General features: G+C 47.7%; 1 protein-coding gene across 3 annotated transcripts; it reads right to left on the bottom strand.

Annotated features, from left to right (window-relative positions):
- Nucleotides 1-2,219: 2,219 nt before the first annotated feature.
- On the bottom strand, nt 2,220-91,079 carry MTMR14 (myotubularin related protein 14). 3 transcript variants are annotated; one of them, XM_081852787.1, is made up of 19 exons: nt 90,704-91,078; nt 88,093-88,241; nt 73,414-73,522; nt 72,709-72,784; nt 70,353-70,413; nt 69,030-69,152; nt 67,200-67,273; nt 63,292-63,362; nt 59,077-59,151; nt 50,013-50,079; nt 48,520-48,605; nt 47,160-47,236; nt 46,425-46,461; nt 45,216-45,286; nt 44,027-44,076; nt 40,376-40,514; nt 33,368-33,544; nt 15,209-15,352; nt 2,220-2,774 (listed from the first exon to the last, which is right to left on the bottom strand). In XM_081852787.1, exons 1-19 carry the CDS (start codon nt 91,016-91,018, stop codon nt 2,597-2,599), a joined length of 2,079 nt encoding a protein of 692 aa, XP_081708913.1. In that variant the 5' UTR covers nt 91,019-91,078; the 3' UTR covers nt 2,220-2,596. The 3 variants fall into 3 exon arrangements, with proteins under 3 accessions (XP_081708913.1, XP_081708915.1, XP_081708914.1); XM_081852789.1 differs by having other exon boundaries at nt 90,925-90,947; XM_081852788.1 differs by lacking the exon at nt 15,209-15,352 and having other exon boundaries at nt 90,704-91,079.
- Nucleotides 91,080-114,766: the final 23,687 nt, after the last annotated feature.

Below are 114,766 nucleotides of genomic sequence, written 5' to 3' on the forward strand. Positions count from 1 at the left end.
CGACCAAGCCGGAGAGAGGTTGCGCAGCTCCAAGCTAATCGGAGTGAGTTGATGTTTTTTCTAGGCGGAGCGGAGGCGCCTTTTCGCGGAACCGGTCTGGCAAGGGGGTGCAAAACATCGCATTTCCCCATTCTGGCTTACTCAGGAGCCAAGTTTCACTGAGTTCAGAGGGGTTAATTTCCAGGGTGTACAAACTGATTGAAATCCGAAGCCTGATACGCCCAAGATCCAGAGTTTGTTTGAAGGGCTTGTGGGGTGGGGGGCGCTAGTGCTTTAAAGTGTTAAGACGTCCCCTAGCTTCGTTATTGCAGGTTTCAAAACCCAAGGCCCAAACATAGGAAAGGCGACTTTATATCCCCCTATTTTATTTATCCACCGTTTTCTGAAGCTTTCTTAGATTGCTGGGAGGAGGCAGGCAGTCCTACAAGCTGATTTCTCGTTCTTTTGAGCACTTCCACCCTCACCCATAGGACAGAAATGAGCTCAGCCAGTCATGCTTACAAGTAGATTACAGGGGAAAGCAGCATTGTTTTGGAAGTATTCTCTCTCTCCCCCCCCCCCTAAAAACACACAGTTTGCCATTTTGGCCCATCCATCCCTACCACAAGTTTTGGGAAAACTGTATCAGCAACAGTAAGAGGAGAAAGAGGACTGAAAGAGATGCAGGTGCAAGCGCATTGATGAGCCCTGGGCTGATGGTTTGATGCAGCATAAAGAAGATTCCTAAGAATAGTGGAAGGAAAACATTGGTATGCTTTAGTGGAGAAACAGCCAATATCCTGCACCAACCATGCCTACTGGAAGACACCCATGGATCATCCAGTCCAGGGGTGGGCAATTTGCAGAATGCGACCTCCAATGTGACCCACCCAGCAGCCTTTGGGATTTCCCCACAGTTACGTCCTAGTTCCTCAATGCTTTTGATGGAGAGGGATGGGTTCCTGGGACTATAATGGCAGCTCTTTGTATCCTGGATGGAGAGGTGCGCATGTATGCGCTTGTTGCAGTACAAATCGCCCATCCCTCGCGAGTTGTGCCTTCAGGGCTTTAGCTCCACCCATTTGATGGCACACAGCACTTGGAAGCAAAGGCAAAGGCTAGTGGCGAAGAGATCCCCAACGTCTAAAGTCGATGGCTGCCTTTGCCTGCACTTCTAAAGCAGAGTAAGAGGGAAGAGAGATTGCTTACTGACAATCTGATTTCGTTTAAAGAAAGGAGCATTGTTGGGAAGTTTGCCTGGGGACTGTCTGCTGAGACGCCTCGAAAGCCAGCTAGACTGGGCTAGGATGGAGCTCCTTCAGATGACAAATGAGCCTGTGTCCACCAAAAATATGAAAAGGTACAGAATTATGCAAACAGGAAGAATGCAAAAGCTTGATTCAGATTGATGGAGAACAAGAGGGCACAACAGTTCAAAAAGGACACTGTGGGCACCACAGTTCAAGAAGGACACTGACAAACTGGAACGGGTCCAGAGGAGGGCAACCAAAATGGTCAAAGGCCTGGAAACGATGCCTTATGAGGAACGGCTAAGGGAGCTGAGCATGTTTAGCCTGGAGAAGAGGAGGTTAAGGGGTGATATGATAGCCATGTTCAAATATATAAAAGGATGTCACATAGAGGAGGGAGAAAGGTTGTTTTCTGCTGCTCCAGAGAAGCGGACACAGAGCAATGGTTCCAAACTACAAGAAAGAAGATTCCACCTAAACATTAGGAAGAACTTCCTGACAGTAAGAGCTGTTCGACAGTGGAATTTGCTGCCAAGGAGTGTGGTGGAGTCTCCTTCTTTGGAGGTCTTTAAGCAGAGGCTTGACAACCATATGTCAGGAGTGCTCTGATGGTGTTTCCTGCTTGGCAGGGGGTTGGACTTGATGGCCCTTGTGGTCTCTTCCAATTCTATGATTCTATGATTCTAAGAACCTTAATTTTAAGCTCACAGCCCAACGAGGGCTGTGGGAGTTTTGCCCAAGATCCGATGGAGCAGAGTGGGGTGTATAGATTCAACCTCCCTTAAAGGCTCCTCCCACTTTGGGAATCAGGCCTCTATGTAAACGAAAGGGTGGGGGACCCAGCAGCCTTCCAGATGTGGTTGGACTCCTCCTGTCAGCTCTAGATTGCCTGGGGTGGTGAGAGGTACAAGCCTCGCCTGTCTAAAGGCTTTGTGCAGAGCTCACAGCCTAACACAAAGAGAAACCAAACACACAAAGAACCAGAAGACGGGGTGTTTGACACATTTTACTGTGGTGATTTGTCAGAGCTAGCCAAATCCTGTATGGGTTGGGGTGGGGGTGGGGGTGGAGAACCATTCCCCCAGCTCATCATTCTAGTGGAAACCAGCCCAGCCCAAGGCAGCTGAAAGCTGTGACCAGTCAGTCAGTCACTCAGTCAGTCAGTCAGTGATGGACCCAGAAGGGCTGGCAGTCAGGTAGCGTACAGAGGAGAGCGTAGCCTGATGCTCTGGCCCAAGCCAGAAGCTGGCCACTGGGCTCTCATGGCTTATGAGGTTCCTTCACCTTCCGGACTAGAAAGCAACCCAGACAGAGCAGCGTTGCTGTTGCTGGTAGTGGTGGGTGGTGGTGGTGGTGGGAGGGGGGTCTCAAAGAACGCTGCTTCCTCTTAGTCCAACGCCACGGGCAAACTGCTCCAGAAGGCCACCGATGGCTCCCGATGGGCTGGGCATCACAGGCTTCAGACCCACCGTGCTGTTGTATGCTGCCAGAAACGCCGAGCGCACGTCCTCCAGCCGGGTCTCCCTCTCCGTCAGCGTCACCACGCTGTAAGGACAAGGAAGGAAATGGCAATTTTTGGAACTGTTCAAAGGGCTCCCCTTAAAATCCCATTGGCTAGCATCTATCTCTCATGGATGCTTTAGTGGAGATTCCTGCACTGCAGGGCTGGCTATCCTGTGGGGTCCCTTCCATTTCTACGACTCTATGAAATCCGTATCCTCTGCAGAAATGTGTCAGTGTCCTATATTGCAGACGGGTGGGGAGAGTTGCTTGCCCAGTTCACAGCAGAAGCCAGATTTGAAACTTGTGAAAACCAGCTAGGATTTGGTCCCAAGGAGATATTCCTGCGAGGCAGAGAGGAACGCTAAACAACCTTTTCCATCACCCCCTGCAATGCCATTCTTTTTCTTTGGCAATACAGGAAGCTGCCGTAAAACAAGAGCCAGACCACTTGTCCGCCTAGCTCAATATCGTCTGCACTCAATAGCAGTGGCTCTCCAGGATTTCAGACGGGGAACCTCTTCCTAGCCATACCTAGAGACTGCAGGGATTGATCCCGGGACCTTCTGCATGCAAAACAGATGTCCTACTGCTGATCTATAGGTCTTCCTCCATAGGGGAAGTTCACAAGTTCTAAACTTCATACTTCACAGCTTGGCCTTTTGGCCACCAGCTCTCTCAAGATGCCAGTGAAATGCGCGACTTCATTTCACACAGCTCTGAGAGTGATTGACACTTCAAAGCCAGCTGGCTTCCCTTTCCTCTGGTGGCACGGAGGGGGAAAGGAAAACAGACGCCCACTGGCTCCGATGCAGAAAGCTTCTGCACCTTTTCGCCGCCTGCATCTTGCCATGCAAGCGAGGAGACCGTGACCGAAGCACGAGTCCCGGAACCCGGTCGGCTGCAGCAGAAAGCTGCTCAGGGCCTTCCAAATCAGAGGCAAACACTCCCCCGGTCCCTGACAGGGCTTCGGAACACAACAGAAGCAGCGTCTGCTCAAGGCAGCTGCTTCTGGGGCTGCCTGAACTCTGGCACTCCGCGCCGGTTTGGGGAAGGGGCAAAGCTCAGCAGGAGAGCCCCTGCTCTGCGTGCAGAAGAATTCAAGTTAAATCCCCAGCATCTCCAGGTTGGACTGGTGGAGAGCCCTGCCTGTAGCCCTGGAGAGGTGCTGCCAGTCCGTGTCAGCAATACTGAGCTGCGTCTGATTGTATAAGGCTCAGTTGCCTTTGCACTTAAGTATTTCTGGGCCGCCTTGGCTGGAGAGCGAGGAGAAGGCAAAAGGAGAGGAAACGAGGGGAAACTGGCTGCACGGTTATAGTTAGGGCCCAGAATTTTTGTGTTTGTTTGTGTGGGTGGGTGGGTGGGTGGGTGGGTAGGTGGTGGGGAGAATCACAGCCATGGGAGAGGCTCAGGAAGCCACGAAGGCCAAACTCTTTGGAATGTCAGAACCCACACCTCCATCTCCACCGCCCATAGGGCCAGATCATTATTCCGCCGAAAAGAATTCCTATCCTCCGCTCCTCCCCCCTCTCGGCTTGCTGCACCAGCCCCAATTAGAGCGCCTGCCCCACTTGCCGTCTCCTGCTGCTGTGCTGAGGAGGAACCTCAAAGCCAACATTCGAGCAAAGAAAAAGGCCATGATCTCCACCTTCTCTCCTTGAACTTTATCTTCTACGCTTCCCTCCCCATCCCTAAAGCCCACTGCAGGGAGGAGAGAGAGAGAGAGAGAGAGAGAGAGAGAGAGAGAGAGAGAAAGAAGGAACTGTGTGCTGCATTCTGCCAGCCGTTCCTCAAAGTGCTTTTGGGATAAAGCCTTCTGGCCAAGAGCTTCTGTATTAGTAACGCTCCTCCGGCTCCATTACCCCGACGCTTGTTGGCCTCCTCGTCCACTTCTCCTCCTCCAACTCCCCCCTCCTTCCACAGGGTCCAAGTTGAGAGTGTAATCTCCAGAGATGGAGAGAAAGGGAGCTGGGGGAGAGTAGAAACCAAGAGCTTCTGGCTGTGCCTGCTAGCAGGAAGCTATTCTCTCCACCCCCCACATCACTGCCACTCCCCACCCTCCCGTTCTGTGAAAAAGAGGTGCGAGAGAGATGCATCCTGTAGAGTAGGGCAAGGCGTCCCCCTGTGACCAGCCTCTTCTCCATCTGATCTATGGTACGGTGGGGAGGAAGCCAGGGTGGCGGCAGGGGGGGGGGAGAGAGAGAGAGAGAGAGAGAGAGAGAGAGAGAAGCAAACAAGACATTCCAGATGAGAGCTGCGCAAAGGGAGATTACTGTTCAAAGGCATCTGTTCAGAGCTGTCTTAAGAAAAACAATCTTTGTCGTCGTGCATACATGCATCTCTCTCAAACACACACACACACACAAACACACACTCTTTCTCTCTCTCACTATTTTCTCTCAAAGAGAATAAGACATCCCTTTAAAAAAGGTCATCCCAAGGGCACGGCACAAACCTGCCCATCAAGCATTCCCTTTCATCTCCCCAGTGTTTTCACCGGCTTAGGAACTGGCACCGTCAATTTGAATGGAAAGCAGGAGAAAGCCACCCACTGCCACCAGCTTCGAGTCCGGAAAGAGCAGCGAGGGGACATGGTGGAAAGGCTTGGATTAGAAAAATAATAATAATACAAAAAACACAAGAGCCCAGGGAGAGAGGCAGCCGGTCTATTCAGCCCGCCTGGCTCGCAGAGTGAACTGTTTGGGAGAGAGTGGCAGAAAGGGGAAAGGGCCTTTCAGACGGCCCCACGACTAGCCTATGGAACTCCATGTCACAGGACTAGTCAAAGACGGGAATGCACATTTGAAGATGAAACTGCACAAAAGCAGATAAATGTTGCTGTTTTGCCTGAATAGGGGGGGTGAGAGACTCAGAAACCGCAGCAAGGAAGCACAAGTTTGTTGAGTCTTCCTCCAAATGCTTTTTAAAAGGTCCAGGACTAAGCGGCATTGCGAAGTTCGCAAAGAAAACTTTCGCACCAGTCCCAAAGGGGCTGGTGGATCGCAGGATCTGAATCAGAGAGCTACAGCAAAAGCTTCGATCCTATCTGTATTTCCTCTGGGAGTTTAAGCCCTGTTGAACGGTGGAATTTGACACAGTGCAAAGGAGATTGTTCCACCAGTGCAAATGTATCTGCTTGTCTGCTGGAATGACCCCTCTGTCTTTCCTTCCCCCACATGCTATTCTGGGAGTCCTCCTGACCCTCCGTATCCGAGGGAGGAGAGGAGAGGAAATTGCACCATGGCACCAGCAGAGGAGTCTTGTGCTTGGCTTCTTCTGCTAATGGAACCAAGCAGCTGAATCTGGCCCCAAGGCTATCTTTCTGGCTAAGAAGCCCCACTGAATTCCGTGGGACTTATTCCCAGGTTAAGTGGGCCCAGGGCTGTGTACCCTAGATTCTGAAGAAGCACGTGTAGGAATGGGCTGCAGGGGTTTGTCCTTGGCTTCTCTTGAGACATCAGGCTTCCTCCTCTTCACATTCAGTGATGTTCCTGCCCCTCTCCTGCGGTTCCACCTGGCAGGCTCATGACAGAACCCGAAACCGGGATTAGACGCAGGTTTGGTCTGATCCAGCCTCGTCAGATTCACCGCCAAATGTGGACCCCCCCCCCAAGAATCTCAGAGTAATGATTATTCAAATGGGTCTGGACTACAATGCCCATCGTCCTTCGCCTGAAGCTGATGAGAGGTGGAGTCTGCAGGTTCTCCACCCCCTGCTTAGGGTATGGCTCCCACATGGGCTCATGGCCTTCAAGCTATGCACCCCACTTTACCATCTCCCCTTCTCCCCTCCTGATTCAAAACGGCAGAGTTTGCATGTTGCAGCAGGGCTCCCCCAGGCCAGGGAATGTGTGAGAGGCTGGACAAACTAGAACAACTGCAGAGAGAGAAGGAACTTGCACTCTTCTCCCCAGCACCTTATTATAACCCACCTAATTCCAAGCTCTAAAAACCTACACACACATGGCTCGGTGAGGAAGGAGAGATCCCTGCTTATTTGCCCCACTACAAATAAGCTAGCGGCTCTCTCCCCCAAGAAACTCCCAAGGCACAAACAGCGCTATCAGGAGATTACACAAGACTTTGGCATAAGCCCTGGCTTTGGCCGCATGCTGCTTCCTCGGCGAAATTACCCGTTTAGTGACACTGCAGCTCTCCAAACTGGATGGGGCGGGCAGGGAAGAAAAGTCGGTAGCAGAAGCAGCTCTTTGCTAGGTATTTGGAAACAAGCCCACCGGGCTTGCAGAGAGGGTCGGCTTTTAGAATCCCCCATTTCCTTGTAGGGGAGACTGGCTTGCAGGAGTTGTAAGCTAGCTTCACTTACTCTGGTTCTTCCTTCTGCTGCAGGAAGTCATTAAGCTCATTCGTAATATCTCCCAGATTTAAGCTAAGGGCTGCCATGAAAATGCATTTCCTGGAACTCAAAGCATCTATTGAAGATGGGTTTGCAGGAGGCTTAAAAGAAAACCGTACACATATCTAACTTTGTGCTCAGTGTTTCTTAGTTTCTGGCTTCCTTGATCTGCACCTGGTGCTGTGTAGGTGCGTGTACATAGATACCCCTTCTCACCAACAAGGGAGCCAGTGTGGCATAGTGGGTAGTGTGCCCGACTAGGACCTGGGAGACCAGGATTCAAATCCCCACTCTGCCATGATGCTCAGTGGGTGGCCTTGGAGGCCAGTCACTGCCTCTCAGCCTAATCTACCTCACAGGGTTGTTGTGGGGGATTAAATGAGGAGGGGGAGAAGCATGTGTGCCAGCTTGAGCTCCTTGGAGAGAAAGGTGGAATATAAATGCAACAAATAAAGGTAAAGGTAAAGAGACCCCTGACCATTAGGTCCAGTCGTGGCCGACTCTGGGGTTGCGGCGCTCATCTCGCTTTATTGGCCGAGGGAGCTGGTGTACAGCTTCCGGTTCATGTGGCCAGCATGACCAAGCCACTTCTGGTGAACCAGAGCAGTGCACGGAAATGCCGTTTACCTTCCCGCCGGAGCGGTACCTATTTATCTACTTGCAGTCTGACCTGCTTTCAAACTGCTAGGTTGGCAGGAGCAGGGACCGAGCAACGGGAGCTCACCCCATCGCGGGGATTCGAACCGCCGACCTTCTGATCGGCAAGCCCTAGGCTCAGTGGTTTAACCCACAGCGCCACCTGCGTCCCTTAATGCAACAAATAAATAACATCAGAAATGAAAACACACTCTGCATTTGACTGTGGCCACCATGAGCAGAACGCACTTGCAGAATTCTTCCCACCCACCCCAATTTTAGGAGAAGTCAAAGGGCTGCAATGTGTCTGAAGCTGTAGAGCAGTGGTGACTAACCTACGGGCTCCACGCAGTGTTGAACTCCATCTCCCATCAGCCCCAGCCTGCATGGCTAATGGGCAGGGATGATGGGAGCTGTAGTTCAGCCACATCTTGTGAGCCACAGGTTAGCCACGCCTGCTTATAGGAGAATCTCCCTCTCCCCCACTCCTTATAAAGGCAGGATTCTCAATGGACAAAACCACACCGACCTCATTACAGACTGGCCTACATAATTCCAATTACGGGTCAGCCGGAGAAAGAGGCCTGGATTAACCACGTAGGAAAGCTGTCTCCCCCGCCACCCCCATGCGACTTCCTCCAGAGATACAGCTCCGGCTCCTTTAAAAATTCCTTGCCACTCGGAACGCAGCAGCTGTGCTTCCTTCGTTGCAAGGCCCAGGCTGTGGCCATTTGCCCAGCTGTAGGAGAATTCAGATCCTGGCAGCCTGAAAAGCTACCAAAGACATTGAAGTGGGGGGAGGCTGGGAAGGGGGGAAAACGGAGGGACAGAAGCATGCTGCCTCTGTGCATACATGGCAGCGGTGGGAGAGGAAGAACCCCGGGATATGGCTCAGGGTGAGGATTCCATGTCCTCTGAAGGAATTCGCTCACACCAGAGGCATCTGTTATCTTCAAAACAACACACACACACACACACGCACACACACACACAACCACCCCTACACAATCTGGGAGCACATGCATGCTCCCATTCCTGGGTCTGCAGGAGACAAGAGTAACCCCATGCCTGCCAATTCTTCTCTGCAAATGTGCCCCACTATGGGCAGTTTCTCCACCAAGCTGGTTTGGGCATCTAGCTGGAGGGCAAGGCATGGCGTATGGGGCATTTTTCAGGGGAGAACTGGGCAGGCAGGTCAGGGTTAACCATCACTCGCTGATTTTGCACCCCTGCAAGTCTCACCCATATGTCTGCCTTTTGGGAAGCTCATGAGTCAAGATAGGTCATTACTTAAACAAAAACGCTCCAGTCAAGAGTTCTGTGCTGGGAAAAGTTTAATCTTGCCTGCCTAACGCGAGTTAAACGTATTTCAAAGTACTTAGCATATGTCAGGGAACTGCCATCAGAGCCAAGGGTGGTGTTAAGGCTCCCCAATGACGCTGGAGAGGGAACCAGCAAGGGGAGAGGGGAAGCTTCCGCTGGGGAATGAGATAGGCTTGACGCTAGGAAGAAAGGGGAGGCTGAGGGAGCTTCGGAGGGAGGGCTCCGAGACTGTTCTAGCGAGACCAGCGGGGAGAGCACAGAACCTCCCCTTGGGACGCCCACTCTCCGCAGAAAGCTTCCGCGCAGGGAGGCTAGGCGGAGACTTGGTGTCAAAGAACTTTTATGTTGGAAAAAGTTCAGGAAACGGCCACTGACGGATTCTGCCAGCGATTGAGACAGCCACGGAGTAGACGCTGTCCAGCCGGGGGGGGGGGAGTTTTAACCAAACAACTCAGCTTGCAGCAGTTTGCGGGTTACGCACAAGCAACCCCAACCCCACATTACAGCATAATTTAGTCTGCTGCACATGGAGCAGTGGGTACAAGTCTCTAACAACTGGAGGGCTACAGCTTATAGAACAGAAATAATTTTTCCCTGTGCTGCTACAAGATGGCATGGTAAATAAAATAAGCATTTGCAATATCTGCTGTTGTAAATGTCTAAAAACAGAGAAAAAAGCAAAGGGGCTTCTGCCACATGCGGTGAACATGCCCTCACACTAAATACCAGAAGAAAATGAAAGCTTTTAACGGATAAGATATTGGGCTCCTTTACTTGCTCGTTTACACTTAAGATCTAATACAAAAAGAACATCGTGAACTGACTAGCTGTATGACAGCACCTGCTGTGATAATCCATTCTAAATACTGGAAATTATCAGATATAAATGAATGGATAAATTGTAGGACGTCGCAGTATGGGCTGAACTGATATCTTTTAGAATATATATTTTTTTAAAGGCTAAGATTCAAATTTTTGTTTGTGAGCGCTAGGCCTGCACTTATAATGAAAAATTATGAGCATTTATTAATATGTGGTTGTTAAAGCAAAACACTGGAAGTATCCTGTATGGTTTCTGTTAAGTCTCAATGTATATATACCAGGCGCATCCAACTTCCAAGAGACTGCGATCTACTCCCACTATAAATTAACTGTCAGTGATCTACCCATTGGATTGACCAGAATTATTGAGCTTTTATTTTTCCTTGGGTGTTGGCTGGGTAGGATGGAAGCAATAAAAATGAACATACTTCCTAAGATGCTGTTTCTGTTTCAAAACATCCCTGTTATTAGAGGGTCCAAAATATTTAAGGATTGGCAGAAGACCCTCTCGAGATTCATCTGGCAGGGAAGAAGGCCAAGGATCAGATTTAAATTACTCACAGATCGGAAGGAGAGAGGAGGGCTTGCTGTTCCCAACTTGAAGCTGTATTATGAAGCGGCCTGTCTCTGTTGGGTTAAGGACTGGATAACCCTGGAGAATACAGATTTGTTGGATCTAGAGGGGGCGGACAACAGGTTCGGCTGGCACGCCTACCTCTGGTCAAACAAAGAGAAGATCCACAAAGGGTTCTCGAGCCATATTATCAGGGGCCCTTTGTATGAAGTCTGGGAAAAAAATAAAAAACTGCTAGAAAGGAAAACGCCCTGGTGGCTGTCCCCAACAGATATCTTAATAATTAAAAAAATAAATATGGAAGAGAAAAGATTGACATATGAAGATCTTCTGGTAAGATCCCAAGACAGTTGGAAACTAAGACCATACGAGGAGTTGAAGGGAAAGCTGACGAGCTGGCTACAGTACCATCAAGTTAACGCAATATGGACAGAAGATAAAAAAATAGGAATGAATGAAAAGAAGTCCAAATTCCAGATTGAAGTAATTGAAAGTAAATCTAAGCTATTATCCAAAATGTACAACATACTACTGGAATGGGACACAAAAGACGAAGAAATTAAGGAAGTTATGGTTAAATGGGCGATAGATCTGGGGTATAATATAGAGTACGAGAAATGGTCAAAATTGTGGAACGAGGGAATAAAATTCACGGCTAGTGCTGCCATTAGAGAAAACTTAGAGAAGATGATATATAGATGGTACCTAACACCAGAAAAACTTAGTAGGATGTATAAGACTGGTAATAAGGCCTGTTGGAAATGCAAAACAAAAGAAGGCAATTTTATACATATGTGGTGGGGATGTGAGGAAATGAAAAAATTCTGGAATCAGATTTATAGCGAGCTAAAGAAAATACTCAGATACACATTCCCCAAAAAGCCAGAAGCCTTTTTACTAGGTATTATCGGAGAGGAAATTAGGAAGGAAGATAAAACTCTATTTCAATATTCAACTGCAGCAGCCAGAATATTAGTCGCTCAAAATTGGAAAAATATAAACATACCAACGGTGAAGGAGTGGCAAACAAAATTGTATGATTTTATTGAATTGGCAAAAATGACCCAAAGAATCAAAAACCCAAAAAATGCAAAGTTAAAGGACGATTGGAATAAATTTATGGTCTATATTGAAGGTAATTTAGGAAACTTACCAACTATAGCAGGTCAGCTATAAAACTTTCGATGTATAAACCACTTATTAACACCAGCTGTTAAAACTTAACTATTAAAAGTAGAAATCCGAAATCAGCAGGGAAGGAAGTCAGATGTTTTATGTGTAATGTATTAGTCTTTTTCTGTTTTGCGATTTTTTTGTGCTTGGTTTTTTTTCTTTTTTTCTTTTTCCTACAATTTTTTCTGTTAAGATATTTAGTGACTAGTTGTACCTGTGCTTTTCTATACATATGTATTTGCTTTACTCTTTTTCTTTTTCTTTTTTCTCTTTTTTTTTTGGTATATTGTCTTTGTATGTGTGTCTCAAACGAATCTCAATAAAAAAATTAAAAAAAATAATAATATTTTTCCTTGGGTGATCCATCAGGATCACACGACCGACCAGGATCAACCAGGGACACTCAGCGATTAATAGGTAGATCACAATCGACCAGTTGGAAATGCCTGATATATACTATGGGTGTTATTCAATTAAGTTTCGACCCATTGGACGGGCTTCACCTCACAAGCCCTATTCGATTGTCCCATTGAAATTAATGACCACACTGACCAAGGTAAGCCCATTAATTTCAGTAGGTCTACTCTGAGTGAAACTTAGCAGACTAACACCTTGCACCTCCTCCTTGTGCAGATCCTGTCTGCTATTGCACTCCATTTCTGTATTCTTGGGGAGGGGGGGGGGGAATACATGCAATCTGGAACAAACTTAAAAAGTATGACTATTGTCATCCTCCTATGCAACTCATTTATTTGAAGCACTAAAACAAAAAACAAAAAACTGCCCTTCAATTATTCCCACAGCAGTTCACCGAAAGAACACACTTAAAATGTAAATATAAAAGCCAAAACGCGCGATTATACCAAGCAGTGCAACAAGAGTCAGCAGGATTAAAACAGAAAAACTCTGGGGAGCTAAAAGAGGTTTTGCCCGATGAGAAAAAGGGCAAGAAAGCAAGAAACAAACAGGAAACCTCCGTGGAGTGTTTCACCCCAGGGAACTTGCTTTACCTTGAACCGTGATGGCACCCTTAGGAGACTCTCCACTGAAGAACTTAATGTATGGGTAGGTACATATAGAGGCAGGCAGACCTTCAAGTAACCTGGGTTCTAAGCTGTGAAAGGCACTTTGAAATGTGCCTGGAAACAATGTGGAAGCCGCAGCAGCCGACACTGACAGGTACAATACAACCACAACATCCAGTCGCAGGGAGTAATCCAAATTGCAGTTTCAGAACAGTTTTCAAAGGCAGCCCCATGTATAGCACACATTACGGCCGTCTACCCTTGAGGTCTGCCAAAAGCAAGCAAGGCTAGGTTTTTTCCTGTCCAGATGGGGTGGGCCACAAGTGGTTCGCCAGGCTAAGTCGCTAAAGGCACTCTATACCACAGAAGCAACTTGTGCCGCAATCGAGGAAGATCGGGCAAGACAAACCCTAAGCTGCAAACCTGTTTCTTCAGGTGGAACGCTATTTTAGTCATTTCCTTGGACAGATGGACCGCTTGCCCGCAGCGCCTCCATATTGTCTGGACTGAGCCTGGCTCTTAACCAGTCTTTCCCCATGGGCAGCAGGTTGGGTAGTTTTTAATGTGTGACATTTTAATGTATTTTAAATCTCTGTTGGAAGCCGCCCAGAGTAGCTGGGGAAACCCAGCCAGATGGGCGGGGTACAAATAATAAATTTATTATTATTATTATTATTATTATTATTATTATTATTATTAACAGCACAATCCCTAGTCTGCCCTGATTGTGCAACACAAGGATACTCAAGAGAACTCAATACTCAAGAGTACTGCAACCCAGACAGGAAGCCTGGAGAGAGAGAGAGAGAGAGAGAGAGAGAGAGAGAGAGAGAGATGCAATTCTCGTAGATCATGGCAACACCATCTCCCTAGTCCTTGCTGGCGCTGAATTGAGTACTTGGGTGGATGTAGCTGAGAGGTCAATTCCATCCAGGTTTCAGTGCTAGAAGCCAGATCAGTTCTACTCAACAACAGCCATCTGCTGGAGGTATAATGTCTTTTATCTACAGACCTACACTGTGGGCCCTGGCCAACTTACTGACTTAGCTTTTCTGGAAGTAATGAATCCATACCAAACCAACAGGACTATTGCTCATTAAGCTTTCTTCTTCTCGTTTCTGTGCCTCCAGGATAGTTCACTGAGACACTGCTTCAGCCAAAGTCCCATTCCAAATATGTCCCAAACCTTCTACTCTATTGCCAGCTGTACAGCAGACCACCCTCGCTCCAACGCTAGGAGGAGAAGCGCCAATACCCCAGGGAACTATTGTGCCAAGGATGCTGCCGTTAGTGTGACATTTTAAACTGAGCAACTTCGTGGTGCGAGGTTCTGCCCGAGCCTGGTGAGAAGGGCTAGGGGCAAATGAGAGAGAGGCTATCGAGGGGCAATGCGAGCACAGTCCTCTTATAGCAAGACCACCAAGGATTCAGCTGGCACTGATCTAAATGTGAAACTAACATAAATGGTTATAGACCACTGGCCAAAGAAGCCACAAGACGCCAGCAAGGAAGAGGACAAGGTCTATCAATGAGTTCTGGTGTGATCAATGAGTTCAAGTCCTAACAAACTTTGAGGGACACAGCTAGACATGAGTATTTGTAGGGCAACAGGTGCCAAGAATATAGGGCCGGCTCCACAGAATTGCAAAAGCAGTGAATCTCCCCAATCCACATAGCAACCCAGTCAGATGGGTGGGGCACAAATTACAAGATTATCGTTATTAAAATGAAAACTTCTGAAATGAGGAAGAGAAAATGAAGAGGCTGTTGAGCACTCTGATCTGTCCTCGGTTCAGTGAATGCAACAGTAGCCCCTTGGCAGGAACTCCTAGGATTGGACCGTTGGAGCAGAAGAAAGAGGGATCAAATGACAGTGCCATGGTCTCCGCCTGGTAAATAAAAGTTGCAAGATAAAGGAACTCCATGGAAAACGAAAGGTTCGGCTGAGTGGGGAAAAACAACAATGCGCAAAAGTTGTCTTGAAAACCTCTGCATAAACGAACTGAATCAAAGAAGGCCAAGTTCCACAGTTCCATGCGCTGCACTGCTGAAGAGGACGAGAAAGGAAAAGGACCAGCCCGACGACAGAGCACACTGAAATCAAGATTCAGAACTGGCTGTGCTTCCCCGGAGGGGCCCAGCTCACATCTATGGAGCATTTGCCTATTAGCAAAAGGACCGATATCAAGACGAGACATGCATCTGCATGGAAGTACCTGTGATGACTGAAAAAAGGGGAAAGTTCGCAGTCATCCCTGTGTGTTGTGAAAGACATATCTGCATCCCATGTGCTCTGGGGGTGTTTGGGTGGGAAAAGTCAGCTTGCACTGTCAGCCACCAGCATGTTCTTGCTAGCGAGAAGGCCTATAAGGAACTGTCACACTGAGTTAGACCACTGGACCTAGCTAGCCTGGTACGATCAAATCAGTAATGGTCCTTGTGGGTCTTCTGGGAGAGAGGCCTTGCCCAGGCCAGTGACTATCGTTTCAGGATGCCGGAGGTCCGATCCGGAGGCATTGGGTTATTACGCACAGCGCAGCCCCTCCCAACGCGTCGTTCTCAGCACACTTACAGGGAACTGTTAGGGAGCTCATCCGGGAAGCTGAAAGGGAGGGAGGAGTCTGCTTGCTCCTGTATACTGCCATTCCCCGTTACCAGCTGCCAGCTGCCAAAGTCTGTAGAGATGGAGGATCCAGGCAGAGAATGGTCTGCAGATCTGGGGCAGAGAGAGGGAGAAAGAGAGAGAGAAAGAAAGAGAAAGAGGAGACGATGCAAGTCAGTGGCTTTGTTCAGCAGAACGTCCCTTTTGCTCAAGCCCTCGTTGGTCTCCTGCCCCTCTGAGTTTACACTGGCACCATCATCTCAAGAATGGCATTGAGGGTGTACGGCTTACGGCAGGCCTTTCTAAAGTGAGAAGGAAGAAGATGCCGAGCTTGTTAAGGAGGGCGAAAGCGCTGAATCGCTGTGCCGGGCAAACCAGCGGTTAATGTCATGCAGGAGCTGCAAAAGCCAAGAACCGTCTTGCCAATAGAGCCCAAAACCCCGACGCTGCTCCCAAAGGTGCGGTCATCATGCAGGCCAGCTGGGGCCCAATGGAAGTTTGCGGAGGGCATGGAGCGACGCAAGAGGGAAGGGTGGCAGAGCATCCTATTTGCATGCAGATGGTCCCTGGTTTGATCCCCCAACGGCATCTCTGGGGAGGGCTGGGAGAGACCCCCGCCTGAAACCTTGGAGAGCTGCTGCTGGTGGGTGCAGGAAGTACCAAGAAGGTTGGATGGGGGATCTGACTCAGAACGAGGCAACTTCCTAAGGTTCCTATGAGATTTGTGCTTCTGGGAGGAACTTCTACTTGTCCCCCGGCCCTTCCAGCCAGTGGAGTGCTCAGATCCTGACACGACATCCCCGGTTTTCTTTTCCTGGAAGGTGAGAGGCAGCGTGGGACCACAACGGCCGTGAGTTGGTAGAAAGCAAGAAAGCAGCAGTAGCACTTAATCGAAGAAAACAGCTCAGAGGACAGCAGAGCGGAAAGACAGAGAGGAGATCCCCAGCGGATTGCAGAGCAGAAACCATGCGGCAGTCCCGTTCTCGTCCTCCTTCCAAAGGCAAGCCTTTCAGCCCCTGGCCACGTCCTTCTTCCACAGTCCCAGAATGCTTAGCTGGAGGCTCAGGAGTGACACGCAGCGCTAAGCGTTAAGCAATACGACAAGCCGGCCGATTTGGAAGAAATGAATCCGATGGGAGCAGAGAAGCATCAGCTGCGAGGCGGCAAGCCCAGCTCACAAGGAAGCCCTTTATTTTTATTTTTATTAAGAGGCCCTTCAGGCAAACCGCTTTCAGTCGGAGCACCAGCAGCTGCTGGCATTTTGCAGAAGCGTTGGGTCCCCTCTTACCTGAAAAGGTCATTTCAAAGTACAGGGAATAATCCAGATTTCCAGTTTTTGGGAAAAGACCACAATGCTGTAGGGTAAAACAGACTTCCACTTTTGGCGCCGTTCCCTATCACCACCCCTCTCTCTGTCCCCAAAACTCACTACTACTTTGGCGAACAAAAGGGGATTTGCTTTCTGGTTTCTTGCAAGAACGGGCTCATCAGCTGACTGGGCCCTTGGTCACTGGGCCCTTGGCAAAAGAGGATGCTCTTCCACACCTTAAATTTATTTACACCCTGCCCTTTTCAGCCACAAAGTCTCCAAAGCGCCTTATAATCCAGCATCTTTTAAAGAAAGCAAATCTCAGTTTTTATGACCAACCATCATGCCGTCTCTCATGAGTTTAGGAAAGGTGAAGAGCAGCTGTGCTGGGTCATGCCAAAGCATCAACTATGCTAGTACAGTGGTACCTCTGGTTACGTGCTTAATTTGTTCCGGAGGTCCGTTCTTAACCTGAAACTCTTCTTAACCTAAAGCACCACTTTAGCTAATGGGGCCTCCTGCTGCTGCTGCCACACGATTTCTGTTCTCATCCTGAGGTAAAGCTCTTAACCCAAGGTACTATTTCTGGGTTAGCGGAGTCCGTAACCTGAAGTGTATGTAACCCGAGGTACCACTGTATCACTCTTCCCACAGTAGCCAATCAGAAGCAGGACATGAAGACAATCACTCCCTCCCCCTTCTGGTGCCCAGGGACATACAAAATACTCTGAATGTGGAAGTTCTAGACAGCCACCCTGACTAGACGGTGGCAGTCAATCAACTGCTGGCGGCTCCTGGTTCCAAACGCCTGCACACGCCAAGCAAAGAGACTCGCTGGCTCCTCTTTCCCTTCTCAAGACAACTTTGGCGGCAAAGCGGATTCCCATCGGAGAAACGCGTCAGAAATAAAGACAAAATGGACTTCTTCATTGCAATCCCTGGCTGTCTTTCTGCAGAGGGATCCACAGGTGCGCTCATAGCATTCTGAAGCAAACAGGGTTTTTTTGGGTGGGGGTGGAGAAAAGGACAAATATCCAGACGCCTACTGGCTCTTAGCTTTGAAGTCATTTATAGCAAGAGTTCCAAAAAGCAGGACAGGACTTGAAAAGGGAGGCAGCCGGCAAGTTTCGCTTACAAGGATGAGGAAGCAAGGAGAAGCATCGATGTGGGGGAATTAGTAGTACAGTGGTACCTCGGGTTAAGTACTTAATTCATTCCGGAGGTCCATTCTTAACCTGAAACTGTTCTTAACCTGAAGCACCACTTTAGCTAATGGGGCCTCCTGTGCCGCCGCGCCGCCGGAGCATGATTTCTGTTCTCATCCTGAAGCAAAGTTCTTAACCTGAAGCACTATTTCTGGGTTAGCGGAGTCTGTAACCTGAAGCGTATGTAACCCGAGGTACCATTGAATCTGTTAGGATCAAGCATTGGTGATTCCTTGAAGCAACTCCCACAGAGACTTCCTTCACCGCGGTCACAGCCATCGTTTCCCCACCTTTGACGATGGATGTCTGGAGGGCAACATGGCTGCGCCCATCTGTCGGCGTTTCTCAGCTGCTATTCCTGCATTGCAGGGGGTTGAACTAGACCAGGCATGTCCAGCAGGTCGATCGCTATCTCCTGGTCGATCACGGTATTATTTTAAGTGATCGCTGCTGTTGTGCTCTTTACCGATCCCCCCCAAATGGTAAACAACTCTGGGCACTCCCCCCCCCCAAAAGGTAGAGAGACCTTACACAGGGCTAGCTGGCAGGAAAGACTGTTCTAGCAGAGAGGAATTGCCCTGTAACAAGAGAATGTGAGGCGCAGAAGATTGTCTTAGTGCGGTGAAAGGAGGAGGCTCAAGGCAGAGCAGCAGTGGCAGCAAGACTTATTATAATGTCGGGTAGAGAGAATGTGACTCAGGAACTCTTGGCCTCGAGTCTAAAATAACCTCAACACATACTGCTCTGGGTGGATCATGTTTCCAGAGATTTGGGGAGTCTGGCCTTCTTGTATACTCTGGCAAAGCTCACGCAACTCGGCTCGCCAATGAAGCGGCCGGACCAGGGATTGGAAATCGGTAGGAAGCCAGCTGCCAAGAGCCGAGTGCAGGAAGGAGAGAAACGCCGGTTGCTTGGTCAGCAAAGCAGAAGGGGAAGAGGGAAGCCAGAAATAGAGAGAGATCTGGAATGGCCACAGAAGCACAAGGCCAGCCCCGAAGTTTGCAGACACAGCCAGAAAGGATTCAAAGCCAAGGGTTTACCCAATAACTCTGCAATTTCAACCACCTGTGGGGTCCAGATGATAGACTCTACTAGTTGATTTAGAGTCCATTTTCTGCTTTCGTTTTTTAAAAAAGCAAGTTTCCAGCCCCTCAGTGCATCAGAGAAGAATTGAGGAAAAAAGGGATTTGGGCAGGGTGCCCATCAGTTTCTGTGCCTACTCCGTGAAATACATGCCCCCCCCCCCCCCGCCTTGCTCTCTTGCTACCTCTTTCTTCAAAGCTGCACAAAAGCCCATCTCCTGCAAACTTCCACTGTGAAAATTAACCAATTTTTCCATGATTGACACGACTGATGCAAGCATAGTGCTGTAGTCACGTTGGGTCACTGAATATGTTACATTTTAAATGCAGAGAGAACCTCCATAAATCCGGCGATTTTAGGAAAGATATTTTGTTTGTGACAAACTGAGAGAGAGAGAGAAGGGAAGGAAGGAAGGAAGGAAGGAAGGAAGGAAGGAAGGAAGGAAGGAAGGAAGGGGCAGGAACTAGTGACATTATCTGGGAGCAGAGGATAAAACAGTCGTGGTAGCACCAGCACAGCCTAGAGTCAAGCTCTGTGAAGAATATTAAATCCCTCAGATGTCAGCATGCCAGAGTGCCTGAAACATTTTTTGTGTGAAAGGCCCTTCTTGCATGGATTGCATGAAGGAGGTCTCAGGTTGAAGGACTGCAAAAGTGTCGGGAGCTGCAGTCAGGAGCAGGTTTGCAATATATTTATTCAGAGAAACCAAAACAGCGCAGGAGGCCTAGTGAACCCAGCAACTGCTCCCAGGAGGTCTTGACCCCAGTGAGGCCTCCTCTTCTGCCTCTTGGCCCCCTCCTCTCCAGCCTCTGCTTCTGCCTCCGATTCTGGACTGCTCTCTGCCCCAGACTCCTCCTGATCACTAAGCCCTGTTGCCTCTTCAGCTTCCAACGCCTCCTCCTCTTCTCCCTCTGAGCACGCATCATCCTCATCATCCCACCACCAATCGCCTGGCTCTGAGCCTTCTTCCCCTGGGGGTTCTCCAGCTGGTGCCTCTGTATCCAGCTCCTCTGTATCCAGCCAGCCCATGACACAAGTTCAGGAGGAGCTACTTCTATCCAAGGCACCGGAAAGCCACTGCCCATCACGGTAGACCAGGACAACCTACGAGGTACCCTTTCCAGCTGCTGTGGAACTACAATACCCATCAGCCTCAGCCAGAGGGCCAATGGGAACTGTAGTCCGACATCAGCTAGAGGGCACCAGGTTGGGGAAGCCTGCAGCAGACGCCAACGGCGTTGCCAACACAAAAGTAGCTTTATCTATCCGAAGAGTAACTCATCCTCTTCTGCTGGGGAGAATGTTCCGGAAACTCTCCAGCTCTAATCCTTTCACCCTGGCAAGCGGAGCTCTCCAGCCTTCATCCCACACGACCTTATTAGAGTTTCAAGTCCAGTCTTCCGCCAAGAACAGACACTAGAGCGCTGATACAGAGGATTAATTTGGCTTATGATCTTTGGACAAAGCAGAAAGCCAAGAGAACAACAATAAAGGGAGGGGTGGGAGGCGAGATGGCAAGACGAGCCAGCACTTCAAACCATGGATTCATCTTCCCTTTCTACTCCAGACTCATGCTGGACAAAAAGGACCTCAGTGATGTGCTCGAGTACAGCTGATCTAAGGAAGAGAACAGCAGAGTGACTAACAAGCCAATTAACTGCAAAGGGGCCCACTGGCAGGGCAATAAGAACCTTTTAATACCAGGGACCCAATTGGTGGTGAAATCTTTTTCAAAAAAATTGTTTTAGCAAGTAGTGCCGTCTCTCTGAAATGTATGTGCTACTGTGGCTCTATAGCATGGGTAGGCAAACTAAAGCCCGGCCCAGTCGCCTTCTAAATCTGGCCGGTTGACAGTCTGGGAATCAGCGTGTTTTTACATGAGTAGAATGTGTCCTTTTATTTAAAATGCATCTCTGGGTTATTTGTGGGGCCTGCCTGGTGTTTTTACATGAGTAGAATGTGTGCTTTTATTCAAAACACATCTCTGGGTTATTTGTGGGGCATAAGAATTCATTCATTCCACCACCACCCCAAAAAAATATAGTCCGGCCCCCCACAAGGTCTGAGGGACAGTGGACCGGCCCCCTGCTGAAAAAGTTTGCTGACCTCTACAGTCAACCTCATGAGCTGTGTCGGAATTACGGTATTTCTGCTAGTGTTTCTGTTAACTAAAGCAGGAGTGGCCAATGCGGTGTTGCACCCCTGGATGTTCTGGCTGGACTCCATCTCCCATTATCCTCGGCTGCATTGGCTGGGGCTCATAGGAGCTGGAGTCCAATAGTAATTAGATCGGATCATGTTGGCTATTCCTGAGCTCAGGAAACAGAATGACTTGTTTGCTCCAACTGCCCTTGCAATCTTCTTGTGTCGCCAGGCGGCATCCCATACGAAAACCTTCCCAGACGCCCTTGCTTCCCTGATTCACCTACGCTCTCCTACTCATAGAATCATAGACTCATAGAATCATAGAGTTGGAAGAGACCACAAGGGCCATCGAGTCCAACCCCCTGCCAAGCAGGAAACACCATCAGAGCACTCCTATGGTTGTCAAGCCTCTGCTTAAAGACCTCCAAAGAAGGAGACTCCACCACACTCCTTGGCAACAAATTCCACTGTCGAACAGCTCTTACTGTCAGGAAGTTCTTCCTAATGTTTAGGTGGAATCTTTTTTCTTGTAGTTTGGAACCATTGCTCCGTGTCCGCTTCTCTGGAGCAGCAGAAAACAACCTTTCTCCCTCCTCTATGTGGCATCCTTTTATATATTTGAACATGGCTATCATATCACCCCTTAACCTCCTCTTCTCCAGGCTAAACATGCCCAGCTCCCTTAGCCGTTCCTCATAAGGCATCGTTTCCAGGCCTTTGACCATTTTGGTTGCCCTCCTCTGGACACGTTCCAGTTTGTCAGTGTCCTTCTTGAACTGTGGTGCCCAGAACTGGACACAGTACTCCAGGTGAGGTCTGACCAGAGCAGAATACAGTGGCACTATTACTTCCCTTGATCTAGATGCAATACTCCTATTGATGCAGCCCAGAATTACTCACACAGGTGAAAAATCGCTGCCTTTTCCTGGGGTGATGGAGTCAAGTAGAACTCAACTACTTTGATGCTGAATCAGAACAGGGTTGGCGACTGAATCAGATAAGTGCTGGAGATCCAAAGAGGTTGAGGGAACGTTCCTTCACATGTGGCAGACTTGTAAAAGGGTAAAAGAGTGTTGGGAAATAATCCATAATGAATTGAAGAAAATGTTTAAACGTACTTTCCCCCCCAAAAACCAGAGTCCTTTTTGTTGGGGATAATTCAGACTGAAATCCCCAGGTGTCAAAAAAGGTTCTTTATGTATGCTACTACCGTGGCCTGTGTTTCGTTAGCCCAAAAATGGAAAACGAGCGAGGTCCCAACCAAAGAAGCATGGCAACTTAAGCTGGCAGAATACGCTCAGCTTGCAGACTTAACATATAGAATAAGAGAACAAGAAGAACATACGTTTAGAGGAGATTGGAAAATGTTTATTGACTATATGGGGGGAAACTGTGTAGACATGAAAACACTGGCAGCGTTAAGATAAATTCAACAGTGTAAATAATTTTTGATGGATGCAATAATGGAATACTGAATGGTTTAGGTTTTGTAAAAGATGCAGGGATGTGAGATATGTAAAATGAACCATGGAAAGAGAAGAAGGGAAGTCACTGATATTTTAAGGATGTTAAAATGAGTACTTTAAATTGTAAAACAGAAAATCTAATAAAAATTATATATAAAAAGCAGAGTCGGCCATGCTTCGTGAGCAGCACAGGTAGAAAGCACAGGGAACCAAACTCCAGAAATCCATCAAGCCGAGAAATATTTACTGGGACCTCCCCAGTAAATGGGTTGGGCTGGGAATACCCTGCAACTGAAACCCTGGAGAGCTGTCCATGTGGACAATAACAAGGTAGATGGGCTTCTGTATAAGGCAGCTTCCTTGGAAGTCAGACCCTTGGAAGAAAAAGCAGGATCAAGGCGAGGCAAAACAGACAGGGAGAGTCATGCTGCTGCCCATTCCTCTAGCAGGAAGAACGTTCAGATCTGCTGGGTCTTCGAGCAGCCCAGATTCTTTCAAGCTCCAGCTCCGGAGAAAGGGCTTCGTTTAATTAGGTCACTCCTCTCCACTGCACCACCCTTCCCTCCCAGGAAGAGCTATATAGGTTTCTGACAGCTCTGGCTTCTCTTTCTTCACATCCGTCACTCAAGCCAGCTAGGAACGGGGGTGGGAGAGAACCTAAAATCCACAAATACCACCAACCTGTGGTGGCCTAAGAATGGAATCCTGGCTTTGGTGCAGGGTTCAGTTTGGGCTTAATTTTTGAATCAGCTCTGCATGTGAAACTGTGACTATGCCTTACCCCTCTCTACCCTATATTGGCTGCTCTAACTGGCAGCAGAGATCATGGCCACTGGGCCCATCACACCCTGGCAGATAGAAGGGGAAGAAATGGAGGCAGGGGGAGATTTTACTTTCTTGGGCACCATGATCACTGCAGCTGGTGACAGCAGCCACGAAATTAAAAGACGCCTGCTTCTTGGGAGAAAAGCAATGACAAACCCAGACAGCATCTTAAAAAGCAGAGACATCACCTTGCCAATAAAGGTCCGTATAGTAAAATCTATGGTTTTCCCACTTGTGATGTATGGAAGTGAGAGCTGGACCATAAAGAAGGCTGATTGCCGAAGAATTGATGCTTTTGAATTATGGTGCTGGAGGAGACTCTTAAGAGTCCCATGGACTGCAAGAAGAACAAACCTATCCATTCTTAAGGAAATCAGCCCTGAGTGCTCAGTGGAAGGACAGATCCTGAAGCTGAGGTTCCAATACTTTGGCCACCTCATGAGAAGAGAAGACTCCCTGGAAAAGACTCTGATGCTGAGAAAGATGGAGGGCACAAGGAGAAGGGGACGACAGGGGACAAGATGGTTGGATAGTGTTCTCGAAGCTACCAGCATGAGTTTGACTAAACTGCAGGAGGCAGTGGAAGACAGAAGTGCCTGGCATGCTCTGGTCCATGGGGTCACGAAGAGTCAGACACGACTAAACAACTAAACAACAACGACAATTGGCAGCAGCTCAGCAAGCTCTCAGGTAGAGGGTTCCTAAGAAACACAGTTCTATCTACACTCCACGGCAGCAGCTTTCCAGGATTTCACCCCACAAAGGATGTTCAAAAGCTCTAAACTTCATGCTTCACAGCTTGGGCCTTCTCTTCCAGAGTTGAGCCCTGGCTTGAGGCCAGCCCCATTGCTTAAAACAGCCTCCCCCAGCCTGGTACCCTCCAGGGGTTGTTGGCCTGCAATTCCCTCACTACTGAGCATGCTGATTGTGGGTGCTGGGATCTGTAAAAAAAGGTAAAGGTAAAGGACCCCTGGACGATTAAGTCCAGTCAAAGGCGACTATGGGGTTGTGGTGCTCATCTCGCTTTCAGGCCAAGGGAGCCAGCATTTGTCCACAGACAGGTTTCTGGGTCATGTGGCCAGCAGGACTAAACCGCTTCTGGTGCAATGGGACACTGTGACGGAAGCCAGAGCACACGGAAACACCGTTTACCTTCCTGCTGCAGCAGTACCTATTTATCTACTTGCACTGGCGTGCTTTCGAACTGCAAGGTTGGCAGGAGCTGGCATAGAGCAATGGGAGCTCACCCTATCATGGGGATTTGAACCGCTGACCTTCTGATCAGCAAGCCCAAGAGGCTCAGTGGTTTAGACCACAGTGCCACCTGCGTCCCTGCTGGGATTTGTAGTCCAACAATGGCCAGAGGGCACCAGGTTGGGGAAAATTTACCTACTAATTAGATCCTTGATACTGAAAGGTTCTCATTGCCCTGTTGGTGGACCTCTTTACAGTAATGAGCTTGTTAGTCACTCTCCTGTTCTCTTCCTTACATCAGCTGTCCAATGTAGAAGCAGCCAATATAACCAGCAGCCTCAGCTATATGCATATCCATACCATAATACTACCCCCAATGCAGAAAAGGAGAATGTGGCAACAGGGGCAGATTTACATTTCCAAAGACTCTCCACTTTCATTTAGAGGGGGAAACTAAATTCTTAGGACTGGCAAAAGTGCACTTGGAAAAAAGTGGGCAAGCAACACTGCCCAAAATTTATGAACTTAAAAGCTCCCTCTGAGGTTCTCAGTGGTTTGCACTGTGCAACCCCAGCTCCTAGCAGATTTTTAAATTATTGTTGTTATGTATTAACTTTATGTGCTGCCCTTCATCTGAGGATCGCAGGGTGGTTTACAGTACAAACACGGAATTAAATTCTGCATTAAAAATAAGCCGAATAAATTTGCAAAAAAAATCCCCTTGGTGCAATTCACACAGTCCTCCATGCAGTTGTACAGACTGCAAATTCCAGCTTTCCTTGGTGGTGGTAAAGGTAAAGGTAAAGGGACCCCCGACCATTAGGTCCAGTCGTGGCCAACTCTGGGGTTGCGGCGCTCATCTCACTTTATTGGCCGAGGGTGTACAGCTTCCTGGTCATGTGGCCAACATGACTAAGCCGCTTCTGGCGAACCAGAGCAGTGCACAGAAACGCCGTTTACCTTCCTGCCGGAGCGGTACCTATTTATCTACTTGCACTTTGATGTGCTTTTGAACTGCTAGTTTGGCAGGAGCAGGGACCGAGCAACGGGAGCTCATTACGTCACGGGGATTCGAACCGCCGACCTTCTGATCGGCAGGTCCTAGGCTCTGTGGTTTAACCCACAGCGCCACCTGCGTCCCTTTGGTGGTGGTAGTGGTGGGGAAATCTGGATCGTCCAGGCACAGAACCTTTGCTCACTTGCTTAGTACCGCGCTTCCCCCACCGACTGCCGCCACCTTTGGGCCGGCGGTTGCCTGTTTGCGCCTGCCTGCTTTAATCAGCTGCCTGCAAAAAGCAGACATGGCGTTAAGGAGTGCTCCCAGGACATAAATATTTAACCATAAAGACCAGAAAGCTAATAATTACTCTATTAACAGCAGCTGGATGGCAGGAGATCTTTGTGCAGGGCCCAGAAGCACAGCCGGCAAGTGAGCGACGCACTTGGCAGCTGGCAGCACTCTGCTTCAGCCATGCCTGTTTGCTGTCACATTAGAGCATTTACCGGCCTGACCCAGGGTAATAATTACAGGGCCATTAAGGCCAAGAGCCAGGACGCTTGCGTGCAAGGAGAAGGGTATTTGCTCACAGCACACAGCAACAGCAGCAGCAGCAGCAGCAGCAGCAGCTTCCTCCACAACCTCAAGCAGTGGAAACCAGCAGATCATCGGGATGACATCATGGGCTTCCCCTGATCATAGAGAAGTGCTGGGATAAAAGAACTCAAGAGCCCGTGGGGCCAGACCATGGGTAGGCAAACTAAGGCCCGGGGGGGCAGATCCGGTCCAATCGCCTTCTAAATCCGGGCCGCGGAGATTCTGGGAATTGGCGTGTTTTTACATGAGTAGAATGTGTGCTTTTATTTAAAATGCATCTCTGGGTTATTTGTGGGCCATAGGAATTCATTCATTTCCCCCCCAAAAAATATAGTATGGCCCCCCACAAGGTCTGAGGGACAGTGGACCGGCCCCCTGCTGAAAAAGTTTGCTGACCCCTGGGCAAGACCAATGGCCCGTCCAGTCCAGCGTCCTGTTCTCACAGAAGCACAAGAACTCCTTCTGTGGTTTCCAGCAAGCACTGCTGCCTCCAACTGTGGAAACAGATCACAGCCAGCAGCCCTCGACAGCCCTCTCCTCCCTGAATGAGTCTAATCCTCTTTGAAAGCCACCCCAGTTGGGGGCCCATCGCTGCCTCTGGTGGGAGGGAGTTCCACAGGTTAACTATGCGCTGCATAAAGAAGCTCTTGTTTTCAGGTGTCCCGAACCTTCCAACGGTCTAGTTAACTCTGTGAAATAGATGCATGGGAACAGAGGCCGGGTTCAGCTGCCAAAAGGCAGACCTAGAGGACTAGCTCCCTCATTCCCTCGCACACATACAAGGGAAACAAGGAAGTACAGAAACCACAGCATCTTGGAGCTCCGCGGGAAGCTCCAACCCCACCCCGACGCCTCTTCCCAGGAGCAGTTGCCGCTGTGCTTTACGCATTTCGACAAAGCTGTCTCCAGACCCAGAGCTCCTCGGCGGATCTGAGCGCATTGTGCAAGCTTTGTTTAATGGGTTTAGCAAAAGCGCATTCAGGCGCGGCTTAGCCAGTTTGCTAAGCCACATTACTGTCCTGCGCGCATCTTACACGGCGTTAATCCCGCCGCCTGCAGACACCCAGGAACGCTTCCGCAGCGGAGGGGGCCACACCTTGCTCCCAAGGCGAACGGCAACAGGGGAACAGACTCTGCACCACAGGGCCCATTTTGCACAGCCTAGCCGATCGTAATAAGAAGGTGCAAGAAGGTGCGATCCTGCCTTCAAGCGTTTGCTTGAAGCTCCCAAGATTCTTTCCTCGCGGTGCCAGACTACCCCAGCTTTTCTGCAGAACGTTTTGAGATTAGCTACCTTCACGTGCAATATTAACACAACAGAGATAAGTATCCATGCGGGGGGGGGGGGGACACACACACATACAGCTTCCCCCATTAAAATGTGGCACAGGCTGGTAAATACGTTGCTGCGGCACAATTCATTTGTTAATGGGGCACATGCTGATTAGATTGAGACGACAGGGGGCGGTCACTCAAATGGGTGGTCTAGCAGGCAAGCTGCTTGGCTGCACTCGCACGGGACAGGTGGGAGAGGCCTGATTGGATCCTCCAGGCGCTTGAGGCTCCCTCGGCCCTGTTGTTAAGAAAGCAGACAAACCCCCACAGGGCAATACTGAGCGATGCCCTTTCCTTCCGCTCAGCCACAGCTTCAGGCAATCGGGAGTGCAGGGATGTGTACGCTTGCCAGCTTAACTACCAATATGCCTATTTGGCTTCAATTAAGCTTCCCTGATCCAGTCTGCGGAGACAGACAACCGCGGGGGTTTCCTTCTGCCTGGCCTGCCAGTTTGCCTAGGCACTGGCAGGCTCCCCTCTCTCTCTCTTGGGGAAGGGAGGGGAAGAGAAACAACCCCCCCCCCCATTCTCCCAAGCTAGCATGCGCTGCGCTCCTCTCACGCCCTCCTCCTACTCCCAGCGGCCTCAGCATGACTTGCCCTGCGTGCCTCCTGCCTGTCAGTGCGCTCGGGAAGTGGCAGGTAGCCAATTAAGTTACCTATTGTAGTAGCTGCTGGCCCACCGGAATGCCCCGCTTCCTCCGCTGCGGCAAACGCTAAGTGCTTTGTTGCCATGGCCACGGGTCCAGAAGATCTGAAAGCCACGCGCAGCCGTCTCCTTCCTCCGGGTTGGCAAGGCTCCCCCAAGCCGAGATATACGAGGGGCACAGCTGAGCCTGCCAGTGTGGCAGGGCCCCCTAGTGCCGCCATGGAACTTTCAAGAGCGTGGCTACCTTGCCCGCAGCTCTCCCCCCAAAAAATCGGCAACGGCAGAGCTGCTGGGCCTGAGGAGCCACACGCTCCCGGGATAAGACACTTGTAACGCCAAACACACACACACACACACACACACACACACACACACCCCAATGTCATCACCCTTTGGGATAAAGGGGCTGGAGCCTCCCTGGCAAGCAGCCCCCAGAAGACACTGGAACATGCCTTTTCCAGAGCAAAAGGAGGAGGAGGAGGAGACCACAGCTCAGAGGCACAGTGCATGTTTTGCATGAAGAGGGGCCCCCCAGGTTTATTCCCTGGCAGTTGTAGCCTTAGTTGTTGTTGGGATCTGCCTGTCTCGAGAGGTGATGGAGTGCACGGCCCAAACTACCATGCTGGCAACAGAGTGACCTCTGCAAATACCACCCAAATTTAAAATATGCAGAGGGAACAAATGCAACAGCCAGGCCACACAACGGACAGGATGGCAGGGGAAACAATAACATCCTGTACTCAGGGAAGATAGTTACGGGTAGGCAGCCGTGCTGGTCTGCCGTAGTCGAAACAAAATAAAAGAATTCCTTCCAGTAGCACCTTTATATGCCTGTTGCCTTTGTCCATGGAGTTTTCTTGGCAGCGATACTGGAGTGGCTTGCTGGTTCCTGCTCCAGGTGGATCACGTTTGGTCAAAACTCTCCACTATGACCTGTCCATCTTGGGTGGCCCTGCACGGCATAGCTCATAGCTTCTCTGAGTTATTCAAGCCCCTTCACCACGGCAAGGCAGTGATCCATGAAGGGGATCTTAAAAAGCAGAGACATCACTTTGCCAACAAAGGTCCGTATAGTTAAAGCCATGGTTTTCCCCGTAGTGATGTATGGAAGTGAGAGCTGGACCATAAAGAAGGCTGATCGCTGAAGAATTGATGCTTTTGAATTATGGTGCTGGAGGAGACTCTTGATAGTCCCATGGACTGCAAGAAGATCAAACGTATCCATGCTTAAGGAAATCAGGCCTGAATGCTCACTGGAAGGACAGATCGTGAAGCTGAGGCTCCAATACTTTGGCCACCTCATGAGAAGAGAAGACTCCCTGGAAAAGACCCTGATGTGGGGAAAGATGGAGGGCACAAGGAGAAGGGGACGACTAAGGACGAGATGGTTGGACAGTGTTCTCAAAGCTACCAATATGAGTCTGGCCAAACTGCGGGAGGCAGTGGAAGACAGGAGTGCCTGGCGTGCTCTGGTCCATGGGGTCACGAAGAGTCGGACACGACTAAATGACTAAACAACAACAGCACCTTAGAGACCAGCTAAGTTTGTTACTGGTATGAGCTTTCGTGTGCATGCACACTTCTTCAGATACCAAGTGTGCATGCACATGAAAGCTCATACCAAGAACAAACTTAGCTGGTCTCTAAGGTGCTACTGGAAGGAATTCTTTTATTTTGTTCAGGGAAGATACAAAACCAAGGTACTGTCTCCGAGGCAGGGTGGATATGGGAGGGCAAGGTTTGGCGGCACCATCTCATTTGAAATACAACATACAATTAGACCTAAGGGTAAAAATCTCGAAGTCAGACAATTGCACAAGTGACAAAGTGCGAACGGCGCTGGAGGAAGATCAGCCAACCACACACCTGAATTGGGGGCGGGGGGGGGGGGCTTTACAGTGCTGCCAAAGATAGTTTGAGATAAATTTCTGTAAGTACATTAATTTCCTCAATTGGGAGCCATCATGAAAAGATATTACCGTATTTTTCGCCCTATAGAACGCACTTTTTCCCCTCCAAAAATGAAGGGGAAATGTGTGTGCGTTCTATGGGGCGAATGCAGGCTTTTGGTGAAGCCTGGAGAGCGAGAGGGGTCGGTGCGCACCGACCCCTCTCGCTCTCCAGGCTTCGCGGACCTCTCCGCAAGCAGCGGGAGCGCTCCTGCTGCTTGCGGAGAGTTGCCTGCGTGCTGAAGCCTGCGCGCGCTGAGCTCAGCGCGTCCAGGCTTCGCGGACCTCTCAGCAAGCAGCGGGAGCCAGCGATGGGCTCCCACAGCTTGCAGAGAGCTGCCTGTTTGGGGGCTGGGGTCGGGGGAAGCTCGGGCGGGCCTCCCCCGCCCCAGCCCCGCGCCTGGGGGGGAAATAATTTTTTTCCCTTTATTTCCCCCCAAAAAACTAGGTGCGCCTTATGGGACGGTGCGTCCTATAGGGCGAAAAATACGGTACCTGCCTGCGGGCACAAGCGACCTTCCTCTTCAAATGGAAGGGGCACAAGCAAAGTCTCCTCTTACACCAATGGACAGAACAACAGACAGCTCTAACGCAACTCTGGCTGCAGCCGGGGGGGGGGGGGTAGGGGAGAAAGTGAGCAGAGCGCATTCCCGAAATTTGAAACACTATTCTGAAACATTTAGCACTATCTCACTTGTATGCTATCTAGATTTCAGCTTTGTGATTTTCTTTGCTATGAGCTTTCGGTTCGTATAACCAATTCCTTACTTGCTACAGATTGAGGGTGTGTGTGTGATCTGTTTTGGTTCAGACCTATAGTTCTTAAATCTTCTAGGTTTTTCATCTCTCTGCCTTTCCAAACTCATGTTCCTTGACAAGAACTGCATTTGATTCGAGCCAGTTTTAGTTTCTTATTGCAATCAATACCCTGACATTTTTAGAAAAGCACTTCAGATAGTTCAAGACTTGCCTGGTTAATGACTCAAGAGGCCGCTGGTTGGATTAAGGGTTGGAAGTAACACTCCAGGGCTTCAAGCCACATGAGAGAGTCTTTCATATGTTTAAAATAAGCACATTGCTTTTCCCCATTCACTGACGGGATCTGCAGTTTCCCCCCAATATTTTGCTATTAATATTTTGCCGAGGCTAACGAATGCACCACCAAATTCACCCTCTTTCGTATGTACCGTATTTTTTGCTCTATAAGACTCACGTTTTCCCTCCTAAAAAGTACGGGGAAATGTGTGTGCGTCTTATGGAGCGAATGCAGGCTGCACAGCTATCCCAGAAGCCAGAACAGCAAGAGGGATTGCTGCTTTCACTGCACAGCGATCCCTCTTGCTGTTCTGGCTTCTGAGATTCAGAATATTTTTTTTCTTGTTTTCCTCCTCCAAAAATTAGGTGCGTCTTGTGGTCTGGTGTGTCTTATAGAGCGAATAATACGGTACTTTAAAAGAAAAAATCACGGCGCCCATCATTGACTCATAAATGACAATTTGATCAATTTCCTTTGCAATTTAGCCCCCCAAAATCTTTTCGTTTGCATTTCCTCTAAATACAACTAAATCTGACATAACGCCGACCACATCTCCAGCATAAGGCGGCTGGTAACCTGTACATCTTTTCAAGTTCAACAGAGCAACAGCGAGACCACGTACAGTGGTGCCTCGCAAGACGAAAAGAATCCGTTCCGCGATTCTCTTTGTCTAGCGTTTTTTTCGTCTTGCGAAGCAAGCCCATTGACGGCTTAGCGGATTAGCGCTATTAGCGGCTTTTAGCAGCTTATCAGTTTAGCGGATAAGCAGATAAGTGGCTTAGCGGCTTAGAAAAAGGGGGGGAAAGGGGGGGAAAGTCAAAAAAACTCACAAGACGTTTTCGTCTTGCGAAGCAAGCCCATAGGGAAATTCGTTTTGCGAAGCGCCTCCAAAACGGAAAACCCTTTCATGTAGCGGGTTTTTCGTCTTGCGAGGCATTCGTCTTGCGGGGCACCACTGTAGTTCCTAAAACACTGCAGATCCTGGTCCCGAAACAATTTCACGAGGCACTAACCAATTGTTGCCTTCTTCCCAGACTCCCTACCCACCCAAACGTGCTCAAGCACTTAAAACAAATCTTTACGACGGGTTTGTTCAACCCCGCAGGAGAGGAAGAAGAGAGACACAATTTACAGAGTCGAATTTGGAGCAGTTGTTCAATAATATTCCATCGAGCCATGCCTGCATGGTACCGAAAGCTTCCTTCAGGCGGCCCAACTTCTCTTGCCCACAGATGGCGTGGCACCTTCTTCCCCAAGCCCCCAATTCCAGCATTCATGGGCACAGCCCCCTGCTAGCCATGCCTACGTTTTAACACAGTCCTCTAGCATTCCAAAGCAAGGTGCAGAGAAAGTGCCCCCTCTGGGTGCTTTACAAACAGACATAAACAGGACACTTTGCTAGGTGTCCCTGGATTAGCTGGGCCACACGCATGATCTGAAGCCTGGAAGCAGAACTTCTGGCATCGCCCAAAATGTCAACCCACTCCCTTTTTTCAGAATTAAAAATTCTAGAGCTCATGGACAAACTGAAAACTGTGGGCGGTGGGAAATCCCTAAAGCTGTAAAAGGGCTAAGCAGGAATTTTTAGGGATATCTGGCTTAACTTAGTACAGTGGTACCTCTGGTTAAGAACTTAATTTGTTCCAGAGGTCTGTTCTTAACCTGAAACTGTTCTTAACCTGAGGTACCACTTTAGCTAATGGGGCCTCCCACTGCCGCCGCGCCACAGCCACGCAGTTTCTGTTCTCATCCTGAGGTAAAGTTCTTAACCCGAGGTACTATTTCTGGGTTAGCGGAGTCTGTAACCTGAAGCATCTGTAACCTGAAGCATCTGTAACCCGAGGTACCACTGTACTGCTTCTTGTGCAGCCAGTACAACCCAGTGAAGTTTCTCGACCCCCTCCAGCCTCAAAGGGCTGCCATCCCCCAAACTCAGTGCTTTTCTTCCTCTCCTCATTCTGCTAAGTCGGCACCGGGCCCAGAACTGAGGCAGCAGGAGCAGACATCTCAGGTGGCAGAATCCGGGTGGAACTAAAGAGCAGCAAATTGCCACTTTAATTATATTTTTGGGCAGCGGGTGCTTTTTCCTTGCGGCGGCACTTGGCGAAAAGTTTCCAAACAGCCTCCTGAGAAGGAAATTTGTGTACATTTGCATGATCGATTCCTTCCTAACGCCTGGTTTTTCTAAAGGGGGGAAAGGAGGGTTTCCTTCGTGTGCAGCTGCTTGAATGCTGCCCCCATTGCTTCTCCTGCAGACCACTGCCCTTGCCTTGTGCAGCTTGGCAACCTGCCCCAACCCTCCGCTCTCCAAAGTAATACAAGCCTCACTCCGTCTCTCACCTGCCTTTGGGCACTTCCAGAGGACTGCTGCCCAACCTTGAGAAGTTCTCCGAGTGGTTGGAAGAGGAGGAGCTGGAGGACTTGGCTTCGAGCATGCCCTGAACGGGCAGCCGTTCCTCGGACGGTTGCGGCCGACCCCACAGGACTGTCTGTGGGGAGGAGGCACAGTTCTTCCTCCTGCAAAACATTAAAATTAAAATAGTAGTACAGAAGCACCTACTTGGGCTGCGAGTGCCAAGCCAAGTGGGGAAGAAGAAGAAGAAGAAGAAGAGGAGTTTGGATTTGATATCCCACTTTATCACTACCCGAAGGAGTCTCCAAGCGGCTCACATTCTCCTTTCCCTTCCTCCCCCACAACAAACACTCTGTGAGGTGAGTGGGGCTGAGAGACTTCAGAGAAGTGTGACTGGCCCAAGGTCACCCAGCAGCTGCATGCGGAGGAGCGGAGACGCGAACCCAGTTCCCCAGATTACGAGACTACCGCTCTTAACCACTACACCACACTGGAAGTCTAGGCTGCCTCAAGGCAGGTTCCTCCTTGCCTCCTAACTGCTCCACTCCCTCTCCACCAAAAAGGCTCCCAGGGAGGTCAGGCCAAAGGTTTACAAGTACTCCCCTGGACTCTCAAAATGCTCAGACCATTAACTGGAGCTCAGCATCCTCTCCAAAGAGAACAGAAGACGGGGGGTCGCCCATTCCCATAACCGTGGATCTTCCCCCCCCCCTTTTTTAAAAATAATAATCTATACAACAAGAAAAAGATATATATATATATATATATAGATAGATATATATATATAAAACACTTCTATTCCACCTCTCTGTTAGAAATGGCTCACGGTAGCTAACAATAGGTTAATCTACTGAACTTTTGGAGTTACACTGTCATAAAAAAAATATAGAAATCCCAGAATACAAAGGGACAATCACCCTCCAGCAACACAGCAAATCACAATCAGAACAGGAGCTGAAAGCTATTCATACCCTAAAAGCCTTATTAGAAGATTTTTAGCCGTCAGGTGAAAGACTGCTGAAGAGGGCATTTACATAGCGCTCTGCAGCCTATAAAGTCGCTATTATTCCCATTTCGCAGATGGGAAGGCTACGCCCAAGAGAACAATGATAAGCCTAAAGTCGGCACAGTGAGTTTATTGTTGGGGCAAGATCTGAAGCAGGAAACTTTCCAGCTCACCTCCCCTGCTCTGAGTCTCTCTGCTACTACAGCAGCTCTCTCGGGGCCAGACCCCAAGCACTGCCAGCAGCTGCCTATTCTGCAGTTTTTAATTCAGGTTCCCAAGACAATGGGGCTTTGCTGCTGCTGCTGCTATGGAGATTCACTCTTTTGATTTCCAAGCACCTGATATTGTGAAGCAAAGCTTGGATCCTGTGCTGAGAAGGGCAAGATAGACCCAAACTTGACTGGGATAAGCTTGCACTGAGTGATAGGTGCCATTTCTGCACTCTGAACATTTCCATGACGTTTATCACCCGCACGACCTAAAAACCTCAGGACTTCTCCCCCCTCCTCATATTCATCGTTCCCTCACCTTCTATCATTCAAGCCCTTCCAAAAATACAGTGGTACCTTGTGTTAAGAACTTAATTTGTTCTGGAGGTCTGTTCTTAACCTGAAACTGTTCTTAACCTGAGGCACCACTTTAGCTAATGGGGCCTCCCGTTGCCTCTGAGCGATTTCTGTTCTCATCCTGAGGTAAAGTTCTTATCCTGAGGTAATATTTCTGGGTTAGCGGAGTCTGTAACCTGAAGCGTCTGTAACCTGAAGTGTCTGTAACCTGAGGTACCACTGTACTGAAATTCTGAAGACAGGCTACATTTTGGAAGCAAGCTAAAGAGTACGCAGCAAATACAAATCTTCGCAGAACTGATTCTCAGCAGAGAAAAAAGATTGGGGGGGGAGGGGGACAGATACAGGCTTAAGAGCAGAATTGTGACAAAGTTGCTCTCTCTTCCATCTCATTCTGCTTTCCCAGGTGTTACCACGCAGCCTTGGGGGCCATCTCCCCACTGCCACAGAGAGGTGCCAGGAATTCTTTGCCCCAAAGGGTGCATTCACAAAGGGTTTCCTATGTCTAATGTAGACGTTGCTAGGATTAAGCAGGATAGGATTTAGGTGAATCCGGAAGGTGGGCTGCAGCCATTGCACAGCGGCACCTTCTCCCCAGCTGCTGTGATCACAGGAACACCTGCAGGCTGCCTTTAGCTACGGCCAGATTTGCACAAATAATAATTAAAAAACCACCCCTCTCAATTGCAGACACACATAGCCCTGGAAGAGCTATAGGGCTGCTTGTGTTCAAGGGGAGGTTTGGTGCAAGCCAGCCCTTAGCAGCTGGGAGACCTGAACCTTCCACAGCCGTTCCCCCTCCCTGCTGCCCCAATGCTTTCTGTTTCCCTCGCTGCCCGCTGAGCGATTATCAGAGGCCTGGCTTATTACCCCTTGCTGCGCACGTTAATAAGGGCTCTCCTGAAACCCCAGGATTTCCTCGCAAGACCCTCGGCGACTCACTCTCCAGAGCGGCAAGGCAGCGGGGACAGGCTTTGGAGAGCCTTTTTGCGCTCCCTTGCCTTGTGATTGCTGCATTGTGCGCGGGCACAAGGCTGCGACTTAATGAAGTGCCTAATAACACAGCCACAGGCACTCAAGCAGGCAGGCAGAGAAGAGAGGCAATTAAAAAAAGAGAGAGGCTTTTAAAAACAGGACAGGGCTCCCTGCAGCTTCCGCAACCTTCCCAGCTTTTGTGAGGGGGGGGGGAGCACGCGGGGGGGGGGGGAGAGAGAGAGAGAGGCCCAGAACTGGCAGCTAAAAATGGGTTTCCTTGCATGGAAGAGATTCGATTTTCTCCCTTGCAGGCAAGAAGAGCCCTGCAGGATCCGGCCATCTAGCCCAGCATCCTGTTCTAGCAGTGGCCAGCCTGTGGGAAACCTGCAAGCAGGATGCAAGCACAAAGGCACTCTTCCCGCATCCTGCGGTTTCCAGCAACTGACATCCAGGAGGACCGGTGCCTCTGACTGTGGAGACAGAGCGTACCATGGTTTGCACCAAACCGCCTACATGGCCGATGTCTTATGCCAAACTTCTGCAACCTGGCACCCTCCAGATGATGTTGAGTTCCAAGCCAGTGTGGCCAATGCTGCTGCAAGGGATGATGGGACTTGTAGTCCCAACACACCGGGGGAAACCATGTTGGAGACAGCGACCCAAGGAGCCATGGCCCTTTTCACAAATGCACATCTGGGTTAAAGGTGGGTCTCGGGTCAGAGGAGACTGAATAAGCCAAGGTCCCTTTCATCTCTACGATTCCTGGGCTGAGTACCAACTTCCTCCTTGTCAGCAGCTGGAGTCAGGTGTAAAGGTAAGGGTAGAGGGACCCGTGACCGTTAGGTCCAGTCGTGACTGACTCTGGGGTTGCGGCGCTCATCTCGCTTTATTGGCCGAGGGAACAGGCGTACAGCTTCCGGGTCATGTGGCCAGCCTGACTAAGCCGCTTCTGGCGAACCAGAGCAGCGCACGGAAACGCCGTTTACCTTCCCGCCAGAGTGGTACCTATTTATCTACTTGCACTTTGATGAGCTTTCGAACTGCTTGGTTGGCAGGAGCAGGGACCGAGCAACGGGAGCTCTCCCCCGTCACGGGGATTTGAACCGCTGACCTTCTGATCGGCAAGTCCTAGGCTCTGTGGTTTAACCCACAGCTTGATTTTATAAAATCAGGAAATGCGTATTTAAAAAAATTGAATAATGGATGATTGTCAGAGAGGTTGAAGGAAGTCTAAAAGAGAAAATATGTGATAAATTTAGATTGGATACTATAAATGTATGTTGGAAAATTTAATTTTTTTTTTTTTTTAAGTGGTTTAACCCACAGCACTACCCGCGTCCCAGAGTCAGGTGTAGGTCAGTGATAAAAACCCACGATGTCAATGAAGTTAACTCTTTATTCGAAGAAAGCAAAACAGCGCAGGCCAAGTGATCCCAGCAACTCTTCCCCGTAGGTCTTGCCCCAATGAGGCAGTTGCAAGGACTCAGAGTCCCTGCCTTTCCACGGCTGCCTAAGTCTCCTCCTCTCCAGGGTTTATGCCAAACAATCGGAGACTGCGCCTGTGTACAACCAATCTGTCCTCTGCTCTTTTCATTTCTCTCTCTGTTCTGGGAGACCTGGAGGGAGGGGGAGCTGGTTGCAGCAGCAGGAGGAGACTCCCTGTATTCTTCTGCAGCTGGCCTCCTCTCTCTCCTGGCCTCCCTCCTCTCCAGCTTCTGAATCAGGACTGCTCTCTGTCCCAGCTTCCTCCTGCTCACTAAACCCTGTTGCCTCTTCAGCTTCCGACGCCTCCTCCTCCCAAGTCTGCTCCCTCTTCTCCCTCTGGCCACTCGTCGTTGTGCCACCACCAATCCCCTGGCTCTGAGCCTTCCTATCTTGGGGGGTTCCCCAGCTGGTGCCTCCTGACACTCCTCCAAGTTTCCCTTCCAACACATACAACAGCCCTCACTGGACCAGGAATATCCTTACACATGCTGTAAATTGAGAAATACAAAGATAGTGTGCATGCACAATAAAGTCCTCTGGCTACAGAATCTGCCTTTCAGCTCAGAATTCCAGACAGGCCTGCACACAACTCAGGCAACCCAGGGCAGCTTCCAGCTCCTGCGGAATCATCTGCCAGCCCTTCTTTCCCTGCAAGGTTTTCACTGTCAGCTACCGTGTGCCGCCTGCAATTTGACTGGGGTGCTGAGCAGACTTGGCAGGGCCACCATTCGAGGGCTGCCCATGCTCTGAACAGCTCTCTCTCTCTCTCCCCCTTGCACTTCAAGAAGCCAGGCATGCAACAGCAAGCTGAGGGTTCACTGTTGCCCAGAGGAATTCCAGCTGCCTCTCAGCACAGCCCTGATTTAGCTCAGAATAATTGCACTGTAAAATATCATTAGCACACGTGCTTGGGGAGGAGAAAGAAAAATTAAACTGAGCAGGGCAGGCCCACGGGCAAGGCTCCGAAATCCCCAGCCTTTGGCTCCCTACCCTCCCGTCATGTGGGAGTGCTTCTCCTCTTCTCTCGCTAGCTCCTCTCCCGCATAGACTTCAAGGTCCAGGCCAACAGAGGGGAGGGGAGAACAAGCTCCCCCCTCCCCCCGTAGAACGACCTTCACTGTCAAGGATCTGCCTATCCTAGGGCCAAGTTGTATGTCATGCTTGGATGAAATTGGTGGGCTGGTTTCCCCCCTGGATTTGAGAGCCTTTTCTACAGAGGAAGCTGCCTTATTCCTAATCATCTAGTCCATCTGCTTAATCATCTGGACCATCCAGCTCAGCATTGTTTACGGTGACAGGCAACGGCTCTCCAGTTTCCCAGAAAGGAGCCTTCACAAGCCCTACTACCAGCAGATCACAGAGCGGCATTGCGGAATGTAGGATGGCCAACTTTAGCCCTAGGAGGTGGATTTTGTGCATTCAAGATGGTGGAGGGGGGGTAGAACCCTATATCCATTGAGTCACTCCTGCCTGACTCCCGCCCCTTGGCTTGGAAGGGCCCCCCGTGCCCAGGCTGAAGAACATTCCTAGTTATAAGTGAGAGGGTTGCTATCTGTCATGGATGCTTTCGCTGAGATTCTTGCATCGCAGGCAGTTGGAATGGATGACCCCTGCGGGACCCTTCCAACTCTATGACTGTACAGTGGTACCTCGGGTTATGAACGCTTCAACTTATGTTTTTTCGGGTTACGAACGATTGTAACCCGGAAGTAAGTTGTCTGAGCTTTCGGAGGCTTCGCCACTGCCTGGAGGCAAACCCGGACATCCATGGGGCCTACGGAGCTCTCGGAGGCCTCTGCGAATGCCGGGAACCAAGTCAATTGTGACTGTGGAAGAGGACCCTGAGCCCCCATCCAAACAATGAGTGCACGTAAGAAAAGAAATAAATGTTAATTTTTTTCCTATCTAAAATACTGTCTTATTTATTTTATAGTACAGTACGTTGATTATTGGGACGCGGGTGGCGCTGTGAGTTAAACCACAGAGCCCTAGGACATGCTGATCAGAAGGTCGGCAGTTCGAATCCCCGCAATGGGGTGAGCTCCCGTTGCTCGGTCCCAGCTCCTGCCAGCCTAGCAGTTCGAAAGCACATCAAAGTGCAAGTAGATAAATAGGTACCACTCCAGGTGGGAAGGTAAATGGAGTTTCCGTGCAAACTGCTCTGGTTTGCCAGAAGCGGCTTAGTCATGCTGGCCACATGACCCAGAAGCTGTACGCCGGCTCCCTTGGCCAGTAAAGTGAAATGAGTGCCGCAACCCCAGAGTCAGTCACGACTGGACCTAATGGTCAGGGGTCCCTTTACCTTTACCTTACGTTGATTATTGCCTTCATTTTATGGATCAATGGTCTCGTGAAACAGTAAAATTCGTGTTAAATTGCTGTTTTAGGGGGTGTTTTTCATCGTCTAGAATGGATCAATCCACTTTCCATTACTTTCAATGGGAAAGTCCGCTTCAGGTTAAGAACGGACTTCCGGAACCAATTAAATACTTAACCCGAGGTACCACTGTATAATGTCCCAGAGGCTTTCTAATTCAGTACTGGGAGAGGAACCAGTGAGGTGAGAGGAATGCTCCGTGTGTGTATGGGGTACCAGACAGGCCATTTCTGACTTGACAGGTGCCCTCTGCCAAATGAAGGGGTTCCCCAGGGCCTCTGCAATAATATTGGGTTTATATGCATGCCTAATTTTGCACCTGGGTGTAGTGTGAGGTGTGTTGGAACCTCAGCCAGCCCAGCAACACACCGAGGGTGAGGTTGGCTCAAGGCACCATCGGGGGCACTACTTCAAAAATTGGGAAGGGTGAGAGGCCTGGATGTAGCTGCTGCTACCTTAGGCCCTGTCTAAGCTGTTGTAACGGACTGCTTTTGTGGCACACGTTTACGAAAGCCATGCACCCGCCGCCCCACATACACCTGCCCCATGGTTGAAGGCACATGCATACACGCACACACGGTCTTACCAAGCAGCCTGTGTTTGGGACCCTGCTGGCATCAGCTCCACTGCTTCGTAGGTGAAGCTCCCTGCCGCCCCAGGTGAGTTCTCCATCACGAGAGAGAAGTCGCTGCTGAGACTAGTAGGGCTGCCCCGGTCCCTCTGCTCTGGAACACAAAGAAAGCAACATCGGACTACCTTTCTTCTATAAAGTAGCAAACCCAGCATCCTCACAAACAAACTTCACACGGAGATCCCCACCACACATGAACTCACACAACAGTTCATTTTAATATTTGCGGCCTAGGACCCACATACCTGCGGGACCACCTCTCCTGGTATGCCCCGCGGAGGACCTTAAGGTCCACAAATGAGAACATTTTGGAGGTCCCAGGTCACAAGGTGGTTAGATTGGTCGTAACTAGGGCCAGGGCCTTTTCAGTACTGGCCCCAAATTGGTGGAACGCTCTGTCACAAGAGACTAGGGCCCTGCGGGACTTGACATCTTTCCGAAGGGCCTGCAAGACAGAGCTGTTCCGCCTGGCCTTCGGTTCAGACTCAGTCTGACCCTTATGTTTCCCTCCCCTTATGGTTTTGATGAGGCTGCATTTTAAATTGCATTTTAACCTGTATTTTAAATTGTGCCCCCCCATTATGTTTTTACTGTAATTTCACTGTTGTTAGCCGCCCTGAGCCTGGCTCTGGCCAGGGAGGGTGGGGTATAAATAAAATTTATTATTATTAACAGCTTTAATCAGAAGGAGAAACATCTGTTTGCTTACTCATAATAAATAGCTCCTATGTGATAAGCAGGAGGTTCGGAGGCATATTTTGGATTCAGTTTTTCAGTACAGTCCATACAAGTCTAACTGTAGTCTTGCAAAAAGAACAGGAGCTTGTTTATGAACTCTATGCAAACAGGTATCACATGAGATTGCATGTACATTCTGCAGTTATGCTGAAGAAGCATAAGATTACCGGGTGCAAAAGGTTTTTGTTTTTTTAAAAAAGTTAAGAAAACAAGCTTCACTGCCTAATGAGATTTCAAAACTGGCGTATTTTTTTTTAAGGGTGTGGGAAGGTGAGGAAATGTTATACAGTGGTACCTTGGGCTAATAACTTAATTCATTCTGGAGGTCCATTCTTAACCTGAAACTGTTCTTAACCTGAGGTACCACTTTTAGGTTAATGGGGCCTCCCGCTGCTGCTGCACCGCCGCAGTGCGATTTCTGTTTTCATCCTGAAGCAAAGTTCTTAACCTGAGGAACTATTTCTGGGTTGGCGGAGTCTGTAACCTGAAGTGTCTGTAACCCGAGGTACCACTGAAATGTGGTTCCATTGGGCGTCCCACATCATAACCAGAGATGGGTGCAAAAGGTATCAGCAGACATTTCCATAATGAGAAGAGCGTGAGCTGTTTATTCAGTTGCTTATTTACACTGACCACGGAACTTGGCTCTTTTTTCCACGGCATATATGTAGCTCCAATCCTGCACTTCTCAGAAACAGCCAAACCGTTTCCAAGCTGCAGCTGAGAAAAGCATGGCAGAACTTAAGAGGGGCGGCTGGTTTTTTTGTTTTAATTATTAGCAAAGATGACAGTTCAGTGATCTGTCACAAGGCTGAGCATTACCACCTGCAGTGGTGAGCGCAAGAGTTGCCAGGCTCTCGTTCAGAGGCAGCACCTGTTTATTTAAGAGCTCAGGAGGGGCAAGGAAAAGGTGGGGAAGCTGCGGCCATGCCAGATGCTACCAAACTCCCAAATGCGTAGCAGCTCCAGGGCAGCAAAGCCAGGAATCGGGACCACAGGGAACTGCCTGGTGCCTGCCAGGGGTTGAACATGTGCTCTGCCACTGAGCCACAGCCTCTCCCCAAAGAGGGGGCTGATGGGAGTTGTAGTCCGACATCTGAAGGACCACAGGTTCACTACTCTGGGCTAAGAAGACGCAGACCCAATTTGCCCACTCTCCTCTCCTATCCACTGTGTGGGTCACAAGTAATAAATGGGCCAATAGTGAGGTGGGAGTCACAGCTGCTATATCCTCTTGGGGCACCGGAGCTTTTCTTTTTAAAGACAAACAGGCAGTCTTTTACAATCCTAGTCAAAAGCAAGCAGTCCTTTGCCCACCATCAGCAAAGCCCCATGTGAGAGCATTGCGGACTCAGACCTGCTTTCAGATCTCAGCTGGGGGGTTGCTGGGGGTTCCCTAGGGCAACCCCCCACCTTTCCAAGCACAGCTCCCCACCTGCAAAATGGGAGGGAACAGCATCTTACGTTTTTCACCCGTGATGGGAGATTCCCCCCCCCCCGTAAGAACCAGGGACATGTATATACTCTGGGCACAGAATTTAGTGCCAAGTTCTCTGACCAGAAAATGCTGCAGCCCAGTGGATTAGGCATATTAAGCACATCTGCATGACTGCTTTGATTTTGCGTAACTTTAAAAACTGCTGCTGGGATTGTCAAGGGGAAGGAGGACTTATGCAGGAAAGTCAGTTCACGCCACCATCACTGGAAATCTTATGCAGCATCTGCACAGTACCAGACGACTTGAAACAGTCGTGGCTTTTCTTTAAAAATCCTGCGAACTGTACTTTGCTGAGGGTCATGAGAGTTGTTAGGAGCTACAAATCCCACAGTGGTTTAACAATCAATCCCTCTTCTGAGGTTAGCTGTATTTCAGTGAGGGGAAATAGGGATCTCCTTACGGTTCCCAGGGTTCTTTGGGAGAAGCCATGACTGTTTATAAAGTGATACTTTAAACACCTAGGGTAGATGGGGCCTGACTCTGCCCCCTCTCTAGATCCTGAAATTTCAGCAGGCACTGCACACATACTCTTGGGTCTTCCAATCCTAGAGGACTGGGCAGTTTGTGTATGTGTGCTTTGACCAGGGTGATAAGTTCTCAGGAAATCGAATTATTGCCACATTCTGCGGCAGCACATGCACACCAATTACAGTTGTCTGGTTATCTCAGAACACACACTTGTCCCTCAGCGGTTTCAAGGATTTATCCCATAGGCCCTTATGTAACACGCATGGTTGTGTCCAGCAAAGTCATCCCATGTACACCGTTTGTGGAATCAAATTTCTCTACCCCAAAAAAGAAAAATGTTCTGGGGGTCCCTCGGGAGCACATTTGGGGAGGGAAGGGGGCATGCAGGGAAAGAGGGAAAGTTCCATTGCACTAACAGAAGTCTTTTTGCTAACAGGATGGCATTGCAATAGTACAAAAATCTTTATGGAGGGGAAAACTTGAAATGGGAAGGAACTCCAAGCAGCCCAGTGATGACTGAGCATGGTCGGGGGGGCTGGTTGACTGTTTGCGAGGAAATAGAAAACTGGTGAGGGGCAGGCAGAAGGGGGAGATAGCCTGCAAGTGAGGAGTGCTCTACACTGCAACATTTTGTTGCAGGCCCCATTTGTTATCCTCATTTTCAATCAGCAGCTGGAGTAGATTTCTGTTGCAGTTGTGTGAACTAGAGACACCCATATTTTCTGGAATCTGAATCCAGTGACCTGGTCACCTTCCTGTGAAACTGCAATGAGCTATGGCTCTCAAAGGCTTTCCCCAAATTCCCCTAGTGAGCGAAACCTTGCTGCCCCACCCGCCATCAGAAAGCAGACCCAGTTGAGGCTAGAGGGGGAACTGGTTAGGAGGCGGAAAGAAACACTCACTCAGCATACAGATCTCTTCCAAAGTAAATCCGGGTGGCAGGCTCTTCCGTCTAGGGCGGGGAGAGACAAAACATGACAAGTCATCAGATGCCACTGAACCTCCAATGGAAAATGGACTTGGAAACAGTATTCCTCCAGGTCTTGACTGGTTAAACAGCTACTGACCAGGAGGGAATTTAGCCCTGCCACTGAAGAAAGGAATTTTTGGAAGTATTTGGCTTAAAAAAATACAAATACAAGGGGAAGTGATCTCCACAAGAACTTGCGAGATTTTGACAAGGTCTTGTGAGAGCTCACTGGAAACTGGCGCTGGTGCTGTTTCTCCACTGCCAGCCTGGCGTTGGGGGCCTCTGCTGCCTGAGGTGGCAGCCTCACTCTGCCTCATAGTTGGGCCGGTAAACAATAGGAGTTTGTTCTGACTGGGCTCTGCCCAGAAATCTCTTGCTAGCCACCATTTGGAGAAGGAACTCTGAACACTATCCATACCATTAATTTTTTAAAAACAAAAAACAAGCAATCTTAGAGCCGAAGAAAACAATTCTTAAAACCAGCCATTTGGGGGGGGGGGTATTTCATTTAAAATCCAAAAAACCAGGTAATCTGGGGGACATCTGTTCTCTCTAGTGGGAGAGAACATCCCACATCGCTGTCCTGTCACACAGCAAACCACAACTGCTGATGGAACTGCAAGCAGGATATCTCCTTTCAGACCCTAAGGCATAGGCTGGCATGCAATGGACTTGGGTCCCCTGCTGTATAGGGCTCTATGGTAAACACCTTAAATTGTGCCCGGTAAGAAAGAGACAGCCAGGGAAGCTCTTTAAGGATCAGTGACACAATTCCGCTTTGGGGCACCTGGCTGCCAAATTCTGCACTGCTTGCTGCTTCTGGACCATCTTCAAGGGGTGTGATGCTACTGCCACAGCTGCAGTGCTGACCCACCCCATGCGCTGACCAAACTCACGGCCACTTTTTTTTTCTTATGTAGGACTTTGCAGCCCAAACCTCTTCAGAGAAAGTGCTGTGGCCCCGTTTTCGCTGCTTTCCGAGTGAAGAATAAATTAAAGCAAATTGGGCCAAGGCACCTGGGTCTCCCATCTCCCAGTAGAAAGAGCGTGCGCTAACAAGATTCTCCGTTCTTTTAGGCTGCTTTTGGTAGCAGGAAGCTCCTACTGTGGGCTCTCCATACCTTGGCGGCTTAGCAGCCGAGAACTCCTCGGAGGTGATGTGCTTCAGAAAATCGAAGCAGAAAAAGAAGATCTGGAGCCGAGAGAGAGAGAGAGGAGAAAACGTAAGAGAGAGCAAGGGGCGACAGCACTTGGTAAATGACAGCTGTGATACTGTACGCCTTCCTCATCTCTGCAGGAAGGGGGCCGTCGCCACCACACAAGCCTAGCAAGACCCCCTCGTAAGCCAACACTTTTCCAGGGGTCTTCTGCTAGCCAGGCCTGAGCGCTGCTTGTGAGAAGGCAAAACAACACAAACGCACAGAGCTGACATTATTAAAGAGGAGACATGGCTATGGAAAGGTGTTGCACATGCCCAAGTCAAGATGACCGGAGGGTCTAGGAACCCACAATCACTTTGGCATCCTGGAATTTAAAAGAACAAATCATGGCGCAGGGGTTTTATTTGAAGAGGAAGACCCAATCAAGGATGATTAGGCAGCCACGCTTACACTCAGTGGCCAATGCAGCCGAATTTCAGTCAAGCATCCTACCAACCAGAAACCTGTGGGAAGCCCATAAGCAAAACATGAATGCCACGAGCATTTTCCCATTTGTGATCTCTAGCAACCAGTACTCATTATGACCCAACCTTATCCACCACTAGTTTGCCCAACACTCCTTTTTTCAGAGCCATCCAAGTTGGCAGCCATTGTTAAATCTTGGGGTGGTCCAACCCCCAGTTTAACTAAGGCACAGGGCAAAGCACTGCTTCCTTTTTTTTTCTGCGATGAATCGCCACCATCCAGCTTCAGGGGCCAATTCTGCCTTCGACTGATTATGCGAGAGGGAGAAAAGCTTTTATCTACTTTCTCTACACTACAGAAGGAGAAAAACCCTCTATCCACTTTCTCCATGGTGCTATCATGTCTAATTTACTTGCCTTTTTTCTCTAAACTGAAACACGCTGATCGCTGCACCATTCGACATCTCCTGCCTACAGGCTTGCTGGAGGTTTCTGCTCTGGGCCATTAGGGGAAGCTGTTTGGCTTTCCGTGGCAAAGGATGCAAATTTTAAAGCTTATCCTGCTAAAATTTCGGGTGCAGATAATACCTGCATGCCTCCGGCGACCGTTCCCTCACCCCACCCCCTCCCTGCCAGGGTGGAGTCTGCCATGGGGTGCTGACATCACTGCCGCTCTTTTGACACCCCCCCCGCCAGCGACACTCACCTCCTCCCCTTTGCTGAGTCGATCCACTAGCATGTGCCTGCGAGAGAAAGAGGGAAACCGAGTAGCGTTCAAACTCAAGAGCAAGCAAGGAAACAGAGGCTGGAAGTCTGTTTCTCCATTGCCCACCCAATGTTTCTCCAGACTATGAGCAGAATTCACACAAGAGGGGAGGATCTTGAGACAGGCTTAGCTCGGAGCTTTCCTTCCCCTGCTAGCTGTGATGTAGGTTGGACTGAAGGTCTCCTGGCAAACAGGTTCCAGTTTGCCAATGCTGGATTTGCTGGTCGCATAATCACCAGCTAATCTGGGAAGGACAGAGCCTTCAATGGCAGCTTTAAGTTGTACTACGGTGTTTTAGTATTTTTTTTTGGAAGCCGTCCAGAGTGGCTGGGGAAGCCCAGCCAGATGGGTGGGGTATAAATAATAAATAAATAATAATAATAATAATAATAATAATAAAAAGTTAAGCTTCTATCTGCATGGTCTTGGGAAATCAGAGATGCCCTTCTATGATCAGTGCCCCAGTACACAGATTATCACTCATAGCTATAGGCTGGGAGCACAGGTGCAAATGTGTGCGAGGGTCTCCATACGCTCACCTGCAAAACAAATGGCTGGTGCGGAGTAGGGAGCCCCCACCCTCAAATTCAAATGAGTTAGGGGAAACTGCATTAATCCAATCTGCAGCTGGTCCTACTGTTCCCTCCCTGGTTTTGGCCAAGGCAGGATGCTTACCCAAAGAGGAACCAGTCATAGGCCACGGTCAGATAAAGGATCTCCGCAGGTTCCAGGGATGCATGGATCAGTCCATCCTAAGGAACGAAAAACTGACAATACATCACAAATGACAATGACATTCAGCTGTCCTGCATTTCCCCCTGCAGCTGTGTGGAAGAGAGACCCAAACAGGTTATAAGCCAAAGCGCTGTGTTCCTATGACTGAGAAATGGTTTCTTGTCAATGCAACGAAGCTATGCCAGCAATTCTCGCCAAAGCTATGTCATATGCAATCTAGACATGGGGGAGCTCCAGATTGAAAGCCGTTTTCGAAAAGCAAGCTTCTCGTCCTCAGTGTTATGGGGGGGGGGGAAGCTGTGACCTTCTACAATCACCATGGGACAAATTTGACACCCACAGTTCTTAAGAGGCACCCCCCCTTTTTTTTGCTGCTTCTCCGCCCTTCCTGTCGCCTCTCATTCCAGAGATTTTTTTCCCTGCATTTCCCGACATCCCAGTTTTATCAGCAAATGAAAATTATGCAAATGCAATAGGCTCAATGCACTTTTGCTTGAGCGAACACAATTTGCTCCTGCTGCGGAACAAGAAACGGTAAGGAACAGTAAGGGATGTGGATCAGAGGACATCAAGGAATTCAGTTTTTGTTAAGAGAGAGAGTGTGTGACTCTGGCCTCTAAGGTCACAGGGAAGGGAGGAATAAAAGTTTCAGCTATACACAGCCTAGAAACCAAAATGGGAGAGAATATTAAGTTGAAGGATTTTGGGGGTCCATGGCGGGGGGCCCTTCACCTGAAAATAAAGGTCACACACAAACCAAGCCTTCCTGCTCTGCCCCTGACAGTGATTCCTTTGCCAGTCTGGAGGTACCAGAAAATACTTGACCTCACTTGCTTCCCTGCCCCTCTGGAATTAGCTCTGTACGGAGGCTCTAGCAGACAAGGAGTGCAAGATTTTAATTCGGTGCAACTCAAGTTGTCCCATATCCTCCAGCCCTCTCTGTCCCCAAAGGCAGCCCTAATTGTTCCACAAACCCCCACCTTCTTCCCCAAGCAAATAGTGGGGCAAGGTGTCCTCAGTTCTGAAAGTTGCTGTCTCTTCCAACTGTACCAGCAATGCAAAAGGTGCCCCGTGTAATTTAGCATGCCAAACATTGTGTTTTCTACTAACAGATTTGTGCATTTGAAGAAGAAAGTGGGGGGAAGCATCGCCGCAAGAACCACAGAGGTCCCCCTGTTGCCAATCCAGGTACGAATGAAAAGCGTCCGCCCCCTCTCCACCCACCCTGCCCCCTTCCCAGGTCCCGGCTGCACCCCTTAGCGACTGCCTCCCCTGCGGAAACATGCCCATTGGTACTCACAGCCCACAGGGAGAGGCGCAGGAGGGAGATGAAGAGAGGCGTCCTGTCCCAGCCGGATATACAGTGTATCAGGAGCCCACTGTCATCTACGCTGAGCCAGCAGGGAGGCAAAGCAAAAGGCGGGAGGGGAAAAGGCTGTGTTACTTGCATGGCATTCAGGATGAAAAGCCCCCCGGGGCACCAAGGGCTCCGCTAGCCCCCCAGGGGATGTGGTGGCATATGCCAGGCCAGATGCACAAGGCACAGCGTTCTCTGGGGACAGGCTCCGCAAGGCAGGCAACAAGGGACTATATGAAGCCTGGGGGACGGGCAAAAGGAAACAACAGATGCACCCACTGAAAATTACTGAGTTAGGCCTGTGGATTAAAATGGGTGCACTGTGAGTAAAATCCAGCCAAATAACTGCCCTGTATATTCAGCCCCAGGGACGCAGGTGGCGCTGTGGGTTAAACCACAGAGCCTAGGACCTGCCGATCAGAAGGTCAGCGGTTCGAATCCCCGCGACGGGGTCAGCTCTCATTGCTCAGTCCCTGCTCCTGCCAACCTAGCAGTTCGAAAGCATGTCAAAGTGAAAGTAGATAAATAGGTACTGCTCTGGCGGGAAGGTAGACGGTGTTTCCATGCGCTGTTCTGGTTTGCCAGAAGTGGCTCAGTCATGCTGGCCACATGACCCGGAAGCTGTACGCCGGCTCCCTCGGCCAGTAAAGCGAGATGAGCGCCGCAACCCCAGAGTCGGTCACGACTGGACCTAATGGTCAGGGGTCCCTTTACCTTTTTATATTCAGCCCCGATGAGCGAATCAGAGGGGGCAGATGGGGAGGCAAGTTGGCTACAAGGGCAGAGCTCGCAACAGGTGCCTCAAAGCTCACCGAGCAAAGCGAAATGAGAGGCCTCTGAAAAGCAGGGTATATGGAGTGGCTGCGTCCAAAATTCTCAGCCACAGAAGTTTCACGAGAGCTTTCTTGGGAGACATGCAGGGTGCACTGTGCAAAGGAGACCAGAGGCAACAGGCCCTTCATAAGGTCAAATGCAGAGGGAGCAGCTCAGCTCAGATTATTGAAGGGGATGCCAACACAGTGGTACCTCTGGTTACGGACTTAATTCGTTCCGGAGGTCTGTTCTTAATCTAAAACTGTTCCTAACCTGAAGCACCACTTTAGCTAATAGGGCCTCCCGCTGCCGCCACGCCGCCGCAGCGCAATTTCTGTTCTCCTCCTGAAGCAAAGTTCTTAACCCGAGGTACTATTTCTGGGTTAGCAGAGTCTGTAACCTGAAGCGTCTGTAACCCGAGGTACCACTGTATTTACGTCTAGAAGCCCAATCCTCAATTCCCCTGCTTTTAGCCATGAGGTTTCTTTGCCATGGAGTTTTCTTCAAAACACTCTCTCTCTCTCACACCCCCCCATAGTTTTCTAAAGTAGTCAAATAAGCCACCCCCAAAAGGTACCCTCCCCCCATTTCCCACCTTCTCCATAACAAGAAGAAAACCTCACCGTCACCATTAATAATGGAGATCAGGAGCTTCAGGTAGTTCTGTGTCTGTTGCACCAGGTCCCAGCTCTGCAGGAGAGGGGAGGGCAATAGATGAGAAAGAGAGGAGAGAGGAAAAAAGAGAACAGATAAAGTGATGCGTATTGGAGCATCTTTGCAATCCTGCTCAACACTCGTGACCTGAAACACTTAACCCGCGTTTTATTACCTGCTTCGATTCTACATTTTGTTCCCCCACGAAGAGGCAAGTTAGGGAGGACTGGCATGCAAGCAAGAAGTGGGAGAGTGCAGAGCCACCTTTAATTTGCAGGAAACCACGTCTCTGCGGCGGCTAACATAGAGCCCTCCTGCCTTGTTGGAGGACGTGCATCTTGAGCTCTTTCCTCTTAGGGGCAGACGCTTAAGCCTCTCCACTTGCCAAGTACGCCCAACGAGATTGACAACCACCATCTTCATCCGTGGGATCACAAGGGAAAGGGGGCTGTATGCTCTCTAGGTCACAACGCAAACATTAAGGAGGAAAAGGCTACTTTGGGGCAAGGCAGAGGCTCTGATGGGCACATGCAACTGCAAGACTCAGAAAAGGGTTCTCATTTTGATAGAAAGATGGAAAAGTTTCTGGTCTCCGTGGTAGTGAAGGCAACTGGTTTCTGCAGGAGGCTCAGGAACTAGAAGGTACACAAGCAGGCCTTCTCTTGTCTTCCCTTTGTTGTTTAGTCGTGTCCGATTCTTCGTGACCCCCTGGACCAGAGCACGCCAGGCACTCCTATCTTCCACTGCCTCCCGCAGTTTGGTCAAACTCATGCTGGTAGCTTCGAGAACACTGTCCAACCATCTCATCCTCTGTCGTCCCTTTCTCCTTGTGCCCTCCATCTTTCCCAGCATCAGGGTCTTTTCCAGGGAGTCTTCTCTTCTCATGAGGTAGCCAAAGTATTGGAGCTTCAGCTTCAGGATCTGTCCTTCCAGTGAGCACTCAGGGCTGATCTCCTTAAGAATGGATAGGTTTGATCTTCTTGCAGTCCATGGGACTCTCAAGAGTCTCCTCTAGCACCATAATTCAAAAGCATCCATTCTTCGGCGATCAGCCTTCTTTATGGTCCAGCTCTCACTTCCATACATCACTACTGGCTTGTCTTCCCTATGCTCCCTCTAAAAGAATATGCTGCACCACCCTTTTCCTTGTCCAAAACCACATAGAGACCTGCATTTTGCAACTTTAGTCAGGCTTGCATGACTGTAACCCTAAAAATATTTCAGATTAGAGCTCCCATCGGCTCTACTCAACACGGCCAAAAAGTGAGGGATGATGGGAACTGGAGTCCAACGCCATTTGGAGAGCTCCAGGGTAGAGGGAGGCTGGGCTTAAGTACATTCAAGTAAAGGGAAGGAGAGAAAAGTAATCAAAGAGTTAAGCAGAGGCGGTAGCGGATTTTGTATTTAAGATTGGTTTACGCTGGGCTGAAGTACAGTGATGTGCCCAAGCCTGGATAGCTCAGCTGGTTAGAGTGTGGTACTGATGACGCCAAGGTTGCAGGTTCGATCCCCACATGGGACAGCTGAATTTCCTGCACTGCAAGGGGGCTGGACGAGATGATCCTCAGGGTCCCTTCTGACTCATATATCTGAGCAGGGACTTATCCTGCAAGTTCATCAATCTACTTAGTAGATTCTGCTTTGCCGCACAATGCTGCAACTCTTGGTCCAGCTGCAACATCAGTTAAGTTTTTCTTAGTTGTGGCGTTTGGATTTGAAGCAAAGCATGGAACGCTTGCGTAAGTGTTTTACCCAAAAAGAAATTTGGAAGGAAACTTCAGAATGCAGTGGGAGGAGAAGGAAACAGAGCTCTAATTTCTGACTCATTACTCAATTGTTCAGGAGAATTTGGTTCCTACAGAATCACACAGTGCGTCCAGGACCCCCTAAAGTAAAGAACTGTTACAGCCCAGCGACGGAGCGCGTTCTGAAACATTGATTAGAGTCTATGAATGCCCTGCTGCGTCCCGACCCACTTCACCAAGTGCCCCCCTCCCCCCCCAAAATGGGGAAGCTCAGTCCATGAGCTCTTCACAGCGGAAAACAGATAGAGTGTGTGAGTAACAGGAGGGCCTGGGAATGGGCAGGGGAAGGGAAAACCGCTACCTTCCTAGGAACAGCAGCCTCCCCCAGTAATTGGGGTGGCTGGGCCAGAAATTTCACAATGCGCTGGTCTCGGAATGACCCCACCGAGCTGCCTGCAGAGTCCTAACCCACTTTCGGCAGCTGGAATGGGATTGGCTCGACAAGATCCCAGGGACAGCAAGTCAGGAGGGAGAGGAGTCTTCAAGCCCCCACAGATGTTTACCAGGCAGTGTCTGTCCCCCCCCACCCCATTTATTATTATGAGGTGACTCGAGAGAGCTAGAAGACAAACACAACAGGGATCCATCAAACTTTGGGAATGAAGAATGGCTGCTCTGGTCAAAGACTGGGAAGGGCATCCCATCTCACCCAAGTTGCATCACACTTTGTCCGTGGAGAGCGACAGACAGACAGACAGACAGACACACACACAGACAGACAGACATACACGCACAGATTCTAGTGGTGATGGGCTGGGCTGGTAAAGAATGGCAGAACTCGGCATCCACCATACAAGTTTATATCCTGAAGGTTAGAGCTTTTGGGAAACTTTCCACTGCAAGTTTCTAGTGGTTGGGTTACGGCAATGCACTGTATGTGGGGCTGGACATGGACACGGAAGCTGGAGCTAAAGCAAAATGCAGTGGCTCATCGGGTCACTGGGAACAGCGTTCCCACATTACCCCTCTGCTGGAATAATTCCACGGGTTGCCAATCAGCTACCAGGTTAAGTTCAAGGTGCTAGTTTTGGTGCATAAAGCCTTATGTGGCTTGGGACCAGGTTAGCCTTTCTCTCCCACCTGGAGCCCTGGACTGACTCCAGCTACAAAAGCTGAGCCCGCTGAAAAGATTTCTTGGGCTAGGGTATTGTTTAGGAGTTTCCGTTGGGTTTTTGTTGTTGTTGCTGCTGCTATTGGTGTTAATTCGTTTTACCTTTATTCCTAGATCTTATTATGACTTATGTGGAAACTGTTCAATTTGGTGGTACAGTATAGCTTTTGATGTGTTTTTCTTATTGCCTAGGACTACTTTTGTTGTAAGGGACGCAGGTGGCGCTGTGGTCTAAACCACAGAGCTTAGGGCTTGCCGATCAGAAGGTCAGCGGTTAGAATCTCCGCGACAGGGTGAACTCCCGTTGCTCGGTCCCTGCTCCTGCCAACCTAGCAGTTCGAAAGTACGTCAAAGTGCAAGTAGATAAATAGGTACCGCTCTGGCGGGAAGGTAAACGGCATTTCCGTGCGCTGTTCTGGTATCACCAGAAGCAGCTTAGTCATGCTGGCCACATGACCCAGAAAAACTGTCTGCGGACAAATGTCGGCTCCCTCGGCCAGTAAAGCAAGATGAGTGCTGCAACCCCAGAGTCGTCCGTGACTGGACTTAACGGGGTCCCTTTACCTTTACCTTATTTTTGTTGCTGGCAATGATGCAATCATGTTGAAAGCTGCCTTGAGCATGGTCTTACGTACGATGATGAGACTCAAAAGGTATTTTTGGCTTTTATATACCCAACCAATCATAGTGGCAGATACCCTTTGAAACTCCCCCACTCCCAACAAATAGCAAGATTGGCACCTTCTGTGCTGCCTTTTCAGCGCCTGCTAAAGACATTCCTCCTTTTTCAAATACAGCCATAGCTTGGTTGTCGGACGGAATCTGATCCGGAAGTCCATTTGACTTCTGAAAATGTTCAACAACCAAGGCGCGGCTTCTGATTGGCTGCAGGAGCTTCCTGCACTAAATCAGAAGCTGCGGAAGCCGCATCAGACGTTCGGCTTCTGAAAAATGTTCAAAAACCAGAACACTCACTTCCAGGTTTGCGGCGTTTGGGAGCTGGAACGTTTGTCTCGCAAGGCGTTCGGCAACCAAAGTACGATTGTAGCCTTCTAAATGGAGATCTTTTATCTCACTTGGTCTCTATACTGCACCTGAATTGATTTTATGTATGTGCTGTTGCTATTAACTGTTTTTCTATAAGAAACTTACTTATACAGGCTTCTGTTCTATTGCAAATCACTTTGGGAAGCAGTTTATAAATTAAATGAATGTTAACAACAGCGCTCATGGCTATGGCAGAAAGGGCGGTGGAATGGGGGCAGCACATTTGCTCCAACCAGGTACCTAAGGCAGAAATCTCTTTACAGCCTGCTTCCTTGCCCCACTAATATAGGCCCCCGTTGTGCTATTGCTTCAGGTTTGACCAAGCCTTTAAGCAAAAGTGCCTCTTACACTAATAGGCTTCCTTGGGCTTAATTGAGAACTGCCCTGAGATCTTGTGATGAAAGGCGGTATTATAAATCTTAATAAATAGTAACAGTAATAATACAGGCACTGGCAATTGGCACCTGTAGCACTCTGATCAGACTCGGGCAACTTCTGCCATTTAAGTTTCCCACAATTCCAGCCTTTAATGATAAATTAACATGTGCCATTAAGGTAAGACAGGGAATACGCAGGAGAAATGATTTTGAGGAGATATACCTGTATACCTGAAGGAGCATCTCCACCCACATCATTCAGCCCGGACACTGGGATCCGGCATCGAGGGCCTTCTGGCGGTTCCCTCATTGCGAGAAGTGAGGTTACAGGGAACCAGACAGAGGGCCTTCTCGGTAGTGGCGCCCGCCCCGTGGAACGCCCTCTCTTCAGATGTGAAGGAAATAAGCAGCTATCTTCTTTTTAAAAGACATCTGAAGGCAGCCCTGTTTAGAGAAGTTTTTAATATTTAATGCTGTATTATTTTTAACACTTGATTGGAAGCCGCCCAGAGTGGCTGGGGAAACTCAGCCAGATGGGCGGGGTATAAATAATAAATTATTATTATTATTATTATTATTATTAGGAAGGCGTTTGCAGAATCCGTACTGTTAAAACGGAAAGGGGTCAAACCATCGCAAGAGGTGTTGAAATTTTGGGAGGTTGAATAGTTACAATGGAATGGTCTCCGGTGGTGGGGTGCACATTTTTATTCTTATTTATTTAAGATTATCACTTTGGCAAAAAAAATAGGGGGAGAAGTTTCCCACAATTCCCCCAGAGTAATGCTATTTTAGGGGTGCTGTGGGGAATTTGAATGGTGGAAGCTGCAAAGCACTGATCAATGCTCTAGAAAAATGGGGCCCGTGACAAGTGATTCCAGAGAAGTCACCCTAGAGCACCATGTAAGACATATGACTGGCCATCTATATACTTGGCCATTCATTTCCCACAAATTCTCTTGTCTTCTCCACAATTCAGCTCTAAACAAATTCACGTTCTGCATAGCAGGGTTTCATTTTGTTTTTAACAACCTGCAGCTGCCAATCCAGAGTATCTTAGGTTGGTGGGTGGGGACTGAAGGCCAAACCTGCCACAGGAACAGGTGGGTTATCTCCTCTCACGCACCAAGTTGCGAGCGCCAACTGGCTGCCGAGGAATCAAAAGAAAATGACTGACATTCCGCCGCAAAGCTCTCTCCGGCAAGGATGTGCTCAAAAATGCAATTAACGGCAAGCCACGCTTGGCAGAATTGAGGTGAAATTGCAGGGCACCAGCAGAACGCTACAGGCCATTGCTTTGTTGTCAGCAGATTTTCAGCACAGTAAGGAGACACTACCCTGCATGTGTTGAATGTTACAGCGAATGTTATTTTTTAGGAAGTCACCTACAAGAGGTGAGGGACACAGTCCACCTAGTCTTTTAGTGGCCTAGCCAGTTCCAGGCCCTCCCTTTCTTCGCTTCATAGAAGACGCATGCTGTTCCTGTTCTGGGAAATGGCAGCGCTCACACCTGCTTTAGCACGTTGTCTTTGGGCGGAAGCACTTATCTTGAAAACTCTTTAAGGCTAAGCAGGGAAGTCCTGCTTCAAAAGAAAGGACTAGGACAGAAATAAAGGGAACATTGATTCCAACCTTAAATGCTGCGTGTGTCAAAGGGAAGTGGGGGGGAAAGGGCTGGTGAGAAATACTTGGTTTAGGCATGGGAGGGAATGTGGAATGAGATCTTCGAAGACAGGCAAAAGGGTGTAAGTGAGCAACAAAAATGCCCTGGTACTTCAAGCCTGTTTCAGAACAACACATGCGGAAATTGTGTTTGTGAGAGATAAACAGACAGACTGACAGGATCCTCCAAAAAGTTTTCTCAAGCCTGTTTCGCAGAAGGCAGTGCAGGATGGAATCACAACTATTCGGGCACATTTATTGCTCCGTAACAGAGCGGTCCAACCTTTCATACCAAGTGGGCCACAAGAGTACTATACAGTGGTAGCTCGGGTTAAGTACTTAATTCGTTCCGGAGGTCTGTTCTTAACCTGAAACTGTTCTTTTTTTAAAAAAATAATTTTTATTAACAGGCCAATCAAATCACATTAATTCCAAATCACATTAATTCCAAATTATACAGCCAGATTTTTAAATTTTTATTGGGGGTACCCATACTTCAAGCTCCGAAAGGGATCCAAACAACACTCTTGCTGCTGCTTTAATTACACAAACCTGAAACTGTTCTTAACCTGAAACTGTTCTTAACCTGAAGCACCACTTTAGCTAATGGGGCCTCCCGCTGCTGCTGCACCGCCGGAACATGATTTCTGTTCTCATCCTGAAGCAAAGTTCTTAACCCAAGGTACTATTTCTGGGTTAGCGGAGTCTGTAACCTGAAGCATATGTAACCCGAAGCATATGTAACCCGAGGTACCACTGTACTTCGACACAGAAGCCGCCACACACTTAACTCAATTCCCATATTGTAAATTAAAGTGTTCACAATATGTTTAATAACATTTAATAAGCACAATTAATTTATTTAAATATAATATTAAATACACAAATAATAGATTTAATTATAAAACAAAGCTAATACACGGGCGTATGCACTTTCGTTAACCACACCTGACACACAAAAAATATCTTTTTAAGGCTTTAAGATCTATTTTTTCTTGAATGTTGCCGAGGGCTGCCAAAACGGGCATGGCGGTTCACATGCAACCCAAGGCCCAGACCACCCTGCTCTATCGTCTAACAAACTACTCACAAGCACAGGCGTACTCTGGAAGGCATTCTCCCAACGCTGTCCAGATGATAGCAAGCAAATTGTGGGGTCGTGCCAGATCTCCATCTCTTTAGGTGGAGCAGAACCGTTTCCTCTCCACACAAACCCAAGTTTCAGGCCACATCTAAGAAAGCTTCTCAAGTGCGCTTCCTCCTCTGACCTACACACCCGTTATATACATACACGGAATGGCTTCAGCTTAATCCACACAAGGGAATGGAAAAAAAAACACTTATTTATGCAGGCTTTTAATGGATTGCTGCTCTTTGATAACATGCCCTTCCATTGTGAGCATGTTTTCGCCGTGTTTTGCAATTAAAGAGGCGCCGCTTTGTGTTTCGAGGCACTTGAAACTTTTTAATGGCGTTATTTTTACATTCCTGATTTAGAGTCCTGTTTTGTACCGGTTTTTCTGTTGTCGGCTTTTGTTTGTTTGAGAAGTGCCTTGGTCTTTCTTCTCAGAATTAAAGGTAACACATAAATTGTTTAAACACTATTAATAATAATAATAATAATAATAATAATAATAATAATAATAGCTGTCAACTTTTCCCTTTCTTTAAGGGAAATTCCCTTATTCCGAATAATAATAATAATAGTTTTTATTTATACCCTGCCCTCCACAGCCAAGGCCGGGCACAGGGTGGCTAACAAGCAATAATAAAAACAAGTTGAATGAATATAACTTAAAAACAAGATTAAAATACAACAATTAAAATATTGAAACATTAAAATATTAAAATGCAGCCTCATCACAGGAGGAGAAAGGAAAAAGAAAAAAGAATAGGATTCCTCGCAAGAAAAGGGAAAAGTTGACAGCTATGTTATTATTATTACATGCCATTCATACATTTTTAAGAAGCACTTTGGATATAAACTGCTTGTCAGAAAAGTAGGCTGCAAATTTACCCCGGAAATGTTCACCCGGCTTGAAAAAGTACACCTGCGTACCTCTGAATAACATGGGCTTGGGACATGCCAAGAGAACAGCTATTCCCTTTGTGCCTTGTGTGTAGTTTTCTGGCGGGTCACTATTGCAAACAGAGTGCTACACTGGAAGTAGCCTCTCTCTGGTCCAGCAGGGCTCCTTCTTAAGTGGACTCACTGCTGTTCCTACCCCAATTAGCTCAGAAAATGGCTAGAAAGGACACAATGAAATTTTGCAACTGAAGGAAGCCAAGCAGGGCTAGCTACCTGGGGGGAGGCTGCCCGAGAACCAAGAATTAAACTGCTCTCAGCTCTAGAGAGAAAAAGTGGGTAAGGTGAAATTCTGATGGTAGGCTCATAAGGTTATTGGGGGCGGGGGCGGGGGCTCAACTCAGATACAGACCATAAAAGCACTTTTAAAATGTGCATACTGTTTACCACCGTCACCAACTCTCCCCCCCCCCCCAGGAGTCCACAGATCGCCTCTGGAAACTCTTATGTGGAACAATTACTGGAGCATCGTTTCTTTGTTGATTTCTGTAGAACCTTCCCACAAAATTGTGCCCAAAATGGTTCTCAATGTATCACATGAACGACAATTGCAATTCAAAGACGTTACTAGTGTTCATCGTTAACACCAGTAGCAAAAAAAAGAATCCGTACAACTTTGTATAAAATTCTCAGAAATAAACTAACTGAATTAAGCAGCTTTCAGTAAACAGGAGAGAGAATCACATCGACACAAATGTAGAACATTAGCCATACCAAACATCCTCATGAGTTTATGGTAGTACTCCTCAAACTTGGGTCCCCAGCTGTTGCTAGACTCAAATCCAATCATCCCTAGCTAGCACGACCAGTGGGATGATGGGAGCTGTAGTCCAACATAGCTGGGGGTCCAAGTTTGAGAAACACTGGTTACGGTGTAAGACATTATGCCCCGTCTACCATCCAGGGGTCAGGGGGAAACTTGGTCCTTGCGACCTGCCATCTTACCTGATACTCGCTCCAATCAATGTTCAACCGCTCGGTGAGAGAGACTGGGATGCTGAGAGGAGCATCAACATAATCCTGCAAAGAAAGAGGCACAAGGTCCATCAGGGGTAGGATGATGTGATGAAGGAAGTGCAGTGGTACCTCAGGTTAAGTACTTAATTCATTCCGGAGGTCCGTACTTAACCTGAAACTGTTCTTAACCTGAAGCACCACTTTAGCTAATGGGGCCTCCCGCTGCTACTGTGCCACCGGAGCCCAATTTCTGTTCTCATCCTGAAGCAAAGTTCTTAACCTGAAGCACTATTTCTGGGTTAGCGGAGTCTGTAACCTGAAGCGTATGTAACCTGAAGCATATGTAACCTGAGGTACCACTGTACTAGAAATCCTGTACTACAAACAGGTCTGTGTATTTTACTCCTCTATTCCTCTCATCTAAAGCTTAGCTTTGGGTCCAAGACTTTCAGCCCAAGCCCATGCAGATTTGCTCATGATTAGGTCCCTATGAATTCAGGGAGAGTTTGCTCCCAAGGCCACTTGCAGCCTTAGTTGTATCCTGGTGTATTTTTTTACTTATTTCATTTATATCTCTTGCCTGATACAAACGGGACTTCCCATTTTATCTTCAGAAAAACCCTGTTAAGATAAGGTGAGGTTGAGAGACAGTGGGTGGCTCCAGGTACCTCCTGAAGATTCATACCTGGGTGGGATTTGAACTCAGGTCTTCCCAGTCCTAGTATGACGTTACAGTCAATACACTATGCTGGCTGTCTCACGCCAGTTGTCATTGTAAGCCATTTCCCCCAATGACATCTCTATGCATCTCAACGACTTTTCCAGGCACTGAATTTTCTCATCGCCTAAATTGGGAACGGCCAGTTGCCCCCCCCCAATCCCGTTTTGACAGTCCTACCAAATTTAAAATGAGGTAGGGTCAAACGTTCAACTCGGTTCCACATATACGAAGGCAGTGTTTTCAGATTTAAAAAAATATTCCACCCGTTAACATAGCCTTCATGTCCCTCGTTTGTTTACATGCAGGAAACATTTTTAAGTGTACAGTGCCAAGCCTAACAACATGTGTTTCATTCCTGAGAAGCCCCAATGACTAGATGACACAGGCTTTATTATGGCGCCTGCACTACTTGTGCATTAATAGACATATAGTGCTCTGATCATGAGAAGCAGGAGTTCTGCTCTGTACTGCACTATTCTGGCTAATCATCGGCAGTAATCTATGCTGTTCTGGGCACATTTTAAGGAAGACGCTGACAAACTGAAGCATGCCCAGAGAAGGGAGACCAGGATGTCTCGAAACAAGGTCTTATAAGAAGCATTTCAAAGATCTGGGTATGTTTAGCCTGGAGGAGCAAAGATTAAGGGGAGACATGTTCTTCAAATATTCGAAGGGCTGGCTTCAGGCTTCCATCATTTCTATTTCATTCTGTCTTTTTCTGGGTCTCTGCCCCAGTCAGCATTCTGTGTCCACTGAGCATGCTCAGTCCCCAGAAGATGGTGCAAATTTGTTTTCCCGTTGCTCCAGAGAGCAGGGCTAGAACAAATGGATGGAGTCTGCAGGAAAGGAGATTTCGGCTAAGCGCTAGAAAATTCCCCCTGGTAAAAGTGGAACAGAGGCTGGCTTAGGAAGTGTCTAGCTTTTCCTTCAACAGACTCTCTCTCTCTCTCTCTCTCCACACACACACACACACACACACACACACACACACACACACATTTTTGCTCTATAAGACTCACATTTTCCCTCCTAAAAAGTAAGGGGAGATGTGTGTGCGTCTTATGGAGCGAATGCAGGCTGCGCAGCTATTTCAGAAGCCAGAACAGCAAGAGGGATTGCTGCTTTCACTGCGCAGCGATCCCTCTTGCTGTTCTGGCTTCTGAGATTCAGAATTTTTTTTTTTCTTGTTTTCCTCCTCCAAAAACTAGGTGCGTCTTGTGGTCTGGTGCGTCTTATAGAGCGAAAAATACGGTATGTGTGTGTGTATACACCCACACCCACACACCCATATATGAATGAGACGACTCCCAAGGTCCCTCTCAGCTCCACACATCTTTGAAAAAGCCAGTTTGTGTAGCAAAATACGCCTTTCTGCCCCTCCCAATACCAGCCTGGGAGGGAAACATCACTGGCTGCCTGGAATACAGAAGCTGGCAATCCCTGCCTAAATGAATGGCCCCGTTTCTCCACAATTAGGTGGCTTTCAAAGCCTTCTTCCTGAGCTCCGAATCCTGATTTACAGCGGTTCATAAGTGCTGATGAAGACACCGTGGAGTGTGGCATTGCACTCCTGCTAGATTTCACAGCAACGGTATTTCACCTGCGTTACGTCTCCCCGTTGCGAAGCGTGTTACTGTGGCGTCCTTTTCTATGGGAGGAACAAGCCTCTCGGCTGAATGCTTTCAAAAGGATTTCTCAGAGAGGACCGCCTGAGCAGCAGTGGGGAAGGGGAAGGACAGAAGCAGGAAATCCCAAAACTGCTGCAGGTTCTAGGCCCTCTTGTGGCTGCAAATGCGAAGGTGGGGCTGTCTGCGACGGTGCTGCCAAGACCGGCCAACACCTAAACAGACACTCTCTGACTTTCAGGAAAATAGCACCAAGGTTCATCTGCCCCGGAACACTGCCCTCTGACCTGACAGCTCCTTCCGCCCATTCCCTGGTGAATGAAATGAATCCTTTTAATTGCTCAGAGGAAACCTGTACTCCAATCTGAGCCTTCTCAGGTTTGTGTAGCCAAAACGGACGCACAAAAACAGCAAGGAAAATCCTAAAAACCCCAATAATCCCTTAATAGCTCAAGTAGCGTGGAATGTTGAGGTGGGAGGTGATAACTAGAAGGGGGAGAACACACTGGAATAGCTAACAGGAGGACACAGAAACACAGACATATGCAAAGGGTCAAATGAACCATCTTGCTGTCTTGGATAGCTTCACAATGGACTACCCCTCACCATTTTATTTTTAAGGAAAAGGGGCACAAAACAGCCCACTGAGCATGTTCAACAGGCACAGAATGCTGATTACCGTATTTTTCGCTCTATAAGACGCAGCTTTTTCCCTCCAAAAATTAAGGGGAAATGTGTGCGTCTTATGGAGCGAATGCAGGCTCCATAGCTTCAGTGAAAGCAACGCGAAGTCTCCGAAACGCAGCGGGAGCACTCCCGCCGCGATCTGGAGGCTTTGCATTGCTTTCGCTGAAGCCTGGAGAGCGAGAGGGGTAGGTGCGCACCGACCCCTCTCGCTCTCCAGGCTTCAGGGATAGCTGCCTGAAGACTCTCCTGGCTTCAGGGATAGCTGTTGACGCCTGAAGAGCAAGAGGGATCGGTGTGCACCGATTTCTCTTGCTCTCCAGGCTTCACTTCGCTGGAGAGGCACTGCACAGCTTTCCCTCTCTGCGCAGCGCCCCTTCAGCGAAGCGGGTGGAGAAATGGAAGGGGCTCCGTTTTTCCTGCCGCTTCGCTGAAGGGGCGCTGCGCAGAGAGGGAGAGAATTTATTTTCCTCGTTCTCCCCCTCTAAAACTAGGTGCGTCCTATGGTCGGGTGTGTCCTATAGAGCGAAAAATACAGTGATCTGTTGAATTATCTGCCTGTTGAGCAGAGGACCCAGGGAAAGAAGGGATGGAATAGGGAAGATAGAAACCTGAAGAGAAACAAGTCAATCTTGCAATGACCCCTACTTGTACATACTAATGGGAAACTCCTTCGCCAAGTTACAATCCTTAATAGTTGTAATAGTTGTGTGTTGATAGTTATGCCAAAGCATAACTATCACCACACAAGAGGGCTGGGGGGGGGGGAGGAAACCCTGGGTGTTGCATATGTGTGCAAAAAACTGAGCCCCACTCCCAAAAAGGAGACCCCAAAATAACCCAGTGCTCAGTGGCCAGAGAAACCAAGTGTTTGGGGCCCTCAGAAGTGGAAAAGCGCAGGCAGAAAAAGGAAACAGAGGAGCCTGGGAAAGGACACAGCCGGTTGGCCGTAAACCCCACTTATTTCACATTCCAGGGTTGAGTCCTAGCACTGGGAACAGATGCCTGGCGCAAAATTAAGCCCGCAAAGAGATTCCGATGACTACGGAGAAACAAACTCCAGGTCTCTGCTCCCAGAGTTGGTTCGCAAACAGCTTGGGTCATTGGCAAAAACGAAAAAGTTTATCTTGGAACAGCTTCGCGGCAACTCTGCTTCACGGCCTGCCCCCGTACCTGCTTCCAGTTAAAAACAAGCCCTTCCGCCCGGTAGCCCCGCTCTTTGTACTCCTTGAAAAATTCACAGCCTGCATGAAGAGAAGAACGAGAGGGTGAGAGGGAATCCGTGAATGAACATGCACAGGGTAGTATCCAGACTTGACTTCCCACTCAGCAGGGTGGATTTAAATCAAATCGATTTAAATCCCGACTTAAATCACTAGTCAGTAAGACTTGATTTAAATAATTTTTTTACAGAAAGACTAATTCTTGCTAGTATAATCTTAATATTTACAACCAGATGAAGGTTTCATTTTTGGAATAATAAATTTTCAGAGTAGTTTTTACAGTTATATCAAAAATTACTGATTTGGTTATACTATTTAAAACACACAGACAGATAATGATGAAATGATTGTGAGGTTTAATAAGTTAACTGTTTATATTTGGACAACTTTTCTGCTGTACTTTATTGGAAGGAGAAAAACAATCATTTTCTTAATAACAATTTAAACAATTTATTTAACTAAAGCAATAACATCATAGCATATGTATCCATGTTTGTTAACTGGCGTGGTTAAACTTTTTTTTTTTAAAAAAACACAACAGACTCAGTTTTAGCACACATGAAAAACTTAAAACAAATCCTTATTTCCTGATAAATAGCCTTTGGACTATAATGTAACCCTAAATAGAAAACTATCTTTAAAACGATTTTTCCTCCAGAAACATTTTATTTTAAAAACCCAATTTAAATAATAAAAATCTGATTTAAATTTTAAAAATCCATTTTTTTTTTATTTTTAAAAACCATTGATTTTTATCCACCCTGCCACTCAGCTGCTTCTGAGGTAGAGGGAGGATACCCTCCATGTCTGTCCTCCAGAATCAAGAGTCCAGGACAAACAGTGTGTTAAGGGCTAGAGCCGGTTGCTGGGTCACAAGAGGTCAGACCACTGTCATCACCACCACCAGCCCGGCACCAAGGGGGTCACAGGAGGCTCAGTGGCAAGCAAGGAAGCAGGGACTGGCAGCCCTCACCAGGCAGCAGGCAAGGCTTGTCGCCAGAAGCTGAAACCAGCCAAGGGACCACACTCTCAAACTCTGCCCCAGCGAGTGCATTTCATGCATCAGCACATGGCTCTCAGCTACCCGCTCCCCCCCCCCCAAAGCTGGTTTGGAAAAGGTTCTTGAAATGGTGTTTGCTGGCAGGGGAGAAGCCTGAAATCCCCTTGCTTGGAATAGCTGGCAGTGAAGAAGAGGCCACAGGGCGGGGAAAACAGTTCACGACACATTGGTTCTTCGGACCATGTTTTAAAGCGTTTGCTCCTTAACAGTTTTATTCCACAATAGAAATATTCATGCCTGCAAAGCGATATGCATGCTCAGAGGTTATTTGTACATAGCCATATGAAAATGTCTCCGGGTTCCTTTGGGAAGAAGGACCGGGTGTCTATTTTTAATAATCATCATCGTAATAAATTTAGAAATTCCTTCCAGTAGCACCTTAGAGACCAACTAAGTTTGTTATTGGTATGAGCTTTCATGTGCATGGACGCTTCTTCAGATAATGATAAATAATAATAATAATAATAATAATAATAATAATAATAACAACAACAACAACAACAATAACAACAACAACAATAATAATAATAATAATAATAATTTATTATTTATACCCCGCCCATCTGGCTGAGCTTCCCCAGCCACTCTGGGCGGCTTCCAATCAAGTGTTAAAAACAATGCAGCATTAAATATTAAAAACTTCCCTAAACAGAGCTGCCTTCAGATGTCTTTTAAAAAGAAGATAGCTGCTTATTTCCTTCACATCTGGGATGTGAGGGCGATCTGGCTGCGACATCTGTCACCCCATTGATCGCCAGGGTTGATTCGGCTGATCTGGCTGGCTAAGCGGGTGTCCCCTTCCTCCCTCACCGCTCCTTCGCATCTGATGGGAGGGCGTTCCACAGGGCGGGCGCCACCACCAAGAAGGTCCTCTGTCTGGTTCCCTGTAACCTCACTTCTCGCAATGACGGAACCGCCAGAAGGCCCTCGGAGCTGTATCTCAGTGTCCGGGCTGAATGATGGGGGTGGAGACGCTCCTTCAGGTATAAAGGACCGAGGCCGAGATACACAAATTTGTTTGTTTGTTTGACTTATGCCCCACCTTTTTCTCCTAAGGAGCTGAAGGTGGTGTACAGGGTTCTCCCCTCCATTTAATTCCTACAAAAATCCTGCGAGATAGGTTCAGGTAGCTTAGGCTGAGGAGTAGGTCACCCAGTGAGTTTTATGACCAGTGGGCCTCTGAACGCGGGTTCTTAACCACAACACCACACCGGCTGGTTGATTTTTAAAACAGTCTCTCAGAATGAGAGTGCAGGTCCTCTCCATCCAGGCCATACATTTAAAGAATTATTTCCCACTTTAACTGTCATGTCTTCCTCCAAAGAACCCTGGGAACTGTAGGTTCCTAAGGGTGGTAACTTTGCAGGGTTACAGTTCCCGGCACTCTTGAACAAACTGCAGTGCCCGAGATCCTCCAGGGCTGCTGAAAGTGGTTTAATAGTGCTTTAAATGTTTGGAGCGGATGCGACCTTAAGCTAGGCTATATGAAGCATAGTGGTCATGCCAAACTGGGACAAGGTTTGGGCCAGTTGCGATTAGAGCATCATGCCGCTTGAATTCAAAATGGATTCTCGTATATATAAATAAATATGTACACACACACACAAAGGCACTTCCTAGATTGGTTTGAGAAGCCTTCAAAAACTTTAATAAAAAAAAACAACCTTGGCAATTACAGAGCCATGTTCTGGTGGTGACAATTCACCCATGGCTTGATGCAACCTTAATTGGAACACTCCCAGTGTGGGTCTCCCATCCATTAGAAGATGTCGAGCACCTAAGCATGTGCTCATTTCCCCCACGTAATGCCTCTCGAGGAACATCCCACAGCATTTCAAGACTTTGCAGAGTTTCTGGGTCAGCACCTGCTTGCTGTGAGTTTCCTCGCTGTTTCCTAGCAGCAGAATCCCAGGCTTGGAAATAGCAGGGAGGGGAAAGCCTGAGTTCCAGCATCGCGGGTGAGCGGCGATGCCAAATTCAAGGACGCATCCTTCCTGCAGCCACCCATTATCCCGGCACGCGACATCCATTTGCAGCAACATCCACTTTTGATGTGCTACTGGCTATGTTCCCGTGGGGGTTTGTGGGAGTGGGAGCATGGAAGGGCAACACGGACCCGGTCTAAAAGCCATGGGAAGAGACTGCTAGACTCTGACTGAGGAGCCTTATATTTCCAGAGTTTTCTCCCAAAAGACAAAGGAACTCCTCCATCCAGAGACAAGCAGGGATTCTGATAAGAGACCGTGCAATTCTTGAAATACGTTGGGTGCGCTAAAGAAACTGGAACAATTTTGTAAATGAAAGAAGTGGTTTTATTCCGCACCCCTTAAGAGTTTTGTCTCCTTGGATATTGGAGGTGCGCCTATTTTACTGTGGGAGAAACCACTCATAGCCATTCTGCCCTCTTCCCAGTAGGAAAGCTTTCCCCAACCTAATGGTCCTCAGGGTGTTTTGAACCACAACTCCCATCAGCCCCAGGGCTAGACATACAGTGGTCCTCTGGTTACGTACTTAATTCGTTCCGGAGGTCTGTTCTTAACCTGAAACTGTTCTTAACCTGCGGTACCACTTCAGCTAATGGGGCCTCCTGTTGGCGCGCAATTTCTGTTCTCATCCTGAGGTAAAGTTCTTAACCCAAGGTACCCGAGGTGTTTGTAACCCGAGGTACCACTGTACTGCACTGGCTGGGGCTGTTGAGAGTTGTAGGCCAAAACATCTGAAAGGAACCAGGCTGAGGAAGGCTGCACTAGACAGCTGTGCGGAATTGCTGCTCGTCCCTCAGAACGCTTCATTCCTACCTGGGTACGGGATGGAGAGGAGGGTGAAGTCTGCATAGCGCTGTGCTTTATCCACCTTCTCGGAAGACGTCACGCTAGGGAAGGAAAACAGAGAAACACACTACACGTGTGTGAAGCTGACTGGCATGGCGTGGCAATTGTGGGCCAACCTCAACAAAGTCAGCCCAGTTTCCCCTGCTGCTCCCCACCCCAAATAATCTCAGCTTTTTCACCAACCAAGTTTACAGAGAATAACTGCACATTCAGGATCTCTTTCCAATTAAGGCATGAGCTAGTCTTTGTGCTTAAATTATCCCATCTGGCATTCTTTTTCTTTTCCTTTTCTTGAAGATTACAAAGCAGTACCTGGCTGGATTACCCTTCACGCCTAGTCTCCAACAGAAGCTTGTTTGTTTTTAATTTTGATGAGTCTGGGGTGGGGAATTAGAAATGGCATCACGCTGAATGCAGAATGCCACAAACCAATTTCATTTATGAAGCAAGCCAAGTTTTTTAAGCTCATGGCTACCAAGTGGCAGGCATCCTGCCAAGACCTGGAAAAGCTCCCTGCAACAACAACAACAACAACAAAACAAAAACAAAAACAAAAACACCCTGCCTAATTAAGCAAGCATTTCATGGCAGAGACTTTGAGCTGAACAACGCACTATAAAACATGATTCCTGCACATAGTGAGCAAACTCGTAAGAGAAAAGTTCAGTGTAGTCTTCTTCCTGACATCCCTATTTTGCTACACGCAAAGAGCATTTTAAGGTATGGGACCATAATAAAAGAAAAAAGAACTTCCTCACCCATTTGCATTCCGAAGTGCTGCTACCTAGCATTCTATCCTTGCATTCTGTGCAGAACAACTATCTGCAACCACACTTTGGGATGCTCTACGCTCGAGGAAAAACAAACCTAGGCCAAAAACACAGAGAGCCACTCAGCACATTCCTCCATTTGGGGGCTCTTTCCAGCAGGGCAGGGGAAGAGAAGTCAAAAGAGAGAGAAAGACCCTAGCAACGTCTGCTGAAAATGAAACCTGGTTGCTCTATCCAGATAGCAGCAATAACTTGGCTTCCTTTACTTTTTTAAACTCATTTCAATATATTTTTATCCCACCGTTTTCTTTGCAGCAGAGATAGGGAAACCTTGATATGTTACTGAACTCCAATTCCCATCAGCCCCAGCCAGCATGGCCAATAGTCAGGGATGATGGGAGATGCAGTTCAATACAGTGGTACCTCGCAAGACGAATGCCTCGAAAGACGAAAAACTCGCAAGACGAAAGAGTTTTTCGTTTTTTGAGTTGCTTCGCAAGACGGATTTCCCTATGGGCTTGCTTCGCAAGACGAAAACGTCTTGCAAGTTTGTTTCCTTTTTCTTAAAACCGTGCATTCACTTCGAGGAGCAACTCATAGCACGCGGTGTGGTAGCCTTTTTTGAGGTTTTTGAAGACTTTGGTGATTTTTGAAGCTTTTCCAAAGTCCGTGCTTTGCAAGACGAAAAAATCGCAAGACGAAAAAACTCACGGAACGAATTAATTTCATCTTGCGAGGCACCACTGTATCTGGAGTGCTACAGCTTCCCCATCCCAACTCTACCCTTCTGCCTTTTATCCTCACAATACCTCCTTGAAGGCAGCTGAGGCCGAGTGATAGGGACCTGCTCAAGGTTAGTTATTCAGGAACCTTTAGGCAACAGTGAGAACCATTGTGGAACATCCCTGATCTAAATCTGACCGCTGTCCTACACCTGCTCTCAGGAGCATCCTTCACCTGCAGTGCTTCTCAAGAGTTGCCGGTGGCCAATTGGGACGCACAACACACAAATGGCACCCGTACTTACTTCAAGCCAAACTTCACTTTCTTGTTCTCCACCATCAAGTCACAGATGTACGCAACCGACAGGTACCTCAAGAGCTTGATGTCATGACCTCGGACCTTGTCGAACAGCTGCGAGTCTGCATTTCTGAAATACAGGGCAAGGGGATGAGGTTTTCTGCCCGGAGGAGGAAATGCAGAAGGCTCAGATTAGCAGAATCAAGGCATAAGCAAGTCCGACAAGCCAACACATAATGCTTCACACAGCAGTCCTAATGCTCTACAATGGCCAGGACCAAGGACATGATAAGCCGGACGATTCTCCTGTGTAAGACTTGTTGATTTCAACGTGGCTTTTGCAGGAGAGCTTCCCTGATGCATGGTGCCCCTGCTGAGTAGTAAAAGCATCTGAAGAACCTCTTTAGGAAAACGGGTTACATTATTTATCCAAATCTCTGGAGGTTCTTGTAAGGGAGCACATCTACTATGAAAATGTACAATGATTTAGGTGTCCTGACCTCACTCCATATTCTGGGGGTGGTTCTGTAGGGGTTGCTGAGAACTCCAAAGAGGTCCCCAACAACTTCCAGAATTAAGGCCTCCAGAATTAAGTTCGGGAGGAGGGGGGGAGCTAAGCCAAACCAGTTAAACAATCAAATTTAGAAGTCACACACGTCCAACACTGCCCTGTGAGTGGCAAACAAGCAAGTCCTTGAGAGAGGATTTTAATTGGCCTAAAATTACCAGAAGGAATAATCTTAAAACTGCAAGCTATGCATTAACAATGGAGCCCATTCTGCCGATGGATTTTTAAAGTTTTGCTTCAAACTGTTCTTTTGATCTCGCCGAAGTCTGAAAGTATTTTATTATTGATATTTCTATGCTGAGATTTTAGGACTGCTTTTTTATGAGTTGTTCTCCGGTTTTGTTTTAAATTCTATTGTGAAGCACTTCCAAGTGCCTTAATATAGTACAGCAGGCTATAGGTTCGTGGAATTAAAAAAAACAAGCAAACCCAAGAAGAAATATTGGCAGCAAGTGTGTAGGACTTGCTCTCAGTCCACCTCCCATAAGATCCTTACTTCCCCCCTACCCCAAACTCTACTGCAGCCCAGAAAAAGCATCATTGGACTCACAGAACACCAACCATTCCTTTGTGACCCACAACAGCCAAGTACGTCCCTGCCTTGGGAGAGATGAAATTATGGAAGTGCAAGTATTTCCATTACTGCAGCTCCATGGTGGCAGGAAAGGTCCCTCTTACATTTTCTCTCTGCCATGCCAGCGTAAAGCAAGGAGTCAAAACTTTGTCTGACATATTTGTAGGAGGTGGTTGGGTCAAACAGACCTGAAAGCAGAGTCCTCTTCTGACATGTCCTCTGTATCTGCCCAGGCATCGTCTGTGCCCCCTGCAGAGAAGACACCGAGAGAAGTTCAATATATTAGTAGCCACAGCCTCTGCCCTAAACAGATTGGGTCAGCTGGCATAAGAATCTCAGCACTTCTCCCACAAAGCATGGTTCTGGACTTCCTGCGTGTTCTAATAATGTAAGATGCCGTTTGTGATGATGAACGAGTCCTATCAAATCATCAGGCTCGTCCCACGTAAGCGACTCGCTTGCCGCCTCACAAACTGGAAGGATACTACCAACAGGACCAGCTTTATTACAGAGCTTTTCCCTTCAGTCCCAACCCTCGTTTCATTGATGGGGAATTGCGGAGGGTTGGGAAATTGCTCCAAGGTGATGTAGACCCTGAAAACGACCCTGAGAGGTAGGCGAGGCTGAGATATAGCAGCTAAAATAACACAGATTACAGCACACTGGCACTCAATGACTTCATGGCTCTGAAGAGATCAGAATCCCATGCCCGTATATTTTCCTGGACCACCCAGGCATATTTGACACTACCCCATCTTTTTACTTTTCAGTGCTATGCATAACATTAAATATTATATTTAAAGTGTTTTCTGACGTGAAACTTATCAAGTGGATAAGGAACGTGTGCCTGCTTCCTGCATGGTAAAGCAAGTGGTGTCGGCCATAAATCAAGACTGTTCATTTAGTCTAGGTGAAGAAATTGAAGCATGCAGTAACACTAACAGTTTCAACTCTTTCTTTACAGAAACAAAACAAAAAACAGGATTGGGGAACTTTTTTGGCCCAGTGGACCAGATCCTTATCTGCCTCTACCCCATGGGACAGCTTACCTGACAACCACTTGACATCACAATGATGTCAGATGATTGGCATGTGGCCTGTCCCGCTCAACTGCTCAAGCGTCCTGCTCAGCCCTTCCCAGACACCAGGGACAGGGCTGTGGCTCAGCCGCTTTCTGCAGAGATCAGCAACAGAGATGCCCACAGAAAACCGAGTCTTGCAGTGGATCCTTTGCAGAAAGCAGGGCTGCAGTCACCGGCCATCAGCACAACTCCAGCACGCAGCCAATCACAACAGGCGTGACCTCACCACCTGTTTAGCTGATGGGTGGGGACTTCAATACTGCTTTCTGCAGCGATAGGCTGTGTGATCAGGCTGCCCCACAAGTAAGTCTGTCATGCAGCCCATCCAGTTGCACCTGTACCTGCCCTACACTTGACTCCTCATAAGTGATGTCAGCTATGGGGCAGCTGGGTGTGGTTTGGGGGAAACAGCCTCACCAGCCAGATTGGGACCTGTGCTGGACCAAATATGGCCAGAGGTTCCCCACCCAAGTTAAAGACCTTAATGCTGCGATGACCTCCTGAAGGTGTACAGCCAATCAGAAAATAGGGGAGTCTTAGCATTGAGTGCAGCTCCCCATAATTAAGAGGTAAAGGTAAAGGGACCCCTGACCATTAGGTCCAGTTGTGGCAGACTCTGGGGTTGCGGCGCTCATCTTGCTTTATTGGCCGAGGTAGCCGGCCTACAGCTTCCGGGTCATGTGGCCAGCATGACTAAGCCGCTTCTGGCGAACCAGAGCAGCGCACGGAAATGCCGTTTACTTTCCCGCCGGAGCGGTACCTATTTATCTACTTGCACTTTGACGTGCTTTCGAACTGCTAGGTTGGCAGGAGCAGGGACTGAGCAACGGGAGCTCACTCCGTTGCAGGGATTGGAACCGCTGACCTTCTGATCGGCAAGCCCTAGGCTCTGTGGTTTAACCCACAGCGCCACCTGCGTCCCCATAATTAAGAGGACAATTGTCTAAATGTCATATTTTGCATAACTTGAAAGTTAGAAATCAGATTTTCTTTGTGCAACAGGCAGCTCCCTTGGCCCAGAGGTTTTGCTTCGTTTCTGAAATGCGGAATCTATGCAGCAGTGTCTGAAGGACGAGAAAAGCCACCCTGGTCACAGTTCTCTTGCGCAACCAGGGATTCCCACAATTGCTTCATCACTGAAGACATGCAACAAAGATGCCCTTGGGAGCAGACTCCAATACTGAAACAGGAAGCTTACGAAGGAGCTTGCAGACCCACAAGACAAGGCCACAAATGGTTACCACCACCTGACAGTACCCTTTGCATCTTCCTCTCCTTGCAGAACTTGCCAGCTTTGGCTTTCTAGGGAACGTGAGTTTCATTTTCTTTTTGAACTAAGCCACTGTCCTCAATGGCAGCTCAAGCCTGCTGCTCACGCCAATTTTCAAGGATGCTCCCCCAACTAGCGTTATAAAACAGAGATAACACATGGCAACTATTACCAAACCTACACCTCCCTTACCTGAGAAAATGTAGTTGTATCCTGTGCGCCCATAAAGTTCCCCCCACCCCGCCAGGGTGGCCGATCGGCATATATGCTGAGGAAAGAGAGAGATGCAACAAATGACCGTCAAAGGACAGAATAGCAATGGACCCTCCTCCTCCTCCTCTCCCAGTCTTTCCCCATTCCCAATTCAAGAGAGTCTGGCTTTGCACTCGTGGCCTGCACTGCGCCTTCCAGATGGAGGTCTGCATGGCTCACAGGTCAGGCTTAATTACTTCCCAACCCTCTGCTAAGCTACATTTCCCCATGATTCTACTTTGCACCACTATTTGCAATTCCTTTTTAACTAATATCAGCCTTGTGCGCTTCATTAACATGCTCTTTGAACCGTCTCTCCCTCAAACCGTTAATGAACGGGATTAGGCTGGTCCCCGCAGGATCCTCTTTAAGTTCACCTATCAGTAGCAGAGCTGAAACAAATCTGCAAGTTATGGAGCAGCTTATCAAAGGCGCCAGCCCGGCCTCAGTCTGCACAGGTGTATGCCTGCTTGACTTGGGAGCATCGAAGAAAGGTTGTCAAGAGATAGTTGCACCCGCTTTCTAGCGCCTTCTGCTCATGGCTGAAGGCACCCTCCAGTAAATCGTGCAAAAGCTACAATGAGACATCCACATAAGAAAACCATGAAAGTCACAAGTCACACACACAGAGAGATAGAGCTTTACCTTGCCCTTGTAGAGGATGACGGGGCAGACAAACCGCCCTCTACACCTGGCCATTTTACTGCGGTGGATGAGGTCTTGCAGCTTGCCAACTTGGACGGTGCTCTCAAATCTATTGGAGGCAAAACAGGCCATTACCTGCACAGGCACCAACTGCAGATTGGAGGGGACAGGTGTTGCCTGGATGTGCTTCTGAGGCTACGAGTGACTGCAAAATCTCATCTTGGCATACATTCAGTGTAAAGCCTGGTACCTTCTGTCATCTTGTGTTGAAGCCAACAGATCAGGGGGAATGGGGAGGTGGGGAGAGACTTCCATTAACCAAAGGCTTGGTTTTGTTAACTCCACAGCCACCAAGAATGTCCACCTCACCGTTCACTGTCTTCTTGTTTAAAAGGCTCAGTGGCCACAAATTTAACAGATTCTAGATCCAGACTCAGATTAACTAACAAATAGAAGGAAATTTTAACCCTGCTCTCCCCACAGCATAGCGTACCTAAGTAAGCAGAGAGATGGCAATGGCTACAAGGCTGCTGGTCATCGCCAAGGAGAGACCCAAACGCAGATCTCCACAGTCTAGATCAGGTTTCCATTTGTTCACTGCCACTAACATCAGACACCAATTCAGAACTAGTTATGGAGTTGGATGGAAAGGAGATACAAGGTGTCACGAGCCTACTGATGAGACTGAACTCCAAATCCCTGGATGACCTCTCTTGGTGTTTTCATGTAGATGTTGAACAGCATGGGAGACAAGATGGGAGGACACCCTAGAAGCATCCCAGCGCCACATTCTCGAACTGTCCCTCAAAGAAGTACTGGAGCCACCATGAAAACAATAATAAAAGTTCCACCCCAGTCAGGTGGTCCAGAATAAATGGTCAATAGTATTGAAAGCTTACAAGAGGTCCAGCAGAACTAACTAGGACATACTGCGCCTTCCCAATATGGATCTACCAAAGTCGTCTGCCCCACAACCAGGTCTTGAATGCCATCTTTTTTGGCAATCCAATAACATCTGGAGCAGAGATGTGTCCATATGCTCAAGCACACTGCCCAAGAATGGAAAATGAGTGAGCCTGGATCCCTTCTCAACGAAGTGGGCATTTAATGGGGAGGGGGGACGAGGCAGGATCAGGGGATAACCAAAAATCCTGGGAAGGGATCTAACACACCTCCATGCCACTTATTATTTCCACTTTGGTCTGAGTACCCTCTGCTTTATTTCTGGATAAAAACAAATCCAGCATTTAATAGGCACCAATTGGCCACCTCTGGATCATCCTATTTTGGCTTCATAAACAGAGATACACCTAAACCTTTTGCCTAACTGCTCCAGCCTCATACCACCTCTTCCCCACCACATAATACACCACAATAAGACAGTAAGTCTTCAAATTAAGCCTAGTTTCCCATTTCAGTGAAATCTTTCACAAGCCAGGATGTTAAACCTATTTAGGCCTGAGGTTTAAGATCCTAGCTTGCTCCAATCTGATAACCATCGTTTCCTGGTCCAAATGAAATGGGAAACTGTGGTTAGTTGAAGAATTCCAGGTTTAATTCTGGCACACCAAGGAGGAAAGGAGCGGCAAATACAGTCAGATGGTGAGTAATAAGCTGTGGCGTGATCACCTGAATATAGCCTGAATAAGAGAACACAAATGTCTTTCCCCCCACAAAGAGGACTGTATTTGCTAAATGAATTCAAAGATGGGAGATGAAAAGAAGAGTGAAAGAGAAGCAGTTGAGGAAAAATAAGGTAGCTTTGCCCAGGAAAGGCTTTGTTGACTACACGATTCTTGAGAGACATTGGAGAAACAGTGGCTTGATTGAGAGACTCTCCCAAAGTCCGGGGAAGGAGTATGTGAGAGGCAGGGTCAACTGCAGCCAGTTCCCAAGGGATGCCAATTAGCACTTGATGGTTTCAAATTTATTCCAGTAGTCAGATCAAAAGATCTGGCTACCTTAATGAGACTTAAGTTGGCTCCTGGTCCCTCTGTATTTAATTCAAAGGTTCAGCCTGGGTAAGCAACTGGGATATATGAAGCGCCACAAATTAAGCTGTGATCCACCCCAAACCACACACACCCCTTCCATCACTGAGACACTGCATTGAATGAGGTTCCCTGGTACAACATCTGGCTCAAAGCTTCGCTTTACTGCCAAGCACTCTCCAATAAACTTGTCTCTCAAGAGCTACTCCGGTTCACTCGAATGCCTCACAGCGGCAAAACGAAGCTTTCTGACAGATACACTGCAACTCCACAATATTCCAGATAGCTCTTTAAAATGTCTTTGCCAACCTGGTCCAAAACGTCTGGAGGGCACAAGACTGGCAAAGTCTTCCTTGAAATGATCGCCTTTAACAAACCACCTCTCAATGTTTTGCTACCCCAAAAAAATGCCGGGGGGGGGGGGAGGAGAGAGGAACTCATCTACAAGTTAGACCAAACACTAGAAATATCAGGTGTGTTGCAAGCCCCTTTTGCATTGCTGTTTTTTTGGGGGGGGGGGAAAGCATATTATATGTATTGTGTAAGATGATTTTTTCCATCTAATTTTGCGTACAGTTTCGCGTACAGTGGTACCTTGAGTTAAGTACTTAATTCGTTCCGGAGGTCTGTTCTTAACCTGAAACTGTTCTTAACCTGAAGCATCGCTTTAGCTAATGGGGCCTCTTGCTGCCGCTGCACCGCCGGAGCACAATTTCTGTTCTCATCCTGAAGCAAAGTTCTTAACCAGAGGTACTATTTCTGGATTAGCAGAGTCTGTAACCTGGAGCATATGTAACCCGAGGTACCGCTGTAGGTATTTTTCTCCAGTGTTATAACATATTTTATGCATTGTAACATAAACTTATAATTGGTGCTTGGCACTTTAGGAAACCCGGCTGTGTGCATGCAATAAGGGACGTAACAATATGAGAACTGTTCTTGTTTTTAGCAGGATGGGGGAAGTTGACAATATTAAGGATCAAAGCAGGTTTTACAGCAACTGGTATGCAGACGTTTTGCTGCCCCTGAACATGGAGGCAGAGCACAACCATTGGGCTACCAGCCACTGCTAGTCTTATCTTCCATGAATCTGACTGATGATCCTCTTTCAAAGCCATCCCAGTTGGTGGGCATCCAACTGCCCCATCCTCCTTCAAGTACCCTGATCCCAAGCTGCTTTGGGGCTTCCCAAAACAAAATAACCAGGACTTTGAATCGCGCCTGGAAATAATCCTTCTATTTTGCACCAGCAGCCAATGAGTTGTATAATATGACCCCATTACATACGATCCCTGAACTGTAGCTCTTGCTTACTAGGGGTGAGTAATTGCCTTTCTCGGCGTAGCGTTAGTAAAAAAGGAGGAGAAGAAGCAGCACGGAACATTTTGCATGGCACAGCTGCCGTTTGGGCACCTTGTCTATGCATCGCAACCTCGGGGACAAGAGAAAAGCCCTGCCACCTGCCCAGTCAGAGGGTGCCAGGAACACACATCCGGCCACCCATTGGTGCCAGGGAACTGGACGCGTTTGAACTTGCGGCTGCAGTTCCCTCCGACACACAGGAGAACGCTGCGGTTATGCCAGGCAGGAGCCGGTGCCCAGCCGAGAACCGTGCCCAAAGCGCAATGATTTTATGCCAACTCCATTAAAGTTCCCAAGCCCTCTTAAAAGCCTCTGTAAGCCAAAGGGGTTGCTATGGCAACCCAGACCCCTGCTTATGAAAAATACATAAAGTACAACATTTCCAGTTGTGTTTTATTTTTTAAAAACTCTTTTAAGGACGAGCGAGGAAGCAAGTACCGCCAGCTTAAAGTCCCATAGAATATTCTATTACCCTGTGCGGTTCACACATACAGCCCCTAAAACAGTCTGCTTTATTGGTCACGTAGCTGCTGTTGCTGCTGCTGCTGTTGCTCGCAGCACCATCCCGTGCCATTAAGGTGTAAGGGCAAAGCAGTAACTCCTCTAGGGGGGTTCACAGAACCACCACCACCCTGCCCCATTCAGTTGGACAGGCAAAGAGGGCAATGGTGGCCGATTCCCTGAACACATGGGGCATGTTATGTGCAAAGGAACAGTAGAATGCTCAAAACCAGGGTGGATTTGATTTAAATCCAATCAATTTAAATCACAATTTAAGTCACTAGTCAGTAAGACTTGATTTAAATCATCATTTTTTTACAGAAAGACTCATTCTTGCTGGTATAATCTTAATATTTACAACCAGATCAAGGTTTCATTTTTGGAATAATAAATTTTCAGAGTATTTTTTACAGTTACATCAAAAATTACTGCTCTGGTTATATTATTAGAAATACATAGACAGATAATTACAAAATTATTGTGAGGTTTAATAACTGTTTATACTTGGACAACTGTACTTTTCTGTCGTACTTTATCGGAAGGAGAAAAATTATCATTTCCTTAATAAGAATTTAAACAATTTATTTAACTAAAGCAGTAGCATTATAGCATATGTGTCCATGTTTGTCAACTGATGTGGTTAAACAATTTAAAAACAAAACACACTTAGACTGAGTTTTAGCACACATGAAAAACTGAAAACAAATCCTTATTTCCTGATGAATAGCCTTTGGACCATAATGTAACTTAAATAGAAAATTATCTTTAGAAAGATTTTTCCTCCAAAAGCAGTTTATTTTTAAAATCTGATTTAAATTTTAAAAGAATCTGATTCCCCCTCCCCTGGCAATCATTTATTTTATCCATCCTGTTCAAAACAGAGGGACAGATCAGAGGTGGGGAACCCTTGAAGCAGCGTCTCCACCCCCATCATTCTGCCTGGATGCTGAGGTCCAGCGCCGAGGGCCTTCTGGCGGTTCCCTCCCTGCGAGAAGCCAAGTTACAAGGAACCAGGCAGAGGGCCTTCTCGGTAGTGGTGCCCGCCCTGTGGAACGCCCTCCCACCAGATGTCAAAGAGAACAACAACTACCAGACCTTTAGAAGACATCTGAAGGCAGCCCTGTTTAGGGAAGCTTTTAATGTTTAATAGGTTATTGTATTTTAATATTCTGTTGGAAGCCGCCCAGAGTGGCTGGGGAAGCACAGCCGGATGGGCGGGGTATAAATAAATTATTATTATTATTATTATTATTATTATTATTATTATTATTATTAGCCCTTCAGAGAGCATGGCAAATGGTCTGGGATGACGGGGATCCCAGCATCTTCAGGTAGGGCTAAGTGAGAGCCCCGTCTGACGTCCCGGAGAGTCATTGCCAGACAGTGTAGACAAGTGGCTCCCAATTGGTGGTCCATGGACCCTCTGGGGATCCATGTAACGCACTCAGGGGAGCCCGTAGCACCATTCACATAACCAAAAGTATCAGAGAGGTATCAACATTTTCACAAAGGAGGGGGTCCATGGCTTGGCTTTAAAAAAACAAGGGGTGCCGCAGTACAGTGGTACCTCAGGTTACATACGCTCCAGGTTACAGACTCCGCTAACCCAGAAATAGTACCTCAGGTTAAGAACTTTACCTCAGGATGAGAACAGAAATCGCACAGCGGCAGCAGGAAGCCCCATTAGCTAAAGTGGTACCTCAGGTTAAGAACAGTTTCAGGTTAGGAATGGACCGCCGGAACGAATTAAGTATGTAACCAGAGGTACCACTGTATTTAGTTATTTGGCAACCTCTGGTGTAGACAATGCTGAGCGAAATGGATCAATGGCCTGACTCTGTCCAGGGCAGCTTCCTATGTTACTCATGAAGCTAAGAGCGGCAAGGGCCAGCTCAGTAGCCACAAAGCTCTTTGAAGTACTGGCAGAAAGACTGCTTCCTATGTTCCTATCCTTACTCTGTTTTCCAAGCAATCGCCCTGGCCATGTCTGCTTTTGCTTTCTGGTAAGGAGGAAGGTAGGTTTTGAGGAAAGGAGCTAATTCTAATTTAAATTCTTTTAAAAGAATATTAAAATACAATAGTCTGTTAAACATTACAAGCTTCCCTAAACAGGGCTGCCTTTAGATGTCTTCTAAAAGTCTGGTAGTTGTTTTTCTCTTTTACATCTGGTGGGAGGGCGTTTGACAGGGCGGGTGCCACTACCGAGAAGGCCCTCTGCCTGGTTCCCTGTAACAGGGCTTCTCACAGGGAGGTAACCGAGGGCTCTCGGAGCTGGACCTCAGTGTCTGGGCTGAACGATGGGGGTGGAGACGCTCCTTCATGAGTATCTGCACTACAGATCTGGCTCTACATGAGCTGTTTGGTCCCTCCAAGATATTTATCAGCAATAGATCCACTCACTCACTCACTCACACACCCACACCCCCCCACACCCAGCCCACTAGCAGCTGGGATGATTCAGTTCTTCTGCTAGCTAAGTAATCTGCAAATGAAGTGGAGTCTGGATTGCAGCAGCAGAATTTCCCAAGCAAGGAGGGAAAGGACGTGTATGATTTGGTCACAGAATGAAGGGCTGAATCAGTTCTCAGGTATTTTGGATGAGGAAGAAGGGAGTGCTTTTAAAGGAGCCTTCTGCCTCCCAAACCACAAAACGAGCACTAATGTTCTGCTTGCAGAGAACCTTGCAAGCCTTCGTTGGCGAACAGCTTGCTGGCGTGCGCAAAGTATCTGAACAGAGCTGGTAATCCCTCACTGGCGTCGGAAGAGGAACTGGGCAGGGGTTGACATAAACTCTTAAGAGCTGCTCACAGGAAAATGGAAGGACGAGCAGCAGCCAGTACGGCACAGTGGCTAGGATATGACGCTTAAGGCCAAGGAGATGCAGGTTCAAATTGCCTCTGAGTGACCACGGGTCATTCACACACGCCTTCATCCTTACCTGCCTCACAGGGTTGCTGTAAACACAGAAGGAGAGGGCACACACCATGCATTTAAAACCCGGAATCGAGTGTAAATTAGAAGTGGCAGCTGTACAGTGGTACCTCGGGTTAAGAACCCGACCGGAGGTCCGTTCTTAACCTGAAACTGTTCTTAACCTGAAATACCACTTTAGCTAATGGGGCCTCCCGCTGCCGCTGCGCGATTTCTGTTCTCATCCTTGTCAGGAGCTCATCCTACATTCGAGTAGGACCCTGGCAGAGACACATGGCATGTTCCCTCCCTCCTGGTCGATCGTTCGGGAGCTTCAGAAGCTGCCTTCAGTCCGAACATCACAGCAACATCCAACTGACACCGGCACACTTAGGGATCTGCAGAGTTTGCGGACCATGCGCGTGACAGGCCTCAGCAACTCAGCATTTTGGCTAATCTACTTTATTTACATATAAAAACACACGGAGCATTGCAACATGGCTCCCTCTTTCTCCAGCGTCAGACAGCAAAAGGGGGGGGGGGACAAAGGACAATAGTCCCACATCACAGAACACAGTAACACAAACATCTTGTCTCCGTCACTTCCCACTCTGTGGAGTCAAAACATATACCATCATGTGAAAGCATGTATCAGGAATTCTAACAATCCTGAAGCAAAGTTCTTAACCCGAGGTACTATTTCTGGGTTAGCGGAGTCTGTAACCTGAAGCGTCTGTAACCTGAAGCGTCTGTAACCCGAGGTACCACTGTAGTTTTGATTTGCTGTGCAACCTATTCCATATTCAGCTGGTCCTCCTGTCTTCAGTACACAGAGCAGTTAACTATAACTGGCCAGATTTACGCATGTCAGAAACAAGGGTGTATTCTTGCCCCTTTTCTTGTTATTTTGTTTTTATCAGATCTTCCAGAGCACATTCAAAAAATAGATTCACGCCATCAATCAAAACCCGGTCCCACTGTTTCGGCATGCAGATGATGGGGCCTTATTATCACCGATGAGGAGAGGTTTGCAACGTCTTTTACTCTCCTGGATTTCCTATTGTGAAACCAATAAGCTCTCAATAAATGATGGGAAGACAAAACATTCTGGTCTTCTCTAACTTCCGGAAATTAGAGAAATGGAAAATAAGAGGGCAAGAAATCCAGCAAGTAAAGATGTACAGGTATCTCAGAATTTTATTCCAGAGCAACTCAGGTTGGTCAAACCATCGCAGAAGTGCTATAAAGCAGGCCAAGTGTACCTACTCAGTAGCAGTTCGCTTTTATTTTCAGAAAGGTAACCAATTTATACCAGCTGCTATTCAATTTTTTTCAGGCGAAAGTGTTGTCCCAGCTACTTTTTGGGACCCCAATATGAATACAAGCATATAATAGAGATTTAGATAGGATACACTCAAGTTTCTTAAGATGAATCCTGGGGATCCCAAGTTCAATCAAGTATGAAATTATGTGTGCAGAACTAGGTATACACACGATGGAATACTGGGTGAGGGCAAGCACTATAAAATACTGGTTGTGTTGCCATTTCCGTTGCCAGCCTTCAAGTCTGCTTACTGACTTAGTTAAAAACTCTTATAAATCCAGATGGTTCCAACACTTACATAGCAAAATCAGATCTATTGGTATTGACTTGGAACACTTGTATAATTCAAGTGAGCAATATAAACGGCCTCGGTCCAGTATACCTGAAGGAGCATCTCCACCCCCATCTTTCTGCCCGGACACTGAGGTCCAGCGTCGAGGGCCTTCTGGCGGTTTCCTCACTGTGAGAAGCCAAGTTACAGGGAACCAGGCAGAGGGCCTTCTCGGTAGTGACACCCGCCCTGTGGAACGCCCTCCCACCAAATGTCAAAGAGAAAAACAACTACCAGGCTTTTTGAAGACATCTGAAGGCAGCCCTGTTTAGGGAAGCTTTTAATGTTTAATAGGTTATTGTATTTTAATATTCTGTTGGAAGCCGCCCAGAGTGGCTGGGGAAACCCAGCCAGATGGGCGGGCTATAAATAATAAATTATCATCATCATCATCTTCCAATCAGATTAAGGGACATTGAAAAACAAAACATTGAGTCAACTATAAATAAAATTTGCTCCCCCCAAGTTTTATGGTTTAAATACAACAGGTAACAGGGTTGCTTATATTTCAAAATTGATAATTCCAATCCAACGCAGGGCCTTTATGTTAGCCTGACTGAACCTTTTCCCCTCAGCTTTTGTAAAGGGCAGATATTTAAACATCCCCAGAAACAATAGACATTGCAAATGTTTTCTGAATGTGCCAGACACAGTAGAACATATTCGTTTCTACTCTCCATTGTACAACCAGCTACGCTACGCAAACGTGTTATCCCCTTTTTTGAGTAGTCTAACATCATGGCACAATGAAAACATTAGATTCTATCTGTTTGACATTAACCCGGAAGTAACTGCAAGGATGGCTGAGTTTTTTATCAATAGTATCTCTCAGAGTGGTGAATGGCACTATTTAACAGGAAGAAAGTCCAATGAAAATCATCCTTATTACATATTTTTAGATGGCTGTTTATTTGTATATATTTTAAAAATTATATATATGGATGTTTTATGATGGCCTATATTTGTAATGCCTAATAAAGGTTTGGCAAAGTAAGCAAGTGTGTCACCATTACAATTGCTAACTGCAATTACTGGTCACTTTTCAAAACATAAAAATAAGCTGAAAAGAACTTTCAATATATTAACACAGAAAGACAGGACACTGAAGTTGTCGACTTAGGAGTGGGCAAATATATGTTTGTAAAATATATGTAAAAACTAATAAAAATGTATATTTAAAAAAACAACAACTTAGGAGTGGGCAACTGACTTTTTCTTTCACACATCTTGAATGCCTCTGGGTTCAAGGAAGGCATAGAAGTTCCTCAGGAGTAAAGCCAGAGGTCTGCTCATGTTTTCCAGTGCCAGCTGTCAGCTTGTCAACACTCAGAAGAAAAGCAGAAGTTTACTCATCCTGGTTGTGGGCAGCAAATGAGATGACTTGAAGTCGGCACACCAGGAAGGTAACGTACTTTTGCGACTGGGGGGGGCCTACCTATTGCAAAGTGGTTGCTTAAAAAGTTGCGGAAGGACCAAAATCATTCCAAACAGGGCTGACTTCCACGGAATTGTCTCTGCACAGGTCAAACTGTGCTTGCTGTCTCAGTATCCCACAAGCACCCAGGAGGCGCTTCGTAGAGCCTGAGTTTATAGCAAATGATACCAAACATTTCAAGCGAGCCATGGCAGGGAGGCAAATCCCTCTTCATGGGCATTCATGAACTTGGAAGGGAAATCCTTTTCCAGTCTCAAAGACAGAACTGAACAGATTCAGAATGATGCACGCTTCAGGAGGAAATGGGTATACACACGGGGGGGGGGGCACACAACCCCACACCACCCTTACATTGTGCAGCTCATACTTAGTTATTTTCCTATTGCACCACATAAGTAATGTTTCTGTAGGTTGAAAGCTTGCTCATTCCGACAGGAGAAGGCAGCGTGGCTGGTTCCCTACGCAGTACAGAATCTTGCACAAATCCTTCGAGCAGAGGTCAGTCACTGTCCTGGTAATTTCCATCAGCCACTTTTTGTTCTAAAGTTGCGTGCCGCATACTAGGAGGAGGTGGGATTTGAGTGGAGGAAAGACTGACCCTGGGTACCTAATTAGACCGGAGGGGCAAGAAGTGGGAGTTGTGGTGCCCAGTGGCCTACCATCATCACTAGGCTCCTCTCATGTAAAAGGCCTCAATGTTTTATGACTGCAAAGTGGGGGGAAAGGGCTCCAAGACTAAAACCAAAGAGGGCAGATACTGCACTATATAGAAAACAAGCAACCACCAAGTGCAAGAATGAATCATAGAGTTGGAAGAGACCACAAGGGCCATCGAGTCCAACCCCCTGCCAAGCAGGAAACACCATCAGAGCACTCCTGACATATGGTTGTCAAGCCTCTGCTTAAAGACCTCCAAAGAAGGAGACTCCACCACACTCCTTGGCAGCAAATTCCACTGTCGAACAGCTCTTACTGTCAGGAAGTTCTTCCTAATGGCCCCGAGAGATATCAGGCAACTAAGAGCTCCACGGTTGCACTGATCTAAGCCCTGGAAATGTGTCAAGAACTCAATGCTGTGGGTGAAAATGCTAATGTCTGAAGATCATATCAACAGCATTTTGCCATATTCCCTACGGAGCTTGGCCTGCCAAAAATGGCTTGGCAGGCCAGCCTCGGAAGTCTGGCAGGACTAATTGGGCCCATAGGCTAGAGATTCTCAAGCACAACTCTAGCATATATAGAGAAGAAGTATCTAATGCATAGGAAGATCTTCCAACAATAATTTTCTGGAAAAGCCACTTCACCGTTAGTAAGCTCTGCGCCCTTAGCTGTCAAACAGACAAGGGCAAATGGAGTGCAATAAGCAATGCTGGGAAACATGTTAGCTCCTTTATGATACTGGAGTTGGTGTTGGGGCAAAGCAGGTGAGGTGTGTAACACAGGAGAAGCAAAGCACAAAGCTGCAATACAGGAAAGTAGTATTCCCTCCCCGAATCCTTGCAGAGCAGCGTGTTTTAGTGGTTTGGTTAACCAGGCAGGATGCATCATGGTTTGGCAACCTCATGAAACACCAATCCAAACTTGAATTAAATCTCCAATGGGAATTTCAAATAAAAACGAAGCGTCATTCAATTGACGCTGCTGCAGTCTCCACCTCTCTTCTCTCAGTGAAATCTCAGAAAGAGCAGGCAAATGTTTGGTAGCTGAAGGGACAAGATGGAGCACTGATTCAGTCCAAGAACCAATACTTTTGTCAACTCCTGGACAAGACAGATCTCCTTTCCAACTCACTGAATTTTGCAACTCGCCACATCTTTCTGAGTTCTCACTACGGATATGAGGGGACTGAAACGAAACTCGGAATTTTTCAACTGCTTTTACAAAATCCTCAGATTCCATCTTCAGGGTGAGGAGCCACTTTCTACCTTCTGATCTAGACAGTATGATCAAACGGTACAGCTTACATCCAAGTCATCATTTTGGTTTTCCAAGAAGCAAGAAAGCTGAAGTGAAAAAACTTAAGAGGAACCAAAAGGGCAACGAAAGCTACTCAGGCATGAAAAACATGCAAACATCACATGGGTACACCCTGCAGCTGGTGGGCACATTAAGAAGCAGCACAGCTAAGCACTGCTGTGCATGAGTCAAATTTGCAAATGGTAATAACTTTACTAACTGCAGCTTGCTTAGCCATTGACGATGGAAAAAGAGAAGTCCACCTATATTGATGGCGTTTGACACTTCAGGGCAGGGCTTCTGGGTGGGGATGAACTGTCTGTTTATGTTTCCCTCACTGAGCAGCAGCTGGTAGTCACAAGACTATGTTTTCATTCCACAGTCAAGTTACTATTGGATTCCCACGGGAAAGGGAGACGGGATGTGACGTACACTGGTTTCCTGTTTCCTTTGTTCTGTCGTTCTTTGTTGGAGTTGCTCTCAGCTTCTCACAGAGACAAGATGTATGTTTGTATGCTCTCTGCATAGCTTAGGAATAAAGCTTTTGCAATGTAGCCATACCTGCCTCATCCTTTCGTTGCGGACACTGGATGTATACTCTGCTGGGCTCGATCCAAGATGAGCCGTATCAGCTCGGTGAGCGGAATTTCTAACATGAACTCCCTATGAAGGAACAAGTGCATATCTCCTGGATACCTCATCGTTGTTGTTGTTGTTGTTGTTGTTGTTGTTGTTGTTGTTGTTGTTGTTGTTGTTTACTGAATTTGTATACCGCCCTTTATCCACAGATCTCAGGGAGGTTCACAGAACAAAGATACTTTAAAATACAGAATAAAACCACAAAGTACATAATAACAGACCAAAAACTAAACAAGACAAATAACAAAACAAAACAAAACAATAACTCCCACCCACCCATTTTAAAAGGACATTCGATGTCAATCAGTCAAAGGCATGGTTAAAGGGGAACATTTTAGCCTAGCGCCAGAAGTGTATAATGAAGGCGCCAGGTGAACCTCCCTGGGAAGAGAATTCCACAGATGGGGAGCCACTGCAGAAAAGGCCCGTTCCCAAGTTGCCACCCTCTGGACCTCACATAGAAGAGGCAAGCAAAGAGAAGGGCCTGGGATGATGATTGCAAAGTCCAGGTGGATTTATCTGGGGAGAGGTGGTCTGTGACATCTAGTGATATCAAGGTACCTTGGAAATATCAGCAACCTGCCTCATGGTTAAGGCTACACTGAGGGTTGTTAGAGGGTAAGCGCAGTTAAAAAAGCAGAGACATCACCTTGCCAACAAAGGTCCATATAGTTAAAGCTATGGTTTTCCCAGTAGTGATGTATGGAAGTGAGAGCTGGACCATAAAGAAGGCTGATCGCCAAAGAATTGATGCTTTTGAATTATGGTGCTGGAGGAGACTCTTGAGAGTCCCATGGACTGCAAGAAGATCAAACCTCTCCATTCTGAAGGAAATCAGCCCTGAGTGCTCACTGGAAGGACAGATCCTGAAGCTGAGGCTCCAATACTTTGGCCTCCTCATGAGAAGAGAAGACTCCCTGGAAAAGACCCTGATGCTGGGAAAGATGGAGGGCACAAGGAGAAGGGGACGACAGAGGACGAGATGGTTGGACAGTGCTCTTGAAGCTACCAGCATGAGTTTGACCAAACTGCGGGAGGCAGTGGAAGACAGGAGTGCCAGGCGTGCTTTGGTCCATGGGGTCATGAAGAGTCGGACACGATTAAATGACTAAACAACAACAAGTGCAGTTAGGCCTCACTGCAAGCAAAGGATTGTAAGCAAGCTTACAGAGCTGGCCATTATAAAAAAATAGTGGTAAATTTATCAAGGAACATGCATCATACGACAAAATCTGCATGCAGATTCAAGTTCTGCATGGGAATTGAGTTCTGTATGAAGCAACTCTAAAGTGTTTCAAAGCAGAGCAGTGAAAAAAGTGAAAACCAAAGAGGAAGTCCACCCCACCCTTCTTCATCCCACTATGCAGATCTGTCATATGCTTGAATTTCTACTCGGCTATCACTGCATGGACCCCATGACATGCAACATGTATCTAAGAGGCAGAACAATTCAAGCCACTGATGCACTGTGCTGGAGAGGGTTTGAATAGTGCAGATGTGTCCCTCTGCCCAGCGCTGCGGGGATACAGGAATCCCACTGGCAAGGGGCACCTCAATGCACTGCCTGAACAGCAGGTAGACAGAAGTTACCTACAGCGGCATTCCCTTCAGCGGAAACCCCTGAAACAGCATCAGGAGGGCCCATTGTAGGATCTGCTGAATCCTGAGCCAGCCCCAATGTCACTTATGATGGCAACACCACCAATCTAGGCTATCTTGTTGTACCAGCATAGAACTTTAAAAGAGGATTAGACAAATTCACAGAGGATAAGGCTATCAATGGCTACTAACTCGGATGGCTATGTTCTACCTCCACTGTTGGAGGCAGTACAACTTTAAATACCATTTTCTGGAAACCACAAGAGCGGAGAGGGTTGTTATAATCAGGTCCTGCCTTGCAGGCTGTCCACAAGCATCTGGTTAGCCACTGTGATAACAGGATGTCAAACTAGATGGGTCTAATCCAGCAGGGTTTTTTATATTCACTGGTTGCTACTTAACTCGCACACCACAGCAGCCTCTCATTCATAAAAAAACCCCACCAGGGCTTGTGCACATTTATGTGAACAGCCAATTTTAGAGCCAAGTAAATGGAACGAAAAGACCGATTAGTAACTTGCTAGTACTGTACTACATCTCCCCAAAAAACAGTGACGCACTTTGCAGGCCACAAACATGCTCAGGTTAATTTGGGTCAGACACAGTCCTCCCGAAAGCAGCCACGACTTACGTGTGCCTCTCTTGATCTGTGCTCTCATACTCCAAGAAGACAATCAGGCGGGGGTAATGGCTGCAGATTTCACCATTCCCATTGTGGATCACGCTGAAGCAGTAGTCCTTGCCGAACAGCTCAAGACAGCATTTCTCAATGCGCTCTATCTAGTCAAGTCAAAGAACAAACCAACAGTTATTACAGAATTATTGTTATTTATACAAGGGGGTAACGTTCTTGGCCACCGTGCACATCAGGACAAGTCTAGGTCCCGTTCTGCCCCTGCCCCACCCCCTAAAAGCACACATGTCAGCAGCCGCAAATGTGCTGATTGCGCACAAGTGGGCAGTTGCCTGTACTGTGATCCAAACCAAAAGCCTGGTACATTGCACAAACACTGTATATATGAGTTAAATACAGTGGTACCTCAGGTTAAGCACTTAATTCGTTCTGGAGGTCCCTTCTTAACCTGAAACTGTTCTTAACCTGAAGCACCACTTTAGCTAATGGGGCCTCCTGCTGCTGCTGCCGCTGCACGATTTCTGTTCTCATCCTGAAGCAAAGTTCTTAACCCGAGGTAATATTTCTGGGTTAGCAGAGTCTGTAACCTGAAGCGTATGTAACCTGAAGCGTATGTAGCCTCAGCTACCACTGTAAATGCAAGTGTGGAGCAAAACATTTGATCTTAAGGAAAAGTTTGCTGCCTCAAAAATCCAATAATGAGACCCTCTGTATAGCTGGCATCTATCCCAATGGACTTGCAGCATTTGAAATTCTTATCATTAGAATTCCGGTTATCTGGCAACCTTTGGACAGGGGAAACACTTAACTTGCAATGTTCACCACGTGAGCATTAGGTTACTCTATAAACGAGGACAAGGTGCACCAATGAAGCACATCCAACCCACAAAGGCCATGCAGAATCCGACTGTACACTTGGGAGTATAGACATGGAGTAACCAGGGATGCTGGTATTGTCTACTTGTGTTAGGGGAGTTATGACTTCATGCAACACAGTAGCTTCTCTCTCCACCCCACCTTCCTTTCCTATTCTGTTTTCCCATGGCTTATTTTGCAATGAAGCACCATACAAGAAACCCAGAAAATTCCCATATAAAGATTCGTTTTAAAACAACTGCACTAAAGTAAGGGAGAAGCTTTGCAGTATTAACAGGGATCATGTAGGGGTCTCTTTTAACGGACTGGGATTTTACACTGCAGAGAACAGATGTTGATTCACCTATCCACTCTTTTCAGCCAAAGCATGGCTCCAAAATTGATTCACAGTAAATTACAAATTGACCCAACTACAGGTAACACTTCACGCATCAGACAGAGTGGACTGTACTGCAACAGAAGCTTACGCCGTAATGGATTTGACACATCTTTATAAATATGCCCTCTTTTGCTGCTAATACGACCTCCTCTCTGTCCGGCAATTAAAATGCAACACAAAAACACTTCTCAGATTTTTTAATCTTTCTTTTTGTTGTGGTCCCCCCCCCCAAATGCTTTTAGCAGTTCTTATTTTTATCTACAGATAGGTAGCCGTGTTGGTCTGCCATGGTCAAAACAAAATAAAAAAATTCCTTCCAGTAGCACCTTAAAGACCAACTGAGTTAGTTCTAGGTATGAGCTTTCGTGTGCATGCACACTTCTTCAGATACACTGAAACAGAAGTCACCGGACCTTTCTATATAGTTCCAGTTACAGATAGGTAGCCGTGTTGGTCTGCCATGGTCAAAACAAAATAAAAAAATTCCTTCCAGTAGCACCTTAAAGACCAACTGAGTTAGTTCTAGGTATGAGCTTTCGTGTGCATGCACACTTCTTCAGATACACTGAAACAGAAGTCACCGGACCTTTCTATATAGTTCCAGTTACAGATAGGTAGCCGTGTTGGTCTGCCATGGTCAAAACAAAATAAAAAAATTCCTTCCAGTAGCACCTTAAAGACCAACTGAGTTAGTTCTAGGTATGAGCTTTCGTGTGCATGCACACTTCTTCAGATACACTGAAACAGAAGTCACCGGACCTTTCTATATAGTTCCAGTTACAGATAGGTAGCCGTGTTGGTCTGCCATGGTCAAAACAAAATAAAAAAATTCCTTCCAGTAGCACCTTAAAGACCAACTGAGTTAGTTCTAGGTATGAGCTTTCGTGTGCATGCACACTTCTTCAGATACACTGAAACAGAAGTCACCGGACCTTTCTATATAGTTCCAGTTACAGATAGGTAGCCGTGTTGGTCTATTTTTATCTGTAAGCGAGTGCCTTGAACCTGCTGGGTGGAGGAAAGGCAAGAGTATAAAACCCAGGGTGGTTTTATAATAATAATAAAACAAAACAACAATTCTCAGCTGCGTCTGGGTTGCAGGCACGGCAGAGGAATGTCCGGCTGCCGTCCTGCTTATGCCTTTGATGGTCGGTGAGTAATAATAATGATGAAAAGGCATCTCCAAGCTGGAAGAAATTGTTCACCAGTGGGAGTGTGTGTTTTTTTGTTTTTGTGGCAGTCATGCACTTATCAGAGGAGAGGGATCAGTAGCAACCTGGAGGGACGGTTTAAGGCAAGGGCCGTGCAGAGCGGGGCTGAACGAGGCAGGCCCAGCCCACCCCTCAGGCTCACCTTGGCGTTGCTGCCGGCCCCGCCGCTGCCTCCACCTGCCGAGGTGCCTCCTCCTCCTCCGCCGCCGCCTCCCCCGCTACCGCCCCCTCCATCCCGGGCCCGGTACTGCGCCCTCGAGAACTCCAGCAGCAGCTCCGCCAAAGCGCGCTCCCCGGCGCCGGGCCCCTGAAGGGAGGAGGTGGGGTCGCCCGGGGCTCCTGCCATCCCCGCCCCGCACTCACGGGCCCGAGCCCCGGACTCGCCGCCCCTGCAGCGCCAGCGCCTTCTCCATCCCAACCGCCTTCCGCTTCCGGGAAAGGAGAGCGATGCCGTCATTACAGCGCGACGCGAGAGCGAACACCACCACCACCACCGGCCGCCCGGAAAGGATACCCCTTCCCTATTGGCCCGAAGAGAGCGCGAAAACACCCCCCCCCTCCTCCCTCTCTGTCTCTTCCAGGGGAAGAAAAGGAAGAAGCGGAAGGGCGGGGCTTAAGGAGGAGGAGGAGGGGGCGTGTCCGCAGGCGGGGCTGTGTGGGCGGGGCCGGACTCCGGCTCTGGGAATTGCGGGGCTGCGAACCAATGGCTGCGTGTGGAACTTTGGTGGCAGCGGCGAGGAGTTTTTTTGTGTGTGTTTGCTGTCGCGCGCGCGCGCCCAAAGTGAAAAGAGGCTGCAGGATGGAAGCCCTGACCGCCCGCGTGCACGTGCAAGTGGATCAGTTATTATTGATACTACTAACAACATTGAGTGATGTATGGAAGTGAGAGCTGGACCATAAAGAAGGCTGATCGCCGAAGAATGGATGCTTTTGAATTATGGTGCTGGAGGAGACTCTTGAGAGTCCCACGGACTGCAAGAAGATCAAACCTCTCCATTCTGAAGGAAATCAGCCCTGAGTGCTCACTGGAAGGACAGATCGTGAAGCTGAGGCTCCAATACTTTGGCCACCTCATGAGAAGAGAAGACTCCCTGGAAAAGAGCCTGATGTTGGGAAAGATGGAGGGCACAAGGAGAAGGGGACGAGAGAGGACGAGATGGTTGGACAGTGTTCTCGAAGCTACCAGCACGAGTCTGACCAAACTGCAGGAGGCAGTGGAAGACAAGAGTGCCTGGCGTGCTCTGGTCCATGGGGTCACAAAGAGTTGGACACGACTAAACAACTAAACAACAACAAACAATATTATTAATACCCAGTAATGCTTTGCCAAGAAGAATATCGGTTTCTGCACTCCGGTGTATATTATTACCAGTGCTTTTTTTCTGGGGGGGATGCATACCCCTAAACATATTTTGAATCTTTGTACTTCTGTGCCACTTACTGTATTTATTTATTTTCCGATTTGAACTATAAAATGGTGATTTTCTCAAGTCAAAATGAGAGTACCCCTAAACATTTTTTTATATAGAAAAAAGCACTGATTATTACCGTAAAAAACAACAATACAAAGATTGGATTTCAGGTAATTCGGTTGTAGCCCTGGCTTACCACCAGTTTATGCAACCGGCTAACACCTTGGTCTCTTGCAGCAAAAACGAGAGAAAGAAACGTGCAACGCCTTATGGACTTAAGAGATTTCTCACGTGAGCAGGAGTCAACTTAAGGACCAGGATTTCAGGCCCAGGGGAATGAGTGTGCTTCTCTCTACCCATGCTTGGCGATTCTCCCCAATGCATGCCCCTTCCCTAGGCTACAGGTTTGGATAGTGTTGGATGCCATGCCTAGAGCAGGTCTGATGGAGGCATGCAGAACACTGCCTGTTCCCTGTTCCATCCATGCTGGATCCGTTCCAGTGCTTGTGGCTCTTAACCACTATACCGCACTGGCTCTCAGATAAGCTGTTTGAAGCAGTGTGGTTCCTTAGGCCTGGCTGTAGGAAACTGACTGGATGGGTCCAAGGAAGAGGGAAAGTACCATCTGCCTTGTAGGAGGCCATGGTGCATGCCTCTTTAACAAGACCTCCCTGGATTGCCCAGTAGTGAAAATCCCCTTTGAGGATGTTTGGAGAAGGCGGTGGTGATTCTCCACTTTCAGTTACACTTGGAGGGTAATGTGGGTTGAAAAAGGTTCCCCAACTTTGTCTTAATCAGATTCATGATGTGAGTGTTGTATGTGTGTGTCACCCAGTGGGCTTCCTGGCTGAGTGGGGATTTGAATGCTGGTCTCCCAGGCACTCTGACCACAACTTAAAAATACACGCATGGCGCTGTGGGTTAAACCAAAGAGCCGAGGACTTGCCAGTCAGAAGGTCGACGGTTCGAATCCCTGCGACGGGGTGAGCTCCCGTTGCTCGGTCCCTGCTCCTGCCAACCTAGCAGTTCAAAAGCACGTCAAAGTGCAAGTAGATAAATAGGTACCGCTCCGGCGGGAAGGTCAACGGCATTTCCGTGCACTGCTCTGGTTCGCCAGAAGCGGCTTAGTCATGCTGGCCACATGACCTGGAAGCTGTACGCTGGCTCCCTCGGCCAATAAAGCGCGATGAGCGCCGCAACCCCAGAGTCGGCCATGACTGGACCTAATGATCAGGGGTCCCTTTACCTTTACTCCCAGGCACTCTGACCACAACTTACAAATACACAGGTGTTGGGGTGGGGGGAATAAATCTTAATCAGCATAGCTCTATGGTGACGGAGAAACAAGAGTCCATGATATCAAGTGCCAAGATTGCCAACTGACCAGCTTCTGTGTCTTTAATTGCACCTCAAACTGCAGAAATCAGCAGCTGAAACTGTTTAGTAACATGGAGAGAGAACCTCCGAATGCCTGCACATTTGGCTAGTTTTAAAGTTGGATGTACCATGGATTTGGGTGCTGTGATGTGCCAAACTGAACATAGCCTAACTACTGTTTACGCTTGACAATTCCTGCTGTCCGTAAAGGTAAAGGGACCCCTGACCATTAGGTCCAGTCGTGTCCGACTCGGGTTGCGGCGTTCATCTCGCTTTATTGGCCGAGGGAGCCAGCGTACAGCTTCCGGGTCATGTGGCCAGCATGACTAAGCCGCTTCTGGCAAACCAGAGCAGTGCACAGTACCTATTTATCTGCTTGCATTTTGACGTGCTTTCGAACTGCTAGGTTGGCAGGAGCAGGGACCGAGCAATGCGGGGATTCAAACTGCCGACCTTCTGATCGGCAAGTCCTAGGCTCTGTGGTTTAACCCACAGCGCCACCCACGTCCCCCTACCTGCTGTCCATGGCAGGCAGCAAATAATAGTATTTCTTGAGCCCTCTGGTGGTCTGCATTTACAGGATCAGAAACTAAGGAACTGGTGCAGGGGTCCAGCTGTTCAGGGTCTGATCAAGAGCTGCAGTTTCTGCGCATGGTCATCTGCGTTCGCATGCAGTATACCTCTAAATAACAGGAGCAGGGCCCGAGTTCAGCAATAGTTCATCTGCTGTGCACACAGAAAGCTGCAGGCAGCGTTTTCAGACAGGGCTAGGAGAGACTCCACTGCCGCAGGCTATATGTCTCTGAATACCAGTTGCAAGCAGGGGAGAGCGCTGCTGAGCTCGGTTTCTGCTTATGGGTTTCCCATAGGCATCTAGTTGGCTGCTGCTGCTGTGAGAAATAGATTCTGGACTAGATGGACCACTGCCCAATCCAGCAGGTCTCTCTCTCTCTCTTCTTGCTGTTGTTGTTTAGTCGTTTAGTCATGTCCAACTCTTCGTGACCCCATGGAGCAGAGGATGCCAGGCACTTCTGTCTTCCACTGCCTCCCGCAGTTTGGTCAAACTCATGCTGGAAGCTTCGAGAACACTGTCCAACCATCTCGTCCTCTGTCGTCCCCTTCTCCTTGTGCCCTCCATCTTTCCCAACATCAGGGTCTTTTCCAGGGAGTCTTCTCTTCTCGTGAGGTGGCCAAAGTATTGGAGCCTCAGCTTCAGGATCTGTCCTTCCAGTGAGCACTCAAGGCTGATTTCCTTAAGAATGGAGAGGTTTGATCTTCTTGCAGTCCATGGGACTCTCAAGAGTCTCCTCCAGCACCATCTCTCTTCTTACCTTCCCTGAATTCTCCTTAGGAAGCTGACCTGCAGGAACTGATCACCCTGCTTTTTCTGGGGGAATGGCGAAGGAATATAGCTTCGCCTAGGCTCTCCCCATCCTTTAATACAGTGCTGGTTTATACATGAAAGGCTAGTCAGCAAGGGCAGTGCTTGCAAGCAACCCCTCTTCCTGATCTCTGGTACTTACGCTGCTGCTGCAGCCGCTACTGCCACCACCACCACCACTCGGGGCTATCCTAGCGGCTGCCACCCGCTTTTGTCACATTGCATTGTGGAGCAGCTTCCCTTTCAGAGACCTGACAGGGTCAGCTGTTTCCCCTCTGAGCTACGTGCTGAAGTGCTAGCCAGTAACAAGGCTCAGCAGAGGGTCCCGCAGGGTGGTGGAAACCAGACAGGCCGTTTTGCCAGGCCTTTTCATGCCTCAGCAGGCTTCCAGTTCCAGCGAGCGGGCTCACAACGGAGGTGGAGCTCAGTCTCTGCAAGGAAATAACAAGATCTCTGCGAACTCTTCCCCATTTCTCCTTTCCATAGCCTTCAGCAGGCGGAAGATATTTTCTGAGGTGGAGAAGCAAATGCCACACACATGCCCAGTAAGTCAAAGCGCCTCGTATCCAAAGCCAGCCAAGTTATTGTGGCACCTGAAGCAGGAAAATCTGACCCTTATCTCTCTTTTCCCCCACCTCCCTGCTGTAAAAATAAATAAAAATACATTGAATTATGAACCGTCTGAGCAAGAACGTTACTTGCCCCCAAATGGAAAGAAGTCCCAGCAAAGGAAGACATGGCGAAACTTACCTGAAGAATAAGAAATCAAGATAACAAACGTTTTATAAAAGAATGGAATTGGTTTATTGAATATTTACAGATAAATTGTAAACAGATAAAAACACTGGCAGGATTATTGTAATAACCTGCAGCTATGTAAGAGAGAGAGAGAGAGAGAGAGAGAGAGAGAGAGAGAATAATAAATAAATGAGTAAGTTGTGTTAATTTTGATATGCAGAAGATATTAAAAATAAATTTAAGGAACCGCAGAAAGAGGGAAGGAAGTCGAGTTTTAAAATGTCAATATGATTGTAAAATCAGTGAAATGTATATATCTGAAAAGTATAAATAAAATTTAATAACGAAGAAACAACATGAACCGTTTGCTACCCGATGGTAGGGCCGGCACTGAGCAGATAGCTCTACACACCATGCATTTAGAGCAAAAGCCCCAAAGAATGCTGGGAACTATTGCTTACCCCTCCCAGAACTACAATTCCCAGCACTTTTAACAAAGTAAAGACCCCAGGATTCTTCGGTGAAAGTATTTTGCTTTAAATGTATGGCGTGTACACGTCCCCAGTGTGCTGAAATAATTCAAACTGTGATCTGAGAAGATTCAGATCTCACACTCAGAAAAAAATAATTCATGTCCAACAAATACGGCTATATCCACACACACCTCTTGAAAGGCTGAAATGGAGGCCTGTAATTTTATGTTGGAAGAGGCCTTGTACTGAGTCAGACCATGGGTCCATCTACTTCAGGGCTGTTAGCACTGACTGGAAGGAACTATCCAGAGTTTCAGACAGTAATCCTTCTGTTACCTACTGAGTTGAATAGGAGCAGTCTGATTGGTCCACAGGAGCCACCCAATCCAGCTCCAGGTGGAAGTGAATCCGCAACCTGATTGACCTACAGGTGTATCCCTGAATTAGCCAGTCACGTGGGGCCCATTGTCAGCAAGGACTTATGCAGCACAATGGGAATCAGATTTCCGTGCGCTGCCAGAAGCAGCTTAGTCATGCTGGCCACATGACCCGGAAGCTGTACACCGGCTCCCTCGGCCAATAAAGCAAGATGAGCACCGTAACTCCAGAGTTGATCACGACTGGACCTAATGGTCAGGGGTCCCTTTACCTAGGAATCAAAAACAGCATCTCATGACCAAATCCGGCTCTCCAGAAAAACCATACCTCCTCTTTCCCCAATTGCCAACCATAAAAAGCAGAAATTTGTGGCAACATGTTTTTTAAACGTTAGGCTTAGGAGATAAAGGTTGAAGCCCATCTCGCATCACTCCTTTCTTTAAGTGGCCCTTCAGGACAACGGCTGACTGACAAGGGCCAGCCCAATATATTTTGCTGCCTCACAACAGGACACATACAGAAGCCAACCGGGCGGGCAATTGAATCTTCTTATTCCTATACCGGGACGCGGGTGGCGCTGTGGGTTAAACCACAGAGCCTAGGGCTTGCCGATCAGAAGGTCAGAGGTTTGAATCCCTGTGACGGGGTGAGCTCTCGTTGCTCAGTCCCTGCTCCTGCCAACCTAGCAGTTCGAAAGCACAACAGTGCAAGTAGATAAATAGGTACCACTCCAGCGGGAAGGTAAACGGTGTTTCCGTGCGCTGCTCTGGTTCACCAGAAGCAGCTTAGTCATGCTGGCCACATGACCCAGAAGCTGTACGCCAGCTCCCTCGGCCAGTAAAGCGAGATGAGCGCCACAACCCGAGTCGGCCACGACTGGACCTAATGTTCAGGGGTCCCTTTACCTCTACCTATTCCTATACTGGCAATGGGGCAGTGTCTTCCATCTTACCTAACGGCAGCAAGGTAGTTCTGAGGGGCAGATCAGGCCACATGGCGCAAACCAGGGGACTGAAGAGAAACCGGAGGCTGTTGCTGCTCCCCTCCTGCATCCACCAGCCGAGGCGATGGCCTCACTCTGTCTAGGGATAGGGCCGGCTCTGGGTAGACTGATCAGGGTAGCAGAGGGAATGGAGGTTGGGTTTCCATGTGACATGGTGATGTAAGAATTAGGTTGCAATTCTGGATAACAGGACCCTGTTGTGGAAATGAACCAAGCTGGAAGTAGGTTTGTTAACTAGCCCCAAGGAAAAGGCCAATATATATATATATATATATATATATTATATATATATATATATATATATATATATATATATATATATATATATGAGAAAGACATGGCCAGCTTTGTGTTGTTGTTTTTTAAATAATATTTATTACTTTTCCAACAATTTAAACACTACAAAAAAGAAAAACAATACAATACAATACAAAAACACTACACAACACCAACACATTAAACCAACAAAACAAAACAAAAACAGTTTAAAACACATCAAATAATTTCAATATCTTATCTTTCATTCACTTATTTCCGCGACCTCCTCACACCTCCCTTTTTGTATTCCACTTCTGTTAATTGTTTCAGCAATTCCTTTCCATCTTCCTCTGTTTTCTATCCTATAATTATCTTAGCACATTCTAACCTTATTTTTCCTTTAATACTCTGTTAATCTGTTTATACTTAATTCCTTATAACATTTCTACTAAAGCCATATAACTTCATTCCAACGTTTTTCTAACATTCATTAATATTACAGTATTTCCGTAAATAATCTTTAAACTTTTTCCAGTCTTCTTCCACCGACTCTTCTCCCTGGTCTCGGATTCTGCCAGTCATTTCCGCCAGTTCCATATAGTCCACCAACTTCATCTGCCATTCTTCCCGGGTGGGTAAATCTTGTGTCTTCCAATACTTCGCGATGAGTATTCTTGCTGCTGTTGTTGCATACATGAAAAATGTTCTATCCTTCTTTGGCACCAATTGGCCGACCATGCCCAGGAGAAAGGCCTCTGGTTTCTTCAGGAAGGTATATTTGAATACCTTTTTCATTTCATTATAAATCATCTCCCAGAATGTCTTAATCCTTGGGCATGTCCACCAAAGGTGAAAGAATGTACCTTCAGTCTCATTACATTTCCAACATTTATTATTGGGCAAATGGTAAATTTTTGCAAGCTTGACTGGTGTCATGTACCACCTATAAATCATTTTCATTAAGTTTTCTCTTAGGGCATTACATGCCGTAAATTTCATACCTGTGGTCCATAACTGTTCCCAGTCAGCCATCATTATGTTATGTCCAACATCTTGTGCCCATTTAATCATATCAGATTTCACTATTTCATCCTGAGTGTTCCATTTCAACAGCAAGTTATAGACATGGCCAGCTTTGGATTGCAACCACCAGGTGGTGCTAGAGCTCTGTTTTCTTCTTGCTCTGTTTTCCTGTCTCCCTTTGCCACTTTTGGAAAGCACAGCTTGGATTATTACCAGATGCAACTCTCTCCGTAGTCCCCCTTGCTACTAATAGATTTCCATGGAGCAGCAGCTGCAGGAGAGCTGACACAGCACATACAGTGCGAGTTGGGGAATCCCTGGGCTCAGCCTCCCTGGGGAAGCCACTATTTGCTCAGATTCCGTTAGCCCTCACCTGCAACATGGAGAATGGAGACACTGGTCTGCCTTGCAAGGCTGTCGTGAGGAGCATCAATGCGATTTATAGGAAGTGCCCTGAACACTGGAAATATGCTAGGGTGGTATTAAATGTCCAGGGGTGGTATTATTACCACTTCCGTCGCCCGCTGAAAATGAACTGTTTGCATTTAGAGAGGGCTCCTGGCGCCACCTGACTGCAATGAGACTCATGCTATTCATAAATCTAGCTCATGGGCAGGCGCACTAAGGCCTGGGGGCCGGATCTGGCCCAATCGCCTTCTAAATCTGGCTGGCAGACGGTCCGGGAATCAGCGTGTTTTTACATGAGTAGAATGTTCTTTTATTTAAAATGCAGCTCTGGGTTATTTGTGGGGCCTGCCTGGTGTTTTTACATGAGTAGAATGTGTGCTTTTATTTAAAATGCATCTATGGGTTATTTGTGGGGCATAGGAATTCTTTCTTCTTCTTTTTTCAGAATATAGTCCAGCCCACCACAAGGTCTGAGGGACAGTGGACCGGCCCTCTGCTGAAAAAGTTTGCTGACCCCTGCTATAGCTAGAGGTAAAGGTAAAGATAAAGGGCCCCCTGACCATTAGGTCCAGTCATGGCCGACTCTGGGGTTGCAGCGCTCATCTCGCTTTATTGACCGAGGGAGCCGGCGTACAGCTTCCGGGTCATGTGGCCAGCATGACTAAGCTGCTTCTGGCGAACCAGAGCAGTGCACAGAAACGCCGTTTACCTTCCCGCTGAAGCAGTGGCTATTTATCTACTTGCACTTTGACATGCTTTCGAACTGCTAGGTTGGCAGGAGCTGGGACCGAGCAAGGGGAGCTCACCCCGTCGCGGATTTGAACCGCCGACCTTCTGATCGGCAAGTCCTAGGCTCTGTGGTTTAACCCACAGCGCCATCCGCGTCCCATATAGCTAGAGGTAGAGGATGATAAAGAGTGTTGTAGGATTCCCTTTGAGGTATGTCTGCATTTCTTTTCTCCTGCTTTCTGCCATCTCTGGCTACTATAGTTTTATTGGGGTGGGGGCTACGAATGGGGTTTGGCATTGTTTTCGCTTTGTAAACTGCCCCTTGCAAGCTTCTGTTCACTGAAAAGTGGCATATATAAACATGAAATTTGGAAATAGGTTTGGAAGGTTTTGGAAAACGCCATTAAAAACACACACTAGTGTAAGCTCTTCATCACAAGACACTTGATTGTATGATGTGTGTACTAGCCACTGTTCTACCTTCTCCTTCAGAAGCATCAAGCCTCTGAATAAGGTAAAAGGTGAAGGTAAAGGACCCCTGGATGGTTAAGTCCAGTCAAAGGCTACTATGGGGTTGTGGCGCTCATCTTGCTTTTAGGCCGAAGGAGCCAGCATTTGTCCACAGACAGCTTTCCGGGTCATGTGGCCAGCAGGACTAAATCGCTTCTGGCACAACAGAACACCATGATGGAAACCAGAGCGCACGGAAATGCCATTTATGCCGCAGTGGTACCTATTTATCTACTTGTACTGGTGTCCTTTCAAACTGCTAGGTTGGCAGGAGCTGGGACAGAGCGACGGGAGCTCACTCCGTCGCGGGGATTTGAACCGCCAACCTTCTGATTGGCAAGCTCAAGAGGCTCAGTGTTTTAGACCACAGCACCACCCATTTCCCTAAGCCTCTGGATACCAGTTGGTGGAAACCGTAGGAGGGGAGAGTGGCTGTGATGCTCGAGTCCAGCTTGCAGGCTTTCTGCAAGCATCTGGTTGGCCACTGTGAGAACGGGATGCTGAACTAGCCCTCGACCTGATCCAGCAGTTCTTGCCTTGGTGTTCTTATGTGAAATGATGCTTCTCACCAGAGCTGTGCGCAAATGGCTTATTGAACGTATCCACTGTATATGTGGGCAAAGAAAGTGGGAGGAGCATTTCAGTGAATTGCTCCAGGGGAAGGAAGAATTATTGTTATTACTTGTCCTTTATCCTATCGTGGCCGACTCTGGGGTTGCGGCGCTCATCTCGCTTTATTGGCCGAGGGAGCTGGCGTACAGCTTCCGGGTCATGTGGCCAGCATGACTAAGCCGCTTCTGGCGAAGCAGAGCAGCACACGGAAACACTGTTTACCTTCCCACCGGAGCGGTACCTATTTATCTACTTGCACTTTGGCGTGCTTTCGTACTGCTAGGTTGGCAGGAGCAGGGACCGAGCAACGGGAGCTCACCCCTTCGCGGGGATTCGAACCGCCGACCTTCTGATCAGCAAGTCCTAGGCTCTGTGGTTTAACCCACAGCGCCACCCACGTCCCTTTTATATAAAGGTAAAGGGACCCCTGACCATTAGGTCCAGTTGTGACCGACTCTGGGGTTGCAATTTATTTATAAATTTATAAATATAAAGTATATAAATATAAATTTATATAAGTATAAATAAATAAATTTATTTATATACTTACTTATTTATAAGACTTCAGTTATCCCATGGCTTTAAAAAGGGGGAGGGCCACATTATCTACCTGGCCTGGGCCTCTGCCTGGCTCTGCAAGGCTCTGTGTACAGCAGTCAGGTGCCCAAACCACAGCAGAGCAATACCTTTGGCACCAGCTTGGCTGCAGGAGTCTCTGGAAAAAGGCGCGATCTGAGGAGCCAAACGGAGTGAAAGGGAGCCCGGGAAGCAGGGCAGCCGCTCCTCTTCCCACCACTGCTCCGCTTTGCCTTCTCCCTTCCTGCCTGCAGCTTCCACCACCAGCTTTTGGCACAGCCGAGGTGGGCTCCCTCCCTTCTCCCTCCCCCAGCACCGCAGGTACCAGTAGCATCATGACGCAGCCGGATTGGCTGCAGAGCACCCTCCGAGAATTCTCTGCTACGGCGATTGGTTAATATGCTAGGGAGGACCCGGGCTGCTGCTTTTTTTGGCATCCCTGCGCAAGGAGGATGGGAGGAAGGGCGCCGCCGCCCGCCTGGGAATCGTGCACGCGATGCGGATTCCCTGTTACAGAGCGACTCTCCCGCAAGCCTCCTCGCTTGCCTGGGGCCTTGCCAGAGCCAATGAGCAATGCAAGGCGCATCGATTCGTTTCCAACGGTGCTAGGAGAACGCGCCGGGTTTCTGAATGAAGCGCGGAGTTAATTGCTCAAAAGGTGGCCATCGCAGCGTCTTAGGGGGGCTTGGAGGAAGTCATTTGGGCTTAAACCACCCCCCCCCCTCCACAATCCTTTGTCGGATGCAGCCTCAGATGCTTCCCAAAGCATTCCCCAAACACATTCTTCCATCTCACCACAGTGCCTTCCAGTTTGTTACCCTCCTTGATTCCCTCCTTGTCTTTCTCTCACTGATTAAATACTGCTTCTTGCAATTTGTCCTGAGTCTATGTAGTTGTGTAGGGTGTGGAAATGGCAAGGGGCCATCTTCATGAATTGATTTTAAAAATTTGATTCTTCCACTCCACCCCCATCCTCCGCTGTATGAGTTGCTGGAAAATCACACACACACACACACACACACACACACACTTACACACACACACACACACACACACACACACACACCAGCTATCTGAGTACAAATTGGTAGTCTTCCGCCATAGTCTTTCTTTGTGTATATGTGTGGTTGGAGAGGGGGAGTGTTCACACACACACAAAAATCAGAAACAAATTTTAACTTTTTATTACAATTGCTTTCACTTGCTTTCCAGAACTGTAACGGTACTGTACTTTTAAAAATTTTTAAAAATATATTCTGTACAGTGGTACCTCGGGTTAAGAACTTAATTCGTTCTGGAGGTCTGTTCTTAACCTGAAACTGTTCTTAACCTGAAGCACCACTTTAGCTAATGGGGCCTCCTGCTGCTGCCGGAGCACGATTTCTGTTCTCATCCTGAAGCAAAGTTCTGAACCCGAGGTACTATTTCTGGGTTAGCAGAGTCTGCAACCTGAAGCGCCTGTAACCCGAGGTACCACTGTATACTTATTTGAGAATATAAGGAGGCCTTCTTCTGATTAGACCTGCATAGGGAATTGTGATTTCCAATAGCCTTGGTGAAAACGGAAGCAGGGCACATCATGACTTCGGTTGTGATGCATCTGCTGAAGGGGACCAAGCATCTTGGACAGGCAAGAGATCTGCCATCTGCAGATGGTTCAGTCCAGGGGATCACGACAATCCCAGGCCATATTGTACCTTTCTGCATCAGCAGCATCTTCTGCATGTTTGGCTTTGAGCTGCACAGTTGAAACAGAACATGAGCAGGGCCCTCTCTGCACCATCAGACCATAGAGTCGATCTAGTCTGGCATCCTCTTTCCTACGCAGTGGCCAACCTGGTGTCCCTGGGAAGCCCAGAATTAGGACATGGGGAGGGACAAAAGCATAAACCATGCCCCTTAAGAAAATCTGTCTATATTTTCAAATTTTCATAGTTTTATCTGAGGTTCTACCCACTGACTTCCAAAAATCCTACTTGGCTCTCTCTTCGAGCTTCTGAGATTTCACAGCGTGTTGCTATTATACTTTCAAACACAGCTTTAAGGACTAGAAACCTTGCCTTTTAAAAACCAGACAGCAGAGATCACTGCTGAGGAATTGTTACCCACCCAAGAAAATGCAATACTTAGTTGTTAAATAAATCATGAGTTCAGGACACAACTACCATTCCAAGTGATGTACAAAATTCCACCAAAAACATAAAAACCGGGGGGGGGGGCGCTAATTAAAACTGCATCCCACCACCTTAAAACTGAGTAGTAGCAATTAATTTTGCTGCAGCGATTAATAAAACGCTGATTGAACTAAAAATAAAGTTTGATTTGCGTGGGAAGGAGTAAAATACACTTTGATTCCCTGCAAAAGTATGTAGCCTCCAGACTTTCCTTCAGTGCTTTGTCCTACACACCTCTCGGCCAGGAATAAATGTGTTAGCCCCATCATGTTCTATTTTCGTGCATCTTAAGACACCTTTGGCATCGCCTTGGAATATTCTGTTTGAAGCAAGTGAGAGATACCTGCAACTGCTAAGTTCAGCAAACAGTTAAGGAAAATTCACCCGTGAATATTACTGAGAGTGGATTCGCAGAGCTGTTTAGGTTCCCCCATCACCACCGCATATCCCTGGTGACTCTTTTTGAGGCATTCATGTGCATCCCAGTAGCCAACATATTTTGCTTGCAATTTGAACAGGCGCTCGTTAGATCCGAATGCTTGCTGGGGCCAAAATAGTGTTGGATTATTGTAGCTCGTGAACTCTTAATGTTGAACGATGCGCAAAACCTCATTCTGTAGGAGAGTGTTTCAAGCATTAAGCAGCTACTAATACTTACAAAGGGATTTTGAATGTGTCAAGTCAATTAAATAACGTTTAAAATGCTAGTTTGGGCAAATGTACTGTGACTGTATTGATTACTAGCATTGCTTGTTCTGTGTTTTTTTTTTTTGGTTAGTCGTGTTTTGAAGGAAATTTTATTATTATGGAATGTGAGTGTGGTAGGTTTGCAGGCTCACACCATGGGCGTAGCCGGTGGAGCAGCTACCCCCCAATCAAGTAAATCAGTAAAACTATTTAATGAAGCCTGACCCTCTAACACAGGGCTGGATTTAGGTTTGATGAGGCCCTAAGCTACTGAAGGTAATGGGGCCCTATATACAGTATGTCCAGCTGTCCTTTGTCAACAACAAATTGTCACTCTTTTTTGTGTTGAATATATGCTATATGGTAATTTATGGACCTAATAGGTATCTATTACTTACACCATAGGAGCCTACACAACACAAAATACTGTTGCTGTATGTAGGTTTTATTTTATTTGTTTTTTATCTTAAATTTTGGAAATGTACATCCAGGTTTTTTTCCCCTTTTTTGGGGGCCCCCAAGAGAGTGGGGCCCTAAGCTATAGTTTGTTTAGCTTATACGTAAATCCGGCACTGCTGTAACATAAATCCTGGCTACGCCCATGCCTCATACCCAACAGGAGTGTTCCTGGTCAGGATTCAAGCTGCCTCATCTTACCCTCCTCTAGGATGCTGTTAGGTTGCAAGGCATTCAAACACACCAATTCACTCTCCCACACCCTGGTTTTCCAAATGACACTCAACCTTCTGAAGCAACTGAACATGCTCAGGCGTCATTAGGGGTTTCTCTGTTTGGGTTGCCTTCAAAACAATAGCATTGATATTTCCATCTGTGCTCATCCAAACATGCCTTCCTCTTGTTTCTCAGTGGCCCAGTTTTGGGCTCCAATTCTATCGGCATTCAACCACCTGAGTTTGCTATTAGAGGAAACGAGTGGGGCCAGAAAGAAAATGCTAGAGATAGTTTGATATGGTTTCAGCCAACTAGCTAGCTATGGCCTTCCATATTCCATCTCTCGCCCTTATTCTGTTCTCGTTGGTCTGTTGGGATTTAGTCAGTGGAGGCTGGTCTAACAGGGTATATGGGTCACAGCTCCACCAACCTCAGCCAAACCCTTGACTTTTTACTTACAACCAGTCCAGGAAGTGGCACTGCCTGAAATAATCTTCCTCTTTAGCTTCGGTGTTGTCCTTATAGAACTCAGCAGGGAGAAGGATGGGGGCAAATTTGGAATCAATTGGCTCCGTCTGTCATTGGCTGTAGCACCACCTACTGTTTGTCTCCCTACTTATCACACTACCAGTTAAAGCCCTAAACGGCCTCAGCCCTGTATACCTGACGCTGAGGTCCAGCTCTGAGGGCCTTCTGGCAGTTCCCTCATTGCGATAAGTGAGGTTACAGGGAACCAGGCAGATGGCCTTCTCGGTGGTGGCACCCACCCTGTGGAATGCCTCCCATCAGATGTCAAGGAGATAAGTAACTATCTTACTTTTAGAAGACATCTGAAGGCAGCTCTGTTTAGGGAAGTTTTTAATGTTTGATGTTTTGTCGTGTTTTTAATATTCTGTTGGGAGCCGCCCAGAGTAGCTGGGGGAACCACTGGTCAACAAAGTAAATAATATATGATGATAATGATGTTTTAAAAAGTGTACTAAAAACCTTGTAGATACTCCAAGGATGCCAATTTCTCTCTCTCTCTCTCTCTCTTTCTCTCTCTCGTTTTTCACTTGGCCCCATTTTGGTTGCAAAACTGTCAGCCCTCACCACCTGAGTTCTCTGTTAGAGAGAATGAATGATGATGCATTTATATCTGGTGCAAACCTACTTGGAGTGCACTAATTGCAGGAAGTGGATACATAAATAAATCTGACTTGACTAATTGCCTGACTCTCATGAAGATGAATACATGCAGTGATACTGAATCAGACCATTTGTCCATTTACTGTTGTCTATTCTGACAGGCAATGACTGTCTAGAATCTCTGCCATATATTTTTTGTACCACCTGATACCTGGGATTTTTCAGCTTGAGATGCCAAAGGCCTTTCAACTAGGCCTATCACCTGATATATATATTTTTTAAAAGCTGACCAATGGTTTATTTTTTTCTTAATGAATTTATTACATGTGCACAGATTTGTATATTGATACAAACAATACAAACGAAGCATCATGATTTCCCCCTTTCATGTGTACATGTGCTGCAGGGACGTGGGTGGCGCTGTGTGTTAAACCACAGAGCCTAAGACTTGCCGATCAGAAAGTCGGCGGTTCAAATCCCCATGACGGGGTGAGCTCCCGTTGCTCAGTCCCTGCTCCTGCCAACGTAGCAGCTTGAAAGCACGTCAAAGTGCAAGTAGATAAACAGGTACCGCTCCGGCGTGAAGGTAAACGGCGTTTCTGTGCGCTGCTCTGGTTCGCCAAAAGCGGCTTAGTCATGCTGGCCACATGACCCGGAAGCTGTACGCCGGCTCCCTCGGCCAATAAAGCGAGATGAGCGCCGCAACCCCAGAGTCGGCCACGACTGGACCTAATGGTCTGGGGTCCCTTTACCTTTACCTTACATGTGCTGCAGCTGGTAGCATCTTAAGTAAGGCCTTCTTTTCTTTGTGAGAAAAAAGGGAGAATACCTCTTTAAGATGGTGCTTGCTATCTTCAGCTGTGCAACCACTGTTTGATTATAGATTCAAAGCATTTTATAATCTAGCAGATCAAACATTGCAATCCTACTTTTGAAATGGATGAATTGATGTTAATTAAATTTAAAACAAATATTCCCCCCCAAAAAAAATTCATTCAGAAGTTACAATACAGCTTTGTTCACAGCCATAATATCACAGAATGACCACTCCAAAGAAATCTGCTGTTACCCAAGCCTCAGGGCTGGTGCCTTTCCGAGATACTGAAAGAACTGTACCATGACAGTAAGCAAGAGCAACTACAGTGGCACCTCGGGTTACATACGCTTCAGGTTACAGACACTTCAGGTTACAGACTCCGCTAACCCAGAAATAGTACCTCGGGTTAAGAACTTTGCTTCAGGATGAGAACATATAACACCGGTCTTGAAAGACCTACATTGGCTCCCAGTACGTTTCCGAGCACAATTCAAAGTGTTGGTGTTGACCTTTAAAGCCCTAAACGGCCTCAGCCCAGTATACCTGAAGGAGCGTCTCCACCTCCATCGTTCTGCCCGGACACTGAGGTCCAGCGCCGAGGGCCTTCTGGCGGTTCCCTCACTGCGAGAAGCCAAGTTACAGGGAACCAGGCAGAGGGCCTTCTCGGTAGTGGCGCCCTCCCTGTGGAACGCCCTCCCATCAGATGTCAAAGAGAACAACAACTACCAGACTTTTAGAAGACATCTGAAGGCAGCCCTGTTTAGGGAAGCTTTTAATGTTTGATGTATCACAGTATTTTAATATTCTTTTGGAAGCCGCCCAGAATGGCTGGGGAAACCCAGCCAGATGGGCGGGGTATAAATAAATAATAACAATAACAATAACAATTATTATTATTATTATTATTATTATTATTATTATTATTATTATTAACAGAAATCATGCTCTGGCGGCGCGGCGGCAGCAGGAGGCCCCATTAGCTAAAGTGGTGCTTCAGGTTAAGAACATTTTCAGGTTAAGAACAGACCTCCAGAACAAATTAAGTACTCAACCCGAGGTACCACTGTACCTGTACTGTATTTGCTGTTAGAAGAAAAGGCCACCTTTACATCAGGACCAGCACAGTCTGAAAAATAAACAAATATGCTCTTCACTCATAATCACACTGATTAAAATTGGTGCCTAATAATTAATGGACAAAAAAATTATTGGTTGATGGGATCTTTACTGGCATCCCACCAGCTTTTGAAGATGCACCTGTTAGCACAAGCATTCCCTTGATCTCTCAGCCCAAGTCTCCCGTTTTAATTACCGTGTTGTTTTAATGGGATGGTTTCATTGCATATTCTAATTATGGATGTTTCTATTTTACTGCTTGTGTAGTTAGTTGGTTTTCACACTTACAAACTGCTGGGAAGCCTATTTGAGCATTAAGTGGTATATAAATTAATAATAATAAAAAACCAGTGAAAGCTGTTGACCCTAATATGCTCCTAAGTGGTGATTTTACTACCCCACCCCGACCCCCGTCAGTTCTATGAAGGTCTGAGCACTTACAATATGCACTGGACTTACTTTGTTGTTGTTTAGTCATTTAGTCGTGTCCGACTCTTCGTGACCCCATGGACCAGAGCACGCCAGGCACTCCTGTCTTCCACTGCCTCCTGCAGTTTGGCCAAACTCATGCTGGTAGCTTCGAGAACACTATCCAAACATCTCGTCCTCTGTCGTCCCCTTCTCCTTGTGCCCTCCATCTTTCCCAACATCAGGGTCTTTTCCAGGGAGTCTTCTCTTCTCATGAGGTGGCCAAAGTATTGGAGCCTCAGCTTCAGGATCTGTCCTTCCAGTGAGCACTCAGGGCTGATTTCCTTAAGAATGGCTGATTTCCTTAAGAATGGACTTACTTTGTACTGGCATGCTAATCTATTCTAGGGCGGCCTGTCCTGTTTTGCCACCTGAGGCAAAGAGAGAAATTGCACCCTCCCCTTACCAATGCCTCCCTTACTGGGGTTGCACAGCTGCAGTAGTGGGGTGGCTTCTAGTGAGATCTCATGAAACTCTCGCGAGATCTTGCTGGAAGCCGCCATTGCCATCACGTGACCCCACCGGCAGATGCTTCAGCCCACCTCATGGGTGGGCCAGCACTTGGGAGGCGAAGTGTAGCATGGTATTAACACCTAGATCAATCTGAAGAGGAGCAAAATTTCCCGTTTCAAAAAATGTGGGCGCTCCAAAATCCATAGATCAAATTTCAGGGCAGTTTATTCTGTGAGAGCCTGAAGCTTCCTGGGATAGCTCAGTCAGTAGAACATGAGACTGTTAATTTCAGGGTTGTGGGTTCAAGCCCTGTGTTGGGCAAAAGATTCCTAGATGACCCTCACGATCCCTTCCAACTCTACAATTCTGTGATTCTATGATTGATCAGTTACATTTCCACTACTGAACCTGGGGTACACAGGAGTCCTGGCAGCGGGTGACGCTGTGGTCTAAGCCACTGAGCCTCTTGGGCTTGCCGATCAGAAGGTCGGCGGTTCGAATCCCTGTGAAGGGGGGAGGTCCCGTTGCTCTGTCCCAGCTCCTGCCAACCTAGCAGTTCAAAAGCACACCAGTGCAAGTAGATAAATAGGTACCACTGTGGCAGGAAGGTAAATGGCATTTCCGTGCGCTCTGGCACTCGTCACAGTGTCCCGTTGCACCAGAAGCTGTTTAGTCCTCCCGGCCACATGACCTGGAAAGCTGTCTGCAGACAAACGCTGGCTCCCTGAAAGCGAGATGAGCGCCACAACCCCAGAGTCGCCTTTGACTGAACTTAACCGTCCACGGGTCCTTTACCTTTTACCGTTATCATTTTACACAGGGGTCCTAGAAGGTCTACCACCCAGGCAGAGAGAAAAACCCAGACCTCCTTAGCTTCAGCAAGAGTTCTGTATGCCTCATGTGCCTTCAGACAAGAGCACAGGAGAACCAGGATTATTCTTGTCCCCCAATGCAGTGAGTATGCTTGCTGGTGCTAGGCAGGCAGCTCCCTTGTGAGCAAACATCTGTGCACATCTGGGATGATAAAAATGAGCTGGGAGGGTCTGAGCATTTCAATAGCTGGGGTTATTACCCAACACTCCAGGGTGGAAGCGTGCCTGATGGGTTTAAATCAGTAGTCATTCAGCTCCCGCCAAAAAAGAAAAGGGAAAAGTAAAATCAACCTGGATGCTGATTCCCTAGCTATTCCTTACCTTTTTCTGGGGAATCTGTGGCCATTCAAGAGCCATTGAACTACCACTTCCATCTACCTTGACCATTGGCTGGTGTTATGTACTGAGTTGAATAGGATCCAAAAGGCAGCAGTCTGATTGGTCCTAGAACAATGCAGCAGTATGATTGGTCCGCAGGAGCCACCCAATCAAGCTCCAGGTGGAAGTGACTGGCCCACGAGAGAATCCTGGAATTAGCCAATCACATGCGGCCCATTGTGTAAATAATGTATATAAAGCAGATATTTTGGGGGAACTTTCATTCCTCACTACTATGAGCTGAATAAAGAGCATGAAATCCACACTTGACTCTGAGTATATTTCAGCCGGCCTGGCTGGGTTGATGGGAGATGGTGTGAACAACATCTTGAGGGCTACGGGGTATATCCATTGCTAATTTTAGGGAGAACAGGATTTGTGATCAGGCATACACAAGCTTCAGGTACACCTGGCCTCCATCCTGTTTCTGGAACCATGCCAGTTTTGGTTTTCAGAGCACTGAAATCACACCTGGGACTTATCTCTGTTTACAGACTGATAGGGGTTGCGCTCACCTTGTTGATCCTTTCAGAAGTTATCTATGGTTTCCAAAGCCCTTGCTCAAGAACTCCCACCTGCATATATGCGTAAAGACATACTTTTTAAAATTGATTTTCATTTTAGAAGATTACAAGAGGAGCTAAATAAACAAACCAGGGACAATCAGACAATAATAACACTGTAATTACAGGGTCATGCGATTATGAAGGGGAGAAGGGAAGAGAATGTTTGTGTGTGTGTGGACAGTTTCTGGCAAAGCATGCTGATCGCCTAACCTTATGCAAAAGCTCCACTTATGACACCCAAATACCGATGCAGGACACCCAAATATCTGGTTGCCTGTCTTAGGGAACTGTGAAGGACCGATTGTTAAACCACTTTGGGAATTGTAGCTCTGGGAGGGGAATAGGGGTCTCCTAACAACCCTCAGCACCCTCAACAAACTACAGCTCCCAGACAGTGTTGGGAACTCCCATTGTTCCAGGCACATTTGGGAATTGCGCCTAAGATTTTAGATTAAAACTGCAGAGGGGAAGGAAAGGAGGATCTTTTTCTGCCTCCCCACTTCCAGCTATTCTCTGAAGATTGGAGAAGAGACCCTCTTAAGAATACAGTGGTACTTTGGGTTACATACACTTCAGGTTACAGACGCTTCAGGTTACAGACGCCGCTAACCCAGAAATAGTACTTCAGGTTAAGAACTTTGCTTCAGGATGAGAACAGAAATCGTGCTCCAGCGGCACGGCGGCAGCAGGAGGCCCCATTAGCTAAAGTGGTGCTTCAGGTTAAGAACAGTTTCAGGTTTAGAACGGACCTCCGTTCTATTAAGTACTTAACCCGAGGTACCACTGTACTGGGGGGGACAGTCAGGGGAAGGAATAGACCATGTGAAAAATGAACATAGTATCTTAGCTGCTGTTTATTCACTTTCAGTTTTGTATTCTTATTATAAAAACACCCCTGGACATTTTGTTGTCGCGCCTATAACCTAGGTTTAAGGTGCCATTTAGCTCCTAGCTTTCATAACTCAGTTTCTAACACTGCTCCCAGAATTCGTGGGGGGTGCCATGACTGTTCCAAGCAGTATCATACCGCTTTAAATATACGGTGCAAATGTGGGCTTAGCCTAACCTCTACCTCACAGGGTGGTTGTGAAGGTAAAATGGTGCAGGAGAATGCTTTAAACCAGTGATGGCCAAACTTGGCCCTCCAGCCGTTTTGGGACTACAATTCCCATCATCCCTGACCACTGGTCCTGTTAGCTAGGGATGATGGGAGTTGTAGTCCCAAAACAGCTGGAGGGCCGAGTTTGGCCATTACTGCTTTAAACCACCCAACTTCCTTAGAGGGAGGATGGGAGAGGGAGGAAATGTAATAAATATCTGTTAACCACCCACCTCTAGCTTTGTCGGACTGATCTCCCTCCTTCTGCCTTTTACCCACCACTCCTCTTCCCTTGTATGCCTTGTCATTTATTCTGTAAGCCTGAGGGCAGTGCCTGTGTCTCATATTCAATTACAGGCAGTGTCTGCCGCAAGCACTGCGTCCTGAATTTTAATTGCTGTAAGCTACTTTGGGAGGCATTCTGATTTCCTCTAGAAAGCAGGATGAAAAACATTAATAGATCAATAAATGAAATAGCCTTTCGTTCCTTTCCTATGTACACACTTTCCTATGGGGAGACCGCCTCTCCCCATATGAACTGACCCGGACCCTGTGGTCATCATCTGAGGCTCTCCTTCACGTGCTTCTTCCATGAGAGTCCAGGAGGACAGCAACACGAGAACAGGCCTTTTCTGTGGTGGCTCCCTGCTTGTCGAACGCTCTCCCCAGGGAGGCTCACCGGACAACTTCATTATCTATCTTTAGGCACCAGGTAAAAACATTTCTTTGTGACCAGGCCTTTGGCTGATTAACATTGTATGTTACAGATAGGTAGCCGTGTTGGTCTGCCATAGTCAAAACAAAATAAAAAATAAAAAAATTCCTTCCAGTAGCACCTTAAAGACCAACTAAGTTAGTTCTTGGTATGAGCTTTCGTGTGCATGCACACTTCTTCAGATACACTGAAACAGAAGTCACCAGACCCTTCTATATAGTGAGAAGGTGGGGAGGGGTATTACTCAGGAGGGTGGTGGGAATGGGTGATTGGCAGATAGCTGTGATGAGCCTGTTGACGACTCCTAACGACTGCAATAGGTCTTACAGGAAAAAGCAAGGGGTGAGAAGGTGAAAAATGGCTTTGTCATGTATAATGAGATAAGAATCCAATGTCTTTGTTCAGACCAGGTCTCTCCATGGTTTTAAGTTTGGTAATAAGTTGCAATTCAGCAGCTTCTCTTTCCAGTCTATTTCTGAAATTCCTTTGTAATAGAACAGCTACTTTGAGATCTTGTATAGAATGTCCTGGGAGATTGAAGTGTTCTCCTACTGGTTTCTCTGTCTTGTGATTCCTGATGTCAGATTTATGTCCGTTTATTCTTTGGCGTAAGGTTTGGCCTGTTTGTCCAATATAGAGAGCTGAAGGACACTGTTGGCATTTGATGGCATACACAGTGTTAGACAATGAGCAATTAAATAGTCCCGAGATGGTATGTGTGATGTTGTTGGGGCCAGTAATGGTGTTGTCCGGGTGTATGTGGCAGCCAAAGTTGGCATCTGGGTTTATTGCAGGCTCTGGTGCCAGTGTCCGTGTTAAGTCTGGTTGTAGTATTATTGTGGGTTAGGAGTTGTTTAAGATTGGGAGGCTGTCTGTAGGCAATGAAAGGTCTTCCTCCCAGAGCTTGAGAAAGAGAACTGTCATTGTCCAGGAGAGGTTGTAGATCTCTGATGATGCTTTGTAATGTTTTAACTTGGGAGCTGTATGTGATGACTAGAGGTACCCAGAGAGAACTTGCTGCAAGACAGACCCAAAAAAGAAAATAACAGAACACCTCTAGTCATCACATCACTTGAGGCATTTTTGGTGGCCCTCAGCAACATTTTACACACACACACACACACACACACACACACACACACACTGCAGCAATCAGGCTGGCTTCCCAAAGCCATGTAAGCGAGGTGCTGGGCTTTGGGGAGGAAGAGTGAGGGGCCTGGCAGAGTCCTAGAGTCCTCCTTTCTCCTTCCCAAAGCCTAGTTGTTGCTTTCCCAGCTTTGGGAAGGAGATGAGATGACTCTATGACCCTGCCAGAGCCTCACACTTCCTTCCCAAAGCCCTGCCTCGCTTAGCAGGGGAAAGCAACATGAGGGCTGCGGGGGCACCAGATTTTGGCCTCCCTCCCCACCCACCAGTGTGACAAGGTAGTGTGCAGCCTGCAGGTTCAAGTACATTTGTGGCCCACATGGTATGAAAAGTTGGACCTGCCCTGGCCTAGACTGAAGGTCAGCTGATTTCCCCCCACTTAGGTTGTAGACTTGACCCCAGTACCTCTGCATCTTGTACAGTGGTACCTCTGGTTACGTACTTAATTCGTTCCCGAGGTCCGTTCTTAACCTGAAACTGTTCTTAACCTGAAGCACCACTTTAGCTAATGGACCTCCCGCTGCTGCCACGCGGCGGCGTGATTTCTGTTCTCATCCTGAAGCAGAGTTCTTAACCCGAGGTACTATTTCTGGGTTAGCGGAGTCTGTAACTTGAAGCGTATGTCACCTGAAGCGTATGTAGCCCGAAGTACCACTGTACTGCAAGGGCGGCTTAAAAGCACCTTAAATTATATATCATAACACTAGAGCTGAGCCTCAATGTAGGAATGCTCTCGGCTGCTCTTTTCTGGGAGGTGAGAGAGGGGGGGGGGGAACCTCAGCACCGCAAAATGGAATGGAGTCCTCCAAGCCGCTGGCCCACAGGAGGCTGCCTTATATGCCGCCTCGCTCAGGATGGCTATGACATTACGCTGACTTGGCTACGGCGCGCCCAGACTCCGGCCTCCTGCTCCACAGCCCACGTGCCCGCAGCCCGGCTCCGGGTTCCAATCCCCCGGCGCATGCGTAGAAATGGAAGCCGTCCGCTCAGCTCCTCCCTTGACCTGCTTGCCTGGGCGCATGTGCGCTGCGATCCC

The sequence above is a fragment of the Podarcis erhardii genome, assembly GCF_964252035.2.
Source record: "Podarcis erhardii genome assembly, chromosome: 2".
NCBI classification, from domain to species: domain Eukaryota; kingdom Metazoa; phylum Chordata; class Lepidosauria; order Squamata; family Lacertidae; genus Podarcis; species Podarcis erhardii.

Coding starts and splice junctions, on each gene's coding strand:
- MTMR14 (XM_081852787.1), bottom strand. CDS start 91,018: ATGACGGCATCGCTCTCCTTTCCCGGAAGCGGAAGGCGGTTGGGATGG. Junction 44,077..45,215: donor TCGGCTGCTAAGCCGCCAAG/GTATGGAGAGCC, acceptor TCCCCGCCCTAG/ACGGAAGAGCCTGCCACCCG. Junction 2,775..15,208: donor GAGCTCCCTAACAGTTCCCT/GTAAGTGTGCTG, acceptor TTGTCCTTACAG/CGTGGTGACGCTGACGGAGA.